Below are 121,896 nucleotides of genomic sequence, written 5' to 3'. Positions count from 1 at the left end.
CAGAACCTGTGTCTTACTGACCCACATCAAGGTCTGTATCGCTGCCAAGGGTGACTGTAGAAAGTGTTGCAGGGTGGAAGGCTTGATGCTGTAAAAGAAGGAGGTCAGGATGCAAACTGTCCTCCTCTCTATGCCAAACCCTCCAAAGGTCTGTATTGATTTCTCTTTCCACCATCTGCTTTACCAATCTCATCCTGCCCTCTCTGATTGATGAGGGAGTTCAATTGCCAATTTCCTCCTGGGTTTTTTTTCTCATTTATCTTCTTTCTTGTCAAATTACATCTTCCTTTGTCCTGGATTTTCCTCTCACACCTTATATTATCCATCCATTCCCAGTCGGTGAACTGAAAATGAGACCCTGTGTTGTGCCACTGTGGGGAACAAAGACCGTCCTTGCTGACATAATGAAATTCATTTGTCCGGTCCAGCTACAGAAAACATTCCAGAATATTCTCTTCTTGGAATACTTCTTTCATTTCATTTTGATTGTTGCTTTTAATTTGTGCTAATCGCCTCCAGATTCCTCACATTTGATCTTTCTGCTTTTTCTAAATTCAGCCAGGAGCCTTGGAAGTAGCTACTTAATCACCCACTGTGTAGACTGAGTGGTGGAAGTGCTCATTACTTTTCATTTAGCAAACATCCCCTACAGATTTCATCTGCAGATACAGCTGCGAGTAACTGTGGTTTCAACACAAAGACTATTGCCAGGATTCCCTTTGAGCTCTTGCAGTCAGCCTACATTTGCAGTTGTCAAAGTCTATGAAAGGAAAACACGAAATTGAGCTTTTTTTTCCATTGCAGCAGAAGTTCACCCTGACCTCACAGCAGAAAGCTCTCAGCTGAGAATAGAGTTGAGAAGTTCAGGATTTTTTTAGGCTTTTTTTCTCCCCTATTTTCTCCACTAATCTCTGATCAGCAGAATGGGAGAATCTGTGAGCTCTGCCCCCCTCACCCCCGAGATGTGAGTTTCATGAGAGGAATATTTATACTTATTCCCTTCTCACTTTCATAACACACACACACACACAGACAAACGGATGTAAGGAGCCACTCAGTGAGACGTCTCTGGTCATGTGACGTGACTGTTCTAATAAGAGCAGAGACCACCGGCTTTCACAGCTGCCTGTATGCACAAACACTGATGCACCATTCTGCGAAACCGATGTGTGACTTTCCACAGATGTAGACTTAAGTTGTTCAATAAAGGAGGCAGAAAAAAAATCAAGTATTATTCTATAACATTTTTCACATTTCTGTACTTGTTATTATTTAATTAATTAATTAATCTGAGTGCTATGAGCATCCAGGGTATATCAGTGGAGAGATACACACCTCTAAATCTGAAAAAGAACTGATGTGTGTGTGTTTTGGGCACATTCAGCCACCAGAGAGTTTATTTACTGCCTGGAAACAACATGGTCAAAAATCCCATTGTTATCGTAGACAAGTTATAGGCCAGCTGTTGAAATTTGAAAATCATATATTTTATGAACCTGACTCATGTGTTTTGCATGTAAAACATTCATCTGCAAAGTAATGAGTGATTATGACTACTAAATGCACATGCTGAAGTGAGGTACAGTCTATGTGTAAAATGTACAATTTTTCCTGTATGTTAAAATGTCCATTTTCTGTGAACATTTGGCATGTGGAACAAAGCAAATCTTCTATCTTACACTTGAACAATAACAGCTGTTCATATGGTGTAAATAAAAAAAAAAAAAAAAAAAAGACCAAACCAAGACCAAAAGCAAATATATTGACTGCGAATGTAAACTGACAACATAGAGCGAAGGTTGGCTGGAGTTACAACAGTCTGCTGCTTGTTTACAGCCTGTGTATTTTATTTCTGGAATTATGTTTGCTGCTTTGAGTTTCACAAGGGAAACTGAGGTTTACAAAACACTGAGACTGAAGCTAGTGCATCCAGATACTGCCTCTGTTTCAAGAACCACTTGAACTGTGCTGCACACATTAATACCCGCTTCCTGCCACCTGCTCCCTTCCAAAAATACCATTAGGTGAGATCACTGCTTTCTCTAATGCTTAACAGTAGAAAAAAAAAACATGTACAGCATGTATAGACATTTGTACAGCAGGTACAATCCTCTTATCATTGCGCTGGTGAACACATCTGTGAGGATGCACTGCACAGGGCTGACGTCCATTTTTAGGGTGATTTTATATATTTATATCCTTTATTTAGGTTTGTCCTTTAATTTGTCACCCATCTGTATCAAACCTCATGTTCACCTCACAGTACAGATTATTACTGCTGTTGTGTTTGTTTGAGCCCATTTCTTTTTATTATTGTGCAGTTCTTTAAATCCACTCCTCCTGCCGTTGTCAACATGTAATAAAACAATGAAACTGAGAAAAAAATATGAATAAAGTGAAACACTAGCCATCTACAATAGGCAGCACACATATTTTTTTTTTCTGAGGCTTTATTGTCTATTTTCATGTGATGACTTAAAGCAATAGTTTGTCATTTCTCTCCTCTATCACAACACCAACAAAGAAGAAAACAAGGTCATTGCATGACCAAGAGATGTGCTGATGTGTCAAAAACTGAACTAGGAACTGACTGCTTGACTGAGAGCACTTTATTGAGCCAGAGCAGAGTCGTTTTTTCTAAAGTATTAACAAATCACTTACCTGTGTCCTCCTCTCTGCTCAAAGAGCTGTGGCTCTGACAGGTTTTTTATCATGTATGTACATTAAGACCACAAACACCCAAAATAAAAAATAAAAAAGATAAGTGATGAGAATGTCTCTTCCCTCAAACTCAGTGGCCATTTTGTTTGTACCGAGAGTTAATTTCATATTTCTCTCAATCTTAACAGTTCGAGCTGAATTCACAATATTCCTCTTTACAAGGGACAATAATGCAAACCTCTTCTCCCTCTGACCCCATCGCGTTGCTTAATATCTTATTTAAATTGTTTCCACAGTATGTTGCCTTTTTTTTTTTTTAATATAAAACATATTTTGGTATTTTTGTTTGACTACATGAAAACATTAGAAAACAATAACAAAAACACAAAATTCCCCTAAATCTCCTCTCCAGTGTCCAGAGGAACATATCCAGCGTATTGCATTAGGAGTCCTCGAAGAAGTGTTGGAGGGAGGAGTCCACTGGATACTCCGTCCTTCTTCTTCACCTGTTAACATGGGGATCGTGGTGGAAGATGGGATGGCAGCTTGGATGACAAGGGGTTACCTCCGCAAGAGGTTGACCGAGGAGAGATGGAAGGTCGAAGGATTAAATCTGTGGGATTTTCCGAGGTGGACGCTGTGATCTGGGCTTAAAACCTGAGGTGAGATTTGTGTTTCACCATGTATCTGATGAACAAGACAGAAAAAAAAAAGGAAGAGAGATGAGTTTGTGCCAGTATGTCCTCAGGAATTACATCATTATGAAAAAACAACTTCAAACTAATAGACGGGTTAATGCAAAAGACTACATACCTGTCGAGGGTTTCCCAAAAGCGCAGGAAGACAGGCCGGTCCAGATGACGCCTGTGGCGGCTCAGCTCCAGGACGGTCACATCCCACTTCTGCACATTGGGGTCTGTCTTTGCCTCATCATACTTCAAATGAAAGGCTCGAACTGAATGGAGGGAACACACACGTAAAACATATTCATATACAGTCTATAATGATGTGCGGCTTGTTGCACTAAAAAAAACCCCAAAAACAAACGACAAATCCTTTGCAGTTCAGCTAGATAGTTCAACCTGCCTGTCATCAAATAAAACTTAAAGTAGAACTATGAAACATGGGGGCTTGTTTTATTAAAACTTACTGTGTTAAGAGAAATCAGAAAAGATTTACAACACCAGTTGAGTTCAGGAATAGAGACACATCTACTGGATAGAGGAGGTTGAAAAGATTTTAGACATGTCTTCGAAAGCAGACCAAAAGTTTTGTTCAACACCTTGCAACATCATGTTCTGCTTTGACTGTTTCTGTTTTTGACTCTTTCTGATGCAATGCTTATTTCTATTCTTGTATGTGATCAGCATTGAAAAGTGGCACAAACTGGCGTGATCAAAGACTGAGTATGTTAACCTGTTCAACTTCTTTCTCCCACTCTATATGAATCAAAGATTGGCGGGGAAAAGCCCTTGTTTTTAGATGATTTATATACACACACACACACACACACACACACACGTGTGTAAGTATAAAAAAGAAAAAAAAAAAACTAAAAATTGTACCATGTGACGGCCATTCTTTACTTTTGATGAGGACTGCAACTATTTCTCAATAAATAGTTAAGTAAATAGTTAAAAAAAATAATAAAATGAAAAGTGACCATTACAATGTCCTTAAACCAAGAGTGATGTCTCCAGTGTCTTTTTTCTCTCTCACAAGCAGTCCACAACTCAAAAATATTCAACACACTATTACATAAGCCAAAAGAAAAAATCATAACAATTTAGGTGCTGGAAACGGGAAATGTTTGGCATTTTATGAAAAATGACTTGCGATAATAATCGATAACAAAATTCTTGCAGATTAACTAAACAATTAACTAATTGTTTCAGCTCTAGGTGTAATTACACTGAACCAATTATCAGTCAAATTATAAATAATTAACATATTGCAGCCACAAGCTTGTGACTGGTTACACGCAGTCTGTATGACTCACTTTTGGCGAAAATGTCGACAGGAGATCCATCGGGCAGCAGCCATGGCCAGCCCTTGAACTGCCAGGCGGGACCCTGCACGAACACAGCCACCACCCGATCCCTGCAAGAAACATCCACAGGTTGTCGTGAAGACAGACCGATGAAGCCGCCAGTGAAGACAAACGGTGCTGTGATGCCGCTTGATATCATGCCATGTTTTCATGGTTGCCGTGGTGTCTCTGAATTGTGTTGTTGTTAGCTTTTAGATGTAATATATTGTAAGGTTTATTTACTGAGGAGTGACATGTAAATAAAAATGAATCTATTCTAATATCATGAGGCAAGAATGAGGCACTGAAAAACCTGGTACGACACACACCAGACAGGATGTTACACATACAGTGTGTAATAACGGTGTGAACATAAAAAAATGAGGTTGTGAGAAAATCAAATGGAAAAGAAACCAAAGCCACAACCTTTCCTATAATGACTGTATGTAGACATATTAGTCAAACATGACTGACTCCTTCTGAGAGCCACTTCTCAGATGAGCTGTGCCATCTGAGGAACCGTTTGGTAAATGCTTGTTTCGTGCTATTACTATGGTGAACACAGGTTCAGTTTAAGGGAGTGGTTCACATTTTTTTCTACCTTAAAAAAATGTTCACATGCCCACAGGAAAGATGTGATTTTATTATACAAAAACTGAGCAGATCATTTATCATACTGGCCATAAGTAAAAGGAGTTAGTGAGCTAGATATTCCCGGCTGGTTCTCTTTACTTAATATGTAGCGGAAAACACAAACATTGAATAAATGCTTACCAGTCCTGTGGAGCCAGTTTGAGCGGCTGATCAATGATACGGTATGGCACGGTGACAGTGAGTGTTGTGCCACCAGGCTGGATCTGGTCTTTGCGCCTCTGAAGCAGAACCTCATTGTCGCGCTGGATGCCCTGCTTCTTCTTCTCTTCTGATGTGACAAACCTGGTGCGGAACAAAGTTTCTACTTTATCTCAATTCATTTTTCCCCCAATGTTACACGTTTTCCCTGAAGTGTTCATATTACATTCAATTGATTGGGGAGTCATCAGCTCAACAGCGAGGATTATGATAATAGTTTAGCGAATGTAACTGGGTGCAGCGGGCCTGTCAAGCTTTGGATATCTCCACATGTTGAAGAGATGTGTGTGGGACCATAGTTAGATTGATACTCAGCATCTGAAGAGTTTAGAAGGTTGTATCTTGTTAAAATCGCCTTTAAAAAAAAACCCCATGAGGAAAAGTGTGAGGAATGGATGAAACCGTGTGTCCAAACATTCCAATTGTAGCCTGACTTACTAAATTATTTCATAATGCTGTTCTGAACGGGAAGAACTTTTTTTTTTTGTTCTTGTTTTTACAGTTTCCTTTTTTCTCATTGATTAATGAGCATTGTGTTCCAGTTCCAGGTGCATAATATTAAAACCTCTTCTAAACCAACCCAATGTCAGGTAATGACACTTTCATTAAAGTGAGGAGATACATTTTATAATATGGCAAGTGTGCAAAGCAAATACAGTATTACTCATCATTTTTAAAGAACCGTAATTTATGGGATGCATTATCCAGCACTGTAGAGAAGAAATATTTTATAGGAACTAGATGCACTTGTTTTAAAGGCCCTGGAAACCTATTTTCTCAGTCAGCTCCTTATTATGAGCGATAGTGGTCCAACTTGAACATAAAAACTATCGCTTGGTCTTTGATCTTCTCACTGGTTTGATGGTGAGGTCATGTTTTTGAGTGTTAAACTAGGACACTGGGATGTTTTTTCTGAACTTTAATTTAAAGGTTTGAAACCAAGGCTTTAAGAGCTTGGTTTGTGTAATTTAATGCTGCGGGCTTCAGTATCTCGCATTCAGTTAGAAGGAAGGGAGAAACTGGCCGACCGTTTCGTCTAAGACGACGTCAACATTCTAAAATGCTGTTTTCATGCAAAAACAACATGTGTCCACACCAGGTTTCAGCTTGGTTGCAGAACCAATCAAAACCCGTGTTACCCATATTAAAATGGCAACACAGGTAATTGTTCTGGGCATGCGCAGAGGACAGACGAGCAAGCCAGTCATAGAAAACTAGCAAAGAAAAAATGGTATACAATTTCCGTTTCTGCTGCGGCTTCCTGACATTTTGTTTATTGCAAGCAGATTACAACAATTTCAGAGAAAGAAAGGTGGTAGATAGCTTGTTTAGAGTTAAACATAGCTATCAAAGTAGACAAGAAAGAGAACAACCCTCGCATGAACCCGCTCGCTATTGTTAGCTTTCTAATTTCCGTGGATTTTAGAAAGGCAGCACCACTTGGACAAACCACATAGATCAGTTCTATATGAAAAGAGCCCTGAGATAACTTCTGTTGTGATTTGGCGCTATATAAATAAAACTGAATGTTTGCAAAATCTTACACAGAACAATGTACTTGAGTGTGTTTGTCTGAGCTCTGTCTTTTGTTTCTTCCATCATTAACATTAATGTAATAAAACACTCATAATTTGTTTTTTTAACTTAGATCCTGTAGTTATTTTTACATTGTTTATTTTTGGTGAACTGTCAGTGTAGGCAAACATATTGAATACACTGAGATAAAAGAGAAATATTATGACATTTTCACAGCATATGAGTTACGATGTATGAGTTATATGATGAGTTATATGCGAAACATACAATTGTATAATATGCAAATATAATAATAATAAAACTATATTTGTACAGTATTTTTCAAAACAATAGTTACATGGTGCTTCACAGAACAACGGAGCACCGTAAGCGTAAATAAAACATGTATTTGTGTCCATTGTTCTCTTGTCTAACAGGAGTTTCCTTGTTAGCCTTAAGCTGATTTTATGCGTTATCACCCGATCCCCCAAAATGTGTTTAACCGCCACAACAGGTTTTTCAAACTCATTATTGGACACCCAAGCCAAAATTATTAGGGAATATTTCTTGAGCCTCATCATATCTGCTATAGTTATGGGTTACAGTTCGTTCCAAGCATAGATAATGTGTTTTACTGCCAATCAGATAGAGATAGAGAAAAGGGATATTGTGCTACTGGGTGTATTAAAGCATAGTGTGCATTGAGTACATGATGTGCTGCAGCGTTCATCATTTAATTCAATTTAATAATTGTGAAGGAAAACAACTGGCTTATGTTTGCATACTGGGATAACCGCCACTGTGATTTTATGATTACATATAAAAAAAAAAACTTTGAACAATGTCAAACAAAAGTTGTGATTGCACGAGTTTCATGTAATGAATATGACATTTTCAAAATGTTTAAATTCCTGCCTCAGTATTAATGGTTTTTATGTGACATACTAAAGAGGAAGATGTTATCAAAATGTTGTTTTATTGTGAAAACAAGTAGTTTAAAAGAAGAAGAACAGTGACAACTTTAAAAGTTCAATAGGAATATATACTTACTTTAGATCCTGCAGAAGATCCTTCGCATTGAGCATTGTGATGAGCGAGGTGGTGGCTGCTGGGATGATGACGATGGGTGTCCGGGACCCTGTTCAGAGATTCAAAATAAAAAGTCTTAAAAGCAAGTTGGTTTATATTACTTAACATGTATTGTAAAGTATACTGTTTTTTTTTTCTTTTTTAAAATCAATCCCAAAAACATAGTATCTAACTGAATGAAAGTGATGTACCTTTCTTCTGATTTGGTGGAGGTCTGGCTTGTGAAACTAGAGGGAAAGAAAAAAGAAAACTGCATGTATGAATAAATACAAACAGTATGTAGATATCATCCACAGCTGCCACAGAGCAACACTTATTTGCCGTTATTTATGTTTAATGCAGAGGGCTCATTTGAAAAGCTAAAATAAACAAATATTACTTTCCATGTGAAACAGTACTGTGAAGAAACTGAAAGCCTCAGACATTTTGTTTTAAAGGCAGCAAGTATTTTGTTTAATATGCAAGGAGTGCATTCCTGCATTCCTCTCTTCTGACCATCTTCTTTGTCAAGTTCTCTATTGATCTAAACCGCTGCTGCAGTGCAAATGTGTGAGGGTTAGGTTATGAGGTCATCAGTTTCGACACACAGACTGATGCTGCTTTGTTGTGCTCTTGTGTTCTTAAAAAACAGGAAATCATCTTGATTCAGTCTTTGCTGAGGACTCAAACAGACATGGGATTCTTCTCTCCAAACAAAAGTCCCTTTCACAGAGGCAGTTTGATCCAGAAATCGTGCATATTTTCGACGTTAGTCATGTGTTAATGTGTCACATGTGGCAAGAGTCGATATTCCGGAAACGGTGACAGTTTAAGCAGTTTTCTGCTTAAAACTGGGTGAAATTCCTGGTGATTTTTCCTCTTTGGGTGAGCAAAAGCAGTATTATTGCTAGTTCAAGGCCCAAAAACATGAGGGCATTAAACCTGGTCACAGCCAAAATGTATTTTTTTTTCTCTAGGTTGCGTACCTTAAAAGCACCGTCCCACCTTGTGTGATTCTACATTTTACAGATGACAGCTAATATTGTGAAAAGAGGAAATCCCTTGGAGTTATAAAAACTCTGAATCATGTGATGTTTTTTCCTCTCAGTCTCTCTCTAAAAGCTGTGGGTGACATGCAGCGTTGGGAGGGAAACCTCTCACAGGCAGAACAGACAGGATTCAAGCAGCCCCATATCAGTCAGGTAAATGTTACAGAGGTAATGATAGAAAGTAGTTGACTTTTTCTAGTCTCCTAAACAACTTACAGTTAATAACATGAACATAAGGTTTTGAGAAGAGATATTTGACATTTTGACCCTTGAGAAAGGAAATAAAAACAGGGTGGAGGCAGAGGGGTAAGAAAGGTGATGCAAGAATGAGATAATATTATATCGTTAATGTCAGTTACTCTATTTGTTTCCAGCAGTTCAGTGATCTGATTTCAGGTCTGTTTAAACACAAAACTGTAAGACTAATCCAGTTAAAAAGGTACATTTCTGGAGAAAAAAAACCCAGGTAATTTTTTCCTGCGTATAGCCCTAGCTGTTTCATGTCAAATGATTGTAGTATAGTTCTTCTCACTTCTTCCTCCTACAGAATACTCGTGAACTACAAAACAGACAGAGTTATTAAACCACTGCAGCAGCCTGCAACCGCAATATGCAACTCTTACAGAAACACAGAGCAGACATTATGCATGAATGTGTTTGAACATTTTGAATTTAACACTAACCTGGACGTGGGACAGGCTGCAGTGCTGGGGTCTGGGCCTTCCGAGCAGATGCCCCTTCCTGAAAAACACACCAAAGGTCATATTCAAAAACACAGTTTAACAAAGTTATTTCTGCCATTTGTGTTGGTGTGCATGTGAATCCAAAAGCTCAACCCACTGAATGGTAATATTTTTTTTGAGATGTGAGGAAAATAAGGATTAAAAAAAGAAGTTGAGTTACGGGAAAATGTGAAAAGTTCCATTTAAAGGGTGTGACCCTTTTTCCACGTTAATAGAATTCTCCTCGGAAAACATGGTTCTTTGCTGAAAGCTGCTCATCCTCCACTCCCCCCCCCTCACAGTCACTATTGATTTCTTGTGGAGAAGTAAATGTGTTTGTGAGTGTGTTTGTGGTGAAAAAGGAGGAGGGGGCTGTAAAAGGTCACAGCAAAGGTCCCAGTCTAGCAATAGTCCAGTGAATCATCCTGTGACATTCCCACAGGCTGGAACTCACACTGACAGAGGAGCTACAGAAACATGCAGAGCTGGCTGGCCTGTGTGCTGAGGATGAGGCTTGTTAAGTGCCAATATTGTCAAGGGTGTTGTGTTTGATGGCCCGTAGTTATTCCAGAAATCAGAAACAGCAACAACAACACTCTACATAGTCATGTCATAAATGAATAATAGTTGAACAGAAATGTGTACATAATACACTTTCGATGCCAACTACATAGTAAACAATCTAGCAGTCTCTAGATGGATCCAAGCACATAAATCAGAGCTGCTGCACAGTGTGGGAAAGAATAATCCCTCCAAGAAACGCTGGACATTAAACATAAGCCACCGTCTCTCTTGCATCTTAAATTTGGCTCATTCACAGTTCTTCATTGCTAAAGTGAACCAACATTTATACATCTATGATAGTTTCCACCTTGTTCATGCTTCATCCAGATGTGCAGATTTTAGGACTGTAACATGCATTTTTTTTTTTTTTTTGAACAGTGAACCTGTCGTTTATTTTTCAATTCACTGATTTTTTGTTTAATCTATGAAATGTCAAGAGATTGTGAAAACTGCCCATCAAAATTTCCCAGAGCTATGTGAAGTCTTCAAATTGATAGTGTTCACCTTTTGCATTTTTATGTTGTATGTAGTTATGTAATAGACACAATGACACAATTTTGGGTGTATTTTTTTCCTTACAGGACCTTCCTTTTTTTTTTTTTTTTTTTTTTTTTTTTGAATGGGAGCTGGGAAGATTATGTTCATGTTTAACTATTTTATAGGGATATGGTGAAGATAACATTTATCTTTCATATGATGAAAGAAATGCAACAAAAATGTGTTCAAAAACATTCTTCAAGCTGTCCTAAAGTGTTAAAAGTGTAAACAAATATTTGAGACTGTTACACATGTCGGAGTGTGTGTGTAGCTTTCCTTATCATGCTCAAGAGGCCCCCTAAAATAAATGATTCAAGCCAGGTTTCCTTAGTAAAAATAATGAACAGTGTGTGAATATTTCATAAGATTCATTTACACTGTCCTCCAGCATCAACAATAAAAAAAATTCTTCTGAAGGAGCCAGAAGGCGTTGTTGTCCCCATGCTGTCCACTGATGTCAAGACAGTTCAACCCTGCCGATGGAAGCAACTCTGAGCGCTTTCAAAACCAAAGCTCTGAGCTGAGGTTGAGAGAACATCATCAACACATTGTCAGCACTTTTACAAGATTATTAACTGATTATAAACAACCGAACCTTAAGTATTAGTGGGCCCCAAGCTCTCTTGATGGGCACCAAATTAATTTTCAACCCCCCCCCCATCCTTCCAGCTGCGGGGCAGAGTCTATCAGCAGCACAGCAGGATCACTGTCGATTACAGAAAAACTGCTTATCTGCAGCTCAGCAGCAGCCCAGGCGCTTGTGCATCCTCTCCAGTGATATTATGCTTTTGCACCAAGAGATGCTTGGCTCCACATTTACAATATAGTTTTTAAGGGATTGCATGGTGCTGGAGTGCAATCAGCTAATAAAACTGTGTTTGTGTTTAGTATGTAAAGTATGTGGAAGTTGTAATGATAATAATAATAACAACAATGATAAAAAAAGAACGAAGAGAACAACAGGGTGAATGAACTGAACACATCTGACTTGACTAAAACTTGTGTCACGCTCAATTCCTGATGCAGTTTTAGACTGCTGATATGTGTAAAGATCGGCCAAACAGCCTGACCAGTGAGATCAATGGAATGCAACACAAACTACTGTCAGTTTGCAATGGATCTCATACTGTATCCATTTATATATAGTTTGTGGATACCAGTGAGCCTGCTCAAACAGCTACTTTTAAAATATTCTTTTATTGGAAGACAAAAATGCATCTTTTTCGTCAGTCTAACCTGTTCGACTATGGAGACACTTGTATACTTTAACATACACACTAAGACTGTCGGTATTTAATTATTCCCATGGGCACAAATGCAGAAAAACAAAAGTACCCCTCTTCTCCTCCCCTCCTCCCAGTCCTGCTGTGGTAGAATCAAATTACAATGCCTGAATATGAAAATTCATGGCCTTGTAGACCACCACGGTTGAATGAGCATAGTAGAATTGTTTTAATTATGTGTGCTCTAATCATCATAAGCACAAGAGATTGGCACATTTAAGACTGCCACTACATGAGCTGCGCAGTCCATTAATGCACAAGTAAGATCAGATTAGGCAATTAACAACCCTTAAGAATTTGTTGAAGAAGCATCGACATGAAGGCTTCTTCCCTTCTCCTCACATTCACAGCACGCCAAATTGAGATAATGCTTTATTCCTCTTTCTGGAGAGTGGGCGTGAATACAAATAGGTCAGGAACCCAACCCCCTCCCCTTTAACAGAGCAGGCAGCAACAGCAGCAGAGACAGCGTGACGTGGTGGGAGAATGTACCGCCACCAAGCCTGGAGCTGCCTTTTAGAACGAGCACACAACTCACAGCGCTACCTCCTGTTCATCCTCCTCCTCCCCCGCAGTTTTCGCCCCTCTAGCCTTCACACAGGCAACATAACAACAGCACAGAGTAGAGCGTGAGGGGCTGCTGAGTGAGGAGGGCGAGAAGAGGAAAATGGAAACAAAAAAAGGATAGAGAAGCACATGGAGAGAAGGGAAGTTAACACGAGAGCGTGTGAATTGAAGAAGAGGAAACAAGGATCTGCACGGAAATAAGAAAAGCTGAACTACCCGGGAAACGGAAGGCATCATCCGTCTATCTACTGCTGCTTTGATATACACAAAACGACGAGCGAGGACGCTGAATGGACCCACAGCTGCAGCTAATTGTCAACTGTCAACCAGAGGCAGCAGCAGCAGCAGCAGCAGCAGCAGCAGCAGCAGCGCAGCACCGTTAGCATCAAAGCCTCTGGGGACAATGCGCCAAGGCAGATGGAGACTGCAACACTGGAGCTCTGACATGTTCTGCCCATGCAAGCACACGAACACACACTCACTTTCCATGCATGTGGTAGATAACCACTTGTGCCTGAAGACAATTACATTTCCATGTGTCGGTTGGATTGAAAGAAGAGCATGATATGTCAACCGTTTTAGAGTGAATGGATGAGCACCACATCCAGGAACGATGGACGCCAGAAAGAGAAGAGTTCTTACATTAAAAACAGGTGAGCTTATGTTATGGAATGCGAACGAACAACAACATAACCGTACAATCAAGAAAAAACTAAAATCCATGCTATGCAATGCTTGTAATAAAACGCAATCAGTTATTATGTATTGTACAGGATGTGACAAGTGTGCTTTTTCAAAAAGGAAACATTCCTCTCTGTTTATGTTGATTCATGCAAGACTGCTAACAGAAGTCCTTCAAGTGCTTCTTTGAGCGCTCACGAACAGCTCTTTGTCTTGTTGGGGTGCTTTAAGGGGGTAGTGTGTAGTTCAGTAAAAAACTGAGACCACACTCCACTTCAGGGTGCTAGAGGCACACAAACATAAGCTGTTCTTCTTAGAACCAGTCTTCATCTGGAGCCAGTTAAAAAAAAAAGAAGGTGGAGTTGAGAAAGAAGAACATATTCTACATTCTTTCTTGTTCTGTAAGCAACATAAGATATCCCTTTAACCAAATAAATGTAAATTATGTGACCTAAATCATGTTATCATTAAGACAGGTAACAGTAAGAGAGCAACTTGAGTTTTGAAAAGAATACAGAGTTTCGTTTGTTTAAATCTTCCTCCATCAGCCTGCTGTGCACACAAACCACCACTGAGTGCTAAAAATACATGTGCTAACATGCAAACTTCATGAGTTTTTCTGCAAGGTGCCAAAGCCACTGACATTAAAAAAAAGTAATGACTTCTTATGATTTGTTGCAGCTGGTATTTTAGCATGATGATATTAAGTCTTCTGTAGAGCCACCAGAGAGTGGTCCACAGATGAGCTGCAGCTGGAAGGAAAATGCATTTTCAGACCTGCCAACCCCGGACGAATGTTTTGATTACCACTTCGGCAACCTAGATGCATCTGATGCAAAACAGTACTGTCGTAGAAATTGTCTGAAAACACTAAACACACATATAAAATAATACACAAAACACTGCTGGGTTGAAGATTAAAAATTAATATTGTACAATAAGGAGACAGAACACACAAAGATTTGCATCAGTTCATGTCAGCAAGCAAAAAGCAAACCCTACTCTATTATAGTTGGAGAAGGAACAAAGAAATGATCTGTGATGGGTCAATATATATTATCTTAAACACTTTCAAGCAATTGGCATAAGGCCATGAGATGATCACACATGGTCACACATTCACCTCATGCATGTCACATATATGGAGTTGTACATTTTTAAGACATAGGAACCCAGAGACCCCAAAACCAGAAGTGGCTCTTGACCCCTTGATGTATTCTGCTACTACCAAGACCCAGAGTATTACCTTCTTGGGCATGAAACAGGATGGAGAAGGCCAGTGGGCCTCTCAGCAATAACGAAAGAATATGTCTGTCCAAAGGCATACACAGAGAGTCACAAAGAAAATGTGATGATCTCACTTAACCTTTATATATTAAAATAAGACTGTCCTTTTGCATTTCATTACTTTTACAGTATATCATTTGCATACATGCAGCAGTCAAACAGACATAAAAGTGAGGGAGGCATGGACATGAAAAGTCTTGATACAAAAATGGGTTGTTTACAAAAACATATGCAGATGCCAATACTGTTAGTTGGCCATTTATGCCTGTTTGTTCATTTGTCTTTCACATAACTTATCAAGGAACACAGTTTTACTTAGGCTACACACTACCGACACTGCTTCATTTCTATAGTTTCTATTGTTTACACCTCCAAAATAATCAAAATCCAAATAAACCAATTCGACTTTTGAAAATATGATTTTCAGATACTTTGAAAAGATGATGACAATATAACTGTAAAACCCAAACCAGCCTCAGACTATTTTGTGGCTATGATGAAATAAATATCTCACACACACACACCACACACACACACACACACACCACACACTTCCTGGTAACTTTCTAGGCAACGTAATTTTCTGTAGCACATGCACTCGCTTTTTTCCCATCGTGCTATGATCTGCTCCTCTCATTATGGTTTGGCTGCAATAATAATTATGAATACACATTATGAAAAGTCATGTTTAACAATCGACAAAAAGGCAATATAACTTAATATTACTTTGACAACTGTTATGTCTGTTGAACAAGCAAGCTAGCTTGCAAGTTGTGTAACGTTAGGCTTACATTATTAACGTTAAATATTTTCCCAAGGTTGGCACGTCTGTATTAACTTAAGTTAACTCAATTAATAATAACAAAATAATAATAACTTTATTTGTATAGCACCTTTCATACAAGAAAAGCAGCTCAAAGTGCTTTACAACAAGAAACTATATGCACCAATAGAATTCACAATTTCAACTTTCCACATCAACCTCAGTCTGATGCCTCCTGCTGTTAGACTTGAACACTGCAAGTGCACAACTGAACTCACAGGTGTCACCAGCTTTTTGTGTAGTTTGGAGTGATAAATCGTACCAGTGTACTTTTTTATGTCAATATTCAATCTTAATTTACTATATTTGATTTTGCATTTATAGAAAAATATTACATATATTATATGAAATTATTCTTATTTAAAAATAATATATTCTTTTTAGGAGAGTGTCATTTAAACATTAAGCATTAAGAAAAAGATCATAACATTGGTAATCTGGACCTTAATGTACCTATGACATCCTGTGTCTATCTTGTTGCTTAAATATATCCTCCTCTCTTCCATCTCCTAGGCAATCACTGGATGTGCAACACTAGAGCAGACTCGTACCTTACAGCCCCTTAGTCGACCAACCACATACACGTAACTGTGTCTCCAGGGATCAAAACCTGGTCAGGAGCTGCTGACGATTGGCCAATCTGACAACCGTCAGAGTGACTTAGTGCTGCCAGAACCATGCAGTGGAGACGACGCCACTGCTGTGCACATACAGCTAAACTTCTCTATCTCCTCTCACTGCTGGGTGTGCTGATCTTTCTGGTTCATCAGGTGTGGCTGCCTAGGCTCAATGGTATGCCATGGTGGAGAGGCCATCCTGTGGTGTACGGAGGTGGTGGACTTCAGACCATCAAAGCCAGATGGAACATGAGCTCCCAACATTCAATGTGGAGGTTTGTGATTGTTCCTCAACCGACTTTCAAGGCTGACACCAACATCAGCTCCCATGAGAAGGAAGCTGTCTCCCCTCCTCAGGGAGACCCAAGTTTTGAGAACTCTCTGGCAGCCAACACTAGCCAAAGTGAAGAGGGAGACCTTAGTAGCACAATAACCCATGGGCCTTTCCCTTATATCATCAACGAGCCAGATAAATGTGCAGAGAGCAGACCTGCGCCGTTTCTGGTGTTGCTGATAGCCACTGAGGCTCGGCAGGTGGAAGCGAGGAATGCCATACGGCAGACGTGGGGGAATGAGAGTGTGGCTCCAGCTCTGGGATTCATCCGCCTGTTTCTGCTAGGGAAAAATGAGGGGGAGCTGGGGCTTTTACAGCAAAGGATGCTAGAAGCAGAAAGACGGAGGTATCATGATATCATTCAGCAGGACTTTCTGGATTCCTACAAAAACCTGACCATAAAGACATTGATGGGAATGAACTGGGTGGCAGTGCACTGCCCGCAAGCCAGCTATGTCATGAAGACAGACAGCGACATGTTTGTCAACACAGAGTACCTCATCCACAAGCTGCTCAGGCCAGAACTGAAGCCCAAGAAGAACTACTTCACGGGGAACAACATGAGAGGATTTGCTCCCAACCGAAATAAAAACAGCAAGTGGTACATGCCCCCTGAGCTGTACCCGAGTGACAAGTATCCCACCTTCTGCTCCGGGACTGGTTACGTTTTCTCGGGAGACTTGGCGAGAAAAATTTACAGAGCATCTCTGAGTATCCGACATCTGCATCTGGAAGACGTGTATGTGGGAATATGCCTGGCCAAGCTCCAGATTGAGCCCACGCCACCACCGAATGAGTTCCTATTCAACCACTGGCGGGTGTCTTACTCCAGCTGCAAGTACAGCCATCTCATAACATCACACGGGTTTCATCCCAATGAACTACTTAAATACTGGCATCACCTGCAAAGCAACAAACGCGATGCCTGCATCAACACATTAAAGGAGAGAGTGGGAAGGACACACAGCAACCGAATGAATGGAGAGAAAGTAGCTCAGTAACTGAAAAAGTTTTCAGTTGCAAAAAAACTACAGATGATTCATCTCTGCACATGCTTCTTAACTTTATATCAAGGGAGTGCCACATTTTATCTGTATAGAAATGTGAATTCTGCATAAACTGATGAAGTGCTATAGAAACTAGAATAGAGTTTCTGTACACAGTTCTATTTTACAAAAGAAAAGGCTCATGAGTGTTTCACTGTGCTGCAACAGTTACTTTTTTGTAATAGTGTAATATCTACTGTATGTCTTTTATATATACAGACACAGGGTCAAACTAGAGGGGACAGGGTACAGTGCCAATAAACATTTCCACATGTGTATCAAATTGTTAATGAAGTCAATTCAAGGATTTCAACGTGATGTCAGCTACTAGGGATGGTTGCAGAACGAGGGACTAGCTAAGTTTTTCTTTGTAATATAACTGGTCCAACTATGAAACAATATATATATATATATATTTTTTAGGAAATTACATTTTACAAAGTAAAGTTATCTCACATTTGAGGATTTTATATAGAACAAAATGTCTCTATTGTATCATCATAACTCCAGTGCACATGTACAGATGGAGATGCAAAGAGACTGCCTATAAAGGGATGTGTGACTCATATGATTTTCACACCATGGTGATCAGTTGTGATCACAGGGGCACCGGATGCATTTCAGAAGTGCAGGGGTCAAAAAGTTCCTGTTTGTGTGTGTTTTGTGGACACAGTCACATTCCACATGTGTGCACTACTAAACATGGTTGCAGCGTGATAACTTTCCAGAGTTGTGAATATTACCGCTGTGCAGTGTTTTGATCAGCCTTTAAACGAGATAATCTGTTACTCCAACCGGACTGCTGGATCACATTTCACTGTCTCACCGACACTTTAAACAACACGCCCACACCAACGCAGCCCCTTATTGTTTTACACAGGACTGCTTTTTCACCATAACGGCTTCTTTATTACAAACAGTTCCACCGTATAAACCTGGAATCTGTGTGTAACAGCCGACCTCTTTATGTAAAGTCAATGGTGTAGATTAGTAGCAGAACACAGAACATTAATTATCGTCAGATCCTGACTGATCCTTTTAATGAAGTTTCCGCTGCTGTGCCACGTCACTCTGTCACATTAAAATACCAGTTTTGAGGAGCAGAAATATGCGGAGCTCGGCTCAAACTATCCGGAGCTGAAGCAGTGGCGGCCCTGGACCCAAAGCTTTGGCACTGCGCTCACAGCTGTTGTGTTCACAAACGAAATGCGCACTTTTTTACCATAAGTGTTGCAATATAGGGGCATTTGAGGGGACACAGTGATTCACGACTTAAAAAGAATATGGGAGGAGGGTAAAGTGGCCCCCTTGGCCCCCCTACTTGCAGCGCCAGCGGTTAGCCATTAAGCAAGTAGTAAGCATATCAGTAACGTGATGTCACAGAACATTATGAGAAGATGAGTGTTTTCATGCCTCTAAATGTGATCTTAAAACTCTTGAGATTGGAGCTGCCGCGTTTACCATGGTAACACATTCATGTTACGCCCCTGAGTCAAGCTTATCAGTTGTTTTGTTTTTCCTGGAAATACGTCTGAAAAAGTGGGCTCGTCTTATATTTGGAGTCTAGACAATTACGTGTTCACAACATCAGTGGTGTAAAACCGACTCCTACACGGAGTGTTGCATTATGGGTTGTTTGTAGCCTTAATGTTGCTAGGCTACTGTCTTAAAGTCTGTTTATAGTGAGTGTGTTAGAGTCGGTCAGCACAGAAAGTGTTTCGTTAGTCCAGTTTAACCTGCAGGAGTTTCTGAAAGCTCGTTTAACGTGTTTTTCTGGGAGGAAATAAATTTGCGACGAGTGAAAACGAGTCCAAAGCGTCTTCCGACGTCTCTACTGCGGAAATGGAATATATCGAGCTGCCAAATACCACTGTCACAGACACTGACTGTATATAAATACTGACGACTTGTCTCCACTTCCTGCTGCTATAGAAAAGTGAAGCCAAAATATCTCCTTTCGGCCATCTTGCTTGTGTGATGTCATTTGGAGCTAGAGTCTGCTTTTCCACAAAATGCTGTCAGATTGATTTTTAAAAATGTGAACAATTCATTATATTAATTGTTATATTTTAATCATTATAAAAGTCTATAAATGGGCTATGGGTGATCAATATTAATCTGAACAAGTTTTAACACCCATGCAACTATTAGCATTGGAGTCTGAGATCATAGGAGCAGTCACAAAAATGACTTAAAACACTTTTTTACACATTAAACATTAAACACACTGATGAGATACTTCCCAAGGATAGACTAGGATGATAGCTGCGAGTCATGTAACAGCTGTGACTGCCAAACTGTCCGTGTGGGTAGTTAATTTTAGAAGGGGCATTATGGCCACACTCGGGGACATCCTCAGCACTGACCGTTTGGCCGTGGTGTAATTCCTGCCCTGCATGAGTGTCATGTTTTACCTGCAAAACTCGTGTTTTGATGCTGTTGTTCATTGTTTGTGATGTGAAAACATCAGAGAAATTAAAACTGCAAGCATCGTTGAACGGACGCTCGCGCCTTTGCGCACGTCGGGCCGTGGCGCAGTCGAAGGGCTTCTGTCACGGGCATGTAGATGTCTTCAGACCCGGGCTGTTTTCAGACAGTGCAAGACGGAGATAAACATCACTTCCTTTGTCCACTATTTTGCCCGCTGCTGGGGCTGCTTTGCTGCAATTTTGTAGGGGGCGCTATTCAGCCAGTTTGCATCACTGACTGAATATTGTCATGTACACGTGTTCAGGCCGGGACTCTTATCAAACATGTAAAGTTTGGTGCAGATTGGAGCATGTACAATAAAGTTATAGCAACTTCCTCTGTCATGGCGAAGCATTAAATCTCAATGGTGCGAGGATGAGAATTTTCTGCAGGGTGAGACATGTCTGTCTTGCTCACACCTGTGGCATCAAAATTATGCAAGTTTTGGGCCTATTCACTTGAATTTCAATTAGTAAACAAAACTCTTGATGAGTTTGTGTGTAAAACATCAAGACTATTTTTAGAAAAGTAAAGACGTTTAACCCACATGACCTGGTCAAAGTTTGATTGAAATGTGTACTGTCAGGTGTGTAGAGACAATAAGTAACTGCAGCTGGACACAGAAAAATACTCATATATTTGAATGGAGAGTGTGAGTGAACCACTAGGTGCTTGGGCCCCAATAAAGGAAAAACTGCAGTACAGAGCTACAAATTTTAGTTTTGATTTTATTTTTCTGCAGCACTTTATCACTAAACTGTCACTCTTACTCAATGAGCTCCATTCAACACAAAGTCCATGCCTAGAGATTGCCTCCCCATTAGTTTACATTGTAAGGTGTGATGTGGCACTACAACTTTCAGGGCTTACAATATCTAAATCGTTCGAGTTATTACAAAGTTTTTAACAACTTTTGTTCAGCACAGTGTGATAAGTCATGTATTCAAGTTTGAAGCGGATACCATTAACACCCTATGAGGAGATAGCGTTTCTTGGGGGTCCAAAATTGGCACAAAGTCATACTTTGATGGGCATATTGCAGACTTCCTGTTGGATTTCGGTCAGGGGTGTCAGTGTATGATTTGTAGGTCTTGAATTTTTTTTCTGGTCTAAAATTATCTGTGCTCTCCACTGTGTCTGATCACATGACACAATGGTGAGACCTGGCAAAGTGTGCAAAACCCCTGACTTTGGGCTTAAATTGCTGAAAAACTACAAAAGATATCACTAAACAATCTGATAACTTTGAAAGTTCAAAGTTTTGTGAACATTTTAAAGTCTGAATGGCGTCTGCAGGATATGGGACTTCCGAGCAGTTGAGTGTCAAAGTGACAAAGGTTCCAACACAGTTGGATGGTTCGTCCCATAGACTGCCCCTTTGGGGCCCTAATAAAAAGCTTGCATCCTGCTATTAGTTCAATTATAAAATCCAAACGCACGTGTCTCCTCTGTCGGCTGCTGACAGCACTATCAGCCGGAGAGTCGATAACACTGGACAGTAGAAAGGAGACGGTAGAGATACTGGTACACATCTGTTTAAACAGGAGTTTAGTCAACTTTGCTGCATTTAACACTATAGTAGTATAGCAGGAAACACAGTTGCTCTGCGTCATGCTGTTGTCCTCCGCTTCCATCATCTCGAGCCGACTCATTTTGAAAGAGCAACAGCCAATGAGGAAACTCTAACACTTGGCTGGCCGATCAATGGTGTAACTTCATCACTCACTCACGGACAACTGCGGTTATAGGGCTGGTCCGTGAGTAAGTGCAGCCAAAAATCAATATGGCAGCAGCTCTACTTGAGATGGTAAAATAGAATTAGCAATACCAGCGAGTTAGTTTTTCATAGATTGTCACATTTGCCAGATATTACTCAAATACTAAAAATGAAAAATGTGATTTTACTGATGCAGTAGTCACTGATGCTGCAAGTCATTATGTATGAGTCACATGGCCATAATCACAGGCATAAAATCTTACAACAATTATAAATGGGTCTTTCCAGATGTGTGTTGTGTGCTCTGGAGTTAGCCTGAGCAAAACAGTAAAATCTGTTCTTACCGTCACTGACTTCAGAGTCATGCCGTGGTAGGTTCCCATGGTATCAATCTTGAAACCCTCCGTTTCTAAGAAAACACACAGTGAGTTGTAGATTAACAGCAGAACAAAATGGGTTCTTTTCAAAAGTAAGCGTAATAACATTTGATTCCCAAATATTGTTTAACAAGTTTGCACCTTCCAATTCTTACACTCAGTTTCCCCACTTAATAAAAACTTTGATGAAACAGTAGAGATATGGTTGAAATTTCCAAAGTATGTCATCCCTACTGTATGTACAGTAGTTGCTGAAAGTGATGTGAATCTGTGTTACAAATGTAAATGCAAGTGTAGCCCCGCTAATTCAAAACACAGATTGGACCACACAGTCTCGCCTTTTAATTGGAGCGGAAACGATAATTCAAGGAACTTGAATCTGAATCCTTGATTGAAAGCAGCGCAGCTATGTTGCTGCACTGGAACACAGTGTCAAAATGTTTTGAAGTGACATTATACCAGTAGAATAGTGACATATGAAAATATTTACAGACTTATGTCACTGAAACAACACTCAACTATAAGTATTTTTCAGCCAAATAATACTACTAAAGTACTAATTATACTCTCCAACAAGGATCTTTATACATACATTTTTCATCGTGCTATGATCCGTTCCTCTCATTATGGTTACAGGTTTGGCTGCAATAATAATTATGAATACACGCTATGAAAAGTCACGTTTTACAATCTGTGACACACAGACAATATATCCTAACGTTACTTTGCCATCTTAAATGCCTGGTGAGCAAGCAAGCTAGCTTGTAAATTATGTAATGTTAGGCTAACGTCATTAACGTTAAATATTTTCCCAAAGTTGGTAGGTCTGCCTTAACTTAACACAATTCACAATTTCAACTTTCCACATCCACCCCAGTCTGTTTACATTTTCAAACAAGTTAAAAGTATGTTGCCGTTGATTTGCAGTCTCCTGAAATGACATCACGCATTTGTCAATCATGACCATGACCATCCCCGCTTGATATTTGGGCATGTATTTGGGTGAAGGCTGGAGGAATTAATCTGGTGCTATGATTGGTTGAACTCTTCTTTTTCTATTGCTTTTCAGGAGGCTACATGCTGCTGCCTCTTGCTGTTAGACTTGAGTACTGCACGTGCACAATTGAACCATGGATGTATGAATTGAACTCACAGGTATCACCAGCTTTTTGCGTAGTTTAGAGTGACAAATCGTACCAGCGTACTTTGATGTCAAAATGCGTACCTGCTACGCAAAATACCTACAGGTTGGCAGGTCTGGTTACACTATGAAAATTGTAAAGTTTTTGCTACTTCCTCGCCAGTTCTTGAATCATCAGTGGTAGGATTTGGGGTTCAACATACAACCTGCCTTTAAAGAGTTACAAAGAGTTAAAGTAAGATGGTCCATATGGAGGCATGTGTATCTGTGACAAACACAACAAAGTAAAGTAAAAAATAGTGGAGTAATGCTTAAAGCTGTAATGATAATTCATCTCTACAATGATATCCAACGGTAAGCCAAAAGAATTAAGGATACTGTTAAGTGGAGAGCTATTCAATCACCCTATCAATCAATTGTCCCTTCACTTCCTGTCTTTTAACAATGTCTCTGACCCACTTACATCTGGTATTTACATCTGATCACAAGCCTTTGTTTTAACACCTGATATTAATCTCAGTGTTCTCCTTATCTTGACTTGGTCTGCTGCAGCTCACCCAGAATGCTGCAGCCAGAGTCCTCACTAACACCATGAACGTGGAGTACACTACATTGGTCCTTAAATCACTGCACTGGTTTCCCGTGTGTCAAAGGATAGATTTTAAAATCTTATTACTTGTCTATAAAGTACTAAATGGTCTTGGGCCTAAATACATCTCTGATTTACTTGTAAATTACAAACCATCCAGACCCCTCAGGTCATCTGGGACAGGTTTACTCAAGTGTTCCCAGAATCAAAACCAAGCAGTGTAGTGCAAGCCCAGCGGCCCTAAGCATCGGGGTCTTTTGAAGATGTTTTTTTAAACTTAACTGTGTGTACAAGTATCGTAGCTCCTTAAAACAGCTAGGCTACTTGGCAATAGCTCATTGCATAGCGAGTGTTCAGTCGAGAGATAGAGGGGGAGGGGAGGGGGGAGTGAGTGAGTTGTTGAGCTGGTTTTCAGTGTATGAAAACCATGAAGACTAGGGGTGAGTTTTTAGCAAGTTTTGGTTAGGCAGTTAGGAGGAAATTCTCTGTGAGGGTAAACTTGTGTCTCAAGTGCATGTCCGGTGGTTAACACATTATTGTCTTATCTGCAATATGTAATTGGAGCTTCCTTTTTTTGAGGCGCCTAAGGAAGTGGTTTTGGATGGTTGCACAAAATGAGCAGTTATTTTACATTGTAGAGCACTTTAAGATTGAAATCAGTGACAAAGGCGCAAGGACACACTTAATTTTAATGGCTAACTTGTACAAGATGAATGTGTTTGCTAATGGTTTGTCCTTTGAACAGCAGAGGGAGTTATTGCTGTTGCAAATGGAACATGAAAAGTTAAAGTATTGGGTTGAAGTTGAGAAAATGAGAAAAGAAAAGTGTGGAGTTGATAACGAGTTGGCTTTGGAAAAAATGTGTGTGACAGTGCAACACAGAGCAGGCTAGGATCACTTTGCATGAAAAATTAAGTTTGATCAGAGAAGGTAGGTTGAGCCTGGAAGCTGGTCAAGGGCTAAGTGGAGATAGTTTTTCTTCAGGTAACCGCTCTTCTCTGAATTTTGATCTGTTGGGTAATCTGCGGCTTGTTCCAAGGTTCAATGAGAGGGACCCTGAAACATTTTTTTCCTCTGTGTGAAAGAGCGGTGGACGCTAGGGGCAGGCCTGATGCCAATTGCACAATCATGTTGCAGTTTGTACTAACAGGGAAGGTGCAGGAGGCGTATGCAGTTTTGTCTGTGACAGACAGCTTGAGTTATGCATTAGTGAAAGCCGCTATTCTTAAGGGGTATGAGATGGTTCCCGAAGCTTATCGCCAGCAGTTTAGGAATGGTGGGAAGGAGGATAAACAGTCCTACCTTGAATTTTCACCTTAGACTGTAAAAAATAATGGACGTAGCCACCGTGATGTCACCCACTTGTTTGTGGACTCCTGTTTTAAAGCCTTAAGTTTGCATTTTGACTATAGCCATCTTGGATTTTTGGAGCTAGAAGTGACCATATTTGGACGAGAGGGTGGAGGTGACCCTAGCGCTAGCTGCTAGCTTGGTTAGCAATTTTCTCAATCTCCTGAGAAACCACTGGGCCAATCATCCCAAAACTTTGTCAGGATCATCTGCGGACTTCACTGATTTTAAGTTGTTAAGGAAACTTCAATATGTCAATCCATTTTGAAATTACTCATTTCTAAACCTGTGTCTTTCAGTTCAACTTTATATAAATGCTCATAAATCAAAATTGGCTTAAGTTATTGTAACCAAACTTGGTGCATGTGTTTGAACGCCAGGTCGAAGCATTGCTACACAGTCCTGTGATATTCGGCTACTAACTGCAAAAAAGTTTATATTTCATAATTGGCTGCACCAATGTGTTTCACACAATCTAGGGTGATGATTCAGTCGATGCATAAAATTTGGTAATGACTGATTAAAGTCCACATGGCTTATTACAACAAATCTAAATTTCAGATTCCAAACTTCAAAAAAATCAAAATAAATCACCCTTATGTCCTACAGAGCTGAAATCTCTTCAGCACATCCACTGAATTGTGACAAAAGTTTGCCTCACTGCAAACTATGGTCAATTCAGAAGTCTGTCTATATATTTTTCAAAATATGCAAAGTCAATTAACATCTATATCTCCACAAGTCTTCATTCAATTGCTACCAAAATTCTTTTGGACATTCTTTGGATACTACATATCACATGTTTCAAATTGTGTTCAGATTGGTCAAACTGTGAGTCCGCAGTGGTATTAAGTGTCTTACTGTAATTTGTTTGTTCTGTAACATTTTCCATTTCATCCAATTTTTTAACAAATTTCACCAAAATATTTGACAATACAACTGAAAAAAAGCAGGTTGATGAGTGATTTTCTTTCAGAATTGTATCCCCAACAGTTAAATTGTTGTGATTTTTTCAAGTTTTGTGATGTCCCTCTCTCTACCTTCTACTTGATCTTCCATATCACATGTTAATACAGGTCTAAATTTGGTACGTGTCTGGTGATGGTTACCATAAAGAGCAACTATTGGGTGCTTGCCTTCAATTGTTCCAAAAATAAATCCAGTTATTTCAGCTGTAGGTCACTGACATTTTACTTCCACATGAGAAACGACTCTTGTCTCTTTAGGTATTTGCTGATTAGAAGACATTACTAGTTGCTAGTAAAACATTACAAAGAGCAACGACCAGCAGAGTAATCTTGGTACATTCCTTTACAGTTGCATGCAATCTCCATCATCACCATTCAAGACTAAAATTAGCACAAAGAAAACTCACCCTCTTTTCCTTTGAATCGCTCCTGATCGTATCTGTTGTAGGCAGCAGGGACAGGCTGCTTGTTCCTTAGGGACGGGTCCTGGAGATGATATGAAATAATACAAACTACTAATTACATATCTGTCAATGCATTCTTAGTAGCCATTTATAAACCTGCCTCTGCTTTCAGGAATTGAATAGCTACCGGCCTTTTCTACACAACCCTCAAATTCATTTCAGGCTTTTTTTTTTTGACAAAATGAATGTGTAAGGAGAAGTAGCATTTCACTGTTTTGTCCAAGTCATGTTCTTAAATCGGCAGCAATTCAATTTAGTAAATTAAATAGTAGGGTATAATTTAAACATAAATAAACAAACAAATGAACTAATGAGTTCTGGAGAGATTGTTAGTATAAACAATCCATAAGCCATTCATTTTGACTGATGCCCAGTGCACATTAAACAACCTTGAAAATATGAAGAAACTGAGGTATAGTGTGTATATAATGTAGACAGAGAATGACATTCTTACCACTTGAGTAGTGTTCTGTGCTGGTCTTTGCTCTGGTGCTCGCCCTTCTTCTCTGGCTTTCACTGACTGGAGAATGGCAAAGATGTTCTTGGAGAAGTTCTGTGGAGAAGCAATACAGATACAGATTTGATTAGCTGCACAAAAAAGCATTAACTTTCTCATCATTTGGTCAACTACAAAAACAGTATCGGTGTTTCAGGGAACCTAACCAAAGGCTTTGATGTAAAAAGACAAATCATACAAAACTGATTCACAGGAGCTGTTCATTCTGAACAATTTTGAAAAGATGTCCTGGATGATATTAATGTGTGCTCTCAAGTTAGCCATTCAATATTATATATAAAAATACTGTGAGTACAGACATCTACAGGCACATCAGAGCTTTAGCATCATGTTATGAAGCAAGCTGCTTTGTCTCATGCTATTCTTTACCAAAGGCATGTGCAGTAGAGTAAAACACATGTCAGTCTTCATCATATGGGAACTGTATGTAACCACAGCTTCTCCCAAAAACTCCCTCAACCTTAAGGGGAAGTTCAGACTGACATCAGCATCTGTGTGGAAAAACCCAGCCCCATTGATTTGAATGGGGGCGGCGTGTTTATGCGGCAGGGGTGTCACTGCAGAGGATTCAGCAAAAACAAAAACAAACAAAAAACAAACAAAAAAAACGCAGCGGTCCTCTGGCAAAAAGTTGAACCAGACTCAAACTTTGCTGCAATGCAACCCTACATCATCTGGCAAGGTGCTGCGTTGGCCAATCACATACTTGCAAGCACACATACACAGTGGATTACTTTGTTACATGAACCCCCGTGTTCGACTGTTAACCTCAGATCCTCGCTACGAAAGATAAAACAGGTGCCGCAGTGATAACTTTCCAGATTTGTAAAATCCTGTCTTGACTTCCTTGATTGTATTTCACTGTCTCACCTGTACCTCAAACAACACCACCGCAGCCCCTTGTACTGTTTTAATGCAGGGCTGTTTTTAACAGCATTCAACTTTGCGCATGTATTTATGAAGCAAGTGTGTTTAGTGTCACTTAATGTTGTGTCATGACAACATCACATATACCCTATAGAGAAAAAGTGTGACATAAAAGTACAAAGCTGAGTTGTCCTCTGCAGTGTTACAGTGCATCTTAATTTAATGTCTTAGATTATTTAGAAGATAATTTATGTTACTTTATTTATACCTAAACCTCACATCACCTTAACTAGACACACCTATGTCTAACAGTCATGAGTGTCTGTCTACATAAAGGCAAAAGAGCAGAAAGTCAACCACAACTCAAAATTAAAAAAAAAAAAAAAAAAAAAAAAATTATGTTAGGTTAATAATCTGGTAACATTATCATGAATACAGGTCAGTGATAACACCTGCACTGGCGTCCCCACAACTTGCGAGATCAGTATAATGGCATCAAAATGAGAGAAAGATTGAGCTAACAGAGAGTTGGCTTCATACCAGCACCTAGTCATGTTGGTAAACGCACATGGCATCATTATATTTAAGACTTGTTTTCCCTGTTCACATGACAACAGAACCTTGAACCTTAAGATTTAAACTCTGTGAAGAAAGTTTGAAAAAGCATAGTTTGCATGTAAGAAATGACAAGCTGAAAGGAATGAAAGGCCAAAACACAGAGGAAAATATTCAGTTTCAGATTTAGTCAGACTGGTATTGATTGACTGGGATTGAACGATTTATATCCTGACAAAATAATCTCTCTGAGTACATATAAAGACACTATGTAGACGAACATAACAAAGTCCTCCAGTAGCACAGCAAAAAAAAAAAAAAAAAACAGATGCCACTGGTTTATCCAAGAATAAGTACACACAGGCTGAACATTGTGTTTTTGCTGCCATCTAATGGTTAAAATGTTCACCTTGCAACACATAGGGGGCATTTTCACCCTTAGTTTTCCCCACAACCTGAAAGTTTATGTTTAGTAAAATGTAAAAGTTGGTGTGGAACTCAGAAGAGTGGTCTTGGGTGCAGCTCAAGAAGGCAAGAAGGATTTGTTTATGTTTGGATTTGAATTTGTTCACTAGTAATGTAAAGCCATCACATAGACTATGATTACAGTATCAGTTTAGGCCTGAAAGTCACACTTTGATAGGATTAATCACAACAATGAGTTCACCAATGTTTACACCACAAAATGTATATTTGGTGAAAGTCTGCATTAGTATGAATCAATTTCCTCAATGCCAGATCTGCCTTGTTTGAAGCCAGTGTTGGAAATAAAAGGGGGAGCAAGGACAAAAATGCCTCAAAAAATCTCAGAATGCCCCTAAAAACCGTGATCGAGGGGCAAAAATTGGCAGTTAAATGGAGCTCATTTTTGAAGGATACAGCAGAAAGGTCTATATAAATACAGTACATTATATACAAACTTTGTATGAAGTTTGGGGCTATTATCATTTATTTTACAATAATTATAGGTCTTATATGTATAATCAGTAGTGGGGATGAACTATGAGGGGAAGGGAAAAAATGGAGTAAGAGTGACAGTTTAGTGATAAAGTGCTGCAGAAAAATAAAATCAAAATTATAATTTGTAGCTCTGTACTGCTGTTTTTCCTTTATTAGGGCCCAAGCACTGAGCGGTTAGCTCACACTCTCCATTCAAATATATGAGTATTTTTCTGTGTCCAGCTGCAGTTACTTATTGTCTCTACACACCTGACAGCACACATTTCAACCAAAGAGGTTCAATCAACCTCTGACCAGGTCATGTGGGTTAAACGTCTTTACTTTTCTAAAAATAGTCTTGATGTTTTACACACAAACTCATCAAGAGTTTTGTTTACTAATTGAAATTCAAGTGAATGGGCCCAAAAAACAGGTGTGAGCAAGACAGACATGTCTCACCCTGCAGAAAATTCTCATCCTCACACCATTGAGATTTGATGCTTCGCCATGACAGAGGAAGTTGCTATAACTTTATTGTACATGCTCCAGTCTGCACCAAACTTCACATGTTTGTAAAGTCAGACCTGTCAGCCCAGGTCTAGAGACATCTACATGCCCGTGACAGAAGCCCTTGGATGGCACCACACCCCGACGTGCACAAGGGTGCGAAGGCCCGTTCAACGCTGCTTGCAGCTTTGATTTATATTTCCGTCTCTAACACACACTGACACAAACAGCTCTGTTGTTCACACTAAGCTGCTGTTATGATACCTGGCAGAGGCCATGTAATCCTGCACCTGCAGTGAATTTGGCTGCTGTGATGGACGGGTAGCTCATTAAAAAAAGCTCCAACTGTTACCAAAGACAGCAACCAAAGGCCAGTCACCAACACCACCCCCAGCAATTAAGATGGCAAAGGAAGTTGCTGGTTCTACAATTGAAAAATGGAAAATAGACTGGCTTGGTGTTGAAGAGGCGAATAAGACGACTTTCCTCTTCTGTAAAGTTTGCAGGGTTCACCCACCCAAACATAGCCTTGGACAGCGAAAAGCTAATCGCGACTTTGTTAAAGGAAGCAAACAGGTTAAACAGTATTCAGGTCATTGTCACCAAACAAGCAAGCACCATCAATTTGCTTATGCTAACATTAACACTAACTCTAGAGACTTTAAAATGCATTTGACACAGGTGTATTTGGAGGAACAGTGCAACATTTTGGGAATTTTGTCATCCAGAGAGAAAACACAGAAAGATCACTGTGATTGGATATCATTAGCTTAAAGTAGACTCTGACCTTTCCGGTGCTCTGGAGAATGGTCGTCCTGGTCCTCCAGACTCTCTCTCTGCTGACAATGTCTCTGGTGACATCCACCTCAGCGTCCACAAAGCTTCTCTGCTTCAGGGTAATGTCATCATCCAGATCTGTTTTGATGGTGGAACGTTTCTTGGCCATAATCTTGGCTTTGATGGCTGCAATTTTCTCCACTGACATGGCCTCAGACAGGGATCTGGAGGAGGAGGTAAAAGGTTCTTATTATTTCAATAGCTTGAGGAACCGCGGGTGTTATTGTGCAGTAAAAAAGATGACATTGAAATTGCATAAATATTGATCAATCCATACTTGTGCTACTGTATGTTGAATAAAAATTAAAACTCAACTCTGTGGCAAAATAATTTACTCTGAAGAGGTTATTACTCCACACAGAAAGCATATTATAAATAAATGAAATCATACCTGATCTGGTCAGTCTGCACAATGCCCTCTTTGTGGCCCTCCAGACGGGCAGCCAGACGCTCCTTGTCAAGACGCACTCGTTCCTCATCCTTAGAATGAAAGCAGAGTACACACTATTAACAAACTACAAAATAAAACATGCAAGTGTTTGTCACTTAGTTATTGTAAATTATTTAGAATATGAAGCGATACTGTAAGATTGGTTCGTTTTCCTGTGGTGTAATTAGCACTTTATTAATGATTCATTATGGATTATTCCTTATTCACATTTATGTTGATCAAATGTAAAAAACAAAACAACTTTGTTTTTTTTGGGTTGGTTACTTCTACATTCTACATTTTTGAGAAAATGTAATGATTTACACTGTCCACTACATAAAACCTCATGGTTATCCATTTAACCACTGTTCCTTTTGCCTTGCATGTAGGTGATACAAGGTGTTTTTAACTAAGCAACTTTGAGCAGAGGGTATTTCATGTCAGTTTACCTCAATTCTTGGTTTTTTGGCTTCCGAAGATACCTCATCAGCTGCTCTTTTGACTAAAACAACAAAATAATGCTATTATCACAGTGTACAAAGCTCATTTGTGTCATTTACAAACTTTCATGACTGAAATGCTTCTCATTTAATAGAAAAAAATCTGTGAAAATATGATACAATCATAGAGAGGCCTGTAACAAAAGACACAGTTTAAGTATTTTGTTGTAATCTCAGTTTTCAAAAACAGCAGCTCTACAAAGCCCATGTAATAAATATGGGGTGAATTCACCTTGCGTTGGCCTTTGCAAACCTATTTCTATAGGCGCACTTCTGTCAATACTGGTCGATGTAGCTGTGAAAAGACAAAATTAGAAAATGCATGAACATTCCTACTCATAGGGCTTTAGTAATGAATGTGATGATTATTATGTTTTAGAAAATCTAAATTTCAAAAGAAATCAAGACATCAGTTTAAATATATGAGACTGTGCACACAACTGCCTACATATGATAGTAATACAATGTACAATCACAATAGATCTACCAAGCACTACTTACAACTCTCGCCATTGAGATACGACAGCAAGCCCTTTCGATCAGGTCGTCTGACAACAGGGATGTTCTCTGTCTATAAACAACACACAATCGTGTCATCCAAAATACCTCCAGGGCAGTTGTGAAGAAATGTAAAAGATGTTATACACAAATATCTTAAAAGGCTGAAATAACACAACACACTTTGTAATATACTGACGCTGACATAATATGGCATATTGATAGTTATTCCACAACACTTACTGCAGCTCTTCGCACATAGGACGGATGTGGGAGATGCACATTGTTGAGCAAAAACAAGATAGAGTCCAAAGTATAGTACTCTTTGGGCTGGCCCTCTTTACCAGTTCTGAAGGTAGAAACACAAGCAAAGAATACCATAAATATCACTAAACTTTGAAATATATTACACCAGCTTAGCATACGATTAACATGTAAAGAGACGGCTGCAGGTTGCACATTTAAGATCTAAATAGAATAAGTCTGAAGTAAATATAGTTGGTTACCTAATCAAAGTTACCAAGCCCTGGTTCTGATGTCACATAAACACGGAACTATCAACAGTTATCCGGCTAGCTAATCTACTAATGCTTGTGCAACGTCATTTTCTGCATATCATCAGCAAAGTTTGCTTTTTCGTACCATAAACAAAGCTTTTAATAGTCATGACTGTGATCCACTGACTCCTATGGGAACACAACTCAGCGCTGGGCTTAACGTTACGTCGCTAATAAGTTAGCATCACATCTCTACTGCAAGTTTAGCTGTACAGCTCTCCTAAATACGTTGCAACTTTTTTTTAAATAAAGGGATATATTGACACGTATAAATGGTGGCACAAAAGTCCAGTGGTCTACAGCAAAACGCTGAAGTATAATGCCAAAGTGACCAAAGTGTGTTAAGATAATGAAGTACAACATCGAGGAAAGGAGTTAGGTTAGCATCTTAGCATCTCGTTGCTAGCGAGCTTTCCGCCGTTAGCAGCACAAGGCACAGATTAGCTTCGACTGCGGGCCTACAAACGAGATTTGTAGATATGTTTGGCGCTGACATACCCCCAGATTATGTAGTTGGTCTTGACATTTTTCGGCCAGGAGAACTCTCCAAATATAACTTCATCTCCTTTTGCGACGATTTCTTTTTTCTGGATGTTATACTGACGAAGAACACTCAACACATCCGCCATCTTCACTTGTCTTGGTGTAGAAGTGTGTTTGCGAGGCCCCCAGTTATCAACATCATGTGGCCTCGCAGGATGCCTGATCTGAGTGAAACTGTTTTTTTTTTTTGTTGTTGTTGTTTGTTTGTTTTTTGGACCAACTCCACCTTGCTCACAGGAGTGTCAGAACGGGCTGTAGTCGCTTTTTATAAAAAACCCAGAATTATTAGGTATATTCCGACATTGATGAACGTAATTATTAATTTAGAGAAGTCCTGGCTCAGTCCAAATGACTTGCTCAAGGACACTTCCATCAGTCAGTGATGTACACAAGAAAGTAATGTTCATTTATTGAGTCAAGATGGTTATTTGTAAAATATAAAGGCAAAAACACGGCAATATTTGAAGAGCAGCAAAGTGTTTATTAAGGGTCTACATTGCCACTACAGTCAAGTACTTAGATGTTAAGCAAAATGGATACAACAAACATAATAGGAGAGAGTTAACCATGGTGGTGAAACACTTGTGAATTACCATACCTCATAATAATAACTATCTCTTGTGTCAAACTTTCAACTACAAACGCTGTATTAACAATCATATTGTACATATATTTTAGCTTCATAGCGTTTTGACCTTTGGTCAAAAATACAGCGGACATTGTCTTAACATTGAAAATGACAGTATCAGCATGTGTGGAGAAAAATCCTTCACAGTAACATGGTCAGTTTATTTTTCTTCATAATGAATTACACTAGAATGGAGAATAAGTGACACGTTGAATGTTAATTCTGTCTGTAATTACAGCAATTAGTGTTCAATAAAACAAGAAGCACCACAGTGGTCGATTGCTTCCATTTCCCAAAAATGAAGTGGCCCCTAACACTAAAACATATGTGTTTATTCTCTTTGAAGAAATATAAAGCACTGTACTTTAAATCTCTTCTGTGTCATGTTTTACAAAAGTACCGGTACATTCAATTCCTTTTATTCCGCTAATGTAGCAATTATCTGTTAGTTTTTGCATAACGGACATTCTTACATCAAATATACTGAAACATTACTGTGCTAGCAGATTCAGTCTAGGTAAACAGTTGTTAAATAACTATGATCTGTCCTTCCTGGACATAATATTACAGTAAAATCCCAAATGTGATGCATAGAATTCAGACTAAAATATGAGAACAAGTCAATTTCTCCAACCTACAGCAAACCGACTTACATTGGCATTATTGTTATACGAAGGAAAATCCCAAATAAACCAAAACCCAAATAATCCCCCAATAATGTTGCATCACATTTAAGAGCACCAAGGGTATTTTTTTTTATAGAATACATTTGACAAGAGCAGAAAAGACAACTCAGTTTTAAAATAAAATTGGCTCAGGGGAAAACAAATGTTAATAGAACTAAAATTGTAGCTAAGCTATAGGCAGTGTTATGTAAATGGAATTCTAGACATTAACATCACTATAAAAAAAACCTTTTCTGACCAAATAAATCAAAGAATAGAAGAATAGTCAGAAAACAAAATGCAATGTATTCTGTTCACTTTTGGTGTTTTTCCTCTCTTACAGTATATCAGTTAATAATTTATAATAATGCTACATAAAACAGAGGGACAGGCTTTCAAATTTAAAATGCCTCTACCATCACATCAAACTTGCTAAATCATACCATAGATACATACTAGAAACAGTAAATCCCCTTCTAATAAACCTACAGTTGCACTAAGTCTCCAACATTCTGTCTCTTAACCTGTTCCTCTTATTTAATCTGCAAACATCTCGCTATAAATGTGGAATTTCTTCAAAGGGTTCATGTCTCACCAAAAACCATCAAAGCACTTAACAACAGAGTGCTGTTTGCACTAAAACTCCAACAGCATGATATGCAATGACATATCATGTGTTATCACTTCCTTTTTAAATTTCAGAAAAAAATATATGCACACATTTCCAGAGTGTTGTCCAGCCCGCTGGACACTTTGTCAATTTGTAAGCGACATAATACAAAAAGAGAAATTGGAATTGTAAATGTCAATATCTTTTGGATTAGTGCTGTTTTAGGGCACTCTACATGCTAAGTGAGCCATGTTGGTCCACTTTGTGCCTTCTTGTTGGACTCTAATGACATGATTCAGAGACGGTCCCAAATACTTTATCAGATCAGATCCTGGGCTAGGTTACGAATGACACTCAAAGCTCCAAGGTCGAAGCCACAGATGCTCAGTACACCTCTGTCTTCTGTGTCTGCGATGGCCTGTCCAATGGATGTCAGCCCACACATCACCAATTTGGAATTGGTTCCTGATATCTGTTGAGAATATGCACATAAAAAACATTTTATTTTTAATTGTTTTTTTTGCAAAAAGCATGCTTGAAAATTGGCCCTTTGTCAGATACAGAGATGTTCCTCAGAACTGTACCTGACAAATAAAACTAATTAGGAATGAACATTTTGTTGTTCCTTAATATCATAAAAAAGATGTTTTAAACAGAGCTGATGACAATGTTTGAAGTTTTTCAGGTGATAGAAATCCCAGTGAGAGGGTTCAGCCACTGTCATGTTATTACAGGACATTAATTGTGTCTCATGATACACATAGTAATATATAACATGAACAGTGGTCATTCTGGAAATTGAGAGTCCAGATATCAGCTTTAATGTAAGTCTGAAAAGGAACCTCATCCCATTTGTCTGATTAAGTCCATCAAATTGCAAATTAATTTTACCTGAGGTCTGCTTAATCCTGTTTTTAAAAACAATCGTTATCTGAAAGGACATTATTCAATTAAATCCCCTCCCTGAGCAGGCATTAATGAATAAATGAAAATACTTGTCTGTGCTTCTTTAGAGACTCCACCGGGCTGGCAGTAAACGTCCACAGAGGGTTGTTGGTTAGAATGATGAACACATCTACAGCTTTCCCGTTCTCTGTGGCCCATGTGATGGGAAGAGTGCAGTCTGTGCTCCCACTCGGGATCTGGAGCATACAATATGGTGGAAAGGTAAGCGTTCAAGAGCAAGACATGTTCAGTGTCAATGGTTAATGGTTAATTAAGGCAATTAATCTTCTACTGGACTGGACTAATGTATTTTTAAACGATTATAAAATGTCCTTATTCGTAATGTAGACTGATCAGTAACTGTAATTAATTTCTTATTCTTTGACGCTGTTACACGCCTTACCTTAACCAGTTCGACTGTTGCTTGTGCGAGACTCATGTCAGCAGAAACCGTGCATGGAACCACAAATCCTTCAGAGTAGGCTAGCACGTGTGTGTCTGCCTCTGTCCTTGCAAAAATCTGTAGCAGGCACAAAGGTCAAAAGGAAAGCATGACATCACACAGAAAAAATATCTCTCATACACACACACACACACACACACACACACACACACACACACACACACGCATGCGTGTTGCAGGAAAAATAGGTACCATTCAAATGTTCTACCTCATTGCAGTTCTTTTAAGAAAGGAGAGAATCATCACTGTGATAGCACATGTCTCAGCTGATCACTGCTGAAGGGCCTGTGGACTACGAATATCGCACTGCGGAAGGAATTTTTGCAGGAATCCAGTATGTGTCAACAGACCAATTCCTTGACCCAAGCTTCCTCCAAAGATGGGGCGGCCTGAGCCCTGCTTACATACGCAGCTGTTCCAACTGAAACAACAATTAACCACACTCTGGGTAGTTGGCTAGCTCTAGTATTGTCTTACCATGGTAATTGCTGCGGCAGCGACGGCAGTGCTGATCGACGTCCCTGGGACAATGCTGCTCAGCGATGTGCTCACATCCACTGCCACCACAAAGCGTTTACCGACAGGATCCACATTCTGGGGGACAAAACAGCAACAGAACAAGAGTTTATTTGTGTTAGCTGATGCTATTAGCTGCTGTCTTCTTTGATGGTCTATCAGAAGTCATGAAGATAAACGGAACTTACCATAAAACTCTTGTAAAAAGCAGAGTCCATTGCTTTCAGGATGCTGCTGTCTGGTTCCCATTTTGTTTTACCCTGATAGCCTTGGCCTCTTTTGTAGTTTTCAGAAGCCAAGAGTATGTTGAAAGGGTGGAGCTTTGCCTGGTGATTTATAGACACACATGTAATGCTTGAATAATGACTACTGGCTAAGAAAACAAACACATAACTGTACATTAATTAGGAAGAACTATAAGTCATACCTTCTTTAATGCCGTCTCACTCTGGATTCTGTCACACACAGTTTGTGTTTCTGAAGTCCCTGGTTCAAGAACTTTGTTTGCCGTCATCTTACCTAAGATCCTTAGCACAGACTGGAGAGGCATTTCCTTCAACAACGCTCTCCATACCTCAAAACATAAACACATATCACCTCATCAGACTTATGGAAGGCTGGACATGCGATTACATATGATCCAATGTCATTTTATGATTAACTTAATGTCAGATTGATGATAACAAAGGTATTTCTCTCAAAACAATTCTCCAATAACTGTTTGTAGGCAGAATGCATGAAATCCCAACACTGAATGATCATTTAAAAACACACAAACACTCACCAGTTTGGACTTCAGGTGGTCTGTCAGTAGCTGTTCCCTCTCCAATTTGTGTTCCTCTATTAAATTGATGACCTCCGTTTCATCACAACTGTGCTTGACCTTCTCCACCACTTCAAGGTATGAAAGCACTTTGGCGACCTCCTCTGAGTTCTCTTTATCTGCGTAAGCAACCTGGACCTCTTTCCATCCTTTTGTTACATATTTGCTGATCAAGGCAATAGCTGAAAACAAAAACAAAGGGCCATCATTGTCTTATCTAATTTGTCTTTTTTCAGCCTCCCAAAAAAAAGTGAAACAAAATGACCAAATCATGATTAGAGAGTGTTCAAATTGGCATGGTACAGATTATATTTCAGGAAAGGTTGTTTACAAGTGCACAAGGTCAGACTCAGATACACCTTTAAACCCAGTGGCAATCAAGTTAATCCAACTCTATGACCGTTTCGGAGGTTGTGGCTTGTAGTGTTGCTGTTCTGTTGTCAGTGTTTACAATTGTCTCCTGCAGAGTTTTTCTGTTTATCGTCATGACATTTGATGCATTTTCCCTTCTCACGTTACATACATAATATCGTATTTGCAACACTTATGGAAATGCTGAGTGGCAAACCTCTATTAAAGCTGACAAATGCTGCCAATTGGTATTCAGCTTCATTGCTTAATTCTAATTTACAGTTGTTAGTACCTGTGTTGTTGATGCAGTAGTAACAAATACTGCACAATTATGTAAGGTGGCAAGGAAAAAGGCCTCTAAAAATATGATGACAAATAAGAAGTCATAAAGTAGCCATTAGTAATCCATCTCCACCAGTGGTTGAAGACACTTAACAGCAGAAATTACAAACTCTACATGCAATGACCTGAGAAAACACTGTGTTGAAATAATAACTACGGCTTTCCAAACTTAAACTGAAAATAAAAATGAAAAAGCTGTTATTGCCTTCACACGTTGCTTACTGCAATCCAGGGATATTGTAATGTGAGGTGGATGATATTTTGCCCTCCCCTGTAAACAGATGTGTATAAAATGGGTCTGTGCAAACTAACCTTCATGAGCTGGTTTGGTGTGAGAGAGCCTGAGTAGATCTTGGTGTGACCACCCCTCTCTCTGTTTACATTTGGTCACAGCCGCAGCCAGACTCATGGCATCTTGCTCATTGTACCAGTCAGACACTGCTCTTCTCAGGGCACGTCCCCAAATCCCACACTTCATGCCCTCTTTCAACTCCTTTTTGTACTGGATGAAAGAAAACAGATGGGCAGGATCTCGACAAACTTCCTTCAGGGCTTTGAATGCCGCCTGCCTGGTCTTCAGCTCAGAGTGCTGGGAGCACAAAGCCAGTGCAAAAAAGGAGGGGCCGAGTCTGACAGCTCGCTCATCTTTAGCGAACCTTTTTATCTCTTCCACCACCTCGCCACCGTGGCCATCCTGAAGAAGGGAAAACAGGGTTTCAGCGTTCTCTATGCTGACACGACCCTCCTCTCTGGCAGTGTACAAGTCTCCCTCCAAGCCATAACAGAGGAAGCGGCACAGTCTGGCCTTGTCGCTGATCTCCCATGGACAACCGACACCTGTTGAGTTCAGAGTGTGGTTGCTTGAAGATGTTGTGGTACTTCCTGATGGCTCCATTGTCACACTGGAGAAGGCCTGAAACAGTAAATGGCTTTTTAAAAATCACTCAGTGTCTAAAAGATGCTCAAATAATGAACACTTTTTGTAACCTACGAGATCAAACTGGCACTGATCACAGTTAGCAGTGGACTAGTTTAATGTACAAGTCTCAGCATTAATAGAATAATGTCAGAGTTAATTTCGCATTCCTGGTGTGGGTGTGGGATTGGTTGAAGCAACACTGAAACTGCAGACCATGCAACTTTGCAAAGCCCTAACGTTACCAAAACGCAATGAACAGATTGAGCCCCAGGAAACTGCTGCAGATATCCATGGCCAACCAGAAAGCCTCAATGAACACAAGATAAGGCTGACTTCGCTGGCAATATTACATACTCATTGCCTCAGTGCGCTGACAGAAATAGCTTAAAGCCGATTAAAGGACATGATGATACACACAAGAAAGATACAAGCCACATCGAGCTGTTAATAGAAAGTGGTAGAAAACTTTAGCAAACATAACGTTATCGTTAATTGCGAACGTTACCGGTTGTTAGCAAAGGGAGGCAGTCTGGGCAACGCCAAGTTAGTTAACGTTAACTTAGCCAACTGGCCTTGTCAACATTGTTAAATTCATGTTAAATATGTATCTAGCTAGTTATTTAGCAAACATCATTATAATTAAATCCACTTCTAACAGTTGTCAAGTCCAGCTAAATGGTAACGTTAGCCACCGGATCTCCTATGACCACAAACTACAGCCTTACATCCGAGGTTTTTCCAGCCGGACACCGGACAGCTAAGCTAGGCGGCTTAATGGAGCTCGCCTGGGTTGGGCAGCTGGCTACGTAGCAACGCCAACTCTAACTTCATTGTGTTAGCTTTGCTAGAAACACGTATGGATGTGTGATGTATGCTGATGAAAACATTTTACTCAACAAGTACATGATATATACATGTATATATACACAAACTTACCACAGTATGTGTGTGCACGGGACTCAAGTTTTTGATGTAGCCAGACGGCAAAAAGGCCTCCCCTCTGACCGTCAGTGACGTAACCGGGGCGGGGCAGCGATGGATGCTGGGATAAAGAGTACCATCTCTCTTTCACACACACACACACACACACACACACACACACACACACACACACACACACACACACACACATACACACACACACACACACACACATAGACTAAGGTATTTTGGTTTCTCTTTAATTTCATTTCTGTTTAATTTTGCCCACAACAGGCCAGTAAAACATCGGTATAGCTTCGGTTATGGTAGTAGTAGGTGCGCAGTATATTCACCTAGCAAGATTTCACTTTCATTTTTCTTGATAGAGTTTCCAAGTGAAATATTCATAGTATGTGTAGGCTATTTGAGATCAAAGAGTCACTTACTCTTCTTGACACCCAAATTATCTGGTGGTCACAGGCAGTAAGGGTTATACATTTGGTATATTTCTGGCCCAGATATATCCCCTCTCCTCTGCTACATCCCACTACTGTACCCACGGTGTGTTTCCCCCTCCATGCCCTCCTACATTTTTATCTAATCCCATCTTTCCTTTTAATGCAGTCAGTTTTTTTTAATCCACTATTTCCATAATCAAAGTAGAAACAGGCAAGCAAGAAGAGGAAGATGATGATAATGGTGATGTTGAGGTCTTTTTTTTTTATATAAATCTATGGTACTGACTCAGTGCTGTTAAAGTCTGAAGACTGTTTGGTTTCTGATATGGCCCACTTAGGTAGCCCTCCTGTAAATGAAATGCCCATTTTAAGTGTAATTGTAGTTTTTATTAAGCCTGGTTGTTTCCAACAGTAGACCTTTTTGGCAGAATACAATTTGACATGTCACGGTAGAAAATGCACATGTGTTAATAATAAAAATCAATAATGTGTATGACCTGTCACACTGTCATGACTTACTGGCACACACACTAGAGCATTATTAGTAACACCTGTGATTTTAATAGACAGGTCAAAATGTCTGCTGTAAAAAAGGCATATGAGAGTAAAATGAATGTTTCTCATGGCCTGAAATGGTAAATTGTCAAAACTACTTTTGTTATTTTGGATTTTTACAAATGAGTTACTGTACTGCACACAACTGAGCCAAAGAATAATCAGTTTAATTTAAAATAAAATAAATTACAAAAGAAAAGCAAACAAAGACACTAATTTGATTGTTTTCATATCCTCTTTACCACAAGACATTGCTTTTTAATTGAAGATTGAAGCATTTAGAAAACTGAAATTCGTTTTACTTCAGAATCTGACAAAAAAGGAACAGATTATGCAGCTGAGCTTATTTTTTTTAAGCCATGTGATTTGAATTGGACTGAATTTGAATGATTTGGTGAGGATTTATGATGTACAACATGTTACAGTTTTGAGACAAAACCTAGTGTTTTTCTGATGAACACTAGTTGAGTGTCACACAACAAGTGAAGAACAGTTACGGAGCTCATCAATAATCACCTAATCCACACAGATAAAGCAATACAGGTAATAATAAATATCATTATCACAAAATATTTTTCTCAATGCTGCACCTGTAAACCTCTCTGCCAATAAATCAAAATTGAATTTTGGTTGCAAGATTTCCCAGCCACCACCGGGTGGCAGTAGAACATAAACTGTAGGAACACAGGATTCATTTTCATGACACCCATGTAGGCAGACTTTGTTCAGTTTTTGCAACAACTGAACAGTTAGAATTTAACAAAAAATAAGTGCCACAGTATAGCAAGTCTTCATGAGGCATACATACATGACAAGACCACTAAAAGTGCAAACTCACAAAATACATAACAGTCCTGCAGTCATACGCATTTCACTTGTGTGGAATCATAAATATTAAAGTTTACATTCAAGACTTTGGCTGTCTCAGCCAGCAGCAACACAGTTTTACTTTAGTCGATGTCCAGTGTTCACCGTGCACCAGATGGCACCACCTACAGTATGTTATGTCCATTGCACTGGCACGTCTTTAAACACCATGTGGTTGAGGTGACATTTTGAGGTAAGGGAAAGTGCCTGCACAGTGTCTGTCAACAGCAGCTCCTGAGCCTTTGGCAACACTTTCCACTATCACCATGCACGGTGTCAGTCCTTGTGCAAGAGATACAAATCGCTCTGCAGGCTGATTGCTTTAGAATCATGCTGTATTAGATCTCCATTGTTCCTTATCCTCAAGGCCTTTCGATGCTTCCCAAGGCCCCTCTGCTTAGGAGCTGCATCAAATAGGACTTTGTATTGCTCAGACTGAATGAAGCGTGAGAATGAGCCATTCTCCATTAGGCTGTAGATTTTTTTCTGTGCCACAACAAAACACGATGGACTTGGGTTTTGGAGATTCTGGCGGATGATATCTCTCGTGTGGAAATCTAAGTTTACCTGCAAAGATATGGAAAGCAATGTACAGCTAAATTAACTGAACATGGTATTTTCAATTCACACATTTAATGTGCAGCACACACTGTACAGTATGTGCACCTGCACCATTACCACAGATGGAAAATAACTATTCAGAACTCTGGTTGCTGTGGTTAATGTACAGTAAATGATACAGGTTTGTATGTTTTTAGTCTTAAACTAGGCTACTTGAGCATTTTTCTGGAGTATTGCTCTTTTTCTCACTCTTGCAATAAACACACCGAAAGTTTATGTGCAAACTAAATTATGTTGTTTTTAATAATGTGTATGTTTGGGTTTTAGCATATTTTGCTGCATAAAAGTTCTCCCCTTATGATTCAGTCATCTTAAAGAGTTTGTTTTTACCGGCGTAGGAGACTCTGGCCTGATGAACTCTTCATAAATGCATGCTGCTCTCCGTGTCAGCTCCTGGGGACTGTCAAGGGTTTTGAACTCTTGACAGGTGAGCCAAAAGTCCAGGTTCTCCTCACAGAACTCTGACTTTAGAAAGTCCCGAAATGCTAATTGTCCACCTTTTACACAGAAGAATATAACTTTATTATAAAGAAAACAGTCAAGAACCACAATATTAGATTTGTGTTGCCTTAAAGCAAATGATAATTACGTTTCTGGGAAAGGAGTATCTCAAGAGATTCTTCAAGTAGGCTTGTTTCATTTGTTGCCTGTCTGCAAAGAGAAAACAAAGGAGGATATTTGGTTGTGTTCAAATTTGAAAGAAGAAATAACACAACATTAATATACAGCATGATTTACAAAAAAACAAAAAACACACACACTTGTTGAGTTTCCGCCATGACAATGGACTCTGGATTAAGTTATGCATTCTGGATTTCCATGCATTATGTCTACAAGAGAGGACAACAACAGGAATATTAAAACAAGTGTAACTTTCCCAGATGCATAAAACATAAAGATGTCAAAAATAAGCCTCACTACGTTACAACTGATACTGTACTTACATTCTGTTTGTGTCTTGAAAGTCCAGGGGAGTTGTTTTACAAAATCCATTCATTGTTGAATTTGAATAACATTACCTCTTCTGTGATTTATAATTTGTCGATATTTGCCAGTATACATGCTGCTGCTAAGACTTCAGAAGAATCCTTTTAAAAATTTCCCTTAAATTTCAAACCTCATAGCTTCACTACTGGATCCTGACTGACTCTTCTCACCACTGAGGGTCAAAGTCATGCGTGGAATCCGACTGTGATGTCAAAACACCACGCTTCTGCCTGTGCCGCAGGTCTCTGCACTTTTTTTTCCCCCTGTGTCTTGCTATTTTTAACCTCTGTTAAATGATTGTTACATAATTAGAAGGAGCCGCACGAATACTAAGTACGTCAAACCTTGTGCTCTTCCTCTTCTTCAATTACAGAACAAAACTTTACTGTGTATCTCAATCCCCATCACATTCTTCACAGTTAAATGCATTACAAGGCCTGCTGAAAGTCATCCAGTCCCTACGTCATTTAGCTTGCTATTCAAGTCTGTGCCATTCTTAGCCACAGGTCAGGTAGTCACAAGTTTCTTTTACAAGTTTTTCTTCTTCTTTGCCGTTTCCTCTATGTGACTTTCACAGATTCTGAATAACCTACTTTAATGTTTTGGCTTTTTATTTATTTTGGAAGAATCACTTCATATAGCTTCATTAAATTAACAGCATTTTATACACTTTCCTCGAATTCTTCATTAGCTTCTGTATACAATCAATATTAATTTGCTTGGATCATTGGAAGAAGTGTGTTTGTGTCAATTCCCTGGCAGAGAGAAGTGAAATTACGGCATGCGGTACGTCAGAAGTTGAGATATAGTAAAAGCTGTTTTCTTATAAAGTTTTCTGGAACTATTCAGTATCAGCAGTAAACATTGGGTGAATTCACATTATTTGTCACAGTTATGGGTTTAAAGGCCCCAACTGTTATTTATTAAATCATGTAAATAATAGGTACAGTAAGTTTACATGTATAATTGGAATTAAAATGTTTGAAATTTTTGTGTAATTGTAATTATATCCTGTAATAACAGGTTTACAAGCATTACAGTTCAGTTAGTGGAGTGAAATTCTTGCAGCATCAAGAACATTAATAACTTTGAGTCATAGCAGGTTTTAAGCTGTGTTTTGAATTTCGTAGTGGGCAACCATTATGTTCACAGATTGTACCTTAAACATGAAAAGTTGAAAAGAAAAAAAAAACAGCATATGTGGCAGAAATTTACATCATCATTTACATCATCCATAAATCCATTTCACAACAGTATTAGACTGACATAGGCACAATTATGGATATTATATTTCAAGGCTGACTCTCTTGGGGGCCAGACCAAGTACTCCTGGGTAAAACACTCCAGTTACTCTCTCACCAATCTGAAGTATCTCTTTTCGAGTTAGAGCAGCAGCTCTTAAGCAGATAACCAAAAATTGGCTGAAATTTAAGAGCAACTATAACAAGCTATGCCAGTGGCTGTGTGAGGCTGTACTTATTAGTCACAGAGATGCTTTGAGTTAAATGCTAACGTCAGCATGCTAACATGCTCACAGTGATGATTTGTCATCATTGAAAAATTATGATTTTCATCCTCCAGGAGATCCGGCCTGACCTCATGTCTCTTTCTTGCGTTATGTGTATGGCTTCTTTTTCTCCCCTCCTTCTGTGTGTGTGAATGATGCGATGTAAGTTTTGCCCCTTTGTGCTGTGCAGACTCTAAAGGCCCTTTAGTCAAAATTGTGATTTGTGATATTGGGCTACATACATAAAAATTGACTTGAATGACAATGGTAATTAGTGCTAAACACAAAGTACTATTGAGGCTGATAGGAATGTCAGTAGTTTTGCAGGTATTTGGTCATCGACTTAAATATTGTACAATTTTTGACCTGACGATGGAGCTAGAGGAAAAGCCAGAAGATTACCAAAGTTATTAGGATTCATCCTCTGGGGAACATGAACATGAATTGACCAAACCAGACATCGCCATCCCTAGAGTCATGCCGCTAGCTTGGCTAAAATCATTTTGGTCACAGAAAACTAGGAAACTGCTAAATCCAATTATAAATGAATATATCCATCTTGTTGTAACTTGTAGGTAATGATAGTTACAGCTCTGTGTAAGAGAGAGACAATGACTTCTTCTAATTTTCTGGCCCTTTATCAAAAAGATATGCAAGCTCGCCTGTCACTTTGTTATGACATGTTTAACCATTCAGTAGCGTGAGACGAATGTTCTCGTTTAAGGAATGTTCTATTAATAGACTCTCACAATCAGAAATAAAACACAATTGAATGAATGTGTGCTTTGAAGCAAATGGAATGTGAACATGAGCTATTGGATAAGACGTCATTGTAAATGCGATACTACAAACTCCATACAAAACAAACAAAAACCAGTATTGATAAGATCAAACCTGACAATGAAATAAGGACGTGATGATGCGAGTGAATTAGAATGTGGTTGGCAGGACCAGGCTGGGCAGTGTTTAACAGGAAGTATTTGACAGGGTAAACATGCAGCTTCACAGGCATCCAAAAGTGCACTGTCATGTTGTCATAACCTGAACTTTGAGCACACGTGGGGTACTTTGGCCTTAAGCACTATACCCTCTTCAACATTATTAATACAGTAATCATGCACAGACAGTAGATTAACAAAGAGTTAGTTAAATACTAACTTTAGTGGTTAGGCCTATGTTGAAATATGAGTATGTAAAGTATATAAGGTGTGTGTGAAATGTTGCCTTTTAAAAAACCACAACAGATTGAGGCAAAATATGCATCATGATTACAGATGCCTCTGTTACATCAATAAAAGTATACATCTTAATTTGAATATAAAAATATATTTTTTGAAAATAACTGAAAATGATATCATAGTTTCACCTGATATCCACCAATCTAAAGGCTGTAAGCTTTTGTTTCCATACATCACCTGAGAAAAGTGAAACTGCGTTGGAAGCTTGTCAAATGATCCCACCGACTATTTATAAAACTTTTTATTAAAAAAAAGCAGAACATGTTCACACGAAAACTATTAGGTCATGTGGGACCACATGACTTAATATGGACTTTATTTGTTCGCACTCGGTTTGTTATTAAGGTCATTGCTGAGGAAGTGGTGGAAACATGGGCCGACCAGGGACGCAAAACACAAAATCTAGATCTCCTTTCACTTGTTACACCATTACCTACGTAAAAGCAGCGTAATCACATATATTTAGGTCACTTGTAATCAGGATATACCAGCAGACTGCTACTGACTGACGCATAACAGTAAAGTTGGACAGCATCATTTTGGTTTATCACCATCATCATTGTAAGCTTTTGTATTGCATGACATGAACGTAAATGACCTCAGTAAAGTTGTATAACAAATAAAATATTATTCTAATATAAGAAATTATATAACCCCTAAATATACTGTAGATATAAATTTAGAGCCTAGATTTGCATGATAGCCCTTGAACTTTGTGGTTATTGGTTCATACCTTTAATCACACATTGGTTTTACATAATACAACTCTCACAGCCAAAACCAAGAGTGAGAAAAGTTTTACAACTTTTCCTCTGCAGCTCACATTGTGGTGGTTAACACGTGGATGTCTCAATGGGTTTAATGTGTTAGCATTCTTTACAAACATATTCAAGTTGTTTTTTCTTATGTGCTGTAGATTCTGCTCACAGTCCAAAGAACTACATGTCAGGTGGAGCAGAGACTTTTTGAGTTACAAATGATGCATGCTGGGATAGATTTGTTACATTAGAGACCTAATTATGACCCTGATTCTGTGGTTATTATTGACATGTTTTTAGCCCGCACTGGTGTTTATATCTGATATATTAAATGCTATGTGAAACCATGTGTGATGTTAAATGTCATTATTCTAATAAGCTTGACCTCTGTCTCATGTCTCATGTAGTCTGTCCTGCTTTGACTCTAAAGAGAAAATGAAAATAAAAAATGCATTTCTGTTTTTTTCTCTGTATGTGCTACTGTGTGAACCCACTTGTCCTTCCTGTCCTTGCTTCTGTAAAAAAAACAAACCAAGATAAATTTTGTCATAAAGCATTTGATGTCCTCAAAGACAAGAGATTATTCTGACAGATTTTATTTGATCTAATTAGCCATGCCGCAGATATACATTTTTTTAACCTCATGTTTGACTGAAAAAGATTTTTATCTGGTGGAAAATTTCCACCATGGAACATTTCTCACCTGCCTCTGAAATAGACCTGAAACAAAGCGTCCTTTGTCGAACTGGTTGAGCAACATCATACAGCAGTCCAGTGACCTGTATGCAGCTCATGTGGTTCCAAAAGGATGATTTCAGTCTCATGACACATGTGGCAACCAAACCTATGGGTTTAAAAACAGCATTTTACCCTGTATGGCTGAGTAGTCTATATAATAGATAGTGGATATCCCCAAAGTTTTACATCAATGATGCATTGCAGGACAACTTGAACATCCTGTCTCTAAGATGTGATCTCATTTTTTTTATAGCTTCTCTTGGTCACAACACTAATTACTAATAAACAGAACAGTGCAAATAGTTTAACCCTCCGTTGCAACTCTGTAAAAACAAAGAAAAAACATTTAACACCCCATGTGAAAAATATATGTTCTCATCCTGCTGAAAACTCTTTTGGCTTAATACCCTGGTGCCTTTATGCTGACAGTTTGCTGTCCACTACCCTCTGTGTGAGTGTCCTCACGCAGACGTGATGTACAAGTGAGATTAAAAGAGGATGTGGTGGAGCAGTTGGGTCTTAACACTTCCTCCTAATGTCTGTAACCTTTACCAGAGCGATACCTGTTGAATTCCCGCAGGGAGACTTCCTTTTTGGCGCCATATTGTGATATATTACAAATGCAGTTTCAGTTGTAAACCTTGCTTCTCCATTAACAACAATTTATGAGGGGCTTGTTGGATTTCTACAGTGATAAACGAAAGACTGAATGGTAAAGAAAAGGCTGAATGAATCTGAGAAAGGTTGAAACACAATCGAAAGCATGAAAGGCCAATGACTCATGCAAGACTGATGTAAGACCAGACACCGCGTAGGTAGGAGCATCCTGTCTTATTCATGTAGTCCATTCTCAACTATTAAAAAGAGTTTCTGTAGAATACACACAAATCACCAAAAAACCAATGTTTTGGATCTACAAAAGTAACGTGGACACATAGTTTCGTACATATATTGCAGAGTGAATGATCCTGGTACACCATGCTGCTGTAGACGTTTCTACACTCACCAAAGCCACTATGCGGTAAATACTCTGAGTATAACTGTGAGTAAGTATCTGAATGAACCAAAAAATGAATGAATGAATGGATTTGTGTCTTAGTCACTTCCTGTGTATTCTTAAGTTGACGTGTATCTAAACATTCACAGGAACATTATGTCTAACTCTTATGTGCTTGTCTGACTGACAAGAACAGATTTTAGTCATCATTCCAAGGTTCATACAGACTTTCAAAGCAAATTCAATATTCTTTATTTAATATGTATGAATCCATCTTAATATTCACATGTACAATGTTTTCACAACTTGTGGAATACATTTTTAACATTTAGCTTATAAAAGATTATTACAGTTGTAACATATCGTTATTTCAGTGTTACAGCGCTGATGTCAGAATGCAAAAAGAAATTAAATGCATAAGGCTGTACATAAGAAAATCACACCTAGATTGCATCTATTGCTTTAGTAAGATAAAAATAAACTAAAACGATGTGCAAAGGCAGATACCAGCTCATGCACTTGCATCTTGGGTGGAGAGTGTTGTTTGCACCACATACACTTCCTGGCGTCTCTAACAGAAAGTCCCCAGCATTCTCACTACATTATTGTGGCATCGCTGGGAAGTTTTTTTGCTTTACAAGTACGTTCACAGCAGCTGCTTTTGATTAATGTACAACTGTAGCCGTTTTTCACCACACCCGGTTCTGAATAAACTCTCTTCAACGGCTTCTCTACAGAGCCGACTACTTCTTCTTTAATACAGTCTTATGAGGCATGACTTCTCCAACGGAAGGACGGCATGAATGTGTTGAAGATAACAGGTTTTGGACGCTTTTGGTGTTAAAGAATCAACATCAATGGTCCCAGTACAAGCAAACACACCCAGCTTCTCTCAGGTAGCGCAGCATTAGGCTCAGCTTCATAGTTCAGTCTCTATAAACACGATGTCGCTGCTATCTGCTTTCTTTACATCTTTACTGATTCTGATATAGAGTCCATTAAAGTCCTGTAGATGTCAGACCTGAGGAAACGGGGGTAGGAGTCCCTCTCCATTAGTCCGTAGACAATCCTCTGGGCATCGTCGAAGCAAACTGTGCTGGGCGCCTTAATGTTCCGCCTGATCAGGTCCCTGGTCTTGTGATCAATGTTGATCTGGAAGCAGAGGAAAAATAATGTGAGTCAATAAATACTTAAAAAGTACCAGTGATATGTATTTCCAACCTTTTCAACAGTTCACTGTAAATTTGTCATGATCTGTGCATACCTCTCTCGGAGCCTCAGCTTGAATGTAACGTTTGAAGATCTTTTTGGCCCTGGAGGTCATCCTGAAGGAAGACTTGATCTTCTTATAGTCCTCACATACCAGCCAAAACTCAATGTTTTCATCACTGAACTCTGACTTCAAGAAGGCCTGGAATATCTTCGTTCCATCTAAACAGGTAGATAAAAAGAGCAACAGTTAGCCAGTGCTGAGAAAGAGTTATCAACTATTGATAAGGCTTCACATCGGGACTTAGAAAGTGATCAACTTACATTTCGATGCTAAAAGTCTCTCGAGTGACTGTGACCACTGGGACATCTCCTCGAAACAAAGCCTGTTAAAAAAGAGGTCCAATGTCACTAATGCATAAAGTATGTCAATAGTTTGGATGTTTTGTTTCCATGAAACATTGCCAAACAACAGAGATGTTTTCTGCACTTACCCCTCATTATTAGTGGCTTGAGACGATCGACACTGCAGCCGAGACTTCAGGTTTCCTCCCCTGGTTAACCAAACACACACAAACCAACAAGCATTACTTCAATGACATGTTTTCTTATACTAAAAAGTCGATCACCAATGGCAGAAAATTGTAGGCACTACGCATCGGTTAAAATGAAATATTTACCTGTCTTTTCCCCTTTTCTTTTTGTCAGCGTCCATGTTGAGGTGCTGCAGCTCCCTTGGTGATGTGGCTAGAATTGGCATGGCAGTGATGCAGAACTATGGGTTTGTATGTACATGTATGACTGTATGTTGGGCTGCTCTTAGAGAGTTGTGAGATCTTCGGCTGCTACTGTTTCTGTTTGATGAGTCCCGCCTCCCCGTCTTATATGCAGTAAAAGTCTCACATGAAATTGGTGTATAGCGTCACAGCATCATGCTGAACTAACCACAGAAAAAGAGGAAGTTGGGGATGACGCAAACTTGCGCTGACTACAGCTACAGTTGCCTGTCTGTACTGTACTCTGACTTGCATGATTACTTGTTTGGTCTGAGGATGCAAATGGGGCAGTGGAAAATTCAGGAGCAGATAGGCAAATGTTGAGCTTTAGTCTCTGTCCTATTTTGCTACGAGAACCAATGCCCTTGTTTCAGTTTTTGGAAACATTTTGTGAACTAGATACTGAGGCTATGTAAACACTCACACAGTCAAATTGAACTAAAACAGATTTTTAAAAATATCCTCTCAAGCTGTAGACACAGCTTATTACACAGTTAAAACATGATCATATGACTGTCATGGGTCAAACAACCCAAAGTACAAATGAATGATCGCACATTTGCATGCAGAAGCAGCTTCACAATAGCAGATATTTCTCTCATGTCATCATTACATCTTTAGAGTCAAAATACTGTACAACACCTTCTTCTTTTAACAAATTAAAAGTTGAATTCATAAGCAATAAAACACACCCTTGCTCAATTCAATATATTCAGGGGTTTTACTGCTACAGGCTTACTTGGTCAATAGCTTTTGGTTACTAAATGTTAGCTATTGTTAGCTAGTTATTTAACTTACAGCAATAGATTGCAGTCTGGGAAAAACACTTATTTGCTTTTACACGCAGTCACATGATAAGATTGATGCCACCTTTAGTTTCATATGCTAAACAAATGCAAATGAAGCTACAGGCAGCAGTCAGTTAGCTTAGCTTGAGGTGTATAGGTGGATTTTGTTACATCTGGACAGAGGCAAGCTATTTCCCCTGTTTCCAGTCTTTATGCTAAGCCAATTAGCTAAATCTTGACAAGACAGTGAAAACAATGTATTTCTCAAAATGTCAAACTATTCTGTTAATTAATTAACTTGTTTAACTTTAGCTGGATATTGCTCTATAACTGACGCTACTGAGCCAGTTCATTGACTTTATGACTCTGACTTTATAACTTTTTCTGCTGTTACATTGGTCTAGCATTGACCATGATCTAGTCATTGTCACTTGTGGCCACAGTGGCAGCTGTTGAGCAAGACTTACATAATCTCACTTTTAAAATTATATGATGGTCTCATAAATGTCAAAGCTGCCGTCACTGATTTTGTCTAGAAATGACAAAGTGTTTTCAGTCTCTGTTTGTTGCTCCAACAACAGTTTAGCAACATAGTTTCTAAACTTAACTGATTCTTTAAACTTCATCTGTGCTCTCACTATGGGACACTCTCCTGACTTGTTGTTGTCATATGTAGACAACTAATGTGCAATGATTGGAAGCTTGAAACAAAGCCCCAACCAATTAACATCACTCTACAGCAAAGTTCTGGGTTAATTTGAACTTCATTGTCTGCCAATTGAACTGTTATATTTCTTCAGTCATGTCTTTGTTTCCATTTTACAGCTTCTTGCAATTGCTTGATATTTGATGGTGAAGACAGACAGGAAATATGTGGGGAAACAGACAGGGTGGTGACATCTCACAAAGGTTGCCCACCAGAACCAAACCAGGAACACTGTGGTTAAGTATATGTGTCTTGGACCACTAAGCCGCCCCACTGTTTCCATCTTAGACACAATTGAAGCATATAATGTAGAAAGCAATCTCAATATCATAAAGGTAAAATAATACAACATATTTGTTGTGTACAGCTTAAATGTCTGGATGGCTTAATGCAAGGAAATCTTTTTACCTAAAATCTTTTTACTGCAGAGGTCTTAAAACACCGTCAATTCTCCTTCAATGTGATGAGCTGTGTCATTGATTCTGCCCCTGGTCCTGCAGTAAATATTTCCCCTCAGTGAGGTAATGCAGTTTCAGACTTGTATCCACTTTCTGCTCCATTGTGGACAGAAACTTTGAACAAAACAAAAGCTTTCACTGGCTTTCTGGAAATTCCTCTTAAAAGTCCAGAGGAACATGATTAGGCCTTTATTGTTTGTTGTTTGAGGTGTAGTTTATTTTATTCACTATTTCAAACCCATCAATCAGTACTTTCCAAGTTTTTTAGGAGGAAATTGTTGCATATATATATATATGTATATATATATAGATTGATAACTTTATGTTTGAACAGTCAGTCAGGTTTCTGCTTGTCATACTGCTTTTGACCCTCAATCTACTTCAGTGCAATATTTCTCAGTCTATCTGCACTTACAACTGCATTAATACAAAATGTTCACAGTGATGATGAAGATGCAAGCCTCTGAAATCTGTTTATCATACTATTGTGAAATAATTGAAAACCAATGGCAGAAAAATATGTACATTTCAAAACTAAATTGCATTTAAAAAAAAATTGCAAAAAATGGAAAGAACATGTGATTTAGAGTAAATGCATTTGCTGAAACATGTAAAGAAAAACTGCAATGACCCTTTAGGAAAGCATTCTATGGCTTGCTTGGTTAATAGCTGCAAGCTTGATAAATGCAGTGACTAATAAAATGTGCAAAGTCTGAACATAAAACAATCATAACCTCAAAACATAATCAAGGAAAGTGTAAGGCCTGCTCTTAGACTTGAGGTGAGTGCTGTTGTCACACTCTGTTTGTGTTTGTATGCTAGACAGGAAATGTTTTGTGTTAGAGCGCAGCTGTAGTTTGCTGCGGTGACATAAACCGTTATCTCAGACATTTTCTTTATCGGTTGCAACACCCATCTGTGAGTTTCCTCCGTCAACTGTTGTCACTCTGAAAACCATAGCTTTGCTCACTTGCTGTCATTTTCGCGTCTTCTTCGCTTCCTGCAAGCAATATCCTGTTAGTTTTACTGGGCAACACGTTTCTGTGCTCTCTTCTGTGAGTTTTTCACACAGAATTTTTTTTTTTTTTTTACTGTACCCAATGAATTTAACCCTTCTCCTTCAAAGAGATGAATGCAGCTAGGGTTGTCTAAACTAGAGGAAGTTGTGGTGAGCTGTCTGCAAAACACAGAACAGTTTCTGCCAGGCACCTCTTAAAATAAATCCCCTGTACATTCAATGCCACCAACACAAACAGAACAAAATGTTTGTCTGACACTGAGCAGTCACATGGAGAAACCACGCTGTGCCTACTTCCACTTTCCAAACACAAAAAACACATCAAACACAGAACAATCATACTGCAAAGAGAACAATGTCAATGTTGTAATTTATACTTTATGTCCTTATGTCCTGAAAATAGCAATATTTTCCCTGGGAGTTTACACTGTGGACTGTGGATTTGAACATTATGTCTAAAAGTCAGTAGTTTGGGAACCCAGTTTTATCGTGCTCTTTTGAACTTGCATGCTTTTTCATCTATGATTATTTAAGTTTTGAAAATCACCAACTTAAACCCTGCACCACACAACCCACATTAACTTTCCTTGGACGGGGGAATTTACATAAAGGACGATGAGCTTGTTTATGATTTTTCCATCACAACAGATTCCAAGTTGTGATTTGAATCCTCTCAGACACTTTTTCATGATGAATGAACTCACCTAACAAAATGAAACCAACTGAACTACTGAAAGTGCACCCCCGACTCCTCCCTCCCCCGTCTGTGTCTGGAATTTCAAGCAAGGTTAACTTCGGACAGTATTGATTCATAAGGCTCCTATTCACCTTACGCTACATGTACAGCAAATCTCCTCAATCTGCAGCTGAGATGTTGCAGAAATACACTACACAAAGCTATAGGAAGTTGCCTCAGGAGTAACTGCAGAGTGTGGCCATTTCTCCTTTTTCTTCTTGGTTATTTGTGTCTCCTTGTTTGCAGAGTGATGTTGCTTGGAGGACTCTGTTGCCATCTGGTGTTTGTTTGACCAATGACTGTATTTACAGACGAGTGTTATCCAGCTATGACAGAGGGGATTTGAATGATATTCAAAAAGGCCACACCCAAATGTCATTCAAGTGAATATATCAAGTTTCTGTTTTGAAGATACTTAAAACCAAGAAAACCAAACTTTAACATTTCACAGAACACAAAAAGAGAAAGAAGTTCAACAATATACTCACATATTTATTGCCGTTTGAAAGTTGAATTTGTCAGAGCATAGTAGTATTTATATTTGCATAATCCATTAGATAAAGTGTTGATAATACTTTACAATGAGGAACTCTTTTTATTATTAATTTCATGAAGTGGGGCAGAGAAAATAGTTAATCATAGAAGAAGCATGTGCACAACCTCTTAAAAGATTTTTTAACATAACCTTAACATAATTAAAGAGATGAAGTATAATACAAGCTGCAAACTCTCTTGAACTGCAACTGTCTACTGAATCACACAGGTTGAGCTATTTCTGCTACAATTAGGGCCAGGATTGTATGGCATAAACCCGTTATCCACACTGAAATCAAAGAGTGCTACAGCAGATCAGAGTCGGAGAGAAGACTTTGCAAGCCTGTCTGGGAGGCTGTCAGTTTGAAAACAGTCACCTTGAATCAGTTCTCCTCAGGAGTCCCTGATAGATGTCAGATTTTAGGAACCGCGGGTAGCAATCCCTGGCCATCAGACTGTAGATGAGCTTCTGTGCTGTATCAAACGAAGTCAGGGTCGGCTGGGAGATGTTCTTTGTTATGTTTTCTCTGGTACCGCAATCTATGTTGATCTGAAATCAAATGATATCACCCAGGGGCGTCTTACAGCAACTTTTCATCATCTTTCACTATAAAGTTCTGGCACTAAAGTGCACTAAAGTTAAATTCTATAGTTTTACTACCATAAAAGACACAAATACACAGTTTTTAGCAGCAACTATATTACTACAAAATGAGATTATAATCAGTGACAATCTTGAATACGTGTCTTGGTGCATATCTGCAAATGTTGGAACTTGAATTCCTAAAAAAACTTTTTTTACAGCTCACAGTTACCTGTCTAGGTGCTTCAGTTTGGACAAACTCTGAGTAGATCCTGTTGGCAGAGGAGATCATCTCTGGGACCGTCTTGATTTTTTTGTACTCCTCACAGGCGAGCCAAAACAGTATGTTCTCTTCACTGTACTCAGACTTCAGGAACTCCCGGAAAGCTATCTGTCCGCCTGGAAATCCCAGAGAGTAAGCAAGCAGTGAGTGTATATACAACCTGAAAGAAAGAGGCAGCAGTTGAATGAAATACCAACTGTTACCCTGACTCGTTGGAATCAAAAGAGGCTCTCACCTTTGCAACCGAGGACTTTGTCCACAGACTCACTCCAAGTCTCAACATCCTCCAGTGGATCCTTGGGAAAGCAACACAATCTACCCTTGAAAAGAGCATCAAGATCTATCACTAGCCCAGTTATCTGTGAACTCCACATCTCATACCCTCTGAAAACACACTGCCAGGCCGGATCATTAATCATTTACAGTATTCAAGGTGATATGCTTTAGGATGACCTGTAAACGTTTGATTTAATACATTCAGCACCTGAGAGCAACCTCTCATCACTACAAGCTTGCAGAAATAAAGGCACGGTGCAAAGTGAGACTTACAGTGAGTGAAAACCTCCTTGGTATTTTCCACATGGCTGCTGTAACCTGTTGCCTGCTGAAAATGGTAAAGGCCCAAAAATCAAATATGCAGTAACTCACTTTATCGCCATCTCCTCGTCCTCTACGAAGGGAGACAGAGATAAGATCCTGCCAGACAGAAGATGGGGTTGTGATTGTTTGGAAATGAGGGAGTCAAGTGACTGAACAAATCAAAATGAGCCCCCCCCCCCTTCCCTCCTCCGCTCCAACATGAATGGAATATATGGAAATCTGTATGCAAAGTGTTGTTGTTGGGAGAGACAGGGCATCCTTCCATGTCTGTCGCATCTCAATATGAGAGAGCTTGGCTGTGATTTAAACTGACCTCACCTCTTGTCCAAAACAATGTGAAGTCCATCAATTTGGATTTGACAGTAAGAGACTGGCAGGTAGTTTGTGTCAGAGCACATAAAGGGAATTTAAACATGAAGATTCAAACTATTGAATTTCTAATGATCAAACACTTCACCTAATATGAACTATAATCCAGGTTTTTATGAGTTTAATTAGGAATACAGTAACAAAATGGCTTGCTGTGGCAGAGTACTATGTGGCAAATTTAGAATAAGATTTAACTAAAGCAATGAACAATGGTCAGGAAGCTCCGGGAAAGATCCTGACCATAAACAAATAACCATAAACAAATACACTATTAAGGAAAAGGTTTGTCATCCTGACATTTGCATATCTGCAGTGTTCGTCAAGGCGACAAAAGCATAAACAAACACTGATTTATTAATAAGCCTCATATGACACCTTCAACTGATGCAGGTGATCACTGACTCCTGAAATTTAAATGTTGTGATTTTGACCAAAATGCTACTGGCTCTGTGAGGCCGTACTTAGGCACAGTGGTAGTTTGAGTTAAATGCTAACACTAGCATGGCAACAAGACATTAACACTAAACACAAAGTACAGGTGAGGCTGATGAGAATGTCATTAGTCCTGCAAGGAGTCATAAAACAAAGTATTAAGCAAATTTTATTTTTGGGATTACCAGAGTTATTAGAGTTCAGCCATCCATCTAAGAGTTGTTGAGACATTTCTCTCAGGACCATAAACATCGAGATCATGGTGGCGTTCAATGAAAAGCCAGGGGAATCACTAAAGGCATTAGACTACTTCATCAAGGATCCACAAATGTCTGTAAAAGCTGATGGTTGATATTTCACAGGATAAGTGAAAAATTTAAACTGCACTCGATGAAAAGTCAGGGGATCACCAAAGTCAGAGAGACTCATCCTCTGGGTACTATGGATGTCTGAACAAAATTTCATGGCAATCCATTAAAAAATTGCAAAGACGTCACTAAAAAACAAAATGATAACCTGCTCACACATAGAGAAATGTCAGCGGATCACCAACGTCAGCAGGATTTATCCTCTGACGGCTGTAAATGTCTGCACAAAATCTTGTGGCCATCAATGCAATAGCTGTAAAAATATTACAGTCTGGACCGACAAGCCAGGAATTGTCAATCATAGTGCCACACCGCCAGCATGGCTAAAAACAGTAATAACATTAAGAATTAAGTGAATCTTTCACCTGACACAGTAGTGGGAAGCTGAGTCAGACGCAGTATTCAAATTAAGTTTAAGTGTATGTGTACTTGTTTGAATTAGAGAATTTAGCATTTACTTACAGTAGACACCGTTTAAAGTAGAATGTGTAGCACCCTTTACTTTTCCAAAGTACATTTTACCTAACGTTCATTAGAACATCCACATACTGTATGAGCTATATGTGGAGGACAGTCCTCCACTCCTTTGAGCCTGATGGTTGTATACAGGTTATCAGTAAACCATAATACATAATGTATATCACCATTAGTATGTATGTATATTAGTATGAGCACTTTAACCTGTCCTGACCTTTCTAACCACTGGTGAAGATGTGATGGTCCAAACAAACCAAGAATGTAAATCACGACAGGTGATGAAAAACACTCAGGCTGCCCATATTTGCATGTGTGTAGACTGACCAGGTTGAGGAATTTGTTTTTCAAAAAAGGCACTGCCAGCAAAGATATGATGACTATACTGAGGAGTGTTGTTTACATGCAGAACATCCAAGCAGTTTTCTCCCGATGTGATTTAGCCTTCATGCACATAAAAAGTTATTCATGCACACCTGCATGGTCAGTGTTAATAGCATCCAAGGACAAAGAGACTCCATACAACCATGAAATGGTTCATTTTGTCTAAGAGCTTTGACTTCTTTTCATACCCACATCTACAGTGAAACATACTGCGTATGGCTAGTGATACAGCGATGCTGTGTATGGCAATATTTTTGCCATACACAGGGTGGCACTCTAGTCCTCTCCAGGCCCCCTCTCTTTATTTTACAATTCCCTCATGTGTCCACCTTTTCTCTGTAATTGATGACAGCTTTAAATTTGTATCTTTCTTTTCACTGTTGGTCCCGTTTGCTTTATTCATGTGAACATGAAAGGGATTTTGACCCTTCTACTGGGGCTATATTGTAGGATTGGTGTAGGATGAGGATGTTACCAAAAAAGCTGTTTGAATTAAATTTCTAACCCCTGAAAGTATTTAAGTAAGCAAGCAGGTTTGATGTCTGACATAGAGCCTTCCTCACACAATTGGTTTCAATTATATTTAGCCCTCAGTCTGCAAAGATCGTTTTTAGAGTTATTTACTGCCTGCATCTATTCATTGATGACCACTGCTTAATCCTTGAGCTGTGGCCACTTTCAGAGTGGAGGGAAGTTGTTTGTCAAGCAGGACCCACTCAGTTATATCAACTGCTTCACATAAATATAATCTGAATACGTCAATTGAAGTACAATGTTTAGGATGGAACGTATAAACTCTCGCCTTGGGAGTTTCAAACTGAACTCAGCCTTCTATTTATTTAGGTCTGTCAATATTGTTGCAGGCCGGCAGCAGCATCAAGTGCAAATAGATTTGTAAGGGGGAAATTTCACAACTGAATATCTAAGCCTCAGAGTCATCAAATCCTTTACTAAATTTGGCTCACATAGAGCCAGATAAAAGAGTTTACTGGGTGGAGAACCCTGGAACAAACTGGCTCTGAAAAGGGGAACTTGTGACATAAAAGTTTGGAAACTGGAGTTCAAGAGTGCAAAACTACTGACAGACTTTGTCTAAGATTGATGAATCTTTTAAAAGAAATCAGTTTGTTTGAGAATCTGTGTAAAACTCCACTACTAAACACCTTACAATCAATTCTTTTGTTTTAAACTCCTCATAGACGAGTATTCATCTCATATTACAAGCTTCATATCTTCAGGCAAACTGCTTTCTTACTGTTCTGTTACATCTTTAACTTGGGGACGATTTCAGAAGCTTTTAGTGCAGACTGAGTCACAAATTTAAATACCAATGGAAAGAAACAAGAAATCTGCCAGCAAATTCTTAGCGGGCAACTAATCTTAAGCTGTGATGAATTTGGCAGGCCAGCTGAGCTCCTTTAGCTTTGTTAACACATCATTACATTTTCCCCCGTTCTCTGACTATTCGAGTAAGAAGACAGCAGGAACTGCAGTGTACGCATGTTTGTGCCGTCTAGATTTATGCATAATTAATGTAAACTGTGAGGTATTCCACGTAGGTTTTTGTAAAATGACAGTAACTTGAGTTGAGATGGACCTCATCCCTCTGAAGGCTACTAGAAACGCTGACATCCGTGTTAATGAGCTAAACCAGCTCTGTGTGTATCTACAGCTGTATGTGTGTGCACATGTATGTTGTATATATTCTGTCCCATGCATACATATTCAAGAATTTGGGGGTGAACTCAGTGGGATCACTGACAGTTTTGAATTAATACGTATTTGTCTCTGTAAGAAGTATAGCTTGTGCATTCATACAGTAACATGAATAATTCTGTGCTAGAGTGGTGGGAGTTGATAAGGTCTATTAATTTTTCAGTGATTTGGAATAGGGAGCCACACAATTTTCCCCACTAGTGTAATATGCACACATTATGACTCCATTTGTCTCATTTAGATGTGGTCATTCAAACTAATTAATAACACTAAAAAGCCTCATTAAAACTGCGTTTATAAGAAAGTGTTTATTTGAATTATTCCACATAGTAAAATATGTACATTTTACAACAGCAAGGCAAAACATATGATTATAGTAATACATAAATTAGATGGTAGCGAACTGAAACAGCAATCATAATTAATGAAATGTAATATTAGTATTCAAAGAAGATATATGCATTTTCTGTGTCTGAAAATGTGATATATTTTAATTGATAACAAAAATGAGGGATCTGTATCCCTCATTAAAAAGTTTCAGTGCTTTGCAGTCACCATGGCTGCAGGCTTTCACTGCAAGTTAGTCTGGAGGGGATTGGACAGTGTGAGGGATACAATCATGACTCCATTTTAATGAGATATGGTCAAATTAGCTTGTAAGCCGTATCAACGGTATTAATGTTGTATAAGGTGCTATTGCTAAATTGGAAGACAAAGCAACGGAAATGTAACATGTCTGAAGTCACTTCAGAGTGGTTGGTTGTACAGCTGGCTGGATACTGTCAGTAGGCACTTCAGCTGAGATACTGTCTCCAACCATCCCTTTATCATTCAAGTTTTGAAAATTTAAGAAAAAAATAAAAACATCAATGAAAGGTGAATCCACAAGCTCAGAGAAAGAGGACAGATATTGTTCCAACTGCAGCAGAATAGTCTGGTTTAATGACCACAGAGAGTACCCAGTTCTGATTGGCTGCAGGGTTACCATTATTTTCAGATAACCACATGGCTCTGATGTGGTGACCTAATAACCTTTGTAAATTTATACTTGTATCTGAAAGGCTAATTGTTTCAGCATTTATCCAGCTCTGTAGTATAGTATTTAAAGGAAATGTTTGACGTTTTCTCTTCTTTGGTTTCTTGCTAAGAATTAGATGATGAGATCAATATTTGAACAGTAAATATAAAGCTTCTACCAGCAGCCAATTAGCTTAGCTTAGCGTAAAGACTGGGACATGTTAACATGTTATATCTGGTTTGTTTAATCTGTGCAAAAAACGGAAGTGTAAAAGCAGCAAGTTGTGATTTTATGAGGGGTTATGTGCTGGACTATTTCTTGGCAACATTTCTGAGCCACACTAGCTGTTTCCCCCTGTGTCCAGTCTTTATGCTAAGCTAAGTTAACTGGATGCTGCCTGTTGCTTCATATTTAGTGCACAGAAATGAGAATGGTATCAATCTTTTCCTCTAACTCTTGGCAAGAAATCTCAAAATTAAAAAAAAAAAAAAAAAAAAAAATAGCCTTTTCAATTTTAATCTGTGGCATGTTGCCGTGGTACAATGTAAGTGGGATAATCCACTTTGAACCCTGTGGTTATAAAAAATAACTAATTCTGCAGACCTGTGGATAATTAGCCTCTGCACCACACATTACTTTTTAACAATTGTGCTTCTCATCATGGATTATCTTCTTCATAATAATCCTGTCATTCTACATAATGACTGAGCTAATATGTCTGAAATGATACTGCGGCATATAACTACCAGGCCGGGGATTCAGTTGTGGCCTCGCCTCTCTCGTTGAATACACAGGAGCGTGACCTTCTGCGAAACATGGTGGCTCCCGGGCCTTTCCTCCTGGAGAGACGCAGATAAATGTCAGAGTGCAGGAACCTGGGGTAGGAGTCCTTTTTCATCAGGCTGTAGACTTTCATCTGGGCGGCTTCAAAACAGCTCTTTGTGGGCTGGGCTATGTTCTTCTGGATGGCCATCTTGGTGTTGTAGTCGATGTTGACCTGAGTGAGAGGTAAGCGGATGAGAAGGAAATTAGGACAATGATGAAAAGGGCAGATCCGTTAAATACATTAAATTCACACCATGACATGGTCACGCACACTTATATCTGGATTTGAACACGTCAGTTAGGGATTTTGTGTCCTCCATGGTGAATTTGGATAAGGCTCAAAACAACTCAATAACAGACCTTGTTCTGCAATTTCCTTTTAGAATTAATAATGGACACTATCTGTCAGAAAATGAGACAGATAAACATCCAAGAAGATTTGTTGCCAACTGAGAATTTCTCAGATGGTGACAAGAAGAAAGGGGAAACCCCAAGATCCACACTGACAACAGTGTGAGGTAGAGCCTTTTAAAACAGCAGAGAAAATCAACATCTTTAAGTTTTAAAAAAGACAACATGCATTACATCAAACAAGTCAATTTCTGGGCTCTCCCCTTAGACGGATGCTTTTATTTAGGGGCACAAGCATCAACTTGGCATTCTTTGGATTTGATTTATGCTCTTTTCAGATACAGCTCTTTTTGTAATGAATAAGAATGTGACTTTGTGGACATTGTCAGAGTACTAAGGAGCAATTCTTTGTTTTTGTTGCCATCACATGACCTCAAGCTAATTTGAGTTTAAAGCTAAACTAAACAATCACTGACGCACATTAGATTCGAAAAACATATTATGGTTATCATGATAGATAAGGATGTTCATTTCCTGGTTCCTAGTTTTGTGAATTAGTTGTTTGTTTAAAAATACTCATTAAGACCATCATAATTATGGGAATTATAGACTGTGAATTGTCTTTAAAGAGTATTCCTTTGAGAGATTTACAGCTTCTTGTACGCAGCAACAAAAACAATCACTAGTAACATAGCTCTCAGTATATTCATGTCTATGAAATCACATTATCTTCCACCATCGGTAGTGAAGGTCACGTTCATTTACATTTGGATCACCCTGCAAATCACTCGAGTTGGTGTATGCTTAAATGTTGCTGCAGCATGCTTCAAACAACTATCTGTGATATTTATACATTCATTTAGACTGAAAGTGTGTGGGTGATGCTCTCTCCGGTTCTGCAGAGGAATGTCACAACCTCAAACCAGACGGCAGCTCTCAACGGTCAGATCTGCTGCAGGCCCTGAAAGCTTATCGGATGGTGGTCGTATCATCCTTGCAAAGGGAATGGAAACCTTTGAGGCCGCAACTGTCTCTTACAGAAATAACCCGACCTGCTTTGCAGCCTTGCATGCACTAGATGCATGACCTCAAAAAGCTGCTGCTCCTAACAACTGTTCTCAAAGGTCAACCTGCTGCAGGCTGACTACACAGTGCTTCAGAATTCACCCACTGTTATTTTTATTACAGTGACATAAATATTTCAGACCACCAACAGCCCTCAGTGACAAATAAGTCAAAGAAAATGCAGAACTGCAGGGGCTGTTTGAGCCTTTTCAGCTCCATTGCATTTTATGATAAATAAACACGCCGTGCCGTACCTCTTTAGGGGCATCCGATTCAATAAAAACTGTATAAATATATTTGGCTTTGGACAGCAGCTTCGTCTCAGAATCAATGGTCTTGTATTCTTCACAGGCCAACCAGAACTCGATGTTTTCCTCACTGAACTCTGTCTTGAGGAACTGAGAGAAGGTTTCCACACCATCTGATGTAGAGACACAGAGACAGACACACATTTAGATACTAAAGTGACAGTAAAAGAAACTAGATAGCTGTTAAAAACAAAATCTTTTCATTTTTCTGTGCATGGTGGATAATAGGCTCACGTTTGATTATAAAAGCATGCACAAATGGGGAATAGACTTTCCATAACTTCCTCATCCAAAAGCCACTAAAATGTGCTCAGTGTATAAACAATTCAATTATCTAGAAATATTATATAGCTTCAGTGTACCTAAATATTAATGTTATCTTCATTATGTAGCATTCACTATATTAACTATCCCCAAATGAGCACATACAGGGGTTTAAAGTGTTTCATTGTTTTTAAACTTTTGTGATGAGGAAGTTGCACAGTTTCTGTATTACCATCTGTGTTAACACACATTAAAAGATGTAGTGAAACTCTCACTGCTCTCTTCATTAACTATTTATTGCCTCTAGCACTCCAAAACAGTTTACTACTCAAATGGAGCATATTGTTTGACAGCAGAAGAAACCGTTTTGGACAGCTTTTCAACACAAGTTTTTTGAGAAATTTCAGGCATTAATCTGACCTGAGTGCTTTAGCAGTTCTTCAAAGGAGTCGCTCCACTGCAAAGCTGCCTCTGGTGAGATGCTGAAAAAATCAGAGATGTGGTCAGCTCTTACCTAATGATGCAGCACAAATGTTATGGATTCTCGTCTCATTAGACACCTAGGTGCCATGTTTCTGTAAGTGTGCAGTAGTCACGGAGAATACTTGAAACTTAGGTTCAAAATGAATAATACTTGTCAAAACAACATTGCCTGTATATGAAAATAATGGATTTTGCCTCACTTGCTGGGTGTTGTATTTGTCTTTTTATGGGGACTGACGTTTTCATGAGAACCAGACTTGGTGAGAAAAAGGCTTAGTCGGCTCTTCCTCTCCTTGTCTTTCTGTCTGCAAACAAAGGAGAAAATACATCAAGTTCCACAAACTGTCTCCACGTTAAACTGCGGTACTATTCACCAAATCAGCAGTTTTATCAAAGAATTACTCCTCACAGACACATTTTCAATGTGGTTTACATGGCATGCTATACATTACAAAATGTTTTTGTGGTATAATACAAATCACAAGACAAGTCACATATGCACGTTACAAAAAGGAAGCAAAGACTCATCATGGAGGACAACGGCTTTTAAAAGTCAACTTTACGTAGCGCGAGTAGCTTTCAGTCACACTCACACAAGGTACTATAAAGAAACATCACATATCTTTTACGATGGTGTTATGCTACACTTTAGAAAAGTAAGACTTCTCTATACGGAAAAAAACTATTGCCTAACCTGATTTTTCGTGATAAAAGTTGCACCACTCAGATTATTGACGTGAGCTTCAACGTGCGTTTATTTAAACCAAACAGTTAAATTACCCATTTCCAAATCAAGTAAACATTCAAAAACAACTGAGGTTCACACACCAACCTGCTATTATCGTCCTTCATCTTTGGTGCCTGCAAGTCTTCTGGACCAAGCATTTTGAAATATGCTTCCTCCTTTGGGGCCATGTAGTTGAATTGAGGAAATAGAAAAAGAAGCGTTTCCATGCTGTTCTGTCTGTATCTGGCGTGTGAAGCTGCAGGCCACAAATAGCTCTCTGAAAAATGTTAACCCATCATGCGATGAACCACCCCGTCATTTATAAACCCTGCTTGCATTTCATTTCCCATACCTTTTGCTCTACTTCCTGTAATGGTGTAAGCACTTACTGCTAACAGCTCTATCACTGATACAGAAACCCCCCTGGATTCAACATCCTGTCAACAGTTTACTTTTTTTTTTTTAAAAAGACAGCTGCATACACTCATTCATAGGTTAGGTTTTTTGATTTGTTTTTTTTTTTTTTTGCTTGAGGTAATATGTTGTCTTGATAATCTGATACATTTTATCATGTTCAAGCATATTACCAAATAAGCCAGATAACATAAAGAACTGGTGTTTTCCGAGTTTTCATAGATCCTGTAGGGATTGAAGGACCATGGTATTTATACACTCATTGATACAATGCAGTTATATAGTTGATATTGTATTAATAACATCAAGCTTGTTAATAAATGTTGTGAGATCCTGGGTGTTATACAAGAGGTCAGGTCTGTTCTGCAATTCCACTTGCACCACCAGCAAGACCAGACAGTGCAGAGATGGAAAGAATAAAATGTAATGAATAATAAAATGTGTCTGCGCAGAGTCTGGGCTTAGCTCTTTCCAGAACATCAGAGCCTTAATGGAGAAAGACAAACTCACTGTGACACGGTGGAAAACAACAGGGAATAGGTGCATTCTAGGGCAGATGGAGACAAATGTGATGTCTCTGTTAGAGTGAGCGCGACTGCCTTTAAAGATATCAAGTAGGAGACAATGTTCCTCTAGTTTTGACAACAACAAATGAACAAATTAATAAAGCACTGGAAGAAAAAGCAGCTGGTCTACCAAAATGAAGTAGTCATATGGTAGTTTAACTCAATTTAACGATGATATGTTCCTTAAAGTCCCCTTCACTCTAAAATGTATTTTGTTCATTGTTGCTTCACTTGGATGCTTACTGTGCAGAATGATGTATGTGCAGAGTTTGACACTAGAAGGCTGCTTTCACATTCATCTGCTGAGGGGGGGAAGTTTCTCTGTGTTCAGATGAAATTTCAGTTTAAGATGTGTACACACGATCATGAGTGACATCACTACTTATTGGGAAGCCTACAGTGGTCAAGTATGCAGCTTAAGTGTGATGTGGAAACTTGAAGCCTCCAGTGGACATACTGATAATGGATGGACTTTTCGGTAAAGTAGGAGACATCTTGTGTCCAGCAGTTAAAACTGAATTATTGAACTTAGCAACAATGTTACAGCAGCAATAGCAAAGAGATAAAGAGCATACAGTATCTAACTTCTTAAAAGTGGAAACCCATTTAATGTGGTGCGATGCAAGGCAAGTTCAGGGCCTCAATACCAATACCAGCATCAGGCAGCCTCACATACAATATGCAGTATCAAGGTTGACTATGTAGTTTGGGCAGATCTACACCCAGCACCAGTTTTCATCAAGATAAATCATCATTTTATGATTCAGTGTAATTAATATATTAAAGCTATATTTGGGCTAAATGTGGACTGAGCTAGTAAAGACCATATCAGATGGACTAGACATAGCGGAACTAGCAAATTACGGCCCAAAAAACAACATTTGTAGATGTCGGATGCTTGGTGGGTTGTGCTCATAATCATAAAACTGCTCTGACACATACGCACCCCATACTACTTTATTGCAACGTTACACTAGGCTCACGTTAGTTGAGCAGGAAGGCAGAGAAGGAGACAGTTAGCGGTTTGGTGTCATTTTAAGATTAATGATAATGATCAAAGCAAAAAAAGGACTTCAAGCTCTGCTCTGCCAAATTGTCACAAAGAAGAGTAATAACAGCTCTTTTAATACAAGTTACTTACACCTAACACCTAAACACCGAACACATAAAGAACCAATAAGTTTAGCAAGTTTGCTTATGTTAGCATTGGCAGCAGAAGAGAGAAAGAGAGACATCAAAAGAAGCTCTCACCTTTTATATAACTCTTGACCTTCCCCATATCACAGACAGTCTTGCTAAATATGCACAGCAGAGGTGGTGTGTATTTGTTGGTGGTGGGAATGGAGGTGGAGACATGTCCACAAGAACTGAAAATCTTGCATTAGCACAGCAAAGGCATACATGTGTACACATGATTGGTACAAAGCAACCGTAAGAGCCGAGTTATACTAGAAAAGAACAAGTTAGTACAACACGTTATCTGACCATGTGTTTATAGCTGTTCTGAATGACCGATCTCGAAGGAGGGGTGAAAAGCCTACAGTCAAAGAGAATCTACGACATTAAATTTGTTGAAGTATGGAAATAATTGCACACGATTTCTGTCCTTGAAGGCATTCATAGTGTTTCACTTGGTTGTTCACGTGAAAAGTGACAGAAATAGTTGTCTACACAATGAAAACAGAGAGCTTGAGAGAGGAGCTTCAAGCCCTGCTTACTTTTTCACCTCTATACACCTGGCCAATGGTTGCATGAAGTAGGTGTAAATGTCACATTTCCCTCCCAATTCCATCATTGTAGAGGTGTGGAGCTGACGGAGTATGGTGCCACCTTAACGTCTGTTATACATTCATGCAATAGGCTGTTTTGAAGAAAACACAAACAGTCCAGCAGTCATATTCACAAAAAAACTGCAATGTCAAAATTCTCTTTACATGTTAAACACCCAAGTAACTTCAGGCTAAATCAAAGCGTTTATCAAACTCACATTAAAAACAACACACATTGATTACAAGAGACTAATTCTGTGCTGCTAATGTATGCAGCTCCAGCCCAGTGGTCCAATAAACTGAAGCTGCAGTATCCTTTGCCTTCAGGTAAACAGCGGACTGCTGAATCACTGAAACCAAATTAAATAGCAGTCATTTAGCTTCGCTGTATGTATTTGCCTCTTGTCAACATACCAGATGAGAGAACCAACAAAATCAATACACCCACAGAGCCAAGAAAGTGCTCCTGCCAGCTGGGCACAAAAGATTAGGATAGTTTTATTTGTTCATTTTGAAATAATATTCTCATTTACAGTTTTAATCATGTAACTATTTCACCAGCGCCAGATCTTGTGGTTAGTTCTTCATGCAATGAGATTATAAATTGTTAGAACAAAAACAGAGGCAAGACTGTGCTCATGCATCTATTGCTGCTGTAAAAGAGAGGTTTGCCTAAAAGCAATTTAGCTCAGATACAAGCAGTTTCTCTGAAGTGTCAGTGAGGAAAGAAATAATTATTGTCAGCACACAGCAGTTACACTGAAATCACATGATTGATGGGAATTTGTTAATTGCATGAGTTTCCTCATTTATATAACTGCTGTATAACGGCATCAGTAAACAATACTGCACATCTGTGGCAAGTGATAACATGTAGATATGAGGGTGATTTGGATGTTGCTTGGTGAAAAGGGAAGTGATGGAATTGAAACTGCAAAGTGCTGACACTGTCATGTTCCTGTCACAGGTCCTGTCTGGTCTCATTGTGTTTTCGAGGTTTTGGTTATCTGTTTGCTCTGTAAGTCCCTCCTGTGTTCCTGTACTCCTCTCCAGCCTGTTTTTCCCTCCATACCTGCCCTGCATCAGCCTCGTCAACCCTGCCCTGTCCAATTTGTTCTCCCAGCCAATCGGCTCCCTGCCTGTCCTCCTGCCTGGTCACCTGTTCCCTATTCCCTTGTTGGTTCTGTCTGTATTTAAGTCCAGTTTTCAGTTAAGTCTTTGTCAAATCGTCTGTTCATTTTGCCTGTTCCTGAGCTACAGTTTTTGTTAGTTACAATAAATAGCTGTTAGATTCTGTCAGCCTGCCGTCTCTAACACTTGGGTCCACCTGCCTGCACTCCACCGTAACAGAAGTGGGTGAAGGGGAAGAAGGGGTTGTGTTACTTCCTGTATGAAAACATCTGTTCACTTAAGCCTAGTCGTACTGTTTGTCTGCACATTGCGTCATTGGGTGTGAAAACACCATCAAGTCGAGCGAGAAAAAAAAGAAAACATATCTGAGTCTATAGACTCCATGGAACTAGCAAGATACCACACACATTACCACAGAAAAACACAAATAAACCTACAGCAAATACAGAAAAGGTTTGAAATTTCTTGAAAGTGTACATAATTTGAATATTCCCTTTGTGTTCCTGCAGTCAAATGCCAAATGAACAATATGCCATGCTGGGATTGCTTTCATCTAAAAATGGGACACTGCAAGTATGATGAAGAGGAAGACATTTGGGTGTTCAGTGGAGAGGCTGGGCATCGATAAGGCCTTGATCTTCCCCGAGAGATTACAGTATTTCGAACCAGGACAGACGACTGAAGAACTATTTCTTTTCATCATGTGCCATATTAGACATTCTATTTACTGACATCAGCATGTAATTATTATTTTATTTCTGTCTCACTTTTTTATATCAGAATTGTTATATGCACTCATTCCTTCATTAAATGTTTGTTTTAAAGAAAGAAAAAAGTTTTATCTGACAAAATGTACCATATGTCAGTTTGGAAATCAAAATTCACCAGTTCTGGATTCCTACACAATTGCAGTGGTGAAGTGCAGTGATAGGACCAAACAGGATGGTATAAGGGTAAAGATGGTCAAGGTATAGGTTTGCTGAGAGGGATTACTACTCAGTATCCTGGAAATTATGTTCATTAGATGATTCACATTGAGTGCCAGCAGTCAGTGCCTATGTAGAAAATACTGTACCTTTTATTTTGGATGGTGCATGTCTGACTTTCATGCAGGAGACTGGGGTTTGCATCACAGACCTGTAATTAATGTCTGCTTTTTATTAACCGTTAATAACAATTAACAACCATGCGTTTTAGTTACCCAACCCTAACCATACTACAATTTCTTTGCCATAACCACAATCTTTCCCTAACATAAACTATACTGTCATTGACATTTCCATATATTTTAGAAAGCAAGCTTTTTAAAACGTTGGCATTGAATAACGGTTTTGCAGGATCATCCAATATCAATGCTTTTGCTTACCTGAAAGCTATACTGCTGCTATTCATATAGCATTTCAAAATCCCCACGTCCACCCCAGCATCCATCTGTAGGACCTGAGTCTACATTATTGTCACCCCCCACTCCCTGATATGCTGAGCTCGGTGTATCCTTGTAGGAATTGACAAGGTCAGACCCTGGACGCCAAACATCAACCCTGAACATCTACATTCACAGAAAAATCAATTCCACATGACTTGGCTGACTGAACAGTGATGAGATCCAGAATGACATTTACAGTATGTCTTGTCAGACAGTATCTGTATATTGACTCTGTATATGTTCCAATGCATTCCTGCCCATGTGGGTCACTAATGAGGCAAATGGGATCCTTATGCCAATAGTGAACCCAAAGTGAGATTTCTCTTGGTTACCGAGGAGGGATAGTGTCCAAAGAGAGGAAATCTAAATCTTAAATCAACCTTCATTTGCAAATCTCTACCTCTCCCATGCAAGACAACTTTTAATATTAACTGCCTGCACAAGCAAACCTCTCAGCTTACATTCATTAGTTGGTGAATTGAAGTTTGTGTGGTACTAGAAGAACAACAGTGCCACCACTGCAGCAAACCAGGTTCAATACCCAGTTGAAGTGCTTTTCAGCTTCGAGGCTTACAGTTGTGCAGATGGCGTCATTGCACTAATGACTCCTACTGGGTGGTTCGGGGGTCTGTGTAGTGACTGCAAAACAAAAGGAAAGCTGTATGCTGTAGATAACCTGATGGGCAAAACTGGGCCCATCTTGGTTGAAACATGAGCCCAATTAAATGGACACAAAAGCAGTCCATGTGATGCCTGGGGTTTATTCACATGGGCCCCACTTGAAGCTCCTCCTGGCTCCATTAGCAAACCACATATGTAGACCATCATGGAGCTACTGCATTATTGGACAAATGGAACATAGACATGGACATGTTGGCTTCGTATTGTAACATGAATTACATCATAATTAGAGTCAGACAATAGTCACTTATGTAAGGGTCATGACAGTATAGTTTACTTTCCCATGAACTGGTACTGTAAATATGATAAATTTTTGTCATTTTTTTCCTGCTGGTCATATTTCTATGTGGGAGACAAAAAGTACTGAGAAGGAGTGCGACGCAGAGCAGAGCACATCCAGAGAGAAAGCAGAAGATACATGAACAACAATGGTCCACATTAAAATAACATGTTATTTAACTTAAACTAAATATTATTTTGCATAATGGTGTTTTTCTATAGTCTGTCCAGAATCTTGTATGTGTGTGGATCTGTCCCCAAACTCATGAAAGCTTTTATTTTCACAGAGGTAGGTCTGAAAAATAAGACCTAAAAAAGAGGAAATTAGTAAGATCTGGAAATAAAAATCTCATTTGTGCTTACATTATGTGATAGTGTTAGCACGTCTCTTATCTGTTCAATGTACTATAAACAACCAGTATGCTGGTTTTAAGGATGAAATCTCTTCAAAAACACATTTGAAATGCTTTTCACAGGTTTTGCTGGTTCACAGCTTTGCCATCAGGCGTGGGATCTCCCTCATTATACTTTACAAGAAGGTTGAGCGCTTCCAGGAAATGAGCTTCACTTTTAGCTGATGTGTCTGAGAAGCAGACAGACACTGTACACACAGCAACATGGCTGCAAACTGGGTACATCATTTCCCTTAGAGTGAGTCACACAGGTGCTCCCTCCACAGATGAAAGGCGTGCTTCAGTTCAGTGCAAATAATTTAGTCTACAGGTCACAGCAGTAAGTGAGCACTGTGGTGTGAATGGGGAATGTACAGGAAGGCAAAAAATGTTTGCTCTGGTTTAATGTGAAATGCCCGTGGTACGGGAAATGACTCATCAACACTTATTCAGAATTTGTTGACACTCTTGAACTGAACCAACAACATCAGATTGGGGAACTTACAGCAAAGCATTTCTATCAAATATTATTTTAAATAGTCTTTAGCATTGGTTGACGCTCTTAAATTACTGGAAGTTGTAAAGCCTTACAACTTCCAGTAATTTAAGGACAGTGTCAGATAAGCTAGTCACATACTTTAAATTACACTGTATAGTATATGGGTATCTGTAATCCATGAGCAGCAATCTAGTTCTCATAGACAATGCTGATCAGGCTACTTTGTTTACATATGAACCCTGCTTAAGATGCTTTGACAGGCAAAACAGACTCAATGCTGCCACCCAATGTTGTTGAGGAATCATAACACAACCAAAAGTTAAACATATTCAGGACACATAGGAAACCAAGTTGGATGTTCTTATGAGTAGGAAAAGCTACTTTGAGACATGGGAGATGTTTTCCTTAGTTGGAAGAAAAGACTATAAACAGGATGATTCATTTCTTTGTCTGCTAACAGTTACGTATAATAAGGCACATACAAGATGCACTGTCTATACTCGCTGTGTAAGCCAGGAGCTTAGTCAGACCGGGCTTTTCTGCCTGCAGTTGCAAAATGCTAACTGTTTTCTGATTACCATACGCGCTGCTGCAAAGATCGTTTTTCACATTTTATTTTTGTCTTTTGCCAGTATGGCGTTTCAAAATCAAAATGGACCACCCCACCTACTCTCGTGAACAAATTGGCTCTGCTGCTGAATCTAATTTCAAGTGAGAATCAAATGCAAGTCAGATTCCACCACTCAGCCTCCACATGAATATTACATCTGTTTTCGCTTACACTGTTTCCACAGTTTCACACTCACGGAGAGATTTATGTTTTAATGTGATTTAAATTTAGGTTCTTTCTTTTCTTTAAATTTAGGGTTATTTTTACTTTCTTAAAATAACCTGTAGCCTTATTTTCTGGAGAGTTTAAATGTCTTCCTGTGTCTCTACTGGGATACAGCCTGGTTAAGGCGATTGTGCAAAGAGGAGGGCTGCAACGTGAGTTTTTTTTTTTTTTTTTTTGCAATGCACTGTTCCTTTGTGCAGACACCCTGAGTGATGTGGTTGTAAAGAGGCCTGGACAGAGTTCTTTATCATAGGTCTATGAGACTTTCAGAGTCTCTTCAGTAATCAGGTCCACATGCCAATAGTGATGGATTCTACTCTGCAGCCACCCTGCACCAGACAACACACACATACAAATTAGAATTTACATGCCCAAGTCTTTCTTGATCAATAAACATTTACTCCTGAGGAGAGACTGCATCTGCAAGCCTGTCTTTGTAATCAGATCAAACTTTTCTGTTGATATATGAGAAAATGCATAAATAAGATGACTGCTCAGTAAGCTGGCTTTTGTCATGTGTTTTCTGTCAATGCACATAATTGAAACTCTACTATCAACAAGTCTCATTTTTAATTTTAGTCAAAAACCTTTTAGGAATAGTCATAATACAATCAAACACCAAGCAAATGCAGGTAGGCGCACAGCCACTGCAGCTGCCAGAATCATAGGGATGCTAATGACATTGCTGTAAAATACAGAGATCATTTTAATCAATTAGCTGAAAGCATTTGCGTCTCTGATTAAGCCAGAGAGGGAAGCAACAAATGGCTTTGCTCCTCAGGTTGGATGAGGAAGCCGCCCTATTTTCTCTGTGACAGATGTTGGAGCACGAATGCCTGTTGGACTGCTGAAACTTCGCAGACAGACTGTTGATATTTCACATTCGACCTCAGTCCGGCTCCATAGCAAGAAATGTAATACACGTTTGAATGCTGGACTATGAGAGAACAGACTCAAGCTGTGACACAGATTGGAGTTCCAATGTGAAGAGCCTCTCTACTGGACCAGCATTTTGTGCCATCCTCTGCTGTCCTATTTCATATCAGTGTGATACTTGTTTTTTTTAAGTTAAATTTACATATCCATCCTCAGTCCTCTCTTCCCAGAATAATAATTTTAACACTAAGGTGAACAGATTATAGCCTGAAATGGACTTCATGATTATTTTTCTGTATTTTCCCATCATTATTATTTACGGTATGAATACTAATGTGTGTCAGTTTTGCCTGAATAGAAAATCTTAGCCATGTTTAAATAAATACTAATCTCTCACATACTCTTGCATAATTATGATTGAGTGCTCCTGCTTCTCACTGAATCTGTTTGACCGGTGCTGCTATCTCACCCAAGCAGCCAGGGGGAAAAAGTAGATAGCGTATCATGCCTGAAAGCACAGAGATTTTTTGATTCATTTAACTCCACTCTGCAGGGAGGTCAGAGGTCAGAGTCAGTTATAGGCCAGTAGTCCTGGAGCTGGTAGGGAATCAGTGTCAAGCTCAAGGATGTTTCGGTAAGAAGGTTTCTTGCCAAGTCCTCTGTTATTGAGGTCAGTAACCCTACTCGCTACGCCACCCTGCTGCCCAAAGGTCACCTCTGGAACATTTTTACTAAAAATACAGCAATTAATTAAAAATCCAAGCAACATTTTGCATTCATTATTGTTATTTTAATATAGAGAAAAGAATTGCAGACTTGTAGTAGATGGTGGTAGCTCTACTGGATGTGAAGTGTCTGTGTAGTAATCTATACCAAATAAAAAGATTATGTTCTGCACATTCCCAAAGCAGTATTGTGTCCGTTGTAAATCAATACGTGTCCTAATTGAACAATATTGCTGCACAAAAAGCTCTCCTGTGACTCCTGATCTCTCTTTCACTATGTAGAAGAAAGTGAGTCACGTCCATCCAACTGCATGCTATCTTATCTCTAATTACAGTGTACATCCTCATATTTTAATTTAGACCACTGGTATTTATGGTAAATCATGAAATGCTGCCATAGTGCCACCTGCTTTCTCTCTTTCCCCTCTGCCTCACTCTCTCTCTAAATTATTGGGAGAGTCATCATTGAGGTTTCCATCCTTCCCTACTTCCCCTTTCCTCTCTGTCTCCCGTTCCCTCTTCAATAGCTTACAATCTCTCAAAGTTCAGTTCTCCTGCTCACCGTTTGTATGAAGCACGTCTAATTAGAGTGAATTATTTGGCTGATGGTCTGTGAAACACGTTGCGCCAATTATCAGTGTACTATAAACAGACTGTTATCTGTGAAATCCCTCTGCCTGGGAGCATACAAGGATGGAAGCGTGATTAATATGCAAAGAAACCAGGTCACAGATAAAACTATCCATCGGTCAAACTGTAGACTCCAACAGGGGGACAACTGTGGTCTGTGCTTTTTCTTTTTGATGGGGTGTTTTGTCCCAACATGAGGAAATGTCTCAGATGGAGGAGAAGCACACACTCCCCTTGTTTAACACATGTACTTGACATTATTCTCAGGACTCTTTAAAATCAACACAACAAATCATGTAAAAAAAACTAAGAATGAAAGAAATTCCTTAAATCACAAATTCTTCTACCTACTGTTTACTTACACACATGGACATAATAAAGTTTTGAGGACTAAACAATTCATACAGAAGCTCTAAACTGTAGAGAGCAGAGTTAATTTTTAGCCAAAGATTGTGTCAGATATAGTCTTTTTAAAGTATCATTGATTCAGTATCATTTGTTTTAGTAATGGTGAACATCTGTTTTGACAGAAATTAACCGACAACTACATTAATAATCTGTCATTCACTGAAGGATGAAAACAGGCTGAGTGACTCAGCAGCCAACATGTTCACTGAAAATAGCATTTCACTGCCAATAGCCTACTGACATTCCCTAAAATAGGTGTTACATTGTAATTACACAGACTTGGATTGGTGAGTTCTCCAGGTTGGTCCACTGATAATAGTGACTGACTGTGAAACAGAAAATGTCCCAATATCCCAGTAAAATCAACATGGGATCTGTCCCAGGAGTTGTTCAACTGACTGTTTGGTAAACCCACATTTTCATCAATATCAAACCAAAATCACAAGAGCAAAAGTTTAAGGAATGGTTCAAATGGTGTGTTTATCTGTCCTAATGTAAGCTGCAATAGTTAGCATGTCTGGCTAACTTACTACATTAGTTTTTTGGTACAGGTTACATGAAAAAAAGTCCTATCAGAGTTTAGGGTAACGTTAGCAGCTCTGTTTTCTTTTCTTTTTTTAATAAGCCGAAGTTTACACTCCAGCTACTCCAGCTAACTTTAGCATTAGCCAAACACATTGGCAAACACATTAGCTTTCAGCGAAACACACCGAAAATACTAACATGTATAAGTGAAGCAGCCAAGCAGAGTTATGTTTGGACAATATAGCAGTCTCCTTGCTTGAAAATGTAATTGATAATTGATAATGTAAACCTAATGATATGACCCTATTACTCAACCTAACAATAAACATTAAGTGCGTATTTAAATGTTCATCTTTCCTGCTCTGATTAGGCAGAGACTGGTTTTCACATTTACAAATCAAAACTGAACTATAAAATATAGTAGAAACAACATATGCAACTTCTATTTTGGGGTGGACTTTCCCTTTGAAGTGGGTTAAATAGATGTGAACACTAGAGCTCTTTGAGGTCGTAGACTATGGAGAGACCTTAGATGGTACCAGGAACCTCTATTCTCTTACAGCAGCTAATAACAGCTTACTGTACCTCATTCAGTTATAAAATGCATCATAATGTTTATAATGCAGTTTTCAGCATTGTCAGCCCACTATACAGTACTAAATCTTATGAGTTATTCTAAATAGCTTGTGCTCTAGTTAACACAATTCATTGGAGTCTCATTAAAGTGTTTTTAATGAATAAAGCAGCAACTTAATGTGCTCCAGAGGTGACCTGTGATGGTTTTGAACATCATTAGGATAACCAGCCATCAAAGTGTAGGCTGATCTTGGCTGATTACCATGAATGTGGACAAAGCAGTTTTGAAAACCTAATAAACATCAAACTAAATGTGGCTTGTTTACAGGGTGCTTCTTATCGTAATTATATCCCACATGAAGTAAATACCTACAGTACACACAGTGTGTTATTCCCTTAACTGTAATCAAATAATGTAAAGTAAAAGAAGGAGAATGTGGAGATGGATCCACGTTTATAGTTTCAAGCCCTCTTCATATCATACTGATGACCCCTTCTAATGTGTGTGTGTGTGTGTAGGATATTATTCGTGTTGAAATATGAGGACATACATCTGTTTAAACACTCTTGTGTTTTAGAGACAAAAAGCAAGACCAAATACAGTAAATCGTTAAAGTTTAGGGTGAAGACATGGTTTAAGTTTAGGGTCAGTGTTAGAGTTGGGGTAAGTTTCCAGAAGATGAATGTAAGTCGATGTAATGTCCTCTCAAGCAATGGAAACAAGCTGCATGCCTGTGTGTGTGTGTGTGTGTGTGTGTGTGTATGTGTATGTGTGTGTGCATGTGTGTGTGTAGCAAAGTCTAATTACTCTGTATGACTTGTGATATCTCAATACAATAACTGGTAAATTGCCATGGCTACTGTGTGTATGTGTCAGCAGCCTTGTGAAATATTAATATATTATATACCCCGTTTGCAGTATGGGAATTAAATGGTCACTGACCTGACACTAATACAGTTTGTTATAATTATATCTATTCAAATAGCAATTTTCAGAAATATGACAAGACACAGAATATGCAACACTGTCAAGGACGCCATTGTATATATAGAAAATATCTATGCAGTTTTGTTTTGGTAGCTATGCAAATGACGTGTTCTTGCAGTCTGAAAACAATCTGAAAATCTATTAATGTAAGTGTTGACAGCCAAACGAAAGAAAGGTTAACACAGTTCACCAGATAATGATGTGAGTATATTTGTCCCATGACATGAAAAGCAAGGCAAGGCAAGTTTATTTATATAGCACATTTCAGCAAGAAGGCAATTCAAACTGCTTTACATAAAACATTAAAAGCATCGAGATAAAGTGCAAAAGAAACACACCATAAAGGGACATTTAAATACAATTAAAAACAGTCATTAAAGAGCTAAGAGAATAGAAAACAAAACAGATAAAATACAAGAATAAAAGTTGCAATGCAGGGTAAGAAATGAATCATCATTTGATTTAATAAAAGGCAGCGGCAAACAGAAAAGTCTTCAGCCTTGATTTAAAAGAACTGAGAGTTGCAGCAGACCTGCAGTTTTCTGGGAGTTTGTTCCGGATATGTGGAGCATAAAAACTGAACACTGCTTCTCCATGTTTAGCTTTGACTTTGAGGACAGAACGCAGACCAGTTCCAGATGATCTGAGAGGTCTGTATGGTTCATAATGTAGCAGAAGATCAGAAATGTATTTTGGCCCTAAACCATTCAGTGCTTTATAAACCAACAGCAGTATTTTAAAATCAGTTATTTGACAGACAGGAAGCCAGTGTAAAGACCTCAGAACTGGAGTGATGTGATCCACTTTTTTGGTCTTAGTGAGGACTTGAGCAGCAGCGTTCTGAATCAGCTGAGGTTGTCTGACACATAAGTTCTTTAATTCTTAAGGTGATAGTAGACTGACTTTATAATTGTTTTAATGTGGCTGTTGAAATTCAGGTCTGAGTCCATGACTACACCAAGATTTCTGACTTAGTTTGTGGTTTTTAACATTACTGATTGAAGCTGAGTGACTTTTAATTGTTCTTCTTTGGCTCCAAAAACAATTACTTCAGTTTTATCTTTGTTTAATTTAAGAAAATTCTGACACACCCAATCGCTGATTTGTTCAATGCACTTACTCAGTGCTTGTATTGGACCATAGTCCCCTGGTGATACGGTTATGTAAATTTGTGTTGTCTGCATAATAATGGTAACATATTTTGTTGTTTTCCATAATCTGAGGCAGTGGGAGCATGTAAATGTTGAGCAGAAGAGGCCCCAGATGTGTAATTACTTATAGACACAAAGTAGTCCCTGTCCTTTAAGTAGGATTCAAACCAATTTAGCACTGTGCCAGAAAGTCCCACCCAGTTTTGCAGTCGGTTTAGTAATATGTTGTGGTTGGCCATGTTGAATGCAGCACTGAGATCCAGTAATACTAAGACTGAAATTCTGCCACTGTCTGTGTTTAAGTGGATGTCACTGAAGACCTTAACAAGAGCAGTCTCAGTGCTGTGGTTTGTTCAAAATCCTCACTGGAAGGCATCAAAACAGTGCCAAGAAGTTGTTCAGCTGTTGAAAAACAACTTTTTAAATGATTTTACTGAAAAACAGGAGATTTGATATGGGCCTGTAACTGTTCATTAGTGACATGTCTAGTTGTTCTTTTTTAAGAGTGGCTTGATGACGGCAGTTTTCAGGGCCTGTGGAAAGAAAAGAAAGCAGCTTTCTATATGTGTAATATCCACTACCTGCACTATTCACAGTTTTTACCTATGTATATGAACTGGGTGTGATACTGCACATTTGATACTTTTAAAAAACTGCTAATGTTTTCATTGCTGCAGCAGAGCTAAGTAGAAATAAGTTCTTTTTAAAGATTGTAAGGGACTATTCACAGCTGCAGTAGCCTTAAGGTTAGAGAATGAGGCTGAGGCTTATGTATGGGAGTGTGATTATTTGAATATCAATATTGGCTGAAAACATGAGTATGGAAAGTGAATGAATAAGACTTCTCAACTTGTGTTGAAAGTAAAGTGCCCTTAAGCGAGACACTTCACCTCCAGTTGCCTTAGCAGTGTGGTTATCGGCCTTCAGTAGGAGACCTCACAATTGTTCATATATTGGACACATTCAGAGACAGCCTGAAAGCCTGAGATACAAAACATAAGCATACACATAAAAAGACAAAATATATATGTGAATTAGCTGCAATTCACTGAATGATTATTAAATAAAACAATTTCACTTGGCTATCAATTCCCATGTTGGCTCAATGGTTCACACTGTCATCTCACAGTGCACTCAAAAGGCTGAAAAGGGTTTGAATCCATCTGCATGCTGGAGCTTGTCTTTACATGTTTACATGTTCTCCTTGTGCCTGTTTCACAGGTTTCACAGGTGTGTCCTCCCACAGTCCATAGACATGCAGTTTAGGTGAATTGGCAACTCTAAATTGCCGGTAGGTGTAAATTTGAGTCAGGATGCTTACCTATCTGTGCCTGTGATAGCCTGTGGTACCTGTGGTACCAGAGTACTAGCTGATGAACATAGTGGAGCATCTATCAGCTAAAGAGCAAAATCAGGAGTTGGTAAAGATAACAACAGATCTTAAAGAAAGTATATTGAAAAAAAGAGAATATTGGATTTACATTCTCCAAATGAATGATAACATTGCTCCTTAACTGCTGGATGTGTAAATATGCAACTGGTAACTAACAAGTACAACTTATCAGCTTAAAAGGTAATAATATGTCAATGTTGTGTTCATTGATTCTGCTGCCCATGAGTGGCCAAAAAAAACAGTTATTACTGGTTTAATCAAACACATTGTGTAATGATTTCTTTTATAATGTATCACTATAAATGTCACTGTATTGTGCTTTGCAGCTGAGAAACAACAATATACTGTAGATGGAGATTCACAGCTATACAGCTATATGTCAATTTGACATGAATACACAACACACACACTTTAATAAATTCATGCTCCTCCTGTGTTCATGTGGGTTTGTTTTGGACATTTAGATTAAATTTGGCTATCAGAAATAAAATTATATTAATTAATAGGGTTTCATTTACACTAAATCCACCTTGGAGCATCACCCTTAAAGAAGGAAAATTATAGTCAGCCTTGCCTTTAAGAGCAAAGCAGCCCTAGAAAAGGAGGTAGAATCCCCTTGAGTGCAAAATGCTTGCCTCCTCCAAGAAGTTTAGACGGCTAATAAGAAAGCCATGCACTACTTAGAAGACCTGCACTCAGCAGAGCTAGATCTTACAAAAGGACGAATTGTTAAGGCTCAGATCAGAACATTTTGTCCCCACACAGTCGTTCAGCCATTCATCATGTGATTCCAGTTACTCCAATTCACTCCCTCCCTTAATGAAAGGTTAACTCTCTCTCCATTCAGAAGATGGGAACAATTCCCAACCGACCCTAAGTTCTTGGGAATGAAGTCAGCTCCTCAACCTCCACTGAAAGACAGAGCTAACAGCTACCTGACGACCCATCTCTCTGAAACAGACATTGAGCAGATATGTAGTTTATCCTCTGGAAGATATTCTGCCCCATGGTCTTCTTAGCCACTGATGCATGACACATTCATCAGTGCTCATCCTTCCAAAAGGGGGACTAAAACATTCCAGGACTGCTCAGCCTCCTCTCTGCACTACCACGAGAGTGATGACAGTTGTTCAGCCCGTGCCTCTCAACCAGAAAGAGCTGTAACATGTGATGCAAATGTCCATAGTAATGCTAGCTTAATTTCGCCTTCACTGGAAGGACCTCACAGTGCCCCCACCTTGAAGTGTTTGAGCTTATAGCTACGGACATTGAACATTTTAATCCAGACAACTGTGATCACAACATTGACATTGATTACTTTGGGGAAATAGACGACAATTTAATTGACTTGCCCCGAGCAATCCAAAGGGAGAAAGTTAAACTTGTGTGGAAAACCAGCTCTAAAGCTGTCCATAAGTTTATACAGCCCAATCTCCCGGTGTAAGAAATGACTACAAAGAGCTCTGTCAAGCACTAATAGAATAATTCTCTTCTACTGCTGATGAAACCACATCAATGGTTGCAGTCCTCCAAATTAAACATTTCCATCATGAGCATCCCAGAGATTATTACCAATGTTTGAGGCATGCATACTTCCAGGGCAGAATGCACCAGGCTTAGAAGAAAGTTCCACCTTCAAGTCCTTGTTCTTGCAGAACCTTCATGTGCATTCGCACTCATGTTGTACTTATGACACATCATAACCTCTCAATGCACAACATAAGGAAGATGAAACAGGTGGCTTGGGAAACTGTTGTCACTTCCAAAGTAAAAGGAAAAACAACTGAGCCTGCCAGTTCAGACACTGAACTGTCACACAGGTCTACTGCTTCAAAAGATCACCCTCACAACCGCCCAAAGGGCAGTGGCAAAAGGCTGCATGGGGACACTGAGCATAACTGCCATGTCCACCTACTGCATCAAGATAGGCATTCAGTAGAAGGCCATATGCAGAAATTCTGGCCTAGAAGTGTGACCAGACAATAGACAGATCAGACGATGACTGCTCTCAGGATCACACATCAAGTGAAATCCTAAGACCAAAGGGGGGAATGTAGGGCTCCACAGATGAATACGTTCATTGCGAGAAAAACTGAACTTTAAAAGTTACACCTCTCATCCAGTCACATCCTGTAACTGGAACCTGATGCTTATGGACCCTCCTCCAATCACCATTGGTCAGTGTGACCTATGACCCTCCATGACATCACCAGGTCAATAAAAGTGCCTTTGTTTCTTCCTCTTACTCCTCACTGGTGCTGCGGGGGCAACAGTAACTGCTCGTTTTCTCCCGGACTCCCCCCTGTGTTCTAACCTGGTACTGTATCCTACACTATTTGGCCTTAAACATACATGCACATGTGATCTCAGTCCGCACGTGGTCTGAGTTCTACCATTGTGTCTTTTGTGTCTCTCTCTCACACACATACTATGCAGTCCTGGCAACCATCTTTGATCCTGCCATCATTGTAGTTATTCCTTTGACAGCCATATTGCTTTGTAGTTAACGCCATGTGGTCCTAGCCGCCATTTTGAATCAAAGTCAACCATTTAGTTTTGCCTGTGTTCCTACACAGATACACACACACACATACACACTTGTATATATAGATACAGTTGGTTAGATTACATATTGTGTGTTTTACCTTTGTTATCGTTTTAAATAAATGCTTTTGAATATACATACTGTCTATTTCATGTTGTACAAAAGTAAATACTGCCAACCTCTCTCTGCAAAGAACTCCAAAATCCTTCAACCTTTACTAGCCATTGATATATGGTAATTTTGGGTATTTAGTTTTTTTGTTGTTTTTTTTTTAGTGTAAATTAAATCCCATTACTTAATATAATTATTAATTATTTCTGATAGCCAAATTTAATCGAATTGCCCACAAAGATAGTACATGACCTTTACTCTAGGAGCTTAAATTTTCTCCTACATAAGTAATGCAAGTAAAGAAATGCACTATATACTGCAAGAATAAGTGGCTAAAGAAAATAAATGCAAAATTCAGAGATGAAAAAGTACTTGAACAGGATATTTATCTTCCTGATCCATACAATACTTTAACATGTGATATCAACGTGTCCAGTTTTTAACCCTGCTATCTGGATGGCTTTGAGGATGGCAAAGTCAGTCTGTTGGCCGGTATGTTGGTCAGCCAGTCCACCACTTTGATCCAGATTGAAATATCACTATACTAATATACTATTAGATGGATGGTCATGAAATTCTGTATACACATTCATGGTGCCCACAGTATGAATTCTAATGACTTTGGTGCCACCAAGAGGATGGCATTGTAGTTTTGACAAAATGTCTTGACAATTATTGGATGGATCGCCATTAAATTTGGTGCAGACATTGCTTTGGACCAAATATCTGCAAAACTAATGACATTCCCATCAGCCCCGGTTGTACTTTGTGTTTAGTGCTGATTAGCAAATGTTAGCATACTAACATGCTAAACTAAGTTACGGAATATGGAAAACACTATCTTCTAAACATCACATTATCATTGTCATTGTGAGCTTATCGTTTAGCTTAGTGTTTGTTTAGCTCAAAGCATTTTGCAGCCACTGTGTGTTTAATGGGAAGTACTCATGTACCAGTTCAATAGCAAAATACATGTACAGCCCAATAGGGGTATAATAAATTACCAAAATACATAGAGTGAAATAGTGAGATAAACTACATATAAAACATTGTAAACGTTCCACTGTCTGTCCAGGCAGCTGAAGCAGTTATGTTGAGTTGGATTCTGCATCCAAGTCTTTAGTCTTTCATTATTTATATTACAGCTTCCATCAAAGCACATTCTGACAAGTTGTTCCTGACTGTGTGAGATGTTCGCAAGTGAATGGCATTTAAAATCTCGGGCCACTAAATTGCTGTTGATTCCTCCACTCCTATTTTTCAGATCATATTTCGAACTTGAAAAGGATCTATGTAAATCATGCTCATAACCATGCATCGCAGATCGTGCCCTTGTTGAGATGTATCAACACAACATCTTCCCTGTGGTGGAAGGAGTGGTGGTGTACCCTAATTAACCCACTTAGATTGTATCCGATTCCAAGATTAAACGATACCTTTCATTCTGTGCCAGCAGTCAGCCTCATTTGTCTTCAGGACACAATCTTCTCTGTTTTAAGTCAAGGGTAAAAGAACAACTCACTGGGTGGTTTAGCAATTGTAACTCAGAGTCTGTGTGCAAGTCTGGGCCAACTGAGCCAATACAGGACAGATGCACGTCAGAGCTGACTTATGAATTGATGACTTGTGCATCACCAGCCAGTTTCTTTCTTTTCTTTTTGTTTCTTTGTCTGTGTGTGTGGAGAGAAGGGAGGGGGGGGGGGGGCTCACCATGTGACGTGATTTACTTTCAATGGAGAGAACTGCTATCGCAAAAAAACAGGAAATTAGATAGGTGAAGCATTCTTCTCCACTTCAGAAAAGTCCACATTTGGTATTCATGCGAGCCCATGAGGGGCCTGTTGAGGTACCTCCCTCCTAATATTCAAGGGGATTAACTTTGGGTTTGATAGAGGACACACTTCCTTTCCCACATTCATGTTATAAGAACTAATTAACAGGCAGGAAAAACACAATTTTTTCATTCACCCTCAAATATTCATTCTATTCAATTCAAAAGACTTGCAGAGACCACTCATCCTGAAAATGTTGGTTTGTGCCCAATAGATTTTTTTTGGCAAAGTGAATTAGTCAGTATTTCAAACTGTGTGTGTGTCAGTCAAGTACTTGAGTAATGAATAAGTAATTCAGATGTTTGCTATCTAAAGGAGGAATAGATCAATTGCAGAGATCTTCAAAATGCAGCTATATCACTCACCGACAGAAGAAGGGAGTGCAATCGATAGATCCACTTTGAACCTGAATCAGAATGCAATGTCTTTTTTTCAGGTTGGACTTTCTGACAACTGATAAACAAGACACGTTTTGCATGCAGTCAATAACGTTTGCAGGGCTGTTTGACTCAATCAGACTGATTTAACAATTAACTTTTCACCCCAGACTGAAGGCTATACTAAAAGCGTGTCAGCTTTTGACCACACTCTTACACAAAGTAAAGCAATTGAGAGATCTACTTAAGCTTTCAACAACACTGTAATAAATCCAACACATACTCATTATTAAACAACCATATACCTATATGCTGCCTCTATCAGTGCTTTCCAAAACCATTACAAATCACTGTCAAAAAATGATTATGTTTTATGTTGTGACAACACTGTGGTTAAGGTCTCGTTAGGTTTAGGCAAAAAAACCACTTGGGGTAAGGGGAAGATCTGTTGTGATCTGTTGTGTGAGCTGACCCAAATGCAAACCAGGAGACAGTTCAATAGTATATGTAGAAAGAGATTTATTGTAATACAGGGGATGAGGCAGGTGAGCAGGTAGGGGAATGGCGTCAGTCCAACAGGAGTATACTGAGTTCAGTCACAGGGAGTTAGCGTGGCGAGTGGTGTGGGCAGCAGGCTGATCGGCGGACAGGCATAGGTAACTAGGTGGTGATGAGAGCAGAGGAGAATTTACGTTAGTACACAAAGTATTGAACATGAGGAAATAACTCAGCATTGCACAAAGACTGAGCAGCCAAGAGCGTGTGACTACTGCTGTAGCTGACTGAAGGATGTGGCGAAGAGTGGCTGGTGATCCGGGGAAGATATACTGACTGGCTGATGAGATGATGGATGGCAGGTGTGCTGATTAGAGCAGATGCTGCACATCAGGGATAAGCCAGAGGAAGGAGGAGCCATGCCTGCCACTCACACACACACTCACACACACACACACACACGGGGAGACAAACAGGGGACAACACAAGAAAAAGGGGAAACATGGAAAACACAAGGGAGAACACTAGAGGCAAGATCATGGTTTGGTTTAAAAACAATCACTTGAAATGTCGTGTGGGTTAAAGTTACTACATCCTTAAAGTTAGGCAACCTTCATCACCATGGCAACAGTAAACACTATGACAATCATAATTGATTGTCCAGACTCGTGGTTGGAGACGGGAAGTGAACAGTGGTCTCCTGAAGCTAAGTCGCGCATCTATCTATCTAGCCATCCATCCAACCCGTCACCTCTGATTATGTAAATTTGTCATCTTACATTGACGTCATCTTAACTGCGTCACTTCTCCAGGTCATAATTACTACGGCCACTAGATGGCATCCATCACTCAAACGTAACTATAGGTCGTTTTTGCCAGCTGAATTTTCAGTTTTCTTTTGAAGACAGGATGAATAAATCTATGCGGCTACGTAGTTTTCCAGAGTTTCACATCTTTTATCAAACATGCCTGTTTAAGATTCTTCTAGTGTGGGTAGATAACAAGGAGAGACTGATCATAAATAAACTAATTTAGAATCAGCAGTAGGTACAGTAGGTTTATGCTTTGAGCACCTTTAAAGTAGGTCTTACTGAGGTATGATGTTTCATTAGAAAGACATTATAAAAGGGTTGTAATATACAGTAGAGGAAGGTAGAAACAATGTGAGGGTGCTGTAGATATACAGTATGTGTAAGATAGTAAATGCTTAAAAATAATTAGTACTAAGTACAATGACTTTGTTCTATAAAATAGATAAATGTGGGATTATTGTCTTTCTTCCTGCTGTGGTCAATCAGGATTTGACCAAGTTCATTCATATCCTTAAACAATAAGAACATATTTTTTCTGTTTTGGGTTTTTGAGTTCCTTAAAGGTCATATGTGTAGCTGCAGCTTTGTTTATGCAGAGATTTATTAGACTGAAGATATTTTCCATCAATCAGAAAATGATTAATTGAGTTTTTATGATACAAGACCTATTATTATATGCCAGGGAGAATTTAAGATGTGTTATACAGTGGCTGAAATTAGTTGAAGGAATTACAGTATGGCGCTATTATACTGCATATAATCGGAGTTGCCACAAAACAGACAAAACAGTATTTCGAATTTCAATGATTTCTGAAGTCTCTAAAAACATTTTTTTTTTTTTTTTTATCAAAGACAACCTCCTCAAAGTTTAAATTGCATCAGGGGCCAAGGTGGAATTTTTCTGTAAGAACTTTACAACCCTCCAACACGAACTGACAAAAAACGTTTTAAATGAATTGAATTGAATTTCACAGAAAACATTTTGATATGTCACAGTAGGAAAAGCACAGATGTAAATGATAAAATTAATGGTGGCTGATTTCCATTTAGTTGCTTCGGTTTCAGGGTCGTGTTATTGTGCATGCTGATTCACTGTCACACTGTGATGACTTACTGGGACACCTGAATAGAGCAGGACCATTGTTATTGTTATTAGTAATGTAATCAAAATGTCTGCTGTGAAAAAGACCTATTAATCTGTATTAATTGAGTTTTGGCCACTTTAAATACAACATTGACATATTGTCATCTTACAAAGTTGATGTAATGAACATATAAGACAGAGTTTCCTACTTACTAATCCAACAGCTACAGACCAACATGAGCATTCATTTGGAGTAACGTTTGTGTCCATCAGGCAAACTCTTTAGCTGCTAAATGCTTCACTATGGTCAGCAGCTAGTCGCTAACTATGTCTGTCTACCATTTGGTGCTGGGAAGGTAGTTTATCAGAGCCTTTTTGCTGAAAACAGCTGCCTTAAGGTAACACCAATGTGAGTGATGAGAGTGAACCAAAACAGTAAAGTTGGGGGCCATAAAAACCAAAATAATGACCTGAAAGACACCAAAACGCTCTGTAGAGCTGTCGGGAACTGAAGAGTCAGTAATTAAAAAGTAGCAGTCTATATTCTGTCAACCCTTCTGCCCCATTTATTCTCCTGTGAATCAGAATACACTGGTATGAAAGGTTTTTTAAGGAATAAAGCAAAAAACATCCAGTGTTTAGTCAGAAGTGTTGTCATCCTTCATTTGAAGGTTAGAGACACATTATTTATTATGATTCTAAAAAGAATAAAAGTGCACAGAAAATTGTGGACTGTTCAAATAGAAGTTCAAATAATTAATATAAAAATTACAGATATAAAAAGCATAATTGCTCTGTGAAAACATTTTTGGATTTGGAATTATGCCCCGATTGTTTTTTGTCCTTTGTTCATCATGAGGGAGAAGTTGAAATAAAAGTGTTTTTCTGTGCTCGCTGTAGGGCCAAATGGTTGCTGTAGTCTTTTTGATCTAGGAAGGAGTGTGCATCCTAGAAAGGATCTCCATTGGGAGCATCTTGAATGTATCATGTTGGATTGCGATACCATGAATAGAAAACATGCTGTAGATGACTGACGGCTGCCTAAAGGTGAAAGAGGCTGCACTGAGACTAAAGGTTGCCTCTTCAAACCCTCCAACTGGATGGGAAAATGTGGGCATGGTAAATGATAGATTTAGGCTCTCTCCTCCCTCCACCCGTAGCATTGATCATCAAGAACACATTCCATCACTTCTAAAAAATCCCATATTCCAGCCTTGTGTCACTGCTGTACTCCGTGGCACCGTCTTCTTGCCAGTCAAGTGATGAAGAAGCCTTTGAGCTGTTTTGAAGAAGCTAAGTGATGCAACCTTCTATCTCATATGCTGAAATGTGGCAAGTCATGTAGATGAAGTACACATATTCTCTCAGATGTTCAGGCAAGGGGGGGTTGATGGTCTCTACTGATATTATTGTTTCAACAACACAGGATAAAAGGCTGTGAATGTGTCTTACTGAGTTTCACTGACCGGCATCTACACTGGCACTCCTCATTCCAGTCTGATGTGCTGTAGACGGATGAGAGAGGGAAACATTTGCACATCTGTCGCTCTTTCAGTCATAAAGAGGGTGAACTTGCTGTTGTGCATCAAAGGCGGGCACAGCATCCGAAAGCTCTGAAAATAAGTTTATGTGAAAAAGCGGGAGATGTTTGAGATTCAGGGGCACAGATAGGGCCTGTGTGCAAGACAAAAAGTGTGTGCATGTGACTGGAAGAAGTCTAAAAGTGACAGAAATAACGCACATGCACATACAAATTTGTATGATATAGCACATGACACATGCAACAACATACCTCGGTGTGTGTCAGCACATAGCATGTTTTAACGTTTGACATTTGGAGGAGTTTTGATCAAACTCCCTTTCAAACTGCAGGTAAATAAATCAATACAATGTTAAAAACAGCAAGAAGTTATAACAAACATTAATATACCACATCTGCGGTTGTTTATGCCTTCAGCCTCACTGATCAAGTAAACGTGAAAATTAAATTATCAAACCACAAAGCTAGGAATTTAATCAAAAATAATCATATCAGCTTATCATTTGCTTTCCATTAGTAAGGGGGTGTGCCTGTTCAATCCTGATCTCCCCATGACGGCCATTCAAGTCCCAGATTTTTCCTAAAATCATCTGTTAGGCCTTTGATGGGAAATTCTGTGTCAAGTGGTTGATTTCAATGATGTATGAAAAACATGTTTCCCCCCCTAATTACTAATTTCATTCAAGTTAATTATTACACCCACCATGGAGCGCCTACTTGTCTGTAAGTTAGCAAGAAATCTAAAAACCTACATAACAGATTTCCATGGAGTTGGTAGGGAAATGTAGGGCTGCAGTCATACCAGCATTAATTACATTGACATTTTGGATGGAAATTAATGAATTTAAGTGGAATTGTTGCAGTCAGTGTGTTTGCAGAGTGTTCGTAAATCTGAATGGAGCTTTTGGGAACTCTGACATGCAAATTTGTGCCATTGACTACTAACGCATGAAGGTACAGAAACGCAGCCCAGTCCAGAGTATAACCTGCTCCACAAAAGAAATGCAGCATAGTTTGTAGTCAGTCATCAGACTGGAGTGGATGATACTGTACAAATGCTGTATGTTTCCTTGAAATAACTGTCTTAACTTGACACGTTTGTCATACTTATTAACTATTTATTTTCATTTTAAATTTTTAATTGTGCTCAAATGTCTCTGTCAAGTGCTTTGGTCAACATTTGTTGTTTTTAACTGTGCTTTATAAATAAATTGACTTGACATAATTTATTAACTGAAAGTGTTCCAGCTGTTTCGTGAAGCCGCATGGATAAATATTGCTGTGCCACTTTCTGGTCTGAACAGACACTCGGGCCAAGGAAATGCAGGTTATTTCTTGGTGGACATAGTGCCGCAATGTGATAAATCACTTTTTTTTTCACTCACAACCCCTGAACTGTGAGATGAAGAAGTAGGATTTCTGGGTCAAACGCATGTCAATCCATAACCACCTACACAAATCTTCTGCCATTCTATTTAGCTCTTCAGCATTTTTTTTTTCACCACTCCAACAAATTTCATCTGGTCTTTACCACATTAAATACATAACATATTTAGAGGAACATGAAATAAGGTGTTAAGATCAAACAAACCAGCGTTATTGTCACTTAATCAATCAATAGTCACCAGATGGCCACAAAAAGCTTCTCTTTCATTGCCTGTGCCTTTCATCTCCACTCAATAAAAAATATTCTTTTAAAGGACCAGTGTGTGGGATTTAGTGGCATCTAGCAGTGAGGTTGCAGATCATAACCAGCTGAATACCCCTCCATTCATTCTTGCAAAAAACGTGAAAGAGCCAGTGTTTGGTTTGTCTGCTCTGGGCTACTGTAGAAATATGGTGGTGGAGGACCCATTCCCTACGTAGATATAAAGGGCTCATTCTAAGGTAATGAAAACACAATGATTCTTATTTTCATGGGATTATACACTAATTAAAACATACTTATGAATATTATATTCCTTTTCTGCCAAGTCCACTCCAGTAGATGCCACTAAATCTTACACACTGGACCTTTAAGGGGGAAAGCCCAGAACACAGCCTCATTCCTCAATATACAAACTCCCTTTATCTGACTCTGCTTGCAACAAATTTGGATTAAGAAGTTTAGTGAATGAAAAATTTCACCTTGCTGGACAGACTAATTATATGACTGTGTTGTCCAGATATGAATCACTGACCTCAAAAACCTGAACAATAATGCCCCTCAGTCCTTAAAGTGATAAGTATTGAGTAGCCTGAAGAATCATTGGACTCTAATGCCCTGACTGAGTGGGGGAAGAGGAGAGAGAGAAAGCTCTTTGGGCTGCAGCTGCCAGCCCAGCACCTCTCATGGAATAAAAATGCACCTCTTATCTCTGATTCTGTGGCCTCGGCTTGATCCACACTGATCTAAAATGACTTTGTAGTTCCAGAACATTATCCAGCCTCTCTGCAGCCATCAGTGGCATCGGCCAACACACAAGCATTAATTATAAATCCATTAAAAGGGCTAGTTCGTCAGCAATGCACCCATTATCAGATGACATGTCATTATTTTCCCTCCTCACTGCAGCAGTGAGCGGTGGCGGCTCCTGGCGGGTTCACAGGAACATACATCTCATCTGTTTAAGGGGGCTGGTTGGTGAACAAATAATGCATGGTGAGCGGTGAGGGGTCTCTGGGGGTAATGTTGCATGTGCAGGCTGACAGTGCAATGATAGTGGGCAGGATATTAATTAATATATTTATTCATCAGCTCAAAAATATGGTGTACAAAGGCCAAAAGCTCTCATCTCACAGCAACTTGAGAAAACACAAACAAGTAGACAAAACACAAGCAGATGATCAAAAAACATCCTCACCACTTTCACATCACATATTTCACATTTAAAAAAACAGAACAGATTAAGGCTACTAAACAACTGACATGCACTAGTAATTAGCAGAAGGCTAGTGCTAGTTGTATTGCAAATATCATTCACTAATTTTCAAATGAAATTAAAAGAATTGTTTGACATTTTGAGAATCACGCTTATATTCAACTTTCTTGAGGGGGAGATTGATGCGACTCTCATATCTGTAGGATAAATATGAAGCTGTATCTAGTTAGCTTAGCTTAGCACAAAGACTGGAAAGAGCTTTTGTAAAAACAAGACGTTTTTGTTATCTATTTCTTGTCCAGGAGCAGTGGCTTCTTGGAGTCAACATTTTGTTTTAAAACAATTAGATATAATATGGTAATTGGTCAGCTTTAGAGGTGCTGGCAGGCAAATTTTGTTACCTTTGGGCAGAGTCAGACTAGCTGTTTCACTGCTAAGCTAAACTAACCAACTGCTGGTTGTAGCTTCATATTTAGTGTGTGAATCTTTCTCATCTAACTGTGCAAGAAAACAAATGAGTGTACTTCCCAAAATGTCAAACATTTCCTTTTCCCCTGAAAATTTTTCTTTTGTTTTAACAAAGCTAGAAGCTAGAAGCTTCTAGAGCTTTCAACCATATCACATGGTCATCAGTGGATGGAGCTGAGTTGTCATGGATATGGATCAGTTGACAGGTGAGCTCAGTATTTGTTACGAATCAGAATATTTCAAGGTCAAGGTCAAGAACAAACTATATTTCTAAACTTATGAGCAAACATAGATGAGAAATATTGAAAGTGTTTTGCGTATCATATCAACTAGTGAGTTTGTAAGTCAACAGATCTATCACCATAACAACTGAGCAAAAACCACCTGCTGACGAAAACAATCTGATATGGTTGAAAGCTCCAAAAAAGCTGGTTAGTGGACTTTGATTTGGGACCATTTTGTCAAGCTATGAACTTTCAGAACGAACTTTCATGCTATATTTTTTCTGTTTTGTTACATCTTTGCATCTTTTTTGTATTGCAGTGTTTTTCTTTGCCAAATTGGTAAATGTGATTTTGAATATGCCTGTGTTTTATTTATTTGCAGCTTTTTTACAAAATCAATGCATGTGTTGTCAAAGTGTTGAAAATGTCTTCATTTGCTTGGTTTTTGTCTATTGCAAAGTGCAATAGAGTGCTATGTTGCAGTGTGCTGAACTCTCTCAGACTTTGTTTACGATGCCGTAGCAAGTACATCTTAACACGAAACCTGACACAGACATACTGTAACATAATATAAGCTCAACATTTTTTCTATTTTTTCTACTTTAAAGGGAAAAGGCTTTCGATCAGATATTATGTTGTGCTTCACAGAGCACTAAGGATTATCATGTCAAAAGTTTCCTACAGTTGGAGGTGCTCAAATATAAGGGCTCAGATGTTCCCTCAATCAACTGGGAAAGGGATCATATGTCTGTGCCAAATCATGCTGTAGTTTGTTTGTGTAGCAGGTGGACTGTGTGCAAACAATAAAACCCAACCCAATCCAATTTGATTTTCTCTATGTTGTGCGGGATAGATAAGCTATAATCAAATGGCATGGTGACAGGGAAATCATGCCTTGGGAAATCACGTACAGAAGGCTTTTCTGCTGATAGACGTTCTTACAAATGTCCTCTGCAGGGTAAACAACTTTCTGGTGTTTATACTCGAAGGATCTAAACGATGTATTCACAAGCATAAAAATGCATTTTAAAAAAAGATAATTTTGACCCAAAATGACTCAATTGGTGTCTTCCTTCAACAAGACAAAATGAAAAGACTAATTATCTCCGTGCAGATGGCCACCTAAAATTAAGTCCCGCCTGATAATAAAAATGAACAACTATTGAGAGGAATTCAAATCCCTCTATCTTCAGCACACAATTTCTCCCATTCTATAAAAATCACAGTATAAAGCCACAATGAAACAGGAAAATCTGCATGTACAAAATTAGCCCCGGGCTTATCATAATTTGCCCAGATTCAGACTCAAACATCTGAGCCTAAGAGCTGAATGCAGGTCTGAAGGCGCTGAGAGAGAGAGAGAGAGACTGAGCTGAGTGCACCTGAACCTTAACCTGTCTCTATTTACAGACCTTTGTTCAGTCAATAATTCTCAGAGGCACAGATGAGTAGATGCCACTCACTACTTCGTATTGTAAGTTTTCATATCCCTGGTGGGACTAATGATACTTTGTTAGTTTCTGCTCTGTTATCCACACTCCCTCTATATAAAACATCCTCATTATTGCCAACCGGCTCTCATAGGCAGAACACCTGAGCTGTAATTCTTATCCTTGTTAACACCTGCACGCTGGAGCTGGTCTCCATTATAGGTTGATCATGTTTTCTTCAGCGGCATGCTGATTTTAAATGATGCTAACACAGCTGGAATGATATGATGCTGACAAACTGCTTTAGACTTTATTTGTGTCTTTCTGTATCAAATCAGTGGGACTGAAAACATCCATTTCTCTTCTTTCACTACTGTAGCTGGTTAGTCAAACTGCTGGCACGCCACATGTTGAATATATTACACAACATCAGAGCCGCACCAGGATACTATATAACAAAGATCATTATGTGCGGTGAGATTATTTTTTCATATATGATCAAACAGTCTAAAATGAAAGATAAAGGCAATAACACACTAACTTTCTGGTAACGTGCAAAAATCAATTTACATAATTATCCGGTACATATAGGATGTCTATAAAATACTTATACCTATACTAAATACCCATACAGAGACAAATAAGTGCAAAGGAAGAAGACAAGATGTTAGGTGATAAGTAAGAAACAACTTTTAAGAGGGACATAGAAATACAAGTATTTTTTTTAAATTATGGGTCCCTCTTTAATAATTACAGGGTACAGTTATATTGTAACAAGACAGAAAAATGCAGAAAACATTTTAAAAAATATTTTCTTTGGAAATTACATTGTTAACCCTTTTTAAATTTGTATAAATATACATATATATGCTCTAAATATAGAGTATGTTTTATTACAAGCTGATGCTGGGTGGAAGGTTGTACCTTGATCAGAATCAATTAATAAAAAACTCAATGTACTCACATACAATGTACCAAAAGATACACATACAGGAGACTTACAGCAAGAACAGCAGGCTAACAGAGATAAGCAGACATAAACATATAGCTAGTATGTTCAGGCAAGTATGTGGAAAAAGGAAAAACAAATAAATATGTATATAGATATAAAATAAATAAAATAAAAAATATGCATACAGTACAATATATGCACAAACAACAATGGACAACAACATACATACAATGTCTACATACAGGTCTAATTGTCACTGTTAACAATGTATACAGTAATGCAAATAGTATGTGTAAAGTAATAAGTTAATTTAGGTGCTTACAATAGCTTTAGTAAAATGTCTAGCTTTAATAAATATGAATTATCATAAATAATATGTAACATTATTTATATAATATATTCAGTATCATAAATACATTTTTAGTGCTTAATAAATGAAACTATAAAATGATGTATGTTAAATGTAGTTTTGGGATCCAACAGCTTTTATATCCTTTATAAATGTCATCAAATCATAATAATTAAGAAGCGCAACATATTTACTCTCACTCACAAACAATCTTCATTGAGGTTTTGTGTACAGCATATATTGTTAAGAAAAGTGTAGGGAGCTATTATATAAATTCAACAAATTATATATAATTGTTTTTTGCCATGTCATTAAGTGTTAATTTTTTACACATGCATGAGTAATTCCAGCTGAGATAATGCCTGATACTTTTTAGTAACATAAGTTTATACATATATATCAGGACGAAGCACTGAAAATGTTGAATATAACCTCTTTATTATATCTTATAGGTCTGATGTATGCAGGAGCCATGCTGTAAAATAAAGCATTCCCCAACATATCTATCCAATCTCTGCCTCCTGCTGCTGCACTTTCCATTAACGCAAAAAGTGCATTTACTTTCCTCTGTGCCTGGTTTGTGTTTTTCTTTCACATTTCATAATTACACCACTCTCTGGTGACTTCTAAGCAATGATTAGTTGTGCCTCATGTCAGCACGCTTTGACATTAAAGTTGAAAAGCTAATGTGGCACATAGGATATTTATACGTAATTGTCCACTTACTTAAATGTGTTATTTTATGTGTATGCACTTTATCTTGCATGTTTGCAGACAACCCCCATTCAATTTCAAGCATCTCTATTTTGAGTATAAAATGCACGAGATCACCTGCAGGTATATAAGCTGTGAGCTTGCGCTGCATTCTTCAGTTGGCAGTTAACACCTGACCCAGTAAAGCCACTGAGGACCAGCCGACTCACTATTGTGTTTTCCATTTATTCTTTCAGGTGGGTAAATGTTACATAAGCATTCATACAGTTTGTCAGTAATGCAGGCTTTCTACTATGCATTGTTGTATATGTAGCTTGTTGGCGGCATTTGCACTCGCTTGGTATCCTACTGGGAGTTGGTACTAGCTTGCCATTTACAATGAGAGGTTGTTGTTAAATTACACCTATCAGAACATGTTGAACTGACTCCACTCATACATATGTATATGTAGGATTTAATGTTAGAGTGTTTTACAGTTTATATTTTTCCAGTGCTTGAAGTTGAAAAAAAGTAGTGGCACTACTCCCCTTATTCACATGTTGGTGTGTGTATCGGTCAGTATCATCAAATCATCCAATTACATTATGAATTTCTACAGTGAATAAAAGATACAAGGAGATATTGCTGATGTTCACAACATAAAATTATTTAATCAAGGGGACAACCATTTCAATTATTAGAGTAAAAAATAACTATTTACCCTAGCTTTAGTGTGTGGTGCAATGAGGTCATCAGGCTGGGATGCCCTTAGTTCTTTGTATTCCCGACAAAATCCCTGGATACTTTCGTTTCTCCTTACTTTTAGTGTGTCACACAAACGAAGCACCTCTGCATCACCAAGCTCTGCGTCCAGTTGGCCCTCAGGCTATCTACACTAGCTTTGGTGTGTGGTGCAATGAAGTCATCAGGCCTGCAATGGAGAACTCCGCTGGGGGGCGATGAAAACAAGGTGACTCCACATCTATCAGAGGAAGCATGTGGTAGTCTCTTACTATCAAGCTGGTACTGCGTGTTCCCTGTGGACACACACAACAGAGACAGACCCAGATAGAAGGAGTTAGACAGAAAGAAAATTAGAGAGTAGTTGGCCATGCAGCTGGCAATGAATATCAAGAGATATACTGTTGTGTTAGATTAATGTAATTGGCTATTCTAAAGAAACAGTAGACAATTAGGTTGTATTATCTGATTGAATATTTGACATTTTTGGGAGGACAAACAACACTGTTATTCATAATAAATATTAATAAATAATTCTCATACTTACAGAAATGGCACCAGTATGTTCTGGGCTTAAACTGAATTGTCAGGTTCTTTGATTGCTGTTTCATCAGCATCTGTCCGTGCCTTTGCCAGGCAGCGGCTGAAAGAGACAGCGGTACAAAATGAGTTAACTATGTGGTGATGAATTCATTGAGGATATCACATTAAATGGTAAATTAATTCAGTATCACTTGTCACCTATTGGAATAATGAAACACATCAGCAAAGTTGACAAGTTGCCAAAGACATAAGAGGTAAACAAAAACATTAGCCAAAACAGCAATATTAATTCTTACTCTGAAAAAGATGATTCTGCATACAATAAATATTATAAGACAGTAGTGATGATACCCATGCGAAATAAGATGTTAGCCTACTTAAAGGACCAGTGTGTAAGATTTATCTAGCGGTGAGGTTGCAGATTGCAACTAACTGAGTACCCCCTATGGTGGCTGCGAAATTTGCGAAAAATGTGAAAAAGGTGAAAAACATAAAAAATGCGAAGGGCTTTATAGAGCCAGTGTGTGGCACTAACGTTAGCTTGATGCTCCCGGCCTGCATTTAGTACTGGTTAGATAGGACTTGACTTTCGAAGCTCTGTTGTATCTTCGTCTGACTCTGCTTGTGTTCTCTTTGTTCCCCTTTTGAAGCCAGGACAACATTATTGTAAGGTTAATGTAACGTTACCAGCCAAAAGAGAAAAGGTGAGCGTCACATACTGACCCCTGGGTTATGCAGTTTATTTAGGGCCATTATGAATCACCCAGTGAACCTGATATGGAGAGGGCAGAAAAGATTACCAGCAGCTACCAGTGCCGGTGCGCAAGAAAAAGTCACAGTACACCAAAGAGTAAAACTTAGAAGTGTATCCTGCATACTGGTGAGTACTGGCCCACTTGCAGTGCTCGTATTTTCTTTGTTTTTATTCACTTTCTCCTGACAGGTGCCAAGGCCACCAGGCAGCTCACAGGTTGTAATAAGTCATATGTAACCAAAGATGATAAATGTTAGCGATTATATCATTAATGTAGGGGATAATGATAAGAATTGTAGATAATAGAATGATATAGAATGAGCACTTTCTATACCCTTATATACAATTCATCATTTTTAATTGCCTACTTTTATATAACAGCCTATTTTAAGTTTATTGTGATTCTGTTGGCCCATACGTTTTAAATGGAAATACCTAGTGAATGCATGGCTATTACTGTATTTTGAAATATTGAGATTTTGATATAATACTGTGATTTTGATATTATGTTGTTATTGTTTTACATTGTCAATTTGTATTGTTCAACTAAGTTCATTTGGCAGTTAACACCTGAACCAGTAAAGCCACTGAGGACCAGCTGGCTCACTATTGTGTTTTCCATTTATTCTTTCAGAATGAATAATTTCTAGAATATGTCACCTCATGAGTCAGTTTGCACACTGTGTGTAACACTAACACCTACAAAAACAAGAAAATTCAACAAACAGAAGGCCACCTGCATGTTTCATGTACTCTGAGCTTGTTCTGCCATATTTTGTACCCTGCACTGACAGCATGGCAGGAAAGGTGAAAGCATTGAGCTCATGGAGACTGTGCAACTGACAGATTGGGTTAAGGTTGCTCCTCTACATGAACTCTGAACATCCGGGCGGACATCATGGCCAACCCACACGGTACAATAAAAAAAAATTAAATATGGCTGTTTGGCCACAGATTTAACTCTCATCACTGACGTCAGTCTCTATTTGACAGTGTCTCCAGATGGCAGCAGACAAGGGGACACGGCCATGACCGCATCTTTCTCTGTAGTCCCCGCTGCGAGGGAGATGGCAGTACGGTTGCTGTCTGCCGTGACAGATTGCTGGAGAAGAAGTCTGTCTAAATAAAGTACAAATATCTGTAATGAACCCTATCTTGTGTTTGGGATGCGGAGAATGTTGTGCTTCTGTTCTTACATGTAAAATGAAATGTTATAAGTTTTCTGATCACTGCAGTGAATGTGAATATGCAGCTGCAGGTCAGAAAGATCACAGATGCTTGAGGGACATTTACTTCATATATGGTACAAAATCAATGCACCTCAAGGATGCATCCTTCTCTGTGTAAATGATGCTTTCAGGAGGCCTGAGATGAAATTGCATCTCCTGATATATAATTCCAATTTTTTTTCACTTTATGAATTGATGAATTTGATGCATTGGTGATCATTTCCCAGTTGTTTTAAGACTTTCCCCACCGCTGTCATTATTACAGTGAACTCAGCCAGGGAGCCACGCAACTCCACATCTAAAAAGAAAAGCTTTTTGAAGAAATTACAGGGTAAAAAGTGTGCTTGAAGGCACAGCAACCACTCAGCCAAGCAAGTGTCTGTTTTAAAGGACAGTCTCTATACATTCAGGAAACAAGTCCTTGAGGGCTTCAGTGCTCCTTTGGCATTGAAATTGTTTCTCTTTTTTTCACAAAGTTTTTTTTGTTTGTTTTGCATTCACTTTGCAAAAAAACCATGAGTTTCTTTTGATTGGAAATAACTGCTCTGAGTAGTAATAGCACACTAAAATGTTAAAAAAGGTATGATTTTGACTATATCTGAAAGGTGGAGCATGTAAAAAAAACATAAAAGCTTATAGAAAACTCTACTGCATCTAATCCATGTGATTATAATAGACAGAAAAGGCTCTGGAACAGTGATGAGAGAGCCTCTGTTATAATGGAGAGGGAGCCATCTGGTGAAACATGGTCTGGAAAGCGCACAAGCAATCAAGACCTTGTTCTCAGCTGCTTTGGCAGACCAGACTTCGAGAGTTTACATGGACGCTGATCAGTCCACCAGCCTGAAGGTGAGCATTACACAAGACATGGAGTGACAAGACGGAAGCTGACACAGAAAACAGATGCCGACACACGCCAAGACACGCAGCGGGAGAAGATCAATTGTGTCTCCTTGGCTTTCATCAGAGTTTGTCAGAAGAGAAAATGTGTCTGTGCTTTCTCACAGCCCCCAGAGATTTATTTGTAAATGTCACACTTGTCAAATCGTCAGCAACTGTGTCTCCCGTGGATGCCTCATTTTCCCTGGAACAGAAAAAAAACAGCAGATGCAAATTACAAAGTAACCCGCTGATATTTATTTTATTTTATTTTTGGGTGATTTTTTGGTCAACTGCAGGGAAAAAAAAACAACATAAAATTGGAATCTCCTCTGCAGTTTTTCTTGTAAAATAAGACTTCAACCCTGCACCACACAGATACACATAATTTACACACATGCACACGCACACACAGATGTACACAGATGTTACAAGAGCCTATAGTATATGCTACACATCGACAGACAGGCTGTATTCAGTCACTTCTCAACCACATCTTGGTTTGTCTCATTAAAAATGTTTGCCTGGATGACACCGTTCTGTCTGTAACCAACTGTGACCATATCAGCTGTCCTGCAAATCTGGGGGTAAAAAAATCTGTGTCATTCAGTTGTTTTCTCTTGTTATAGCAGTATTGCAGATATCAAGTAAAATATTCTCAAATTATGTACCAGAATACAAGAAAAAAAAAATCAGATTTCCTAAATTTTAAAATCAGCCTCTTTATTCAGCCAAAAGGACAAATTTAAGCTGCAACATGTTTCTCAATCATAATCACCCCCATACTTTCAAAGTGATGAATGGAAGCTTAAGACATGAGACATTAAACTTCTGCCAAAAGAGCAGCGAGCGAGAGTTCTGTCTAGAGGAAACGCAGCTAATTTATAAATACATACAACGTGTAAGAAAAGTTGGATTAGTTTTTAAATAGTCTAAATAATTCAGTTATAATTATTGAGTCCATTGAATCAAAAACATCAAAAATAGAGGTTGTTTGAGATTTGGAATGTGTAATAATTTGAATATGCTTAGTATTTAGGTAATTACTTAATAATCAGATAATACATTTTTTTATTTTTTAAGTTACTGTTGTAACGGGTATAGGATGGACCCAATAGCAGCACAAATGACACTGGTATAAACTTAGTAGTCTTTATTTCACACGATGTCAAGGCAATATAAGCATGGTCGGAGAAACACAGTTCTAAGGAGTATGACTCCACCGGAAATTGAACCCCGATCTTCCACTCCCACAGCAGACAAAGACCAGGGAACAGGCAGGCAGAACTCAGAGTCAGGGACAGAAGGCTGGTGGGTTTACCGGGGCAGAGACGAGGAGCGATGGTCGAAGACAAGCTGATCAGAAACCAGGAAGGCAGTCCAGTGAAGAAAGCAAGATGACTGAGCATAGTGGCGTAGACAATCTGACAAGAAGGGAGTGGGCCGAGGCAGCTTATATACAGGCTTGATTGCAGATGATGAGCAGGTGGGAGCGGCAGGTGAAGGTGGTTGAACTAATGAGGGGTGTGGCAGAGCAGAGAGTGAGACTGAATGATTGGATAATTCCCACAGCAACAGGTGAGGGGGAGAGCAGACTCTGACAACTGTAGCATAATCAGGCCCATCCAATGTCCAGATTAGAGACCGCTGTACAGTTGTTGCATGATTTGATTATATTTGGTAAATAAGAGCTTTTGGCATCAAGACACAATAATAATTTTGGCAGGCAAGGTGCACAAAGTAGATTTCAGAGGACGGAAAATAAAAATCAATCATGTGAACATAGCAGACCTTAAAGCAACAGCATTTTATAAACAATTACAGAAATAAAGTTGACTTGCATTAACTCATGCATTTGCATTAACACTACAACTCCCTGACTGTCTGGAGCAGTATTCTTTTGATCAGATCAGATCACTTTGGTGTGAACAGGGTCTGTGTGCAGCAGGGAGCCAGACATCCAGACTGATTCATCATGCAAAGGTGCTGAGGTTTAGCCTTCATCCTTGCTTTTGACAGACGACACTTTTAATAGGCCCATAACTCGCCTGCGCTGGTGCAGGCAGAACAACTGTATAAATCATAAATCAAAACAGTTCATTGTGGCTGTGACATAACTGTTTTATGCAAGCGGCAACATCCGCGGCTGAAATATAAAGCCAACACCAAAGTGCCAAAAACTGGAGTTCCTCATATAGTCATTTGAGGCTGGCTCCAAAAGCGAGTCAATCCCCATAGACCCCCACGTTAAAATGCCCGACTTTACAGCAGAAATAAACATGTTTACAGCCTGGTGCAAAAAGCAGTTTTGGTCTCTATAGTTAATTTCCCCGTTCATGACAACTGTATGGGGGGTACATTTTTATATTACTCACCAGTTTAAATCTTATTAAGGCTTAAAGTTTTGCATAATTTAGGGTGTGGCATCAGAAGCAAGTCGCTACCACGGCGACAACATTGCTTAGGTAATGTAACCATGGCGTAACCCCAGATTCACAGAGTATAGGCGTAGGCATCGCTATTTCAGTGTGTAATATTTTGGTTGTCTAAAAGTCTTGTTCAGCATTTGGTTGTACTAAAAGACCCTCTAAGGAGTCAGATGTTCAGTTTTTTCCAGTAGGTACATTTTTTTAAATGGTTTTAACGTCTGTTTTTGCTAGCAAAAATTAGCATCAGCATTATCATAGTTAACCATAGACTGTAAATACAACATGCTAACCAAGCTAGCAGCTAACATTAGAGCCAGCTCCACCCTCTTGTCCAAATATCCAAGATGGCAACGGTCAAAAGGCAAACTCGAGGCTTCAAAACGGGAGCCCACAAACCAATGAGTCATGGTGGCTACGTCTATTATATTTTACAGTCAATGTTTACAGTCTATGTAACAAAGATGACTCTGACAGAGAGAATGTTACTGCTGCAATCCATCATATAATGCTTGTATAATTACTTGCATGCCAGTTCAGCTGGTTTAAATCACCTTTGCTTGTGAATTCTGCAGTCACAGAAGGTGACCCACTGGAGGGTCTTTGCTCATTTTGCCCATCTGTCCAACACACAAAAGATGCTGCAAGTTTAATATCCTAGATAAAAATGGCTTTGTAAAACTGCTGTGAGTGGACCAGTGGGGATGTTAAAACTCTTTTAATTCTTTTCCATGTGTCATTTGTGTGATCTCAACCCGTGCAACTGAGATTGTAAAGAAACTGTGGTAAGTTTTACAACTTTGCTTCTTCCCCAGAGTTTTTGTGCTTTCTCGTCTCGCAGGTTTCTATGGATCATGGTCGAGGACCGCCTGGTTATGGATTGTGGGCTTCCATGGACCGTGGCTGCGGACCCCTTGCTGCCATGGTCCTGCTTGATGCCCATGTCTGCAATTATTATTAGTTACATTTCTATCATTATTATTATTATTATTGTTATTATTGTTGTGTTTCTCTGTGTGTCTCTCTCTCCCCTCTCCCTCTCCTTCTTTCTCTCTCAACCCAACCCATCAAGGCAGATGGCCGCCCACCTAGAGCCTGGTTCTGCTCGAGGTTTCTTCCCATTAAAGGGGAGTTTTTCCTCGCCGCTGTAACCAACTGCTTACTCATGGGGGAATATCGGTTCTCTGTAAAATAAAGAGTACGGTCTAGACTTGCTCTTTGTGAAAAGTGTCCTGAGATAAGTTCTGTTGTGATTTGGCACTATATAAATGAAATTGACTTGACTTGACATTATTACATAATAATTAGTTTTAATCACAGCAGTTGACCTCATGGAGCTTTCTATTTAAATGTGCGAACAGGGTGAGCTACTGTATATTTTACTAATCCTGACACACTTACATTTGCCTCGCTTAACCTTGTTTTACTAACTGAAACTAATTAAAATGTAACATCATATTCCATGTAACAGATTTCACTGCATGAGCAGCTGATGGATATCAGTGTCAAACTGTTAAATTAACACAATGAGTAATGACAGTTTTGCCCTTCAACTTCCCAGTATCATTTGTCATTTACGAGTGGCTTTACCTGCCACCATGTCAACACGACTGCATGCTGTAACGCTGTGGAGTGTCATTGAGAATGCATGACATGAGACCTTGTTTTTGTTTTTTGGGGGTTTTTTTGTCCATGTCCATCCATCACACCTCCTTCAGCATCGGTTCTGTACCTCCTACAAAGACTCCTTGTGGCTTGCAGAAAGCAACTGACCTTCACCTCACTTGACCGTGACCGCCGTCAAGTGATAAATTGTGAAAATGAAGATCCTAACACACACTTCCCATCACTTTTCACATGTTTTCATGTCAGTTGGATTCCAGTTTCCAATCTGTGTTTGGCATAAAATGGCAACATGAGGCAATTGATGAAAGAAAGGCTTATGTGGGCAGTGGCCTACTTGAACGTTAGTTTGTGACTGATAGCTGCATCCATCACTTCAGTGTCATTATTCAAAAGACATCAAGTAACTATTGGGGAAAGTGGGTCAAAAGAAGGAGAAGTTGGTGAGTGGCACTGGACCCATTTGACATATGGGAGGGTTGTATCAGAGCATTTGAAGTTTAGTTTTGGCTCTCCTCCCTGTGACAAATCACAGCAGCACTGGAGTTAATGTTCACGGTAAAGTCAGCACAGTAACTAAATTAACATTATATGGGCGAACCCACGAGCAGAGACGGCAAAGGTAGAATTTACCTCAGGGTCCAGAAAGTTAACACATAATCCTGCATTGCAGGAATACTTGATGAGGATATGTTTATATGTATGAGGGTTGCTGCCACTTTTTATATCCCCATGAAATGGTGTAGCAGATGGTAATAAAATTCACACGCCTACATGTTAATGTTTTGTATATTGGTGTGTTTGTGTGTGTGTGTGTGTGTGTGTGTGTGTGTCCATGCATGTGTGAGAAAATACAACTTTGTTATGAGGATGAGTCTTGTCTAGTTACCACTATTTTCTTTAAAAATATAGTAATAACCTGAAAAATGGTTTTATATTTCATGAACTTTTTGCGGCTAATTTTAAATTATACCACCGTTGGTTGAAGTACCAAAATATAATACAAACATCTAAGATATGCAAACTAACTCTGGAGCTAATGACTACATTTACGTGCACACAATAAACCATGTTACTGGGAGAAATCAGGTTAAGGCAAAAAATCAGAAAATGCATTTATATGCACTGCAATAACCTGTTTACCATAAAACTTCCTGACACAGTACCACATTTTAGAACCAAGAATGGCATATTTTTTAGTGAATTAGGGAAATATATAGATAGATAGATAGATAGATAGATAGATAGATAGATAGATAGATAGATAGATAGATAGATAGATAGCCTGAAAATTTTTGGTCAGAGCATTTGGACTGACAGCGTAGTGGGAGGACAGTCTCTGTACTGAGAGCATACACACTTTTTTTTTCTTTGCAAATGTGCTCAAATTTTACAGCTGTTCAATTGTGGGAACTTAGTCTTGTTTATTTCAGTTTCACTTACAGTTTTAATTAGACTAAGACTTTAGATGTAATCATTTTGAATCCACAATGATTATTTTTTTTCATCCCTCTGCACTGCTGTCAAAGCATTATTTTCTCTGTTGGAAGTCTAAGTCTTAGTACCTTGATGGAAAAGAAACCAGATGAGTAATTTTAAAGGAATAGTTCAACATTTTACACTTATTCATATCAGACTACCAGCACTTCTGAAGCTCACTAATTAACACGTTATAGCTCATCTCATTTTTCTAATGTGTATAAAATCAAAGTGTAAAAGCAGCATGTGTGGTGTTTTTTCCCTTTGGACAGAGCCATGCTAGCTGTTTTCACCTGTTTCCAATCTTCAAGCTAAGCTAACCAGCTGCTGGCTGTAGTTTCATATTTACTGTACAAACATGAGAGAGGTATTGATCTTCTCATCTAATTCTCAGGTAGAAAGTAAATAAGCGTATTTCCCAAAATGTAAAAAAATATTAATTTAGAATTACCTATCTGGTTTCTTTTATAAGTAATCAGACTACCGCAAAAAACTGAAAATAATCAGCATACCTCTAAATCTAAACTTCACTTTATTAATATCCACAGGGGAATTTGCATTTGACCCATCCTAAATATTAAGTAACAGTGGGTAGCTGCACTGCAGCACCCAAGGCCTTGCTCAAGGGCTATGGCAGAGTGTTCCCAATACCGTAGGTTGTTTTATGGTCAGTCAGAGCTGGCGGTCTCTCCTGGAAGGCATTTGTAGTGTTGCACATGGCTGACAATAGCTGTGTCATGAAAGAAAGAGGAGAGCTAGCGAGAGAAGTTCAAACCCTGACTCCTTTCTCACCTACACACAGCTGGTCAATAACGGGGTTAAGTGGGAGTGAATGTCGGCTTGTCAGTGTCGGAAATTTACGGAAACGGCCCTACACAGCCCCTCCACCACCCTCCCCCAATACACCGTCAGAAAGGTGTGTGGGGAGGGGGTGTGAGGGGAAGCTATTTGGCAATCCAACAGGCATGTCTGAGGGAGTATACCTGCCCCCTTAAACATGGATGTCTCTTGGATCATGCAAACTCCAGACAGAAAGAATGTCATGACCACTGTGCAGCCTCAAGGTCTGCCTTGATGTCCGTGTCGCTGAAAGTAGGCAACTTTCAAAGTTAGTTAGTGTCAAAAGTTCCAGAAAAAGAAATAAGAAGAGGACAGAGGACATAAAGCAGTTAAAAAAGAAAGCCACACAAAAAGTAAGGAGCAGAAAAGAAATGTGGAGAGAGAGATTTCTTTATTCAGTTAGTTCTTTATTCAGAAATATTTCTCTATTTGGTTGTATTTAGAAGTATAATAACTTTGTGGGGAAAACGGGAAAGGAAAAGAGTGGATGGAAATGGCCCTAAAGTGAGGCAAGAAAGCCTCTAAAAATACTGTGAATGTACAATTGTAGCACACAGTGTAGCGTGTGTGTATGCACACACGCGCGTGTGCGCTCACAATCATAGTAGAATAGAATAAATCTTTTGAAATGACAGTCTGGTACTGCAAACGTCTCCAAATGAATAATTGAATTTATTGGGTCAGTTTAAACTTCTCTTGGGCCGGATTGAAGCAGACTTTGGTTTGGGCAATTTGGCCTGAGCTAGCAACTTGGAGGATAAGAAAGACATAAAATAAAGTGTGAGTGAGTCCACATTTCTCTGCACAGATCACAGATTTGTCATGGTTTGAGGCAGTGGTTCACATCGTTTTGTTTCTTGGCCCGGTCAGATGAACTCTCATGAAGTATTTCTTCTGTAAGTGCATTTAAATCCACCTGTTTTATATACATTTTCAATTTACATATTAAAAAAATTGGAGTGGGAAACGTGAGTGGAAAAAAGTCAAAATATTGAAAAAAGCTTTTACACAAATGAAAATTGGTGTACTGAAGCAAAAAATGAAAATGTGCAATGGGAACACACCCTGCTATTAAATCATGACATGTATGAAGCATGTGACTTACATGTCACACAAGCTTCTATTACACTGAAGAGAAATGCCAGCAGAAAACACCAGATCTGTGTGGACTGATGAGGAGACTGTAAGGTTCCTCAAATTAGTACATAAATATATATAACAAACATATATGCCATACTTCCATCTTGTTTTCCACACAGTTTTCTATTGTTGAGGTTTGTCTGGAACTCTTTTAATTACATTATCTGACTGTGTCTTCTTCTTCTCCAATGGTTTAATGGCACCAGACTGGAGAATAAGTGCTACCAAATGTTTGTCTTGATGATCCCAGCTCCTAATATCCAAATACTGTAGCAGTAGGACATAGAAACACACATTCATTTGCATTTTGAAAATTATCTGGAAATTCTATAAAAATTTGTGTTTGGTGAAGTTTGTATGTGCCCTACTGCCAGTTATAGCAACAGATGCTGGACATTTCAACCATTTATCCATTATTTTTAGCTAACTATTTAACTGTTTATTCATTGCTTCTATCTATTTCAACCATGTATGCATGTATTTTCATGCACTCTCAGTCTTTTCAGCAAAGGTAACAGCAACAGATCATAATGAAAGTAATTCATCATGAATACTGTACACTTAAGACTGTCCTCAGTTTTGCTTTTTTTCTTTTCTTGTTTTTGTAATAAGGACTATAAGTATGATGTATACAAAAATGTGGTTCTTAAGCTGGTTCAAGGGAAAGACCTCATCCTTGCTGATGAGTTCTTTGGGTGTCTACATGCTTTTCAACACACACACAAAAAAAGTAATAAGTGGGAACACATTGCTATAGTCGGGTTGACATCCAACACTGGGCTCCTTTAATCTGAAGGACAGTCTTGTATGGAAAAAGCACAAGTGTTTAAGATGCAGAAATATGTCAAGTCTGTTCACTGCTTGAGTAGAGACTGTATATCCTATGAACTGTGTTTATATGCAACTATTTTGTATTATCAAAATACATTCTAGTCCCAGTGCAGTGAACTATTTAATGACTGGATGTGCCTAAACTTCTTTCAGATAAATACAGAAAAAACTCAAATAGTTTTTGATGCAAAGACTCAGCATGTATCTCGACTGCCCATCTTGGAAAACCAAGATTCAAGTCAGGACTCTTGCTGTTATCGTGGATTCAATTTTTAATAACTCCATCAAATCAATAACAAAGTCTGCTTAGTATTATCTGAAAAAAAATAGCAGAAATCTGAGGATACACCTCCTGCCCTGACTCTGAAAAAAATCAATTTCCAGCTGGTTGGACAATTGTAGCAGTGTTTTTTCAGTCAACTTCAGCTCAGGAAGCTGCAGCCATGGTCCACAAACTGAAGACAATTGAACATCACACCAATTTTCTGATCTCTGCACTGCTTTGAGTGTGTCACCAAATAGATTTTAAAATATGACTACTTTTCTATAAATCACTTAATGTTTATAGGACCAAACACATCTGTCTCCTACCATATGAACCTTCTCTAATAATATTCTGCTACTGCTCCCATTGTTCAAATAATAAATGGAGAAGCAGCACTTAGTCACAATGCTCCACAAAGCTGGAATAAACTTCCAGGGTGACTTGACTGAGTTATAGGTACTCATCCACTTTATACTTACATCCCCTCTATTTTTTTCAATCTCAGTCTATATATTTTTAATATGCTTTAAAATTGGTTCAGTTTAGTTTTATGTAAAGCACTATGCATTGCCTTTGTGTATGAAATGTGTCTTGCCTAAGACAAGACTTAAACTTGGGATGCCGGTGTTGAATTGAAAATTTAAAGGACCAAACCAGTGTTTTTACATGTTTTAGCCTATTTGCTATAAATCATGTCTCACACTGTTACATCACTGCTAACCATTTTCCAATTACAATTTGTAACTATGTTTTTCTCAATTTACATGCAGCTATTTTTATCCGAGTTATGTTTTCATTGTGTGGTTGGAAATTTTCTATATTTTTCTTATTGTCAACAAATTTCATGTGCAGAGCCAAACCAACAATGAACTGATCCTACTTAGAAGTATTGTGTGTGTATCCAGAGCTTGATATATTTCATTCCTCTGTGCTATATACCTGTTTTGTTGTCCAAAAGCTATTAAAAACACATCAGTGAGTCACACCATTGCACTGGGTGACATGTTCCTTCACCATGAAGAGTTTGATCACAGTAGTTTGTTTAGAAATGGCTCCAAAGACTAGCAGCAATGAAGTTTTCAGTCTATGAAGAGTAGATCTGTGTGAGCAGTTCATTCTATTCAGTCTAATCGGGTCAGATTGGGTCTCCTTTTACTGCTGTGGTCTTGGGTCTGTATGTCAAGATGTCCAATACCCAAATGGACCCAAATGGACCCGAGTGTGCACGGTATCAACTCTGATCATGTTGTATGGGGAAAAAATGGTGTGTTTTGAGGTGAGAGGGGGATGTGAACTGTGAAGAGAAGAGAAGATAATCAAGGAACAAGGAAAAGGAAAAGGAGAACAAGGAGGTAAAACCAACTGGAACTGTTTGCTCCTGTTTTATGCAAATAGTCGACAAAGATGAGAAAAAGGTTCTGACAAGGGAACTGAAGCCGAACTTATTTTAGGACAGTCATCAGTCATCAGTCATCCACAAGATTTATGCTGTTAAATGAATTCTGGAATTTGATTCACAGATCTTACATTTATTATTCATTTATATTAAATAAAATAAAGAGTAAATAGGTTAGAACATTGTCTTTTGTCTGTCTATCACCCAGTTGGCTACAGAAGGTTTTACTGTTGGTACAGAAGGTGGAATAGGATTTTTATTTATTATATTATATGTTAGAGATCTGTGTTTGAAGCATATAAACAAATTATTTTTGTTTTTATGACTTTACATTCATTCTGAGGGCATTATTATTAGAATATTGCTGCTCTTTATCGCTGTAGCTGCTTGTTAATGGTTCAAATTGATAGTGCATCAGGCTGCTGCCGTTGTTTGTGTTCTCTCTCTGCACATTTTGGATACATCTGTTATGTTCGGGTCTATTCAGGACAGGTTTGGCTGTGTTCAGGTCCCCCTTCGATTGGGTTTCTCTTTTTTGAAAATCCATGCATGTTGGGTGCAGGTAGGTTTTCCAAGTGTCCATTTCAGGTCGGGTCCAACATTTTGGACCCATGAAGACCTCTACGAGAGACTGAAAACGTGTTTGCTGTTTTTACTCTTTGGAGCCATTTCTAAACAAACTACTGGTGGTTCACTGATGTATTTCTAATAGTTTTTGGACAACAATGGAGTTCTACAGCACAGAGGAATACAATATATCAGATCTGGATATACACAATAAGTATCAGTTCATTGTTAGTTTGGCTCTGCACATGAGATTTGTTGATAGTAAGAAAAATATAGAAAATCACCAGCCTTATCCTTTAATTTGGCCTGAAGGTTGTCTTTCAGTTAGTGTCAAGCATTCTCACACATGATGTTCTGCCTTGTCAACGACAGACACAGTGGGAAGTCAAACTTACAACCAGGTAATAATCTCAGAAAAGAATATCAGCTGCCACATGCATTTGTTCTTTACTGAGACAGGCGTTTGACCATCTTTTAAAAAATACTTGTTGCTCAGTACAGCTCCACCAAAGATGACTTAAAACTCCAAAACCTCCACACCCTCATGTCAAATATTCTGTATTCGAAGTCTCCCTCCAATCAGAAATGTGTTTGCTTATTGTTACTTCATTCAGCAACTTACAGTAACTGTGCAGAATCTGACACTAGAAGGCTGTTTTCAAATGAATCTGCTGAAGGGGTAAAGTTTCTTTGAGATCACCTTAAATCTGAGTTTAACACATAAATGTATGAGCAGGATTTTGTGACATCACAAGTAGTCTGGAAGCCAATCATGGTTCAACATGCAACTTACAAATGTGATATGTAAAGTTAAAGCCTCCAGTGCACATACACTGAGAATGGATTAACAGTGAAGGAGGAGACTTCACTGTCCAGCAGTTAATAAATATAGTTTTTATACTGTATATCTTCAAACATGTCTGAAGGGAGGATCTTTAACATTTGTAGAATACAGAGGAACAAGCAGCCTGCCTACAGCAGTTGAGAGATATTTACTGACCATCAACAGCTAATGTTAGCTATGCCCTGGTGACTGAGCACTCCTTGCAGTGAAAATTGAGGGTTCACACACCCTCCAACGCTTAACAAAACCATTAGCAAGACAGCTAGGAAGACAAAATGTAAATAAGAAAACTTAAGAGTTGTTGGGAGGCACATTTCTTGTCATTTACCGCCTCCCCACACAGTCAGCCCCAGCATTAACACGTAATGACCAGTGTCTTTATTGAAAGCAGAGACTAAAGTGATATCAATCATCCATCAAACTCCTGGTAAGTAAGCAAACAATTCCCAAACTGTCCAGAGAGAGCTGGACACTAATCCAATTGAATGAATTTGAATGAATTTCAAATTGTGATCACTAATACTTACAGTTACTATAAAAGGTAATCACATTACTGTAACACTATACTATGCATTACTGGCCAACACTGATGACAAATATGTGAATGGTAGTCTGCTATATCAGTCTGATATGTGCAGCAGCTACCAGCAACATGCAACATTTAGATTCAATAGGAGCTTTCAAGTGAGAGCTGGCATTACATCCAAGATACTCAAAGCAACACCAGACACATCAGGTATCCACATGAAGTGCACATACACAATTCAATACTGTATGTTGACTCATTGCTTTAGCGGCGCAGCAGCAGTGTATTTTAAGGCTGCACTAAAGCTAACAGTGACCCTGCATCTCAAAAGCTTTGAAACAGTTGTTGATTCAAACTTTTCAATTTTAGTGTCAATGACTTTGTGACCTCTAAGAAATCACTCAGAGCTTTCTAGCTCATTCTGTCTGTCAGATAAGAAAAATACCTTCTGACAAACTCAAAGCCACTGACCAAACCAGTGACACAGAGGTACTTTACATTTCCAAAGCACTTCAACCATTTACTGCATAATAATCATTCCAGGTTATTGCACACTCAGAGCTATAAAGTCATCATGAGATCTCAGTACTGAACATATGGTGCTATGAACTATAGTGTTGCCAAGCCACTGAGGCTATAAAATCACAATACATTAATTAATGATGAAACTTTGACATCAATCACATTAAAAGTGTGCTTTTCCCTTCCCACAGAACACAAGTCACATAAAAGGCTGACTTCTGCAGTCATTATAATTGTACGGTAGCTGCATTTATGATCTGTTTACGCATAACAAATGCAAATTGCAAGACTCAAACATAATTGTATGCTTTGGCATTCTTTATTGTAATAGTCACTTCTGGGCAAAATGCACTTTGTAACCCCCCACACTCGATGAGACTATAAAGTGCATTATGAAAAAAAAATGTGGTGAATTACAGTACATGAAGGGTTGTAATAAGCCAAGTCAGTTTAATTTGTAAAAATGACACAAAAAATTGTTTGACATTGATCTGAGGAGAGGATTCTGCATTATTTTCTTGGTCTTTGTTATAGCTGAGATCCTTTGTCTCCTCTTTTGCTACACATGGTTTATAATCACTGCCATCGGGTTGTTATCTCTGCCTTTGTTGCTAGCAGTGAGCCAGAACAGAGATGGGGATTTTCTTTTAGTTTAAATGAATTATTTGCAGCTATTTATTTCTTATCCCTGCAGGCTATTGTTTCATAATGAATTGCAAAGGACAGTCTAGGTGTCTGTTTGCTCAGCAAATAAACATTCATAAAAGACACAAAAAAGACAAGATTTTTGAAAAGAGCTTTTTGGCCTTCAGGCAACCAAGCTGTAACCATTTTACAATGAGTATTCATCTCATCAAGTATGCCATTGTACTAAGCATTGGAAACACGTAATTAATGTATATTTGACATTTGTTGCTGTTTAATTAGTTGACATGCCAATGGAGGATAAAATATATTTCTTTTAAAGGGGCAAAGACGTTTCCATTTTTGAAAAACTATTTTTCAGAATCATGGACCATAAGCCTTGTTTTGTGAATCAAAATTACTGTAAGTAGGATCGTTTGTATGCAAGAAAGCAGACAAATCTGAACCTAGTGGAATCAACAGGGACAGAGAGACAAGATTATCTGAAACAACTCTTTGTTTGTGTTCTGATAACTGCCTGCTGCAGGCACCCACGGTCACAAAATGTAAAGTATCAGACCTGAGTGCAACAGCCTTGCTTGAAGTGACGACTGGTGAAAGGATTTGTTTGCCACCCACCATAAACTCTGAACCGTGATGCAGTTGTATGTAACTGTCAAACCTTAAGTGTTTATCAAACTGATACAATCATGATTCAAAAGACAAAAGGACCCAATCAGGGAAATTAAAGACCAAGGTCACATTCATTCACCAGAATTCATTCACAGGAATATTAAAGAGACACCATTGTAATGTGAACCATTACCTCCGAGTCAGTGGCTGCTCTCAAATCTGTTGCTTCCAGGTATCTTTTGGCCAGTGGATTAAATAATCAACAAGGTGAGATCTTGCAAGATATGAAGCCCTAATGATTACAGCTATGATCAATACTGCGATATGAGACGCAGATTTCTGACACAACAAAGCTGATGCCATCAATAGAGCGGGAGACAAAAAAAAAAAAAAAACATTCCTCCTCTGACATACATTCTTCTTTATTTTCTCACAGTTTTACGCTCCACCACTTTTGACATTGATTGCGAGTATTCCGCGGCTATAAGAAATATTTTGATGGTTTTCTTTGTAATCTGCAGACAAAATGCAAGTGTGAGCCTGTGCGCATCTGCATGTGTATGTGTGTATTTAGAGGGTTGTAATTGTGTGCGTGGAGCATTTGTCTGTGTACACACAAAACATTTCTTTAATTTAGCTTAGTGAAGCATGGGGACTCACGCCTTGCATCGGTGTTCATTTCATACTCCCATTTGTATTGCACATTTGGAATGCAGATGAGCTTCTCTGCTGGTATTTTAGCACTAGCTGTTTGGCTTTGTCCTAATGAGGTATCAGTTAATGGCTTTCTATTATAACAGATACAGAGCTTAAAGGCAACACACAGAAATATGTTTACAAAGACCAGCAGGATAACCTTAATGAGCTTGGACTGGAGATTTCCCACTTTAGATATGTAGATATAAATCTTGTCATTAGGTGTGATAACTCCTGTGATAAGTGGACCCATGTTTAGATTTCCTTCAAGGCAGTGTTGCTCTAAACTGCTGCTTCACGGATAAGTAGTTACACATAAAAATCAGTGCTGAGCTTCTGAGTGTCACATCCCTCTGAACTAATATTTGTTCTAACAGCCCAGCAGGAATTTCACTCTATTTTGAGGCACTGCGAATGAAGCTGCACCCACCTACTCCCCATGACACACACACACGCGCATATCGTAGGTGAACACAATCTCACACATGTGCACGCTCCTCTCAGATGTCCCCACTCCAGAGCTCCCGGGGATCCAGTTGAGAGGGATCGATGATAGTATCTGCACCTCCTGACCTGCGCTCCGAGTTTTTGCCACCTCTCCTCCAGCCTCCAACAGCCAAGGGGCAAAAAACGCCATGAAATGAGACACTCGCTCTGATAAATGCCTGCGGATTTATGCACTCCATGCCACGAAAGGTCCTTGAAACGTACTTACATTTACAAGAGTGCCATCTTAAGCAAAAGATTGAAAAAAAGGTGGAGATTTACCTTAAAGTGCTGCTGCTCTTTACCAGGTTTCAAATGTGTGGGATGTTCAGTGTCACATCAGTGCTGCTGAAAAGAACTCTGTCAAAGTGAAGTTCATTTTATTGCACAGGAACAAAGTTACAAGAAAAACAATTAAACAGTGCCAAAAAAACACACATGGAGGGAAAATATAATGAAACTTGTGCAGGTGATATTAAAATCCCACAGGGCTCATGAAAGCACCTCACTTCAAAACAAAGAACCAAAAAGAGAAAAAAAGGATTTCCTATTTATATGCTCACTTAAATTCTGCATTTGAATATTAAGTTTGTTCATCTTCATGATTAAAGCTTTAAATTGAATTAAATTAGAATCCTTTTGATCAGAGTTACCGTTAACATCATCACAGCCGTCACACGCTATTGTACTAAATAAAAATAAGTAAAAAGTCTGCCTCCATGTGAAATTTTGCATTTAATCTCTCGAAAACAGCAAGCGCTTACTACCAATTCAATTGAGATTGCAATATTAGGCTCAAGAGGAGAAATACCACTAATGTGTCATTCTATGTTTTCAAATGAGACTCTTAATCCCTGGTGATAGGTGATGATGGCTTCTCATTTCATTTCCACAAGTGCCACATCGACAGTCTCACACCTGCAGCATCATTGCCTCCCCAGACAATGACTGATCTGTATGCTGGTCACTGTTACAGTGAATAAACATCAGCAGTAATAACTGACAAATAGTCAAAGAGACCTTAGTTTAGGCTGACATTAACCCTGTAAGCTTTCATTTCAAAGCATAAGTAAATCAAAATACTGTGTGGCTACACTCTTTTAGAGTAAATATATGAATGTTAGTGTATGACCTTGAGAAAATCAGTAATCTGAGGTCAATTGGTAACCAAACAGATGGAAAAGAAGATGTTAAACTCTTTTCTTGATAAAACCTGAACTTCAAATTCAACATCACTTAATGCTGATGTGTCACCAGCTGCTTCAAACACACTCATCCAAGTGAAACAGAATGCAGACAGGTATGTAGACTCTCACGTCTCTTCAGAATTTGTATTTGTGTGCTGAAGTACGTCAAATGCTTTCCAACAGTCTATTAAAATTCAGAGGCTACAGTCATCAGCCCAGCTGATGTACCGTAGATCCCGACTCTGCTCCTCGCACTCATGATTCATTAACCCAAACAGAGAGTGCAGATCAGATGCCTGAGGTACAGATAGTTGTCTAATACAAAATTCCGTCTCCTACAAAATGCGTTTATATCCTAATGACTACTACTTTGTGTCTATAGGTAATTACACATGTGGGCGGACAAAAATGATATGTGGAGTTCCCGAAGGCTCCATTCTGGGGCCTCTTCTAGTCATCATCCACACGCTCCCACTAGCTCAGGTTATGGAAAACAATAAAATATGTTACCATAATCACGCAGACGACACACAAATTTACATAACCATATCACCATGGGACTATGGTCCAATACAAGCAAGTAAGTGCATTTAATGCTGGGATCAGACTACACAAATTCAGCTCGATTTTGACATGATTTTGTCATCCCCAACAAATTTCCAGTGTTATGAATGTCGGGAACGACAAACGGACATGTAGTGTGACATAATCTAAGAACAGTCGTGGGGCGTCCCAGATGCCACACGACACCCTGACGAAAAGTCTAGCATGTCAGAATTTGTTATGTTTTCCTGCCTAGTTTTACAAATCCTACGACATGTTCCTTGATGTTGACCAATAGGATGACAGAGTGCTCTCTGGCACATGTTTTCTTGATTTCAGTTAACGGTGACTGATGACTGACAGCAGGTGTTCCTGCCTGAATCAGTCTATGGAGGAGGTGAAAATGAGCCGCTGCTCTCCCCGCTGTCTGAGATACTAAATGCAGCTCAGGTCGGCTGGACAGCTGCTGGACAGCTTTGACTTTCTGTGTCGGTGTTTACATATGTACGCCAGAGGCCACTTCAGTTATAGTGATCATGAAAACACCTAAAATTAAAACATATCTTTGTATCTTCATTTACCAGAGTATACAATTTCCAAAACCCAATCATTTTTTCCCTCCACAAGACCTTCTGTTTACATACAGTGAACCTGATAGCTTTATGCAATGTTCTTGACATATTGACACATTCGTTATCTCAAGTTCTCTTTGAAGGGTAAAGGATCTTTCTGACACCCAGGAACAGGTCCACAATCGTTTTTTCTTTGTTTCTTTCTTTTAGAACACTTGACCACCAGCATCACACATAGCACTTCTGTAGCCATGACTGACAATTTCTTGACCCTCCTCCCTGACAACCTGTGAGATAGTGTTGTCAGTCTAAGACACCAAGGCATGGCAAGGATTTATGGCACTATGATTACCTAATCTGACATGGTGACCATCGTGAAAGACAAAAATATTGTGTAGTCTGATCCCGGCATAACAAATCAACGACTGGATGTGCCAGAATTTTCTCCAATTTAACAAAGACAAAACTGAAGTAATTGTTTTTGGACCCAAGGAGGAACGATTAAAAGTCAGCACTCTGCTTCAATCGGTAATGTTAAAAACCACAAACCAAGCCAGAAATCTGAGTGTACCTGTAGTCATGGACTCAGATCTGAATCTCAACAGCCACATTAAGACAATTACAAAGTCAGCCTATTATCACCTTAAGAATATATCAAGGATTAAAGGATTTATGTCTCAACAGGATTTAGAAAAACTTGTCCATGTGTTTATCTTGAGTAGTCTCGACTACTGTAATGGTGTCTTTACAGGTCTCCCAAAAAAATCAATCAGACAGCTGCAGTCTTCACTAAGACCAAGAAAGTGGATCATATCACTCCAGTTCTCAGATCTTTACATTGGCTTCCTGTCTGTCAAAGAATTTAATAAATATTACTGTTGGTTTATAAAGCACTGAATGGTTTGGGGCCAAAATAAATTTCTGCTCTTCTGCTACAATATGAACCATACAGACCTCTCAGATCATCTGAGACTGGTCTGCTTTCTGTCCCTGAAGTCAAAACTAAACATGGAGAAGCAGTGCTCTGTTTTTATGCTCCACATATCTGGAACAAACTTCCAGAAAACTGCAGGTCTGCTGCAACTCTCGGTTCTTTTAAATCAAGACTGAAGACTTTTCTGTTTGCCGCTGCCTTTGATTAAATCAAATTTGAGGCTTTTGATTCATTTCTTACACTGCACTGTAACTTTTTTTATTCTCGTATTTTATCTTATTCTGTTTTTGATTTCTCTTTAATAACTATTTTAATTGTATTTTATTTAATCTTAATGCTTTTAATATTTTATGTAAAGCACTTTGAATTGCCTTGTTGTTGAAATGTGCTGTATAAATTAACTTGCCTTGCCTAATGAAGCCTTGGTGAATGCTCAATAAGGCAGATCTTTTTCCTCACGTGTTGTCTTCATTCTTCTATGGTTTAATGTTGCCATTTCCTCCTATTCTATTTTTCTCTGTTACATCCTTTTTCCCACACTGTCAAAATCCCATCATTCACAATTCTGACATCACCAAACCTGACCAATGAGCTTTCTGCCTGCATTCCTTGAGCCAATCTGTTCCCGGATGCTGTTCTTTAAAGGAGACATATTATGGTTTTTGTGATTTTCTGTTATTTTTATACTGTCATGATGTCAGATGTCTATGTTAAACATGCTTCAAAACATGAGGTAAATATAAAAGTTACCTCTATTTCACCACTGAACTGACGTCAGCTTGTCCCACATACCCACAAACGGCCATCCATTCTGTAGCCTTTGTTGCTAAGGTTGTTCCATGGGTTGTACGCATTGTCCCCTCCCATATTTCGGATATTTTGAGTAAAAATCGAGAAGAAGTGAAATCCTACTACTACTGTTTATGTAGCCTCTAGTGCTGGCGTAAGTCCGCTGAGGAACAACTTACAGAAGCTAACTAATCAGAACAGAGTGGGCTCATTAGAAGGGGGGCCTTAAACAGACAGGAGCTAAAATGGCCTGTTTCAGACAGAGGCTGAACTGAAGGGCTGCATAAAGAGCCAGAGTAAGATAAATTTAACCGTAAAGCCCCAGAATAAAAATATAGACCTGGAAATGTGCATATGTCCCCTTTAAACATCAGTTGATTCCTGCCATCCTGTCTTTCAGACCAACTATTGTGCAACCCACCTTTTCAACATCAATGCCATTTTACTCTTGTGAAGTACATTTGTGTGACCTTTCTCTATGAAAGGTTCTATATTAAATAAACTTTACTTACGTACTTATCATAACCTTCAGGATGTCCAGGGAGACTCAACTGAAAGTTTCCATAAACCACCTGCTGACTTTATGTCCTATCTCTTATCTTCATATCGGCCTTAATGAAGATGCTTAACATTGATGCAGTCTAATCAACAAAATTTCTTTGTTGCTAACCTCAATTCATATAGTTATACATTTCCAATTGATCTCTCCTAATTATGTTTGCCAAATACTTTTTAGAGTAAACATAACTGCTGCCTGGATTATGTTAGTTTGCCTCTTATCTGAAACTAGTCAAAATACTTGATGAGGCTTATTATTCGTGGTCTGTCACTGTCTCAACAAAAGGAGTTGCAGGCCAACTGTCTTCCTCCTCCTGTCTTTTCTCTCTACTTTTGGCATCTGCCCATGACAGGTTCATAACACCCACCATCTTAATGTTTGGTCTGGGGGTCCTGACTTTCCATAGAAAAGAGGAAATAGGTTTGTTCATTGTACGAAAAAAGGATTTGGGAAAGAAGACTGGCGGACATTGGAAAAAATACAAAAAGTGTGGAAACACGTTAATTTTAATGCAACTTACCGTCAGAGCAATGGCTATATGCAAACTATTCCACCTTTTCAGGTCCAATTAAGCTTGTCAGTTATGGGTGGGAAATTGTTTTTGTAAACACTTGACAATTGTCGACAGATATTCACACTTAAATGCTTGAAATTGCTTCTAGACATCTTAAAGAGGAAGTGTTTATCAGGGTTCTGAAGGGCTAGATTGTTTACAGGAAAGCATTCACCCTTTGAAAAATTTATAACCTAAAAGAGTTCCAAATCTGTTTAACAGTGCGATTGTCTGGGGGACGATAGATATTGGATCAGAAATAAACAATAAAAAATCATCCACATAGGTGTCATGGGTTTGGCTAACCCATGATGCCTTTAACCTGTGATGATCCTTGGTGGTTAAATGAGTCTCTTGTAAGAAGACAATTTTGGTTTTAAGATGTTTTAGGTGTTAACTCTCTTGACTGGGCCACTGAACTTTAACATTCCAAGAGACAAATCTCAGACATGCTCCTCCATTTTTTGTTACATTAGCCATAATAAAACTTACATACTGCCTTGTTGAAGGAAGGAGAGGGAAAAAAACAAGAATAACAGAGACAAAAACAAACCTGTAGGATCAAACAACCAAATTCCCCCAAAAAGAAAACTCTTAGAACAGAGAACGAATAAACACACCTAAACATTCCTGGTCTAAGAACCAGAACTAGGAGCAGGGCCCCATACACCATGTCACTTCTGTACAGCACAAACCTGTAACCTTTCCAACGTTCCTGAGCAGACAGGGCTCCCATGTCTGCAAATATTTAATAAAGGGAATTAGCAGAGGGCATCAGCTCACCCACAGCAACACCTGGATTACAAAAGAATTAGCCTATGACAACCAAGTCTA

At 38.8% G+C, this 121,896-nt stretch overlaps 7 protein-coding genes and 2 long non-coding RNA genes across 9 annotated transcripts; 2 read left to right on the top strand and 7 right to left on the bottom strand.

Moving 5' to 3' along the window:
• Window positions 1-2,443: 2,443 nt before the first annotated feature.
• Window positions 2,444-33,591, bottom strand: cdc73 (cell division cycle 73, Paf1/RNA polymerase II complex component, homolog (S. cerevisiae)). The gene is made up of 17 exons (XM_044367782.1): window positions 33,416-33,591; window positions 32,604-32,709; window positions 32,364-32,433; window positions 32,095-32,157; window positions 31,812-31,864; window positions 31,324-31,412; window positions 30,883-31,096; window positions 27,165-27,263; window positions 26,654-26,732; window positions 22,166-22,230; window positions 9,858-9,915; window positions 8,338-8,373; window positions 8,108-8,195; window positions 5,465-5,626; window positions 4,661-4,761; window positions 3,475-3,616; window positions 2,444-3,348 (listed from the first exon to the last, which is right to left on the bottom strand). The coding sequence occupies exons 1-17, from the start codon at window positions 33,544-33,546 to the stop codon at window positions 3,312-3,314; spliced, it is 1,593 nt and encodes a 530-aa protein (XP_044223717.1). The 5' UTR covers window positions 33,547-33,591; the 3' UTR covers window positions 2,444-3,311.
• On the top strand, window positions 11,079-20,211 carry LOC122993536 (beta-1,3-galactosyltransferase 2). Its single transcript, XM_044367783.1, has 2 exons — window positions 11,079-13,500; window positions 16,152-20,211. Exon 2 carries the CDS (start codon window positions 16,316-16,318, stop codon window positions 17,588-17,590), a length of 1,275 nt encoding a protein of 424 aa, XP_044223718.1. The 5' UTR covers window positions 11,079-13,500; window positions 16,152-16,315; the 3' UTR covers window positions 17,591-20,211.
• A 327-nt stretch (window positions 33,592-33,918) lies between the features above and the next one.
• ro60 (Ro60, Y RNA binding protein) lies at window positions 33,919-40,769 on the bottom strand. The gene is made up of 9 exons (XM_044368633.1): window positions 40,659-40,769; window positions 39,116-39,716; window positions 38,072-38,292; window positions 37,715-37,861; window positions 37,476-37,613; window positions 37,249-37,365; window positions 36,712-36,828; window positions 36,359-36,505; window positions 33,919-35,835 (listed from the first exon to the last, which is right to left on the bottom strand). The coding sequence occupies exons 2-9, from the start codon at window positions 39,696-39,698 to the stop codon at window positions 35,683-35,685; spliced, it is 1,623 nt and encodes a 540-aa protein (XP_044224568.1). The 5' UTR covers window positions 39,699-39,716; window positions 40,659-40,769; the 3' UTR covers window positions 33,919-35,682.
• A 704-nt stretch (window positions 40,770-41,473) lies between these two features.
• On the bottom strand, window positions 41,474-44,348 carry LOC122993888 (regulator of G-protein signaling 8-like). Its single transcript, XM_044368330.1, has 5 exons — window positions 44,089-44,348; window positions 43,906-43,974; window positions 43,734-43,795; window positions 43,475-43,641; window positions 41,474-43,090 (listed from the first exon to the last, which is right to left on the bottom strand). The coding sequence occupies exons 1-5, from the start codon at window positions 44,139-44,141 to the stop codon at window positions 42,800-42,802; spliced, it is 642 nt and encodes a 213-aa protein (XP_044224265.1). The 5' UTR covers window positions 44,142-44,348; the 3' UTR covers window positions 41,474-42,799.
• Window positions 44,349-49,597: 5,249 nt separating this feature from the next.
• On the bottom strand, window positions 49,598-51,447 carry LOC122994610 (regulator of G-protein signaling 13-like). Its single transcript, XM_044369377.1, has 5 exons — window positions 51,259-51,447; window positions 51,073-51,132; window positions 50,903-50,964; window positions 50,634-50,800; window positions 49,598-50,521 (listed from the first exon to the last, which is right to left on the bottom strand). The coding sequence occupies exons 1-5, from the start codon at window positions 51,336-51,338 to the stop codon at window positions 50,336-50,338; spliced, it is 555 nt and encodes a 184-aa protein (XP_044225312.1). The 5' UTR covers window positions 51,339-51,447; the 3' UTR covers window positions 49,598-50,335.
• A 4,294-nt stretch (window positions 51,448-55,741) lies between these two features.
• Window positions 55,742-57,193, bottom strand: LOC122994374 (regulator of G-protein signaling 21-like). Its single transcript, XM_044369023.1, has 3 exons — window positions 56,696-57,193; window positions 56,410-56,576; window positions 55,742-56,144 (listed from the first exon to the last, which is right to left on the bottom strand). Exons 1-3 carry the CDS (start codon window positions 56,877-56,879, stop codon window positions 55,968-55,970), a joined length of 528 nt encoding a protein of 175 aa, XP_044224958.1. The 5' UTR covers window positions 56,880-57,193; the 3' UTR covers window positions 55,742-55,967.
• A 3,899-nt stretch (window positions 57,194-61,092) lies between these two features.
• On the bottom strand, window positions 61,093-66,245 carry rgs18 (regulator of G protein signaling 18). The gene is made up of 5 exons (XM_044369021.1): window positions 65,950-66,245; window positions 65,318-65,422; window positions 65,055-65,116; window positions 64,317-64,483; window positions 61,093-62,818 (listed from the first exon to the last, which is right to left on the bottom strand). The coding sequence occupies exons 1-5, from the start codon at window positions 66,069-66,071 to the stop codon at window positions 62,564-62,566; spliced, it is 711 nt and encodes a 236-aa protein (XP_044224956.1). The 5' UTR covers window positions 66,072-66,245; the 3' UTR covers window positions 61,093-62,563.
• Window positions 66,246-86,495: 20,250 nt separating this feature from the next.
• On the bottom strand, window positions 86,496-93,203 carry LOC122993869. Its single transcript, XR_006406446.1, has 3 exons — window positions 93,167-93,203; window positions 86,806-89,977; window positions 86,496-86,633 (listed from the first exon to the last, which is right to left on the bottom strand). It is a non-coding gene; the product is annotated as an uncharacterized LOC122993869 (long non-coding RNA).
• Window positions 93,204-98,788: 5,585 nt separating this feature from the next.
• LOC122993178 lies at window positions 98,789-100,036 on the top strand. Its single transcript, XR_006406355.1, has 3 exons — window positions 98,789-99,045; window positions 99,714-99,833; window positions 99,913-100,036. It is a non-coding gene; the product is annotated as an uncharacterized LOC122993178 (long non-coding RNA).
• Window positions 100,037-121,896: the final 21,860 nt, after the last annotated feature.

Source organism: Thunnus albacares, chromosome 12 (genome assembly GCF_914725855.1).
Source record: "Thunnus albacares chromosome 12, fThuAlb1.1, whole genome shotgun sequence".
NCBI lineage: Eukaryota > Metazoa > Chordata > Actinopteri > Scombriformes > Scombridae > Thunnus > Thunnus albacares.
Note: the sequence above shows the minus strand (reverse complement) of the source record. Positions and strands in the feature narration are given on the sequence as shown.

What these genes read in the sequence shown, in the direction of transcription:
- LOC122993536 (XM_044367783.1), top strand. Translation starts at nt 16,316, where the DNA reads ATGCAGTGGAGACGACGCCACTGCTGTGCACATACAGCTAAACTTCTC.
- cdc73 (XM_044367782.1), bottom strand. Translation starts at nt 33,546, where the DNA reads ATGGCGGATGTGTTGAGTGTTCTTCGTCAGTATAACATCCAGAAAAAA. An exon ending in TTCTCCAGAGCACCGGAAAG is followed by an intron (nt 27,264 to 30,882) that starts GTCAGAGTCTAC and finishes GCTTCTCCACAG; the next exon opens with AACTTCTCCAAGAACATCTT. An exon ending in GATCTTCTGCAGGATCTAAA is followed by an intron (nt 5,627 to 8,107) that starts GTAAGTATATAT and finishes GTTCCGCACCAG; the next exon opens with GTTTGTCACATCAGAAGAGA.
- ro60 (XM_044368633.1), bottom strand. Translation starts at nt 39,698, where the DNA reads ATGGAGCCATCAGGAAGTACCACAACATCTTCAAGCAACCACACTCTG. An exon ending in CAACAGTCGAACTGGTTAAG is followed by an intron (nt 36,506 to 36,711) that starts GTAAGGCGTGTA and finishes TGTATGCTCCAG; the next exon opens with ATCCCGAGTGGGAGCACAGA. An exon ending in CTCTAAAGAAGCACAGACAA is followed by an intron (nt 35,836 to 36,358) that starts GTATTTTCATTT and finishes TATTCTCAACAG; the next exon opens with ATATCAGGAACCAATTCCAA.
- LOC122993888 (XM_044368330.1), bottom strand. Translation starts at nt 44,141, where the DNA reads ATGAATGGATTTTGTAAAACAACTCCCCTGGACTTTCAAGACACAAAC. An exon ending in TCATGGCGGAAACTCAACAA is followed by an intron (nt 43,796 to 43,905) that starts GTGTGTGTGTTT and finishes TTCTCTTTGCAG; the next exon opens with ACAGGCAACAAATGAAACAA. An exon ending in GATACTCCTTTCCCAGAAAC is followed by an intron (nt 43,642 to 43,733) that starts GTAATTATCATT and finishes TCTGTGTAAAAG; the next exon opens with GTGGACAATTAGCATTTCGG.
- LOC122994610 (XM_044369377.1), bottom strand. Translation starts at nt 51,338, where the DNA reads ATGCCAATTCTAGCCACATCACCAAGGGAGCTGCAGCACCTCAACATG. An exon ending in CAAGCCACTAATAATGAGGG is followed by an intron (nt 50,965 to 51,072) that starts GTAAGTGCAGAA and finishes CTTTTTTAACAG; the next exon opens with GCTTTGTTTCGAGGAGATGT. An exon ending in GAGACTTTTAGCATCGAAAT is followed by an intron (nt 50,801 to 50,902) that starts GTAAGTTGATCA and finishes CTACCTGTTTAG; the next exon opens with ATGGAACGAAGATATTCCAG.
- LOC122994374 (XM_044369023.1), bottom strand. Translation starts at nt 56,879, where the DNA reads ATGATTAATGATCCGGCCTGGCAGTGTGTTTTCAGAGGGTATGAGATG. An exon ending in CAAAGTCCTCGGTTGCAAAG is followed by an intron (nt 56,577 to 56,695) that starts GTGAGAGCCTCT and finishes TGGGATTTCCAG; the next exon opens with GCGGACAGATAGCTTTCCGG. An exon ending in AAACTGAAGCACCTAGACAG is followed by an intron (nt 56,145 to 56,409) that starts GTAACTGTGAGC and finishes ATTTGATTTCAG; the next exon opens with ATCAACATAGATTGCGGTAC.
- rgs18 (XM_044369021.1), bottom strand. Translation starts at nt 66,071, where the DNA reads ATGGAAACGCTTCTTTTTCTATTTCCTCAATTCAACTACATGGCCCCA. An exon ending in ACAAATACAACACCCAGCAA is followed by an intron (nt 65,117 to 65,317) that starts GTGAGGCAAAAT and finishes TGATTTTTTCAG; the next exon opens with CATCTCACCAGAGGCAGCTT. An exon ending in AGAACTGCTAAAGCACTCAG is followed by an intron (nt 64,484 to 65,054) that starts GTCAGATTAATG and finishes TCTCTACATCAG; the next exon opens with ATGGTGTGGAAACCTTCTCT.